The sequence below is a fragment of the Homalodisca vitripennis genome, chromosome 2, assembly GCF_021130785.1.
Source record: "Homalodisca vitripennis isolate AUS2020 chromosome 2, UT_GWSS_2.1, whole genome shotgun sequence".
NCBI classification, from domain to species: domain Eukaryota; kingdom Metazoa; phylum Arthropoda; class Insecta; order Hemiptera; family Cicadellidae; genus Homalodisca; species Homalodisca vitripennis.
In genome coordinates this window covers 122839887-122984065 of record NC_060208.1, presented here as the reverse complement: position 1 = coordinate 122984065, position 144179 = coordinate 122839887, and the positions used below count along the sequence as shown (strand labels likewise).

General features: G+C 34.3%; 4 protein-coding genes across 6 annotated transcripts; 1 reads left to right on the top strand and 3 right to left on the bottom strand.

Annotated features, from left to right (window-relative positions):
* Positions 1-10592: 10592 nt before the first annotated feature.
* LOC124354660 lies at positions 10593-33968 on the bottom strand. Its single transcript, XM_046805287.1, has 9 exons — positions 33631-33968; positions 31967-32066; positions 30308-30432; positions 25266-25321; positions 23682-23792; positions 22967-23111; positions 19427-19534; positions 18345-18477; positions 10593-11178 (listed from the first exon to the last, which is right to left on the bottom strand). Exons 2-9 carry the CDS (start codon positions 32032-32034, stop codon positions 11001-11003), a joined length of 924 nt encoding a protein of 307 aa, XP_046661243.1. The 5' UTR covers positions 32035-32066; positions 33631-33968; the 3' UTR covers positions 10593-11000.
* An 8812-nt stretch (positions 33969-42780) lies between these two features.
* On the top strand, positions 42781-81939 carry LOC124354659 (vesicle transport protein USE1). 2 transcript variants are annotated; one of them, XM_046805286.1, is made up of 7 exons: positions 42781-42841; positions 46748-46797; positions 65351-65429; positions 71716-71848; positions 79252-79418; positions 80564-80705; positions 81836-81939. In XM_046805286.1, exons 2-7 carry the CDS (start codon positions 46769-46771, stop codon positions 81877-81879), a joined length of 594 nt encoding a protein of 197 aa, XP_046661242.1. In that variant the 5' UTR covers positions 42781-42841; positions 46748-46768; the 3' UTR covers positions 81880-81939. The 2 variants fall into 2 exon arrangements, with proteins under 2 accessions (XP_046661242.1, XP_046661241.1); XM_046805285.1 differs by lacking the exon at positions 42781-42841 and adding an exon at positions 42849-43086.
* Positions 81940-88792: 6853 nt separating this feature from the next.
* On the bottom strand, positions 88793-95545 carry LOC124355789. Its single transcript, XM_046806943.1, has 2 exons — positions 94679-95545; positions 88793-88891 (listed from the first exon to the last, which is right to left on the bottom strand). Exons 1-2 carry the CDS (start codon positions 95543-95545, stop codon positions 88793-88795), a joined length of 966 nt encoding a protein of 321 aa, XP_046662899.1.
* A 5287-nt stretch (positions 95546-100832) lies between these two features.
* LOC124354658 (protein KRI1 homolog) lies at positions 100833-140440 on the bottom strand. 2 transcript variants are annotated; one of them, XR_006921703.1, is made up of 13 exons: positions 139939-140437; positions 129099-129163; positions 127947-128157; positions 124362-124531; positions 122964-123115; positions 116741-116846; positions 115114-115320; positions 113263-113389; positions 111673-111833; positions 109881-110144; positions 109603-109631; positions 106202-106362; positions 101215-101396 (listed from the first exon to the last, which is right to left on the bottom strand). XR_006921703.1 is itself a non-coding variant. In XM_046805284.1 (12 exons), the coding sequence occupies exons 1-12, from the start codon at positions 139949-139951 to the stop codon at positions 100883-100885; spliced, it is 2151 nt and encodes a 716-aa protein (XP_046661240.1). In that variant the 5' UTR covers positions 139952-140440; the 3' UTR covers positions 100833-100882. The 2 variants fall into 2 exon arrangements, 1 of the variants encoding a protein (XP_046661240.1); XM_046805284.1 differs by lacking the exon at positions 109603-109631 and having other exon boundaries at positions 100833-101396; positions 139939-140440.
* Positions 140441-144179: the final 3739 nt, after the last annotated feature.

Sequence of the window (144179 nt, the reverse complement as noted above, 5' to 3'; positions counted from 1 at the left end):
TTTAATATGGTTGTTTAGAGAGAATTTTTATTGTACAAGTCAGGTGGTTCGTAAACCCAACTAATACTTTTAAAACACCTGATATTTCACTGCTAATAGTGTGTGGATCGCTGTTCAGTATTAGATAGATAATATGTAACAAAGTCAGGTGCTAAAAATTACTGTTACTGACATTTTTGTGAATGATTACCCCAATGTTAGTTTTAAATTACAGTATTGTATCATTTTGATAATATTTAATTATATTTTAATTAAACTTAGTTTAATTAAATTAAGTAGAATATTGTAAATACTTAATTAGGATGTTTTACTATTTTATATGAGAGTTTTTATTTATTTTTATAATATTATAAAATGTAAGTTGTAAGAAACTATGCCACATAGCCTTTTTAAACTTTTTATAGTACTTTTTTATTTACATAGCAATGTAAAAGAATATTTGATAAGGTGTTTATAAACATACTCTAGATGTCAACTTAAATAAATAAAATGTATTTATTTAAGTTGACTTCCATGGTATGTTTATGAACACCTTGTAATATATTATGTAAGCTTTGGGTAATCATAAAGATCTAATTTCAATTGTAAAACAATTCTACACTGCTTCTATTTTGTAGAAATATATCAGCAAACAATAAGTATGAAGTATTCAGATCGTTGCTCATACTTATCCTTTAAAGAGGGATATAAATATTAGAAACATGTTTTATTAACTAATATGACTAGGCTATATGATATGTATAACTTACTATAAATTGAACAGCGCACAACCTACCAACACAATCAGCAAGTGCTTCATGGTGAACTTAACAGATTTATAATACCACTCTTAACAATTTACCTCTTTACACAACACAACCACAGCCTCTGATAACACAAGAAACATGCACAAATGGTTCAATGTTCGACCATTCCACATGAAATCAACTCTTAATAAAAATAATCATTTCTTAAGACTTTTATAATTTTTTTTATTTACTGATGGTACTCATCAGTAATATTAAAAATTCAGTTTACTTTCTTATAACAATTACTTTTTGAGTTATCAAAAGTAAAAATGTGAAAAATCAACATTTTTATAATTTTATCATACTTTTAAATTGGGAAATCTCAGACACTAAATATTAGACCTATAAAGTTTCAATTTTGTGCCATTTTCTTCAGTTTTAAAAAGCTTTTAAGTTAGCACATAACAGAACAATATTGAACTTATTTTGTCAAAAAACTGAGCTCAAAAAGGCCCCTTTTGCTTTCTGTAAAAGAGATATAATGTTATTTTCATAATATTCTGTTATATATGTACAAGTTTCATCATGGAACAGCAATGGGATTCAACTTAAAAATGTAATTATATATTGATATTATACATTGATTTTCTAAAGAATAATTACTAGTCGAATGGGAAAATAAAAATACGAATGAGATCACAAAACATAATATTAGAAAAAAGGGCACACAATTAGAGCAAAATACAAGTGTTAAAATGATTTTCTTCTTCTGTTAAATTGTCCAAAAATGTCCGAATTAGTTGAGGATTTTTAAATCTTGGTTGAAAAGAAGATTGTCTTTAGTTGTGAAGGACCATAATAAGAATGATGAAACACTGTTACCTTGCACCGTCCATTGTCTGATACCTCGACACACATGAAGTTGGGTTGATTGTAGTTCGACCTGGGTTGATTCCAAGGAACGTTGCGCCGGTGGAGTCCTTGCTGAGGGATGAAGACTCCACCTTCACTTGACACTGTTTTCGGTTCACTCACGAACGTTGCGACAAAGTTACTTTTGGCTCGTTAACCAAATAATGTCCGGCTCGAAGGGACTGTTAACTGCCATAGAACGGCTTACGGTTCACAAGAGACAAGACAAAGGGGCACGGCCCGAACTTGGTTAAAGCTGGTGTTGACGTACAACCTAGCGAGACGGAGTCTTAAGAAGAACTGGAGAGATGCCTTGGGGAGCTTTTCTTGTCCGCGTCCTGGACGCCTGATTGGTCGGCAGAAGTCACCTCATACCACGTGACGATCGGACCACTATAGATTTGGAATGCAGGTGGGTGTGTGTGTGTGTACAAAGATAAGTGGAAATAGATGGCTTATAATAAAAATGGTATCGGACAATGGTGGGCAAAGAGCAGTTCTAAATAACATACAATTCTAATTATTAGTAAAAACTATATTAATGCGTAAAATTTGATTAATTGATATGACTAAATATGAAAACCTAACAACATATATATATATATATATATATATGAGAGAGTGTGTGTCTGTGTGTTTGTTAAACTGTCAAACACAGCTGATACCACAGTAATCACTAATTTAGTTTTGAGGCCAGAAGCCAGTTTCCAGAAGCCTATTGCCTAGAGCTAACAATTAGAGAAGAAAAAAGATATGTCTAATGATATTTGTCAATAAAATGAATATTGTTTGCCTATGAAAGATAATTTAACTTAATTACATATGCAAAGGTTCATTAGTAAGTTAAAAATACAGTGCTTATCTCAAGTATATAAAAGAAACTCAGTAAAGTCTACTTTACTGAAAAGCTCCACTTATGGCTATAGTAATCTACTTCTGGTGTGAAGTGCTTTTGGTGCTGAAGCAGCATTTGTATAATATTCTACGTATAGTTGCCCCAATCAGGAAAATATAAACGTACATTGGTTGATGTCTTCTTCGGTGCTAAAGCAACTACTTATGGCCATTATCTACATCAACTGAAGAAATAAAGAGCTTGGTAATCTACTTCTGGTCTGAGGTATTTCCAGTGTCAGTAGTCTGCTGGAAGCATAAGGCATGTGTGTGATAAATTTCATTTTTCAAGGACTGTTGGAAGTTTAAAAAAAGAAAATGTGGTTCTTCTAGAGTTACACAACCCTATTTTAAGGCACTTTGGTGGTTGATTTGCATACAAAATCTTTTCTTTTTAACTAATAAGGCACGTGTATCAAATTTCAACTTTCTAGGACAATAGGAATTTGAAAACAAAAATTATATTTTTTCTAGGAATTGCAACCCTAATTCAATCCTCATTGGGGTGATTTCAACCCTCAAGTTGACACACAATGTGGTGGTTGTGATTACTGACTTATGAATGTCTCATCGCTCTGGTATGATCTGTTTATTTTAACCTAGATTTTAATTATGTGTCAGGTTAGCTATTCACCTGAACAAGAGATCAGATTACAGATCTCGAATCGAAGTTTTACTGATTTTTTTAAATCACTGAATTATGGAAATTGTCCGGAGAAATCCTGTTTCAGAATCAAACTTTCTATTCTAGGAAATTCAACCAAAGGAATGTTTTGAACTTAAAATCTATCCTTACCCATGAAACCTGGGAAAGTGTCTTCAATGAACATGAACCAGAGGACGCTTATCGTAACTTCAGCAAGATTATTGCAGGAGCTATTAACCAATCCTGCCCAATGGTAAAGTCAAGAAAAAAGACCAGAAAACAGAGTTCTATAGCAAACTACGAAGCTGAGGTACTAAAGCAAGAATTTCTACAGGCTCAGATCAAATACCTACTGAGCGGAACAGCAGAGGACAAAATTACAATGTCAAACAAGAAAAAAGACTACGACCTGAAACTGAAGACTCTAAGACGACAGGCCACAGCAGTCCAAATACAGCAATCTGATGATAAAACCAAAACAATTTGGAGGGTTATCAACAGAGAAAGAAAGCCAACTCAAGACACAGAAAAATCAACAAACTAGAAATAAATGGCCTCAAAACCAACAATCCTCAAAATGTTGCTAATCATCTCAATGAGCTCTTTGTTAACATAGCTAATGACAGACACCCTTGCACAAAATCCTCAAAACCACAATCAGCCTGCAGAAATCACAGAGGTACGCTGTCAGATACCTGAAATGTCTCTTCAGTTAACAAATGAGCAGGAACTGACTCAAGTGATCAACAGCCTAAAGAATAAAACATCTGCTGGAGTAGATGATATATCCGCCAGTCTACTAAAAAAGTGCAAAGAAGAACTTGCTGGACCGTTAACATACATCATCAACCGCTCTTTCCAGGAAGGAGTTTTTCCAAGTGGGCTTAAAATTGTAAAGGTTTACCCAAAATTCAAGAAAGGAAACCATCTGGACCCAAAGAACTACCGCCCAATCTCATTAATTCCCACATTCTCCAAAGTATTCGAAAAAATAGTACTAAACAGACTTCTTCAACACCTATCACTCAATCAACTGCTCACACCACATCAGCATGGATTTGTACAGGGAAAATCAACCACATCTGCCATAATAGCTCTAACTGAATATGTAATAGATAATCTAGAAGAAGGAAACACACCAACCGCAATTCTACTTGATTTCAGCAAAGCATTTGACTGCTTAGATCATACACAATTGTGTAACAAGTTGAGAAAAATTGGGATTAGTGGGAAAACTGCAGATTGGTTCAAGAGCTATTTAACTGGAAGAAGTCAGATGGTTCAACTTAAATACACTGAAAAGGGATCTACACAAACAGTAAGATCAAAGTCATTGCCTGTAGTGAGGGGTTCCACAGGGCTCTGTGCTGGGCCCCATCCTTTTCATCCTGTTTACAAATGATCTCCCTCGCTATTTGGAAGACTACAGCAGGACTCTAATGTATGCGGATGACACCGTACTCCTCCTTGGAGAAAAAACCCCTGAAGCCCTTGAAATCAGCTTGTTTGTTTCCATTAACATGGCAATACAATACTGCCAAAACAACAGCCTAGTAGTTAATGAAGAAAAAACACAACAACTGGTCTTTGGCAGGAAAAATGGTGGGGTAAGCAGGATCCCAGACATCGAAGGCCCAGAAGAAACCAAGTATTTAGGTTTAATAATAGACCAGAAACTGACATGGACCCCCCACATTGACAGCCTGTGTAGTAAGCTGAGTAGCAGCATCTACGTGATAAGGAGGATAAAAACCATAAGTGACACCAGCATAGCCAAGATTGCGTACCACTCACTGTTTGAATCACATCTTCAATATGGCCTTGAAGTATGGGGGAACTCGTCAGTAACCAACATCAGACGTGTGCTTATCCACCAGAAAAAAGCAATAAGAATATTAGCAGATATTGGAAAGAGAGACAGTTGCAGACCAAAATTCCGTGAACTAAAAATCCTAACGATTACAAGTCTGTACATCCTAGCTGTGGCTACTTACGCAAGCAGGCTACAGCTCCAACGAGGTATGGATAGGCACGGCCACAACACCCGACAGGCTATGAATTACACACTTCCAGTCCATCATCTAACTCTTTTTGAAGATAAGCCTTCCTACATGGGAGCGAAGTTCCTGAACCTGCTACCAGAGACAATAAAAGGCCCCAGCATCAGCAGCACCAGACAACGCTTAACGGCTTGGCTTGTGGAGAGACCATTTTACACAGTTGAGGAGTTCATGAACTGGAGAACATCACCGGTATTCCAGTGAGAGCTACACAACCCTCGTAGTCGTAACCATCACCACCGACAGCGCCTTAAAGCTCAACAACTATATATGCTTTTATTTAAATCTCTGTAATGTTTTGACGCCTATTCTGTACTCTATGTTCATGAATAAAGTATTCTGATTCTGATTCTTACAATCCTTCCATCTTCAAAAACAAACTTCAAACTGGAGAATTGATTATGAGTAGGGCTTTGTTTTTTATGTATAGAGATTACAATTTTTTCTTTTTATTTCTTCTATTTTTTTAATATTACTCAAAATCTCCTGATTCATTACGTGACACATCACTTGACCACTCATTATTACTAAGCATATCAAAAGTGATGTCCTCAGTATTGGTTATTTTCACAAACCTGTTTAGTACGTCCTTCATGTTTTACAAAGTTAACTGATTCCAGAGATGTTTTGTTTAATTGAAAGGCCAATTATTTTTCATAGCTATCTGCACAGATTAATACTTTGTTTTGACAAGTTTCATGTTTTTTTATCATTGATTGTTTTCTTCTCTCTCTCTCAAGCCTTACCATCTAGCTATGCTAGCTTCGAACTATTCTACATATCATGTTGGGGCCTCCCTGAGATTTGAACTCCAAGATTACATCCAAAAAGTCTATGGAGGAAGTTTAACGCATTTCTTATGTCTCGTCATCTAGTGCAGGGTTCCTCAACCTTTCACGCTTTGTGCCTCCCTTACTAAACTGAAATTTGGTCACGCCTCCCCTCTACCATCATCTCATGTGGTTAACACAGTAGTAAGATTTTTTATTTGTAGGTTAGGGTAGATTCTAGATTTGTATATTTTAGAATTAAATATTTGAAAATTTGTTTACAAAACCTTTTTGAATAGTCTTTGCCCACACTTAGTGATACCAGTAAGTTTCTTTAAATATAACTATGAAACACAGATCAAAATTATTTTTTACAAAATCTGTAAGAGGTAGTTACTAATAATGCTATTACATCAAGTCACATTGTAACTTAGTGAGAAGGTTAGCATTGTTTGTCTATTACAAATGTTTAAATATCTGGTCATAATAGCGACAAAGGACATCGCAGATCACCTTCGAAATCCAGTTTTGCTCAATATTTTGACTTTACATACTAGCAACTTTGCAGCCACCGAAACAATTTGCGGGTAAACAGGAAGATAGCTCAACCAAAAGTATTCAACATCCATGTTTTGGAATTCCGCCTTTGCTTGAGAATCACATTTTATGTTGATTACCTATTCCTGAATGTGGTTAGGAAGTACATTTACATTTATATTAAATGGATCTCTTGTAAACTTAAATTGCCAGCTTAGTCCTAACACATGGAAAATACTGTTCAATTAAATTTTTAAGTAATACCAAATGCTGTGATATAAGATATTTAAATTGATTCAGTTGATAAATTGCAGTGGGGAATGTATATTTAACACATTTCTGCTTTGCATTCAAAAACTTCCAGTACATTAGAGTTTCAAAGATCTAGGCCGAATGGCATCATTACTCAAAACAGCATTGCAAATGCACTGAGGTAATTTTCAATGGATCTATTTTCCACAGTTGTCATGGAAATGTCATATTTAATATAATCATCACTATAATAGCCTTTTCTTTCGCAGTGATCTGGCCATTTTTAGATTTACTACAACAACACATAACTTTTCTGCTTAATTTTTTATGTTTACTGGTCCAGTAAATTACACTAATAAACCATAGAAGCGTCAAAAATCACTCAATAAACAAACTGACACGTAAGCATTACGAGAATTGCTTGCAAGCCATGTTGCTCCACCACTTTCCCATTATTATAATACACTGACACTTTTGAAAATCTTTCCCTCCCCGGGAGGGGGGACACACGCGCCAGGTTAAAAACCACTGATCTAGTGAGACCAATTTAAAGGGATTTATAGATAAGAAAACAACTGTTCTGAGTCCTTTTTTGACATGTAATATATTTCTTAGATTTATTTATTCTTAGAGGTGGAAAATTTTGATTGAAGAGAAATCTAATGTCAGGTTTATTGGAACAGGATGATGATGATAGCAGCTGGTAGGCTGTTGTACATTGACTGAATTCTGTCACATCTATTTGGGAGAAATCCTTTGACCTCTCATCAATTATTTTCACAGGAATTATTATTATAATAATTTTTCTGAATTATTTTTTATTCATATAAATTTACCACTATTCCTACATTCTTTAACAGTAAATACTCCAAGTGAATATTTTTAATTTTTCAGTTCATTCACTTTTTTTAGTGTTTATAAATCTTTTAATTTAAAGTTACAACTACTAATAATACTGCACTCTTAAGTTAGATTGTATTTAGATCATTCATATTGATATTTTCGTCTTGATTACATTAATTGGTTTTATCTACAGTACACTTGTTACATACCCACTTCATCTTCCTTTTTCTGAAGAAACATACATAGGTGGAGAGTTTTGTGCATAAATGAAACCAACTTGTAATACATTTCACTGCAAAGAACAGTCTTAAATTGTTATTTATTTTTAATACAGTACTTCAATACAGTATTTAATTTTAAAAAAAAATTCTTCATTTTATTTACAGTATATAGTCTGAAAACAGCATATTATGTTTATTTTCAATCAGTCTTTTGAAAAGATTTAGTTTTATTTTTACAACTGTTTCACGACTTGTGAAATTTTGATTCTCCTAAAAAAGCAATAAGGGTAATAACAAAATCAGGTACAAAACATATTGTAGACCTATAATTCAATTGTAAATACAGATCACCGTAAATTCATATAAACATTTGATTTTTTTATTATTATTAACTTGTGTTATGACTTTTGTCAAATTATTTTACAAGTAGGTTAATGACATGGCAATATTATGAAATATGACTTCATCAATGCTTTTGTAAGCGAGAATGGCAAATAAAATATTCTTATTCTTCGTGGCATACAGAAAAATGTTGGTTTTAGCTCAAGCCACATAAGACTATGGTGAGAGAAGGAGGATCACAGTAAATAACATTTTTTCCTGCATGCATTATACCAATATTTGCAGGAGGTAGACATCATACACTATTCTATACAATTGCGTAGTTCATTCAGTCCAATGATTCTGCTAGTGATAACTTTCTTCCATTTGCTCCATATTGTTTACTAATATACTTAAATACATGGCAAATAAAGGTAGTATTGAGTATATGATGGTGTAAGTTTTTTACAGAGTACTCTCTATTCTTTTCTATATCTAATATTCTATGTTCTATATCACATATATTAATTCTGATTCTGATTTAGTAATTGGATATTATTTGGACATCACTTGCTAATACACACAATTCTAATTTAATTTAACTTACTCAAAACCGCTGTTGGCGCCTTCAGCTAGAGATCGCCTAAGAGGCTGAAAATTTGTTTTCATTTAAATGTTAGAAAATATTACATATACAGTGCTTAATTTGTAGTGCAATGCAGGTTGACAAAGACAAACTACTATATAACTTTTACTACAGATTGCACGAGTGATGATTTTAAACCATTTACTGGATTGGATTGATCTAATATGAGTTTATTCCAACAAAGAGAAACTTTACAAAAACAAACTGAAAGAATTACTACACTTACAAATATATAAATAGAATCAAATTAAAGGAGTTGTATTAATAAACTTTGACTATTATACATACGAAATATACAAAAGCCTACATGGTGAAGGCTGAGTTATTCATCAGAATTGCCTATAAAGTAACAATATATAACTCATCACTTAATATAGTAAAATGCTTAAAAAAAGCACTAGTCTTACTGGAAAACAGTTGACAGTGCGATACTAGTGCCATCAAAAAGTCTTGTATATTTAAATAACTCATTAAAAAGCCCAATAAAGTGTTCTTGCACTAAAACATCAAGCCCAAAATGCAAATTTAAATGAAAGAACATCTGATGTTGTAAAGATGAGATGAAAGGGCATTCTACATATACAGGATTAACTACACATAAAATATCATAATCCTCAATGATATTTAAAAAATATGACTTATCAGCAGTATGCCTAGTTCCATCACATGTTGTTTCCAAAAATATTTGGATTATTTTCAATTGTGTACATACATTTTTGCGAGTTTCTTGGTGTTCAAACGTTAAAATTTTAGGCACCATTTTAGCACACACTATACCTAATACACCTAAAGTTCACAGAAATTGTGCAAATACCTACCAACAGTTAGAATTAATCAAATTACTTACTTTTTCAACATTTCCAAACGTTTTTGACGTTAAAGAGTGACCTGGCCACGAATCGCCTTCAACGCCTACGCTGCCATCTTTGAAAACGCTTAAACCGGATGGGTTTTCTTCACATTTGTAAACAAGAAAGCAGAGCCCTAGGGTTAAATCTATTTTATAAAAATTAGGCAAGTCGTGTTTTATTTGGATCGATTTTAGCCCAAAGCCTCTTGAATGCCATGAAAAATAATAACTATGGGTAGCTCACAACTGACTTTCGTGCCAAGGATGTGGACCTACCAGAACAACAGTTTTATACACAACTAATATAGACCCCTTGCGGTTGGATGTATTTTAATGCCATAACAGAAAGATTCATAATTATATTAAGATGTTAATAAGTTTAATACAAAACTGTTATTTAATTTAAAATAGTTAAGGTAATATAATTGAGTTTTGGTTGGTATATTTTTTACTTTGAAGTCATTGGCCTTTCCTAACAAAAATTAGAAACAGATTTTTAATCGCTTCATGAAAAAATCTAGGCATTTTAAAGTACGGAATTTTATAATCGGGCCTGAATAAAAATGGTTGAAGATAAAAATGTGAATTGCTTCAAGAACTAACGTGTTTTTAGTGATTATAGGATTTTTCTAAATTTTGCTACAAATTGCCAGTGGAATGATCAAACTAATTTTTCCTGACCAAAAAAGGTACCTTAAAGGGCTATGACCGAAATCTTTTTAATTAAATATTATTATCTCCAACCACTGACAACATGCCATTAAGTTAGTAATAGTTAGGGGTTAAAATAAAATAATACACATTCCAATAATTGTTTATATATTTGAAAAGAGCTTTAAATAGTCTTTAAATAATTAATTAATGGAATGTTTCATATTTATAGAAACAGTATTACTACAATTCAGATCTTGCTATTTAGTAAAAAATGTAGGACAAAGTGATCTGTAAAGTAGAACAAAATAGAACATGTATGTTTACACTATGAAACAAAACATTTTTCCAGAAAAGTCAATATTTAGTTGTGTATAATAAATTAATTATTAGAAGTTTGCAAACATTTGCATCTAAAATACTAAGATTCATACAATTGGTGAATGGAAACTAACCTGCAGATAACAAAATTTGTATATAACAATAATTTTAATCATAAATATTTTAACAAATTCAATAAATAGAGAAAATATAAAAACCTTAATCTACAAAGGGTGCAATTGACATAACACAATCAAATTCTTTGTGAATTATTAAAATTAAATGAATTTGTTGGTGCTTGAGTTTTGGATCTACAGCATCAAATAATTTGCACACTTGAATTTCCTGTTAACTATTTTGGGCCTCTACATCAAGTGATCTTGTTTGCTCTTGGATTTCACTGTGGCTCTGCTGAGTCTCTACATCAAGTGACAGTGAGTTTTGGGCCAGTAAATCTTGAGCACTGATTTCCAATGTAGTTTTTGTTAATAGAAGGTCTTCAGACACAGGAAGACTATTTACAGTTCTGTAACATAAATGATGAAATAAATTTTTATAATACAAGAAAGAATCACTTATAATATTTACTGAAACTGTAATATTTAATCAGAGGTTTTGTTGAAGGGGACATTTATTTTCCTGTGGCTGGCATTTTTTTTTGAATTCATATCGATGAAGATGTTTTTATGATAATTTTTGCTACACTTTAGAAGTTGAAATTTAATTTTCATTCCAGTACACAGCACTACTAAAGAAAATTAGATCTCATTACCACTATTATGAATTTTTTATGTATCCTAAAAACGAATGGGAACATTTGAATCATAAATGAGAATGAACTTCTTGATGAGATTCTATAATTTAGTGATCCACTATTAATTCTGGTTGTAGAAGCTAAAAGTACCAAGGTTTGAATATAGAGATTAATGCCCTTATTTAAGAACTGCTATAATAATCAAATTCTTCACAATCGACTGATTTTATATTATAGAGCAAAACTATGATTGACTTCCATGGCTAAAAGTCAGTGCTTAATTTCTAAAAATTTTAGGTGTGGGAACTCTTTAAAGCGGGAAGCTCAGACCGGTGGGTATGGAATACACCCCAGGAAGGAGGGGGGCCCTCACCCAGGAAAAACTTTTGAAAAATTATAACTGTAAACCTCTTTGTTTTTAGGCCACCCAGACATAATAATACATTCAATTTTTTATAAAATACCAAGTGATATTTTAATGCTGTTTATTTTCTTTAAGGTTGCTTGATTAGGATGTAAGAAAATAAAAAACATGAATTTAAATTTATTGAGTTTACCTCTCTACTCTACTCTACTCCATTAACACCTTGTTGCCTACTTTAAATTTCCCAGAAATATTTGGTTTGATTTCATTGACCATTTTTGTTTGAATCAATGAAGCTCGCCAATATTAATTTTTTAATGAATGGTAAAATAAAAACAAATTGAGCCTTATTCACAGTTTTATTTATACACATTACAGTAGTAATAATAATACATATTAATATGTAAATGGATGTTTGTTAATATAACAGCTTTTTTACAAGTTTGCATATTTTACAAAAAAAATTGCATACCATTATGGGTACAAAACAATATTAATACATTCAAAATAAACCAACTTCTTGGAAAGGAAAAGGAAGCGTTTAATTACACACAAAATAAATGACACCACAGAGTGGAGTAACACGGTTTCATTTTTAAAATTTAGTGTAGTTTTTAAAAAGTTAAGGTTGATTATTTTATTTGCTTATTAGTTATTATAACAAATATGTACGGATTTGTAGTTATAATATTGTAAGGCAATGCCAAGACTGTTGGTAAACTTAGTTTTAGTTGTTTGTTAATATTTTAAAGTGAAAACTACAAAAGAAACAAAACAACAATACACAAAACTAACTGTAAGTACAAAAAAGAACTCAGAAACTTGAGTTCAGAACACAACTTATAAGTTAGGCATAGGCTAGTTATTTTAATGAAAACTTAATGTTCTGAAATTCTAAAAGATATTTAAAAAAACAGATTTAGGAAAAAAGTTCCCACAATGGCAATGCTGTCTTCATGGTAAGTTTTCTGCCCTCGTTGTTTTGACTTGGTGTCAAGTGCAGAATGGTGTCCCTTCGCCAGCCAGGTTTTTGACGTGTCGCTCGGGATTGTATCTAGCCACAGGAGGTCCTAGGAGCCTGATCCGCAATAAATCGCAAACAGTGCTAATGTAGAGTGAAGATCTAAGAGGAGACATAATTAGATTCATTGCAGAAAACCCACGTTCACATTCAGCACTAGACACTGCAATACTATTTATGATGGAAATCAGTTTCTTAAACGACGCGGTTGCTCTAGAATAGTAGGTTTCTCTCCACTTAACATAAGCTTCAGTCCCTGCTTGAAGTGTCTGAAGTTCTCTAATTATATCCTGAGAGCTGCTAATCTTAAATCTATCGCAGATTCGCTGGATCTCACATTCTCCGTAGGTGATGGATAAGTCTTTTGGCCAATACATGGGGTGGATCACTTTGATGTCATTCATGATTTTGGTGTAGTGTTCAGTTCAGCCGCATTTGAAGATGATGATAGCAACCTTGAAGTCAAGTTGTTAGCGGAGGCTCCGATAGAACTGTTTTTCTGGAATACTGGGGTATCTGGGAATCTTACACAAAGTTTAACATCTTGAAAACATCAAATCGTCAATAGCAATTTTAGCTTCCACTGAACGTCTACCCATGTTTTCAACTCGGTTTTTCAAACACTTTGATTAACAGTGTTACATCACTGTGGGCTTGGATAAGGTTGAGGCTTGATTTTTGAAGCTGTAAGGACAAATCCGATAACTCTTCTAGAGCATCGAACATCAATGCCAGGTTGTGTACAAAAGTTGTAGAAGATAATGTACTACAAAGCCCTTTGTAAAGTTGAACGTTGCTTCGAGTCCCTTTGTTTGTCTTCAGATGCTTCAATGAAATGATTGTACAAAGCTTTAAAATCTGTCCAAACTGCTTTCACCGCCATTAAGCTGGAGGCTACCCAACGAGTATCTAAAACACGGCCGATTTTCAACATTTTGCTCCTCTAGTCCTTTAGCAACTTCTGCCAACTCCCTGCTGTTTTTCGGTGTGAAACAACTAAACATGTTTCTAATTTTTATCCATGAATACCTTAAAATGATTGATTCTAGCTACTTCTTCTATAGAATCGTGCACGGCAAGCTCTAAACGATGGTTCAAACAATGCCAAATGAACAAGTTGGGGAACGTTTCAGTAAGCTGTATAGCAAGGCCAGATTTCTTGCCTAGTAGCACTGAAGCACCATCACAAGTTACAGCAATCATATGGTCTTTCATGAATTCAAAGCTTAGACCTAATGCTTGTAACTGATTTAAAAGTTCTTGTAATATACCAGCTGATGTTGTGCTATTTAGCTCAAAAAGTGTTAAGAACACTGTCATAGGGTTTTGCATTCCCTTTAGAACAGTTCTGATATAAACCACCAAAGCATTTTTGTTTGAAACTGAAGTGGCTTCATCCAAAAGCAGGGAAAATTTAGAGTCTGACTTGATTAGGCCATTTATCAAGTCTGATTTCATTTCATCAGAAATATGATGAATTATATTGGAGCAAGCAACATTTGAATGTAGGATTCGCCCCATATCTAAGCCATTCATTATTTGAAGATCAATTTCAGTTTCAAACTCAAAAAATGGCCTATTTAGTTTAGCTTGCTTATAAGCCGTGCGGAAAAATGCGCTCAGTTACAATCTGCTGCTCTTTATGCATAGAAGCAACAGCTTTTTTCATTGTATCTTTCTTAGCTTCAATGAGTATTTTTTCAGCTAAAGAATGAGCTCGAGACCCACGGTGTAAAAATATCTTTTTCCTAAGAGAGGATTGCTGGTCTTTTTTATTGTTTCCATTAAGCGGTAACAGTTCCTAAAACCCACTCTTCGCTAATCTTTAGGCCCTTCGTTTTCTCTGCACCTAGAGTACTCACACTACGGCAAACGTTGCAACCTAGTTCTCTGTTCACAATTAACCATGGATTTTTAGCTTTAAATTCAACAATTTGTTCTTCAGACCAACAAAACTGGCTGTTCACCCCTATTAACAAAAAATCATTACTAACCTTAGCTTTGTCTGCATCAGATCCCAAACCCACCAACCTGGATACTATTTTGACCGACGAGGAAGTTGAAGGGGAATGGTAATCGCAATTATCGTCATTGATCCCGATTGCGTCTTCTTTTTTATCTTGATCAACAATTGAAGTTGTAGTCAATGCTTCCGAACTGCAGTTCTCATTATTCGCATAACCTTTTTGTTTCTTAGGGTTAGGTTTAAAGAAAATCAACAATTTTCTGGTAGTCATAGTCAATTAGGAAACTATTTAGCTGCACCAGCACTAATAAGCATAAACACGAACACAATCAACAACCTGAACCTCAAAAACGAACTTAAGCGTGATGGGATGCGATGCAACTTGTAACTTAAACGCGAAACACACCAAGGTCAAGTCAACTAGTCAACACACTTGTGATCACTGGGGCGGTGGCGCGGTGAAGGAATGGAGGGGGAAAAGGAAGGGGGTGGGGTGGGTATTGCTTTGTTATTGAGAGGCGCAGCCGCGCATGCGCGAACTAGGATGACTCGCCCGTCACCTTCCTCCTGCCTGATTCCGTGCAAAGACTCATCACAGCACAGCTCACAACTGCTTGTACGGGCGGCTTACTATCTGCTTACGAGTCACTCGCAAACAAAGCATAGCATAATATTGTGATCCTACCTACAATTTTTTTTAAACTAAAACTTGTTACTCATAGTTTTTAAAAGCGTTCCCTTGCGTTTCCCACTGAAATTAACCACTGCTAAAAGTAGTAAATCAGAATAGTTCATTGGAGATATACATTAACAATGTTTAATATGTTACAGGGTCCCCATTTAATCTAAATAATCAACTTCGTGGCTAATGGCTCTTTCAGGGTTTTCATGGTAAAAAGAATTAATTGCACAGTTAACTTTTTTATGAACGTTACCAATACGAAAAAAAGACAGAGTTGAGGTGTGAACAATGAGTGGCAGAGTGATGAAATTATTTATTACTTTTCCTCATTCAACTAACAATGCCAATGGATAATGCAGAATTAACAAAAATTTCTAAAAAAAGAATTTATTTTAGGCCTTGGCCTAAACACAAGCTATGGGGGAGGAGGAGTGTAGCGTTTTTAAAGCTACATTGGTTGCTTTTTAAAAATTAAAACTTAAATTAAATGAAAATTTTTGGGAAAGAAATATTGGGATTTAATTTTAAATTAGATTGTGAGAAGTTATGATAAAAACGAATATGTAATCCTTTGGCAAGTTAGTGCAGGTAATTTTAAATTATTAGGAAGGCGGTTCACTGTCTTGAATTGATCAGAACTTGTCTTGTACTGCAGTTACGTTAGATCTGAGAAGGCTATTGTTCTTGAGCTGGATACGGCTGGGCCGATGAGAAAACGCAGCGAATGTCCATCAGAAGGGAAGGAAGAGGAACTATAAAACCACCAGCTCATAATTTTCGCCCTTCTTTTGGTTATTATCATGAAATTAAGTTGATTACAGTGCGCAGTGTTTCTAATTTTTTTCCACGAGGGATTTTGAGGTAAGTACCAAATTTATTGTACGTTATATTGAAATAGTCTTCCAGATCTAATATTAAATTAATTTTGTTGTCTTTTTTATAGGAAAAATTAAATTTACAGAAACTACAGAGCAATCTGCATAACTGATTCTTGATGAACAATAGAGCACAATAGAATCATACAAGTTACATTTGGTTCAAACTTGCAAGAAAAGTGAATTAAAATTTAACTTTGTTAATAACTTTGATTGAATTTTTGAAATTTAGTAATTTATTAATATTTAATTTGTACGGTTTTATTGTGAATTATTAATTGGAAATTAATTGAACTTTAATAATATTGTTTGAAAGAGTTGTAACTGAATTGTAAAGACTTGAAAGTTAAGGTACAACTAGTGGAAAGAGAAGCTTGATTTTTATTTTGAATTTTGAGTGAACTTAGAAGTGAACATTTTTATTTTAGTTATTTCCAAGCGGTATTTGAATTTATTTGTAAACTTTAATATTTTATTTCAGAAGAGAGCTCTGATTTTTAGTTTGATATATTTGATTGATATATTTATTTCTTGCCAAAGGACCTTTTAAAATTACTACACGGTTGGTCAATTCTTTGTGGAAAATAGAGTGATGAAAATTATAAAACATTGTACTTATTAATTTGCCAGTTTAAAATAAATCCATTATTTTAATTTAGAACTGTGATTTTTATTTTAGACAAACCAGATAATATTTAATAGTTAAAAATTTAGTAATTGTACTGAATATTCACTCAGAGCTTACTAATCAAAAAATATTTTATATCGTCTTGGATGTCTCATTAATAATTTAAATCTTAATATTCTGGAATATTAATATCTACAATCCAAGTCGTTATAAGGAGGTAGAAGAGCATCCAGTGGTATGTGCAGTCCCCTTAATATTGATCATGATAAAGTATAACATCTCCTGATTGTATCATGCCTGAGCCCTTAATCATTAATGCAATGGCAAAGGGATTATTCCACAGATTAAAAATCAAATTTTATATAACTAGCACTTGCCTAGTTCATAATTATTATTTTTAACTTACAAGTTTGTTGAAACAAGATTGCTGACATGCAATGCTGAAAATTTAACCTTTAATGTGAAATATTTATTGATATTTAAAGGGAAAATGTTAAATTTGGTTATGAGATACACCGCATGTGAGCCAGTGAAAAATCAGTCTTAAGAAATTTAATGTACAAATTTACTATCTCCATGTAATATCAAATACAACATATAAAGGAATTGAAATATTGCACCTTTTCTTAATCAGATTTGTTTGTAACCATGATTTTTTTTCCACAAACCATTCCTTATTCTCCCTAAACTCTCACGTAGGGTAGTCAGGTCGCTAATGTAGTTACTCTGTTTTATGTTTGCCCCTCTGGTACCCAATCAATTTGCAAAATCCCTTTGATATACAAAAAAAAGCAATCATCATTGCCTTGAATTTTTCATTTTATTATTCATGCTTCTTTTTAAGGTGGAGAACCAGAGAACTTCCAATGCTAATACTGACGTTTTGTTTTAGAGCCATAAATAAAAAAAAAACACACAATTCACAAACACAAATAATAACGTTTTCTAAAAGGTTAGGATATTATGTTTTATAAAAAGTCAGAAAAATCATTCTTTACAATAGAATATTCCTTCTATTCAAGGGTGAGACACTTTGCAACCAATTTTGAACAAGCTTTACTCATTTTGAAACTTTTATGAAGAATCTGCTGCCTAACATTTTCTTTGTAGATTTCTATTAACTCTGATAGTGCTCCGATAGTTAAACAGCGATCTTGTGGAACAGGTTACCGATTTTGTGGGACGATATCCATGTATATGTATATTATAAGAATATTTAAATAAAAGCATGTAAAATGTATAGACTGGGCTGGTAGTTTTAAGACATGCCTTTGGTGAAAGGCTTGGCAGTTTGGAAAGGCAAATTATGGCAAATTGTGAAATAAGACTAGATGTAAAACTGTGCTACAAATTAAATTAATAGATTAGCTTTTAACATGCTTAATAAATAGTTTATACATACTTAAGAATGGCATTAGCGGTTGATTTCTTCACTTTGCTGAGCTCTGTCAGCGTTTTCATTGTTTCAACATCTTGATTTGTTTTCAATTTCCCCAACGCCTCTACAGTATCAGAGACTAATTCTGCCAGTGTCGCTAAAACAATTAGGCATATTAGGCACTAATATAAACAGATAGCAATCAACTAAGATTTTAAGATATTCAGTAGGTCAGAGAGGTTTTCTTTAATATAGATTCTGGTTGAAATATCAAACATGCCAAAATTTTATTTTACTGAAATATTCATATTCTAAACTTTAAGATAATGGAACAACTAATACTTTTACTACACTCAGTAGATATAAATCATCAGAAAGAGGGTTAAAAGATTAAATTGAATCCCTATTTAAACCCTTTCAGTACCTACATCAAGAGCATATTTTAAGAACTTGCATAAAATACCAATTAGTTAACAGGACATTTTATAAAAAATGCACTTGGATAACAGCACAGGAAATTCCTACCACCTTTAATCTTGATCTTCTCGAAAGTGGTACATCATAGACGATAGATGCAAGGTGTCAAATTATTTTAATTGTATATACACAATCTAATAGTAGACTCAAATTTCATTATTTTACTCAGAAGCATGGAACACAAAATCTATTTTAAAGGATTTCTCTAAAATTCATAGGTATTTTGTATGATCACATATAGATTCTCCACCAGAAATCCTTAACGCTATAGTTGTAATTGATTTATTTACAATAAAACTACATCAATTTGTTTGTCCAATATTTCTCAATTAAAAACAATGTATAACAATTCATCAAACTCCTTAAGTTTTGATGTAGCTCTCTGTAATTCGTATTTCCAATGATTGGAAACTTTCCTGAAGGAAACAAGGTTTTAGAATGTAAAAGAAAGTACACCGAAATCTATAAAGAACTTATTGACTAATAAGATTAATTTAAGGATTGTTCCTGGAAGATGGAAGAGTGCTGAAAGGAACTGGTGTCTTACGGAGAGGAGAACTTTGAAAGAAGGGTAGCTGTTACCACAGATTGTGGTGAATACTTTTTGGATTAAAACTGTAAACAGTTACCTGTGGGTGGCACTTCCATCTTGTTTACTCTTAGCCGATGGCGTGCCTGCTCCAGTTTCTGGTTGAGGACAGTCAGCCGCTCCTCACAGTTGCCCTCGTTCACTGTCTCTACACACAGAATACTCTGTTCAGTGAGCACACAACAGCAGTGCATCATGTGCATAAAGCTGAGCAAAGTGATAGTAACTGTAATTCTTCAAGCTATCTGACACTATGTTAAATTCTTACCACTTTAATTGGCTGTGCGTTATAAAAACCTATTTCTCAGATAAAATCTCTTATCTGTCCATTTACAAATACCTCAAAAAGTAATTGAGGAAGACTTGAAATATTTTTATTAACCTTTATTTCTATACAGGCGTCGATTTCGATAATGGTACATGGTGAATAATACACATAATGTTTGGAATTTCAAAAATTAATTCATATAGAAGTAATTTTTGTCATAAGAGGGCTATCCAGAAAGTAGATTACGTTTCGCTCTGTAGCTACTAGGGGCATGATATCACGGCCATTTTGATATCAGTGTTTCTCCGGTCAGTGGCTATCCAGCCATACTAGTGAGAGGTACTATCGCTCCTTATACAATAGCAGTTTGAAATGTGTGACACAATTGAAAATCCCACAATAAACCAATTGAGATTTATTGCCAACTTTGTAAAGTTTATGTAAACGAAGGTGGAGTATGTCAGTGGTGCATTAGGTTTAAAAATGGCTGAACTGTGCATGATGATAAGCAAAGTGGACGGCCAAGCATTGTGACTGATGATTGTCTCTAAAGTTGATGAAAAGATTAAAGAAGACCGCCGATTCACAATAACAGAACTCTCACTTAATTTTCCTAAAATTTCAAGGAGTTATTTTACACAAAATTTTTATGCAGAAGTTAGGATATAATAGTGATGACTGTTGGAGTTGGTGGGCTCCCTAAGTGTTAAAAGTCCATTGCTAGCCAGGACATAAGGGCTGCTACTCCTGTCCGCTTTGGCTAGAGAAGCTATTACAGAGCTGGCCCTCTTCAAGGTAATATGACTGAGATATAGTGCTCACTATCCCTCCTCATGGATCCTGACAGGAGGCAGCCCTTACCTCCAACCTTATCCTACCTGAATATCCTTTCACTCTGGAAACAAGTGCAAAGATCCTGTTAGGACTAAGAGCAATGAGAGTTTCCTCAACTTCTTATCCCAAGAGAACATATTTTCGTTGTATTTCAAAGTAAATACCTTTTAAGCTTTTATTAAGTAAACATTTTTATTGCTTTTTTTTCATTTAACATTACAATACATAGAACTTTTTACACATAATGCAAGAGTTTTAAGTAAGTTCCAAAATTCCAAAATTTGGTTGCTACAAGTTGGTATTTGGTGTATGCACGTTCACTCTATTAGGGAGAGAAATATAAAACAATGTTTACCTTTATACATTCTTCCACCGATTAAGGATCGATCGATGTCTGCAAACTTCAATATGTTTATATTATTTGTTTTCTTAGTGCTAATGAGGTGAAAGCAGTTTAATTTCATGATTAGCTAGAAATTTTAATTTTTCTTCCATGACTTAAGTGTACAACTAACAGTTTTGAAATTAAGAATATACATAATGTCATGGTAACTCCTTGGATATACACAAAAGGTGGTTTTAGGAAAAACAACAGTATTTAAACAATATTATACAATTAATAATTAATTCTATCATATTTCAAATCACGTTTTCATCCCTTGTGATTGTCTTACTTGGAAATGCTTCACAACGGTTCCCCAACTAAAACAAACCTGTATTCCTGTATTATTTATTTTGTCAATATTTCCATCTTGTGTCTATATACAGAGTGTTCCATGAAGAGGTTTAAACGTTTTATTTTATATTACTTCACCATTTATGCACCAAACATTTTCAAACTCTAAGCAATTCATTAAATAGGTTTAAATTCTGTAAAAATTTCAGCTCTCTAACAATTGTTGAAAAAAATTATGGCATTTTGAAAAAATATATTTTAAAAACAGTATTTTTGGTTTTGTAAAATTATGTATTGTCATATTCTAGAGAAATAAAGCATATCAATCAGAAAGTTAGAACATACCGTATTAAAAAACCTAAAATTATAGTCCACAATTATTTGAACTGTAATCCATCCATAGCGACACCCTGATAACAGCACTTAACAAATGATCAGCTCTTACTAAGGAATTCTGCGGTATCTGGAGAAGTTTCTCTTTAATTGATTGTTTTAATTCCTCATCATTATTGAAGCTACAAGTATAAACTTGTTACTTTAAGTAATCTCATAGAAAGAAATCACACACGGTTAAATCTGGGGTTTGGAGTGGCCAATATAAAAAATCACTTCCACTACCAATCCAATGGCCATGAAGGTTGTCATTTAGTAATTGCTTGACAGGATTTGTGAAATGAGGAGGAGCACCATATTGTTGGAAAATTGCTTGATCCATTTCTGGAATCGTAAAATGAGGCAAGACTTCTTCATTTAAAACCTGTTCATACCTATTCCCAGTCATTGTACTGTCTGAAATGTCGTAAGTTAGCACCCCATTACAACTGACAGCTGCCCAAACAGTAATTTATTTTGATTTGAATAGAGTCTGTTCAAGAATGTGTGGATTACCGGTGTTGCAATAATTACAGTTATGCCCATTTACAGCACCACTGCAGTAGACAGTGGACTCGTCTGAAACAATTTGAGTATGCCAATTAGGATCTAGCTCATGAAACAATGATACGAGAACAAAATTCCACTCTCCTGTCCGGATCATCTTCAAGAAGATCATGGACTAGGTGACTTTTGTAAAATTTAATTTTGTTTTTCTTAATTATTCTCTGTACTGAAGACTTTGGAACACCAGTTTCAAGTTCAACTTTCGTTACCTGGAGAGCAGAGCATTGATGCGCATACTAGTACTTCTCTTTCCTTATTTGATCCTCTAGAGTACTTTTTTACGACACTTCCAGTATCTAACAAAAGATTTTTCCACTTAGTTATTGTTGGATTGCTAGGTGGTTGGGTAGACAACCTGAAATTGTGTAATTGCTTCTGTAATGTTGCCAAAAGCAATAGCCCCCTCACAACACTTCAATTTTTGTTCAACATTAAAAGCCATTTCTCGAACTTGAATAGCAGTAAAACTTATGGAAGAGGTTAGATTATGTTTTTATGGCACAAGCAATATTCTTCAATCAAACAGCTGTTTTCAACAATGAGCATTATTAAATAGCTGTTCTTTAAAACTGCAATGCAGTAGTCAAATCAGGTAATTCAAGAAATAAATTTTTATAGGAAGCAAAATGGTAAGATTTTTATATGTCACCATTTTGTTTCAACAATTGCTAGAGAGCTGAAATTTTCACAAAATATTTTTAAAACCTATTTAATGAATTTTGTACATTTTCAAAATGTTTAGTGCATAAATGGGCAAGTAATATAAAATAAAACTTTTAAACCTCTTCGTGGGACACCCATTGAATTTTCAATATATTGAAAGGTCAAATTAGCTTAAATTATTTTAACTTTACTACACTCACCTAGTACTTTGGCGAAATTAGGACTATGCAGGCTGTGCAGAAAATCAACTTCTTTGTTGAAATTTATGTTCTTGAGCCGAGACGTAGTGTTACGAAGTATTCTTTGATTTTCTTCAATTCTATTTTGCAATTTTATTAGTTCAGTCTGAAAAAGTGCTGTTTTAAAATTTACTACCACTTATAGAAGAAAATAAACATACAAGTTATTTACAAAAATGTGTTATATCTTAAGAACAAAATAAAATAAACAATAAGTTTATTTTATTATTATTATGTTCCTTTGGTTAGCGTAAAAAGCAGGCCAAAAAGATCAACTACACATAAATTGTAAAGATATTTAAATTTAAAATTCTTGGTATTTCAATATCTCTACAGTTTTAATACTTTAAAGTAGGGGATAGGCTAGGCCTATGTCAACCAACTTTACACTTACTAGTTTTAAGTCCTTTTGACACTGTCAAGCATATGTATCAATGTCTTCTGACAATAAAGTAATTTAATTTAAATTAATAGTTAAATATTTAAATATTTTCTCAGTTACTATGTTGATAATAACATTGCTGACAGACCTTAGTTATTGTTTGAATTAAAATCAAAATAATAACCTAACACTTTTTATTGTGAGAGAAGAACTGTATCTAATGTTAATCTGTAAATTTGACTCAACTAAGTAATTTAAAATGAATCACTTTCATAAATTTCCTATATTACTTACATCAATTTCAGCATTTTTCTTTTCTTCCAATTTCTTTCTGAAAATCGTTTGTATATAGCGGGTGTATTCAAAATCCAGTTCTTGCTCAAGATTTATTCCTTCTGAAACAGCCTATAACAAGAAAATTAAAAAATTATACCAATTTCTGACGTGTCCATAAATTTAAATTAAATTATTAGACAATCCAAAAACATGTTACTACAATTTTCATTACCCATTGGCCTTGTATAACGGAATATTTTTGTTATGGCAGCTTTGGGCTCAAAATTGTCATTATGGAACTGTTCCAAGATTAGTGCAGTATCACATAAATATACTTTTTTAAACCTGTTTTTCACAGAACATTATGCAATATGGATAAATGTCAGAATTATATGTGGAAAAATATTTAAAGCTGGTAAAGTAAACATACCATACCGATATATTACGTCAATTTCAGTGTTAATTTTGAAAGTTTAATATTTATCATTGTCACAGCACATTGTCTCTATCATAAATCCGAAAACACAAGTTTGTAAAAGAAGTATGACCCAGAGTCCTGCTATGGTAGGAGAGACAGGAAGTATGGTGCTGTATGTCTGGTGAAACATACAAACAGCCATGTGACAACTGGCGTGTCAAGCAAGCCATGCTCAATCATCTGTTAGTTGTGTATATATATATATATATTACCTGTAGTATGTAACAGTACAGTGAGTGCCACAATGAGCGATGTTGTAGTGATTTGTCTTATTACGTCGTGATTGCAATTAAATCTAAAAAGTAGAAAACAATAGTTCAAAACAATGCTCAGTTTTGGAATGCTAGTTTTTTAATAAATCACGTTTACTTTGGAGTGCGAAATCGTCTATATTACAATTTATAGAATAATATCAATTTGGGGGGGAGGGGTGTTGATGGCAGTGTTACATAATTTTTAAGGGAGTTAGTGTTACTGTTACAAGAGTGGGACGGAAAGTCTGATAAGTCCTATTTGTAAGGTTGTAAATTTCAACTCATTAAATATAATTTCCTTTTTAAGTCTGAAATGCCAAATTAACGTAAAAAACTAAGTTAAAAGTTATATAATTTTAATTAGTGAGTTCCATGTTTTCTTTATTGCACACTCAGTTTTATATATAATTTTTTGTAAGTGTAAATAACCAAGACAATTTGCTCTCCAATCACGCTTAGCTAGTATTGATGTTTCACTCAGCTGGGTTCTATTTAGTTTTGTGTGGTTTTAATTTTGTTTTGATACAAAATACATTGTGACTTTCTTTAAAGTTAAATCAAAAATTTGTTATATTAGCCCTTCCAACTCTTAACACATGTGTAGGTACAGTAAACTTTACCTTAAGTTAACAAAAATCATGATAGAATGCAGAGGTATCTTCCTCTTCATCTCCAATGAAAAGGAAGATACCTCTGCATCTGCCCACCTTAGCACGTGTCAACCAACCTAGCTTTTACTAACTGTCACACAGCTGCCTGCTTACCATGGTTTCTAAAGAGCCAAAACCATACGTATCATTTCTTGACCATAAGTAAATGCAATCACTGTTCAGCAGACACAGACTAAACTATAATTAACTGTAACTTAACTGTTTTCCTGGGAAGACTTGAATTCAATTGTTTATTGGATTTCATCACTTGCTTTCCTGTAACAAACCATTCACAATATAAAAATATGCCCAAATTGATTATTCAATTTTGGTTTACAAACAATGGAAGTGCTCTTTGAAAGTAATGGTAAAAATTTATAAATAAACACAATACATTTTATATATAAATTTTTAAGAATTACATAAACCTAAGTCATAGCAAAAAATGTAAAAGAGACAAAAGTATGACTACAAGATACACTTTATTATTATTAATCATACAAAACACAGGTTTTTTTTATTTGGAAAATAACTGCACAGTGCTCATCACCAGCAACACACTCCGTTGTGGCAGGATTGTGGGCAGGGTTCTAAGCTATAAGTAACCTCAAGCTCTGACTTAGTGAGGATAACATGTGGGACAAAAGCTGTTGTTTAGTTTTGATACCGCAGAAAGTTTGCTGCAATACCACTTTTTTATCAAAAGAAAGGAGAGACCCTTTTTAGCCTTATTTAAACCGTCTTCATGAGTCACATGCCTGGAGGATCTTATCCAACAGAATAAAGAGGAAAGTTGGTACAGTACAATATTGACAAAACTGATAAAAAGTGCAGGATTTGAACCTTTACTATCTCTAACACAAACGCACAATGCCTTATACCGTGAAGCCACTGGCTCTTCCACTTGATCAAATTATGTTTTCATCTGGGCAAATCTAATTCTAAAACTCCTACCTTGGTTAAGGAGACCTACAAAGATGGCACCCTGCTACTGTCTCTATATCCTAGAGGTTCACTGTTCTGAAATGGGTGGAAAATATGGAGTCATCTGAACGATCTTTAACAAATGGTTTGTGTAAATGTGGCATTGAACCTTTATGTAAGTTTTAGATTCACCACCAAATACATCAACATGTGCATGAAAAGATTTAAAAAACTATTTATGAAAATCTAAACATGAGGAAGATTTTTGTGGTATTGGAGTCAATTGACATTTGGCATGAAACAATGCAACAGTTAGAAGAAACTAAATCAGACATAAGACCACATAAAAACAGGTGAAAAATACCTCAATCTCTACCAAAGTACTAAACCAAAGACTAAAATTCAGAGTGGCACATCTTATAGTGCCGTACCTGTATTCCAAGAGAACAAGAATACCCAAGCCCAAATGTCATGGCCTTGTGGTGCACTTGTGTATATATTGATATAAATAAAAGTTCATTTTATATAACTGGTTTATTTCACACTATTAGCAAAACAATAGATGACGGAATAATCATGAAAGAGGTTAATAATCATTGTTTTCAATTTTTTTAGAAACATGTGTTTATTTATTTGCATTGATCCAACATAAATGAATAATAGTACAATATTTTACATATATGGTTGAGACACAATTCCCCCACACTTATTAAAAAAAAAAAAAAAATGAAACATTAAATTGTAACCAAATCTTTCAGGTAACCAGACTGGTAATGTGTTATAAAGGATCAGTGCAGCATTGTATTTTCATTTCCAGTTTCATGTTGAGGTGGCTCAATGACTTGAAGAGGTGGTTGCTGCTGTTGAGTTGGTAACACGGTCATGTCTTCTATGGAACCATCATCTTGTACACTAGGAGAGAAGGTGACGGTGTTCATTGGTGTTCCACCCAATCTTAATTGGTTGATACATTGTTTGAAAGTGTTAAATTTACTCTATATTAGTATGTTTGTTCCAAAGCTTATTTTGCCTCTCTCCTGATCAAGAAAATATATATACATACACAGTTCTGAGAAGCCTACTTTTGTCAAAACAAACTTAATATATACTATAATAAATTTTTTAAAATATTTTAGACCATCTAGAGCTGGAATTGGTAAATTAGTTCAAAAGAACAGTCCAGCAAAATTTCATCTAGCTTAGTTCTTGTCTACTGCTAGAAAAGGAGTCCTCGGAGTCAAATTCTACCTGTTTTATGTTTTAAGACATTTTATAAGGTAGATTAGAACCTAATAGCTGAAATCTAAATTGGCATTAAACATTATTGTTACTTACTAGAAAATTTACTCACTATAAATGTAAACAATTTCAAAATAATAAACAATGTTTACACAGGATAGTTGATTACATTTGACAGGCTCATTCAATTACTATTACACAACTTTAGAGACCAAGATGGGAGTTTTTGTTTACTTTAAAGGCCAGTAGGGCGTAGCCCAGAGGGATTTTTGAAATAAGAATAGGTCTAAATTCATCCCAAGAACCGCAGGAATGTTCAGGTACAATTTCAATACAATTGGTTGACTATTTTACGCAAGATAACAAAACAAAACAAACAAAGGCACTTGTACATTTATAATACTATTACGATTATTAGGAAAACAATAGATGACTTGGACCCATCATCATGGAAGAGGTTAATAATCATTGTTTTTGAAATTTTTAGGAACATGTGTTTGTTTGTTTACATTGAGACAACATAAATAAATAACAGTACAATACTTTACATATCTGGTGGAGACACTATAGACAATTGTAGAAACACTGTAAACAATGTTCACACTCTAATGTCAAGAACGTAGGGAGTCGCTAAAAAAAATTTGTCTCTGGGACATACAGTACCATCATTAGCGATTACTACAAAGAAGTCCTCACATGCCAAAACAAAGGCATACAAAAATGACTAGAGATAACTGATCACTGGAAGTTACATCACAACACTTCTGTCCACAACACCATAGTTATGACCGCAATCCTGACCCAGATATTATTTATTACCTTGCTGCAACGATTCTATGGTCATGAGAGTTCGACAAAACACTTTTCTCTCCCTAAAACTTATGAGAAATCTGGGATATTACCAGTCTGAAGGTGTTTCCACTATTCAATAGGTTGTCAAATTGTATGAGAGGTGTCACAACTAAGATCTTCAGAGCCTTTGCAACGTTGGAATAACATTGACAGTGGTGTGAAGCTATTTTTAAAACTTTTAACAATATGTTTCCAAAAATTTCTCTTTTCCCTGCCCAGCCTCATCACTTTATGGATAAACTCTGTATTTGGGGTTAGTGTCATAAAAATAATGTGATGTTGGTTGCAAATGGTGATTAGAATTATGTGAATCATTCTCTAGTTCTTCTCTTTGGCTTCTTGTCTAAGCTTAGATACAGTTTATCACCAGTGTGCAGCTAACAGTTATCCTTTTCTTGAAAAGATCTAAAGCTGTCCTATTATTACAACAACCATACAGTACAATAAACTAAATACACATTGAACAAGTCATCCCTTTACCCCAACATAACAACATTTGCTGTTAGTGATGTTCCTCCATGAGGTTATCCAGATGTAAGTAAGATGAAAATCCCCATTTTTCTAAAAGATTTGGGTTTAAAATATAATTCTAAGACTTTTTCATTCTTGGTATTATTTTGATATACTTTACCGTTGAACAGCTAGGATTGCAGAAAGTTCTATAAACTAATATGTTTATAATTGGCTTTATTGGCACAAGCTGTAAATGACTTGCACAGGTGGAGCCACGCAGGTATTTATGAAGATACGATATCACTTGAAAACCTTGCTTTAAGTCATCATAAATAAGTTAATTACTTTTGGCAGTATTTTAGGAACGTATTTTGTATAAAACATTTGTGGAATTACAACAGCTTTCATTACAATTCATTACAACAACATTCCATTAAAAAAGATTCTGCATTTTGAATGATTTTTTTACAAATGGCAAAACATGCTCTTTTAACGAATTTTGGAAAAAAGAGTTTCTGTAAACTTTCAGAGCTCTCCGAGTGGCTCAAAGGATACATGAAAATAATAACAAGAATAAATGAGGTTTAGAATTACATGTTAAACCAAAATCTGTCAAAAAAGAGATTTCCAAAAGATATTTCACAGTTAACTGCCATATTTGAAAATAGCAACCGAATTTCTAAATTTTAACTACATAATTGTAATAAGCGTACAAAATAAGGTACAGTTTCCAATCTAAAGTTTGTCACAAAATTAATATGTTCTAAGATTCCAATCGTGGCCACCTTGAATTGATTACCATACATAAATGTTAAACGAGTTGCTCTTAAAGGTTGAAATTTGGTCTATATTGAAAATAGTTAAGATCACGGGCCACTGGGAGTCACTCACAAGGCAAGGACGTTGTCCATTGTGTGGCAATCATGAGACATGACATGCTTCTTCTTCTTCTATGCGGTGGCCTATTGCCATGCACTTAAGCCTCAAGGGCCTTTTGGGCACCCCGGAAGCATACCATGATGCCTACCAGTCTATGATTTCAGCAGTTCCACAAACCGCTAATCTGAAATCTGGCATGCGTGTAACCTAGTTCAAGGATATAATCCTCTCATTTAAATTAGCAAAACATAATAGACACTACTCTACAAACTACATCAGGAACCATATATATATATATATATATATATATATATATATATATATATATATATATCTTATATATATAAAAATCTTGAGTCACGATGTATGTTGCCAATAAACTCCAAAACGACTGAACCAATTTCAATCAAATTTCACATGTATCCGTAATTTAGTCTAACTTAGAAGATAGGATAGTTATTATCTGAATTATTCGCTTATGTCGTGAATATAAACGAATAAAATGAAGAAAAGTTTTCAAAGCGCCTGCACATTATAACCTGCAATTACGAGATAGATACGTATATTAAACAGTGAAACACTATTTGAAGGCGCTAAGTTATGATGTATAATTGTCTAAACTAAATTTTTGGTTGAACTTAAAGGTTGAGTGGTAGACCACTTTGTAATAAAATACATTATGCATGTAGAATACATTTTTGACATATTTTCTTGATCGTGACATCAAGGTAAAATCTACATCGGGGTTGGAAATATTTACTTCAACCAGAAATGCTCATACGCGGGCAAAACTTACGAAAAGCGTGCGAAGCCGCGGGAAACAGCTAGTATATATATATCAATATTCAAATTAATGTTCAATTATGCTTCGATATTAAAATAAACACTAAACATAACTTGTGGTATTGAACTTACTTGAAGTTTCTAATCTATTTTCATTTATCATAATGCTGGAAATATCCGGAGAGTTGGACAACGTGCTTCGATCATGTGTTGGTGTTGAAGCTTTTCTCTGAGGTATTCTATTCAAGCATTGGTTTCTAAAAAAAATCAAATTAGTTTTCTAGATAGCCTACTCAAATCCTTAATTTCTTATTTTGAACATGAAATTTAGTTTAAAACATTGTAATGATACAAAAGCCTATTCACAATTTTCAATCTTGCTCACTTATTTAACGTTAGATAACAAAATTATTGTCCCATATTTATAACCATTTTTGATACCTTCACATTTCATCTCCACCAAAGCTAATCCAATAATAGTTATAATACCACTAGACAGACAACCGCATAAAGTTGCCATTTCAAAGTTCTGTATATGGTTAGGTCACATTTATTTAACATTAACTTATTTACAAGTCTGATGATTGATTTTAAGTGTGTCAAGCTAAGAAAAATATTATTTCAGAAAAATTATAATTTCATATTGTAAAACTATGAATAAGTGGTCTCTTTGTTTATAATCAGAAAGACCAATGTATATTAATATATTTTATCATTCAATGTTTGAGGGTTTGTCTCAAATCCTCTTAAGGAAAAATAAAAATATAGGACCACAGTAATAAGGACCAAAAAGTAAGAAAAAAAATATTGCCTTAATTCCACCAATGTAATGAAGAAGAGGGATTCTAAAATACTAAATGATAATAGCAATGCTGATAAAATAAATGTAATTTTAATTTAAATATTTTTATCTCATCTAATTTTTTAACTTGTATTTTGTAATATGTTGGCCAAATTATTGGTGATTCAAGCCTTTACAGTAACAAAAGTTTATTTTTCTAATTTTCATATGATGGCCATTCTTGTTCACACAAATTTAGACAAATACGTTTTTTTTTTTTTTTTTTTTTTTTGTAGATCTACTCTAAACGTAGAAAGTTTTAATTGTTTAACTTACATAATAAACCTTGCTTTCTGGGCATACGTTATACAAACTCTCTATAAAAACGAAGATATTAATTAACATAAATTTGTATGTATTTGATGTTTGGTGTTAGGAAAAATGTTTCTTAATACTTTTAAGAATATGGCACATATCAATGATACTAAAAATAGTAATAAATTAGAATTACCACTGTATAGATTACAAAACTACGAGATACCACAAATATATAGGTTTAGTTGTGTAATAGTTTTTCCATTTCATGAAAAATTCTGTCAGAAAAAACAGGTTGCAGAAGTTGTTCATAACTTGCTGCTTAGAAACACTTTTTAATAAATTGGAAGAATATTACATAAATATTAGAGATATGAAATTATGGTTAACAAACATAATTGTTATCTTGAATTTTTCTCTGGAAAGAGTTGTGTCTAAAAAAGAAATGTACCTTTTTAGATATTAAATATAATAATGAAAGAATAACTAAAGTATATATAAATAACATATGCATATAAAACAACATAACAATTTTTATTAGAACGTATATTTAACATGCTGAAGGTAAACTGACTTGTTATTGTCATATACTGCACTGTTAATGAAAAGTTGACAGTGTCATCCCTAAAATCCACAAACAACAATGTTGTAGAAGCTCTTAATATGTGATGAAAATTTTGAAATAAACTACTTACAAACTCTCCTCTGACTTGCTCTTGCGTCTACTTTTTGGTTTTGGAACAACTGGCTTCATCTTCTTCATTTTGTAAAGGGTTATTTTTAGCAATGTATGACCTGCAAACATATTAATGTAAAGTAAAATTAAAAACAAATATTTTTATGTTTACAGCTTTTAAGGTGAGTTATTTTCAAAATGATACCAAGAAAAGCATAATATAATCAAACCCTACAATATTCAATTTAGAAAAGTAAAGTTTATGTCATATGACCTTGCTTATTAGGACTTAAAAGAGAACATAGATGTAGAAAAGTTTATATTAGCTTGCACATTTAGGGTAGGGTACGATAAGCGGACCTGGTTATTTATATCGAAGAATGTAATCATCAATATCTAATATGTACACATCTCAAATCCTAGACTATCAATCGATATAAAAGTATATATAGTCCTCAATAGCAATCATATGTTTTAAATTAAAATATGAATTTAATATTTACAGTGATCGAACAAATTATTATAACCAAAGTTAGGAAAACTGAAGACGACCATATTTGCTCCTCTCACAGTTACAGTTGTTTACTTCCCACAAATTTCACATAATGGGGTTTTCAGTACGAGTCCAACATGTTGAAGCCACGAAACACATGTCTTATCTTTCAAAGCAACTTCGTGTAGTTTTCTAAAATTGACTGCCATTTTTAATAATCAAAAATGTTACTTATCTAAAATTGAAATATTACTTTACGTGTATTATTTGAAAGTGTTTACAGCTGTTGATATAGATTATTTAAGTTAATTGTTCAAAATAATGAATCAGTACGGTATCGAGTCTAATATCTAATATCGGTTGTCAATTTCGATATAAAAAACTGGGTCCGCTTATCGTACCCTACCCCACATTTATATAAAACTAACTTTATTTTTAAAATTTAACTGAAGGGAATCTGAAATATTTTTGTAGCCTATTTTTATAGACAAAGGACAAGTAATGCACTTTATACATCACTTTGTTTGAAAATTTTATATAGGCTACCGAGCCGCATCGATTTAAACATCCCCTGCAGTAGATTAGACTTATCAATCTACAATCTACCCTTGCACCTCAGTATCTTGATATTTGTGGTTAGTGATGTGCCACTTCTGGAACATCCACATGATCGCTCAGATTTAAGTGAACCATAGGTTTTTGGTATACCCAGTGTAGGTTCAACCAGCCAGAAGTAAACCCTCCTGGACTAATTATGTTGTGGTCAAACTATTAAAGGATGCTGCACGTTACCATCAAAGGGAATCAATATGTCCTGGGTAAAATACTTTCTGAAGTTATAATAGATCATAAAACTAAAGAGATAAATACCAATATAATCAGGGTACTATAATCTTTCCCTGGTTATTGATACATAACGTGTATTGACTTACAAATAACTAAATGAAAATGCATTTTACATAGTTTTTAAATAGGATAACCCTTGTTCAAATGGCAGGCCATTTGCAATTCGGGGCACTTTTTAAAATGCCCTTTGAAGGACTTTTGGGTACACCTTGGATTAAAAGACAAATGATATCAATTTAATGACTTTCATAAAGTTACAATTATTATAGGATTTTGAAACTGACAGTCATATTATATTAACAGTAAATAATGTAATCAAGTGGAAATAATCAAGACCAACTCACCAGAATTCAGGATATCCTCTCCCTAACACCCTTAATATTAATAATTGTTTGTAATTTCTAATAACAAGTAATTATGAGAAAAGAGTTACAAATCAAAGTAATAGACTAATTGTAAGGTTAGGCTTTACCATCATTAAAACAACAAACCATTGTACAATATGATGCAAGATAAGTAAATTTTAGTAGGGATAGCCGAATGTTGGTATTTAATAATTACTAGCTTTTCGTAATTATTATCCTTAGCCTAGATTTTTAATTTTTAAAAGTAACCAATACACAGAAATGAACAGGTGATTCAGCCTTGATCCTATTGGGTACAGAGTATAGCCTAATATAATACTTTTGTTTATCAAGGGTATCCAACCAAACGATTTCGTTCAAGCGCCAAATTTGTTTAAAATAACTCTATATTTTTATTTGCCAACTTGCCGGTTTATAACTATTCATGAAGCTCCAAGCTACACGAGGAATAAGTAAATTTGTATTTACAATCTGTGAATAAGGAAATATAATATATTATATAATAATGGTTAGTTATAAACCAGTGATTAAAACTTAAAAATAACATTGAAAAAGAATTTAAATAAAAACACAATTGGAAAGACATGGAGTCTACTGTAACGATAACGTAAATTTAGAAGTCCATTCCTTTCAGTTTATATTTATTATTACTATTGTCTGGTAAATTCACAGCTAAGTGCATATCAAGATTTAGTAGTTTTAACAAATATTTCTCACTAAATTAGGAAGTTTTATAATTATGAAAGGAATTTCAGTGTCTCTAGGAATAACTCTGTTTTAATGTAAGAAGGACTGAAGAACCTTTTACAATCTGTTTTAGGATTTTCGATTAGATGTGCTGGACATAAGGTGTAAAAAAAGAGTGGAAAGTCAATGTTAAAATTCTGTGACAAGATAAATGTAAAAACAGCATTTAAATTATCCAAATATAATAAACAGTAACATCGAAATAATAAGCACCATTAACAGCCATTTTGCATTGAATTATGACCTCTTGATCCCATGTGCGTGCGCCATGTGAGACGTATATCTAGAAGAATCCCTCAGTATTTTGTACTATTCCGCTGAGGGAGTTCTGTATTGTTAGAAGCGGGTTATAAGTAGTAAAGGTAGGCAATTCTCTGGTTTGAGGGTCAAAATCATGTGGGCAGACTGTTACATTCACCTCCATTTTCCAACACGTATATCAGCAGATAATGTGAACAATGTAGTTTGTAATGTTCTGAAGCTTGAACTTGGTCATGATTAGAGGTTGATACTGCTGTATCGTCAGCAAAAGCTGCAGTTGTCGGTTCTGGGTGGGTTGGCATGAGCTCTTTAAAACGTGTACAACAAAGAGCCCAATATGATATCCTGAGGAACACCCAATCCAATTTATTTAAATATGAAATTACATAATAAAAATTGATCTGAAAATGTTTGTTTTGTAAGTAATAATAAGTGTGAAGAAAAAGTTGTTTTTAATTTTAAACAACAGTGGCTGTTGCCAGACCTTGTCAAGCTTTTTACATCGTATTGGTAGAAGACTGATTAGTCTATACGATGCGACTGGAGTAAAAAGGTTTACTGTTTTATGCACGACTACGATTTGGGCAAAATTCCATTGAAATGGGAGATAATCAACTCTAAAAACTGTATGAAATAGTATAGTACAGAAAATCACTGCTTTTCTCGGTAGCTCCTTCAACGCTATCCTTGTTACAAAATCCTGAAGGTTTTACGATTCAATTCATCAATATACTTTCTCACGTATGTTTAAATTATCTAACGGGATTGTAAGTTGGTTAGATGAATCAAGACATTCTTGTATTAATGGACTAACATCGTAGTTTTAATCGACAGAATTAGGCTTGAAGACATCTAAATCGGGTGTTTCCGTTGTTCTAGCTGTACCCTATGGTGCTATGCAACCAGTGTCAACGAGGCGGATGGTACCGAGTAAAAGGTATCGTTCACAAAGCTTCCAGAAACCGGGTGATCTCCTGGAGTAAGTCAGCCTTACCTGACGATACGGGGCTCTGGCCGGGTGGACAGTCTATCCTTAAATACTCGTGTGTATATTATAAAAGAAACAAAATCATTTTACTACCTTCTTCACACAGTGGTACTTTTGTGTCTTAAAACTCTACCCGTCCACTGGTATTGCTCATTCTGTGAAGGAAACTCTGCAATTGACCGAGACTCGTGTTGCAGAAAACGCAACCAATCTTTCCGAAAGGAAGGAGCTCGCACTCCTCTAAACAACTCTCGCCCTAGGCTATTCCTTTGAGCTTTCAAATGGGCATACTTAAAGTAATTAGGCAAAGGATCCTACCAGCCAAATGAAGTCATCAAGGAAATTCTCGCTTCTAAAGGCATCAAATGGACTCCATGGAATACTCGGCAACGAGGTCTAAATCTATGAAGTACCACAGAAAATATAGAAGAACCCTCGGTAGGCTCCAACGGTTCATGCAGTTTTGGAAGACTAGATTTGATATTTCTACAGTCCCCCTTCAACTAACAGGACTAGTACCATTAAAAAAACTCAACGATTAAAACAATAAACGTTACCCAATGCATCTACTTCGATCACGTCGTATAGAGAGACTGTCACATTCAGAATGACGATAATCTTGAAAGAATATTTCAGCATGAGGCTTTTCAAGAAGCAAGGATAGAAGAGCGGGGATTTTCTTATAGACAAGTTCTCAAAGCTGGCTCAAGGCTTAACATTTGAGAATCGAGTTCCTAACTTGGAGAGTAAGCTCTTGTTTTGAACTGTTGGAGTGAGGCCACAGGCAGTTGCTGGAGACAACTGTTATAAACTTGATGATGTTGAGCTAATTTTTGGTGACAGAAAGGACATTCTGAGGACCACAAGTTATCCTCGGGATTCAAGGCTCTCAGGACGTGATCCAGACTCGATCTGCTCCATACCCGAAACTTTGAGCTTCAGGTTTGTGACCTCCACACCAAGGCGGATACAAAAGTTTGCACTTGTGTTTTTCTGGTCAACGATACTGCTCTAGTGACTATTAGGACAACTCAGTACAAGATGCCTCATGCTGTTCATCTTGGGCAAGCATGACAATACTGAAGATCCTTTAGATAAATACTCAGCACAGCAAGGCAGCCCTGCCTCCTTTTGTTGCTGTTTAAATAGAGGAAACTTTGACCTAGATTTCTGGTGGACTAAACGGGTTATAAATTCTAATATTATTTACCTAGGCTTTGTACCCAATGATATAAATGATATTAAAGTTTGAAATTGAACTAATATTTTTCCTTTGGTTGAGCATTATTCAAGGAACACCACAATCATCCTTGTCGACGGGACTGTTAGGATGAGCTTGGTTGTTAGCTCCACTTATTTTCTCTACAACTCTGAAGCGCTTCCTCCAACTAGCAGATTGAGACGTCTGGAAAACGTCAAGAGCTGTTTGTGGTCTGTGTCACAAACTCCAATTACCACCTTTAGAGAAGCTCTGATTGTAACCGGAGAGACGAATCATTATTTAGGTGAAGCCTACCTTTGTTAATAAGATTAGGCATTAAGTCATCGATATCATCTTTGAGCCACTTTGGATTATAGATCTGATTGTTGGCAAGTCCCTGACGAACATTCTCTCTCAGATCAGGGGTACATTCAGTTGAGATTTAGTCATCATTTGCCCCAATGCAGAAGTCCTACCAGCACTAACTGGATGTCATTTAAGGATCAGCTTGTGGCTACGTGCATTGTAGGATCGAAAACTTCTTAGAATTGGAAATCCCGGCCTCATCTTTGAGTAAAAGCATTTAAGTTGTTTTCACGAGAACTGTCGTCTAAGAACAAAAAAGCAGCTATACGTGACTAGCTGGTGGTACAAGAACCCTAGTGAACTACATTACTATGTGAGACGGCTATTCAGTAGCTGTAAAAAATCAGGTGTTTGGGAAGCTTGCCGTGCTTTTCTCACCAAATATAAAAATGGCACCAAGAAGGCTAAACGCGATTCCAAGAGAGCCTTAATTCACAGTTTGGAAAGTACAAGGAATACAGCTAGGCTTTACCAGCATATGACTTAAAGCCAAATTATCCTGAGGGGTCCTTAAAGAACTCTCAAGGGCAACATATAAGCTCAGCGAGGGAGATTCTCAAACTTCTCATGATGAATCACTTCCAAAGTGGAAACCAGACCTGGTGCCGCTAATTTTAGTAAGATTAGGTCAAGGGCAAGTGTTGAGAGTTAGAAGAAAGTCAGAAAAATAGTTACATATTCAAAGGTCAAATGGGAAATTGGTAAATTAAACCATACAAGTCACTTGGGAATGATGGAATCTTCCTTTCTTAAGTGTAGAAGAGCCCGTAACTTCTGTTTAAACATCGCTATAAGCTCATTCAGGGTTAATGTTTTTATGAGCACCGAACAGTTAGCCGTGTCCAATATATAAGTATAACATACTTTAATATTATAATAACGTATATACGAAACACTAATAGAATTATTATTTAAAAACAACCTATACATAACAGTTAAGTCAGACATACTGGCACAAATCTCTACTAAGGCTCTCAAATAAACGGTACTAAATTTTTTTTTAATTCATCGTTGCATCACTATAGAGACAAGATAGAATTTTTATTGACTTTCTGCGCATCGCAGTTTGGATACCACTGCCTGTGGCTGTCTAAACAGTCAAAGTCATAAGCCATTAAATGTTATATATCTTAAATCTATTTTTCACCACCATGTTAGCGTTACGGGCATAAAATTACTACGTTCCATACATAGTCGATTATTTATTATTTACACATCCTTAGACATATACTTAGATCTATACAAATGGGGCCTCAGCTTTTTATCAATTACATAAATGATATTGCAGAGGCCATCCCGGAGAATGACCTCTTTATGTTTGCTAATGACATCAAAATCACAGTTAGTTTATAGCCTTGAAGTCACTGCATTTACAAAAAAATTACATGAATTAATCTTTCGTAAACAATTTCTTGAAATAATAAATTTGTATTCAAACCTATTCAAAATGCTTTACAAAATTAAAAATTCCAACCCTGTCCATAAAACTCAGATTGATGTCACTCACTCGGTCGACTTTCAGGGGATAAGGTTGAACGAGTGTATCGATTGAAGTAAGCAGTTAATTAAGAACGAGTCTAGGCTAATACGGGGCATTTCGTCTTACGCAGCCTTAAAGGGCTAAAAACTTGGCCCGAATAAAATTTCACAATTTCCTTCTGCTTGCTCGAATCCCACATTTCTTGTTAATATATATATATATATATTTAAAACTGCCGAGGAAGTAGCTTATAATCGTTTATAAAAGTTTTCTCTTGTCGTAAAATCTTCAATTTTGCAATCTAACAACGAAAGGGAGTTTTCCAAAAAATATTGATTTAGTCTAAACACATTTTAGCCTACAATATATCGAAAATATGCTTTATGCTTGAATTCAATATGAAGGATTTGACCGTTGGAGTTAAGAATTGCGGTTCGTTCAACTAATTAAAAAGAGAGCCTTCCTTTCTGGAATCAAGAGAACTCCCTACGAAGCCCTCTTCGGTAGTAAATTAAAAGTACTCCATCATCCCTGCCAGAAGATATTTTAGATGAATTTCAGGATGAAGAAGATTTAGAAAGAGTTGAGAAGAATGTATAATCAACAACAGAAGATTTTAAAAAGAGTTGGACATATTCAATCAACAACAGAAAATATAGAACACCAGGAAAATCAGGACGATATCTCATCTCCCACACAAGAAATAGAAATCATTGAAGATACCAATGATTTGATTTTAACTGGTCATTAAGAAGAACATACATACAGAAGGGCATCATCTAGCCCTTTAAACATCTGTTTCGATGTCAACAACGATCAGAAGACGTGCTCTATGTGTTTGGGCGACATTCATATCGCGTGTGGTCATTCCAACCTAATACATGACATAAACGAAAATAAAGCATGTGAGGTAATCGTACTATGCCCTCTATGTTTTAGAGCCGATAACGTAGACGTGGTGTGAAAAAGATTGTTTAGAAATTCAGGCTAAAAAGATTAAAGTTGATTCTGACAAAAAAGGATTTGGTTGCAAAAGGAGCTACTGTTAGAGTTCCGATCCAAAATGCTGACAAAGGAAAAGGAGACCTGAGAAACGTCTTAGCAGTTGTGATGGAAGTGACGAATGATGGTTTTTATAAACTTGGAACTGCCAATGGAAAATTAAAACAACTGTACGCAGGGTCACAGTTCTCGGTGTGTGAGAAATGTTTTATCAGTATTGAAAATGTCACTGATAAGGAAACCGGACTTCGGACCGTAGCAGCAGTCCAGTCTTCAGGAAGCGGTCAAGGTTTCATAAAGTGCAGTTGCGAAACAAAGTGTACAACAAAACAATGTACTTACGTAAATAACAACATACAGTGTAACTCAAAATGCCGTGGTTCAATTACATCCTGTATTAAGTAAATTGAGGTATATAATTTCTTTTTGTATAATTTTGTACTCAGTAAATAATTTTGCATTGAATCTGTTTATACTAACACTTTGCCCAAGGATCCATAGGCATTGTAGGATATTACTAGGCATAATACACAATACCTAGGCAAAGTGAATAATAATACAACCTTGATTATTCATTTCAGATATTGACGGTAAACACACACACACACACACACACACACACACACACACACACACACACACACACACACACACACACACACACACACACACACACACACACACACACACACACACACACACACACACACACACACACACACAAATTCAAGTGCCTCCTCAAACGGTTACAAAGATCTTTTTATAATATAGGAATTTACATTTTTGAAGTCTCTTTTCGCATAAAATTTCACACAACGGAATATTTAAATAGCACTAATACACACAACACTAGACATAAAAATAGGCTAAACATTTATGAAAAAATCGAAGTTTTGTCCATTGAAATCTAATCAATCCAAAGAAATTCAAATCCATTTAAATATTTGTTTCTTTTCAGAAACATATTTTATAGTTTAAAAGAATTGTTTTAAAAGCCAACCAGGGTGCTCCCTGTCTCCTAACACCCTTCCACTACCCTAATTTGGAGTAAGAATGTCTGCTAAGGCACGTTGACATGTCCAGCATCGCGCAGATCAACTGGGTGCACTATCAATCAAGTATATTGTAGATGTATTTGTTATTTTCTATACGCATGGCACCTAAGTGAACGTATTTATGGCCGTATCACACGTAGTACAGTTTTATTAAAATCATGATTAAAATGAGTTATTGTATAACGATCTATTTAGACTTATAATTCGATTACAGTATATATTACATTTTAGACATGAGCTATTATGCACGTGAACGATTTTATGATTAGCTTTAGCTCTCTCTTTTTGAAACGTATCCTGAGTTGAGTTGTATATTTACTTCTGTGTTCAGATATTTATATTATAAAATTATACTTTTGTTTTGCAGCATAATACAACCACAAATATTAGAATGATTCTTCATGGTTGTATAACTTAAGCCTGCCACAAAAGTGGAAAATCTGATTGAATAAAACCTAATAGATAGCGAGTAGCGACACGAGCTCCTCACGCCTGGAATTTAATGGGGTGATCAACCGAGGCGGAGAGAAAGAGTGGGGATGGAGGGGCCCCTCCTGCCAACTACAGATAGCCCGTGTATTAGAATAGTGGAATGGGCAGTCCGCGCGTTCTCGCTCTGTACTCATCTGAATTTAATTTAGTTCAGCACCTGGCAAACCTATTAAAATGTATCACTGTATTTTCAAACCCCTTTCCGTAGTTTAGTACAGCATACATATATTTAAATTACATTTTCAAAGCTGGATGTTGCAGGATGCAGCACAATTTAATTATTGCAGGCAATCAATGTGACAAGCCTCTTAAAATGTACCACTGTGTTTTTAGCTTCTACTCTGAATTAAACACATTTCAGTAATTTGGTACAACAACATATATATATATATATATATATATATATATATATATATATATATATATATATATATATATATATATTACATTTTTAAAAGCTGGATGCTGCAGGACTCAGCGCAATTAAATTTATTTCATTAAACCTTGATTTTACAACGTAATTAATGGCAGGCAATTACTCTTGTCTACATACAAATAAACCAATACAACGGAGTATCGAAAGACCCAAAAAGACGTAAGGAAGTCTAATGTAACAAAGTAACCTCGTTACATTCAGTGGCGTAGCTATAAAACAGACAGAGAAATATATTGCTATTGCTATAAGTTAAAATTTGATCGTAATAATTTGAGGTTACTAAAATATGAATACTTAACAAAGTGTTTCAAATACTAAAGTTCTCAAAAGAAAATACGATAAGATATCAAAGGACATGCCACAGAAAGGAGATATGAGTCAACCAACACTGCAACCCTGCACCTGGCGTAGAAACGCTGGCTTGACTTATCAACTATCCAGCCACTTCCGTTTCATCCCAAATTGGACTGGTCTTCTCTCCAAAATTATAAATAGCTCAGAACTAACAATCAATAATTTTCAGAACGTCTCATCGGACAGTAGCAGTGGTGTGGTGTGTGTACTACACACACACACACACACACACACACACACACACACACACACACACACACACACAAGTTTCTTTTTTAATACCCTTAGTTTATTACAGCTATTACATAACTCTTATTACAGATTTTGTAGTGTAATTATTAATTTATTTACTACCAATTAAGGACTCCACATTATAATATGTTGCTTTTGCCCTATTAATTTGAATATATTCCAATAGCACAAAAAGATTATGACATTTTATTCGTTGTGCACCATCTCACATTTTGTAAAGTGTCTTTGGAGTTATAAAGAAAGTTCAATATTAATATAATTAATTCGATATAATTTCTATGTTTTGCAGATATGTTCGGATATAAAACGACTCATTAATTCGTAAGATAATAGAAATCAGAACCGTTCCGAACTGAGGTCGCTATCAGCCGCATGTACAGAGTTTGTCAGGAATTTTCGGGATTTATCGGTACTGCTCGGCTCTGTCCCCACTCTTTCTCTCCGCCTCGGTTGATCACCCCATTAAATTCCAGGCGTGAGGAGCTCGTAGTAGCGACTAACGAGTGACGACTGTTAGTTGTTGACACTCGGCTGTCATGTTTTGACGTATACTTTGGTTAGTGTTGGTTTTCAATTTTTGATATAGTCAAGTGAACCTAATTTATTTTTTATTTCTTATTATTTTCTATTCATTGTTTTATGGATCAAAACTAAACGTTTTATTGGTTTATTTAAAAAAAAAAACAGCTGGAAATATACAATATGGGAAGGTCTAGGTTAGAAACGAACTTTCGAAGATTACTAGCAAGATGTGAAATAATGGCAAAAGAATATTCTTCAGATGATTGGAGATTGGAAAAAGTATGTGTTTGGTGACCACTAGGCTTTGAGAGTTAATCGATTTTCCATGATTAAATAAAAAAAATGTAGATAGTTTCTTATGTTGTGTAATGACATATTTTACTCCATACTTATTTTCCCCTTTAGGTACCATGACTACCCATTTGGTAATGAAACTTAGAGCTGGAGTAACAAAATATGAGCTATGCTTTTATTAAGCGTTGTATCACCAGGCTGGTGTGTGAACCTCTAGAGCCACTGACATGGGTGGATGCATAGACTTCCTGGCATGCTGGATGTTTGTCGCTGGACTACCACATTAATTTGTTATTTTACAAATAATCAGGCTGCAGTATAATAAGCAGCCACCAGCACAATCGGGTGATAATTATCGAATGATATCAAATCATCGATATTCATGACCATCCAAGGGACTGAAAGCAAAATTTTGGACTAAATAATGTAATAGATATTTCAAAGAACAATATGGTTTTGATAGTTTTCAATCTTAGAAATTAATGTATAAATATTATACTAAAAGTATAATAAATAGTTAATATAATTACAATAAAACAATAACATTTACTTAACTTATGTATTTTCAAGGATAAACGTTACTGTTTGTTAAACAAAGGAGACGCATACCGCACTGTTCTTGCCACCAGTAGTCAATAACAAAATATATGATTTTAAGTTTTAATTTATTTCCAAGCACATTTGAATAAATGTTGAATGATGATGTTGAATTGAATTAAGTTTTTGAGTTTTAGGTTTTAAAAATGTTATTATAGAGAAGCTATATTTTTATATGTAGTGAAATAAATTTTTGTTTTAATTGAATAAAATAACTTAACTGTATTTAAAGTACTCTTGAGCCACGTAGTACTATTACTTTACAGGCTAGACGTGTTTGGAAAGCCAATCTGTAATCTTATTTTTGCATGTACTGATACCATTTAAACTACATTAATTTACTATGAAGTTATAATTAGTTTGGTTCCAACTAAAATAGTATATGATTTTAATCATCCTAACAATACCAAACCTTGGATGTTTAAAAGTCTTCTCCAGTGCTTTTTTAGGTACATAATGTTTGTTCTGGCTTTACTTGTAGCGAAACACTATCTGATTCTCACCTTTGATCCTGGTTTTCATCTCCTCATTACAAACTGGACGTACCTTGGATTTAAAGGAGCTGGTTCCTTTTCTTGCAGCCATTTAAAACACTGCTCAGTGTTTATAAAAACATTTTGAGCCAATATATGTATATTGATCGCCATTGTTCTTGTCGTTCTCATTAGCCTTCTCCTACATAAACGGAATAACAACAGTTGGTAATGACGTCACTAGCAACAGCTGGTAATGGCATCACTAGTGTAAATAAAGAAAGCTGGCAATACTAAATTATGAATACAAATGTATTTGTCAGTATCAATATTTCAAAATCGATAATCATCATCCGATTGGATTGGTGGCTGCTTATTATACTGTAGCACATAATCACGTGCCTTTCCATTAATTTTTAAGAGTAGAAAGATGATTTTAGTACTGTTTTGACATAGACTGTAATTTATATTTTAAATTTAGGTATCTTTTTTAAAGTTTAAATTTTATAAGACTCATATGATTTTATTTTATTATTAATAGTCCTACTGCTATAGAATTATTTGTCTATATTATTAAAAGAACTTCTTGATTTTTGTTCAGCAGTACTTAAAATTATTTTTATATACATATTGGGTATCAATCAAATCTCTTATATTCTAATTTATTGTACCTGTTGTATATTTGAAATTGTCTTATGACATTATAGAATCGATTTATTTAAACTTTAATCAGCTGGATACTAAAACACGTGTTCCTCAGGCAACTATACTCAGTCCATCAACCAACTTAACCCTTTCACTGCCAATACCCGGTTTTCCAAACATGATACATAAACTGCCAGCATCCAGTTTTACGAGAATTTGTAAAAATAATTATGAAATAAACTGTCACATTAGAAGTTTTTCAATGTGTGCTTCATATTTGTAATAAATTATACTACCCTACTATTTTTTTAGAGTAATTTTTTTGGTTATAAGGAAATAAAACTATTAATGACAATACATAGCATAATGTTGACCATGCAACTCATACACTGGCGTTATTAATATGTTAACTTTCATATTAATCAGTATAACAGTTTATAATGACTAGATGAGAGAGATAAAGCACACATGGTAGACAAAAACAGCTATTTTCCCGAAATGTAGTTGGAGGGAGACGGGCCAGAGGTTGCAGTTATTGCAGCCAAGACTTACTATCATTAATATTATACTTAGAATGATCAATATTATACTTTCATATTAATCATTATAATAGTTTATAATGACTAAATGAGAGAGATAAAACACACATGGTAGACAAAAACAGCTATTTTCCCGAAATGTAGTTGGAGGGGGATGGGCCAGAGGTTGCAGTTATTGCAGTCAAGGTAGAAATTAGGAAACCTTAACACTCCTGCGACCTAGCGGTCTGAATGTGTGTTATTGTTACATATCCATCCTCAAGTCGAGATATAAAATGAGCGAGGTCTAATACAAATCAAAATATCCTATCAAAATTGGGAGTAATAATCTGTAGTGTGCTTCAGAAATCAATTCTGAGTCCACTAGTTTTTAAAGTTACATGAATAACATTTCTCAAATAATTGCATAAAATAACCTCTTTGTGTTTTGCAGATGATGCGACAATTGTCACCAAGCTCAACGGAACAATTGTCAATTGATGCAATAGTCCAAATAAACCAAGCAGCCCAGTTGTTCTCTAAAATAAATTGAAACTAAATCCTACCTCAACAAATTTTATGTGTATTTTGATCTATCAGACAAAATTCAAAATTATAAAAAAATATCAATTTTACAAATTGGAGATACTAAGTAAAGTCAATCCAACCATGTGAATTTGTTATGATTCAGACTGGACCGTGGATTGGACTGAAATGAGTAGTTGTAAAAGATTGAGGAAAACTAGTAAAGGGAATATTCATTTTGCGGAATCTCAGTAAAATATAGAAACCTAGACATTTTCAGAGTCGTTTATCAAAGCTTGTTTAAGTCACACATTTCCAACTCAGTGATATTGTAGGGAGTATCTGAGTTGAATCTGCAGTCGAAGCATTGAGTCATTCTTAGCCTGCCTCCAGGAATTCATTTACCAGTCTAGAACTGTTAAAAGTCCCAGGTCTTTATATTTACAAAGTTTCCATGTACATTCCTTTAAAATCCCTGGAATTAAATAACGTAAAACATAAAATATAGGTAGGAATATTTATAGTGAACAACACAATTTTTGACTTTTGAAAAAACTCAAAGTCCAGGAATAAACATTTTCCAACATTTGCCCCCCAGTATTAAATTATTGAAAGAGTTGGAAAAATTGAGTAGTAATAAAAAAAAACATTTTAAAAAAGCAGCAAATTCTTTAACAGATTTTTGTGATTAGATTGAATATTTAGATAAATATTGCCCTGTGTGTATCTTTAGATCAATTTTTGTGTTGTGTTAAGGATGTCCACATCCCTTACTAAGTTTACACATAGTTTTAGAGGATTTAAGCTCTTTGCATTAAATAACTATGACACAAATTTTCCAATAAGTCCTTGATATCTGTAAATTTTAATTGCATTTCTTTGTTTCAGTTTATCAGCACATTAGAAGAAATGTTGATTGAGCTGGAAAAAACTCACACGTAAGTTTATTGAACTAACTTGAAAGACAAAATCAAGAAGTATAATGACATAGTTTAATTTTAATATATGATTTTATTTTCATCCATGTAATTTTCATATTTATAGGGCTGGTAAACAGCAATAGTTTTTAAGACAGTGCCGTATGTACCACATTAAGCAATTTTTGTTGTGAGGATAATTAGTAATTAAAGTGGCCCATCACTGAAAACTTTCTGTCATATCAATGAGTAAGCTTGAGTGGTGTAGAAGTCTTCATGAGAGTACAGGTATTTCAGCCAAACTTTTCCATGTATTACATATCTTTAAAGAAATAATAATGCTGGGCTGTTATTAATAACACATGTTTTTGCTTTGATTGTTTCACTCTGTATATCAACATTTACTAAAAATTATGTTACAATGACTATTTTGTCTTACAAGAGAGTATGTAAATAAAACAGGTTCTCTTTACACTTGTTATAGTCTAATTGGTTACTACTCTTTAGAGATTTGTCTGCCTAGTAAAATTATATCTGGTGACTGTGAAATGATCCTTTAATCCTCTTTGGGGTAATTTACCGAGAGGACAAGTGCTGACTCTTCCATTTCTTATAGTACGAAATATGAATGTATTGACTTGATTGAAACACCACTTGAAATATTAGGAGATATACTAATGTTAACTATCTTTTCCTTCTTTAGCTATTTTGGAAGTTCGTTTTTTGACTTGGCTAGCAAACATAATTTCCATTGCGTTTATTTTGTAATTTATGGTGTAATATCATAATTTTGGCTTTATTTATAACAAGTGTTGCCCCATTGAGAAGGGGGACGTGTCCCTGTGATTACAATATTGTAGTGCACGTGATTAAAGTTTAGTAAATTAAATTATCTTTGAAATTTTAGTTATAAATATTATTATACTATATAGGTATAAATTGAACTTTTTATTTAGACGATTTATTAGCATGTAAGTTTGGCATAATGGCTATTGTTAAGAATATTTTACAATTCATTGAGAAACAAATGATATATACATGATATGCTCTTACTTGTATTTTTATTTTTACAATTAGAGTTATCTGAAACATAATAAAATTGTATCTAAAAATTATAAATAGATTCTTACAAAACAATAAAAAAGGCATGCCATCAGGAGTGAAATGGCTGCCACAAGAAGGATTTATGTAATAACAAATATTCTGACCCTGACTAAACTTTTTTGGTCACATTGGTTTGTTATACGAGGTGTGTCCAAAAAATATCCGACCTTGACGTCTGGCATGAACTGACGTTACTCTGCGGCAACGGCAATCTGGTCCCCTTCAAAGTAATCCCCTCTACAAGCCACTACCTTATTCCAATGCTCCTCCCACTTCCGGAAACACTCCTTAAATTCATTTTGCGGAATGGCTAACAGTTCCTTCGTCTCATTTTGTTTTATTTGTTCAACATCGTCAAATCTTTTTCCTTTCAAAGGAATTTTTAATTTCGGAAATAGCCAGAAGTTACAAGGAGCTATGTCAGGACTGTAGGGTGGCTGCCGTAGTTGGTTGATGTTGTGTTTAACCAAAAAACGCTGAATAAGATTTGAGGAATGAGCTGGCGCGTTGTCGTGGTGCAGGATCCAGTTACGGCTTGTCCACAGTTCAGGTCGTTTCCTTCGTACTGCATCTCGTAACCGCCTTAGGACCTCAATATAATACTCCTTATTCACTGTCTGGCCTCTAGGAGCATATTCGTGATGAACAACGCCGTCCTGGTAAAAAAAAACTGTCAGCATTGTTTTGAACTTGCTTTGACTTTGTCTTGCTTTTTTCGACCGTTGCTCTTCGCGAGTTTTCCACTGTGAAGATTGAGCCTTTGTTTCAGGGTCGTAGCCATAAACCCATGACTCATCACCAGTAATAACTTTTTTAAATAGCCCTGGATCAATTTTTATCAAATCCAGATGGTCCTGTGTGATTTCAAGTCGACAGTTCTTTTGGTCTTCTGTCTGCAGCCGAGGAACAAATTTTGCCAAAACACGGTTGATTTTTAAATCTTTTAAATGTTACAAACTAACGATTTTGGTATTCCTAAATCTTATTCCAGCTCTTGGACAGTCAATCGACGGTTTTCATTAATTGCTGCACAAACACGTTCAACATTTTCAGCGTTTCTGGCCTGCCAGATCGGTCATCACTCTCCACTGATATACGGCCATTTTTAAACCGCCTAAACGACTCTTTTATTTGTGTATCGCCCATAGACATGTCACCATAAACTTTCTGTATCATAGTAATCGTCTCTGATGCTGAATAGCCAAGTTTTTGGCAAAATTTAATGCAAATACGCTGCTCAACACGTTCAGTCATATTGAAATGCGACGCACACACACGTCAGTACTGTACGGAAAATTTTTTTTAGGGCAAAAAACACTTGGGTTATCATTGCCCGATAACAAGATATGACACCCACTCATAATTTGGTAGTGTCAAAACAAGTAACTAGCACTAAAAACAAAAGAAATATTAATAATAATTAACTGGGCTTACTATAAATAATAGAGAACAGTTTCTTAAAACTATTAAGAACATAACATATATACACATATAAATATCTATGATATTATAACACTCACAACTAGTTAACAATAGATCTGAGTGAGTTGTAAAAGGGCCCACCCAGTCCGGTTACTCTAATGGAAGCTCTTTTTTTTTCGGTACTTCACAGCCCTTCAAACCCTGGCCAGCAATGAGTTACTCTCCAGGAATCCGAAGAGCTTAACTAGAACTTCATTATTGTCCCCTAGCAATTCAGCAAGAGTAGAAGGGAGACGATAATCGCGCCTCTGTCGAGAATAGTGATTACACTCGATCAGGACATGGTTTACAGTTAGATTAACATTACACATGGGGCACAAAGGAGGATCCCCGCGGTTCATAAGAAAGCTGTGGGATAGAAGGGTGTGTCCGATCCGAAGACGGCATAACACTACCTCCTCCCTGCGGCTGGTACGGTTTGAGGACGTCCAAGGTAGAACTGACCCCTTTATGTCCCGTAGTTTGTTATCGTTGATTTCTGTCCACGACCTTTGCCACTCATTTCGTAAGAGTCTTTTGATGTGTGGTTTCACATCTGGCAATATTAGTTGTTGGGTGTAAGGCGCCAATTTTATCGCTTCTCTTGCAGCTCTGTCGGCCATTTCATTGCCAGGTATTCCAACATGACTTGGTACCCACATAAAAATCACTTGAACATTTCTTCTTATTAGATCATGTAGGGAGTTTTTTATATTGCACAGAAGAACGTGTTTCGGATACAAGTCCTTTAGTGCTTCTATGCTGCTCAGTGAGTCGGTACATACCACCAGCCTCCCTGTCCTAGGGCACACGATGTTTAGTGCCTTCACAATGGCCGTCAGCTTGGCAGTATAGACAGAGGACGCAGGGGGGAGGCAAAATTTAAACTCAGATCTGGCAGTCACAAAGGCGCAACTAGTGCCAGTCCCAGTTTTAGATCCATCCGTATACACATTGGTTTGTTATACGAGGTGTGTCCAAAAAATATCCGACCTTGACGTCTGGCATGAACTGACGTTACTCTGCGGCAACGGCAATCTGGTCCCCTTCAAAGTAATCCCCTCTACAAGCCACTACCTTATTCCAATGCTCCTCCCACTTCCGGAAACACTCCTTAAATTCATTTTGCGGAATGGCTAACAGTTCCTTCGTCTCATTTTGTTTTATTTGTTCAACATCGTCAAATCTTTTTCCTTTCAAAGGAATTTTTAATTTCGGAAATAGCCAGAAGTTACAAGGAGCTATGTCAGGACTGTAGGGAGGCTGCCGTAGTTGGTTGATGTTGTGTTTAACCAAAAAAACGCTGAATAAGATTTGAGGAATGAGCTGGCGCGTTGTCGTGGTGCAGGATCCAGTTACGGCTTGTCCACAGTTCAGGTCGTTTCCTTCGTACTGCATCTCGTAACCGCCTTAGGACCTCAATATAATACTCCTTATTCACTGTCTGGCCTCTAGGAGCATATTCGTGTATTTTTTACGCCGTCCTGGTAAAAAAAAAACTGTCAGCATTGTTTTGAACTTGTTTTGACTTTGTCTTGCTTTTTTCGACCGTTGCTCTTCGCGAGTTTTCCACTGTGAAGATTGAGCCTTTGTTTCAGGGTCGTAGCCATAAACCCATGACTCATCACCAGTAATAACTTTTTTAAATAGCCCTGGATCAATTTTTATCAAATCCAGATGGTCCTGTGTGATTTCAAGTCGACAGTTCTTTTGGTCTTCTGTCTGCAGCCGAGGAACAAATTTTGCCAAAACACGGTTGATTTTTAAATCTTTTAAATGTTACAAACTAACGATTTTGGTATTCCTAAATCTTATTCCAGCTCTTGGACAGTCAATCGACGGTTTTCATTAATTGCTGCACAAACACGTTCAACATTTTCAGCGTTTCTGGCCTGCCAGATCGGTCATCACTCTCCACTGATATACGGCCATTTTTAAACCGCCTAAACGACTCTTTTATTTGTGTATCGCCCATAGACATGTCACCATAAACTTTCTGTATCATAGTAATCGTCTCTGATGCTGAATAGCCAAGTTTTTGGCAAAATTTAATGCAAATACGCTGCTCAACACGTTCAGTCATATTGAAATGCGACGCACACACACGTCAGTACTGTACGGAAAATTTTTTTTAGGGCAAAAAACACTTGGGTTATCATTGCCCGATAACAAGATATGACACCCACTCATAATTTGGTAGTGTCAAAACAAGTAACTAGCACTAAAAACAAAAGAAATATTAATAATAATTAACTGGGCTTACTATAAATAATAGAGAACAGTTTCTTAAAACTATTAAGAACATAACATATATACACATATAAATATCTATGATATTATAACACTCACAACTAGTTAACAATAGATCTGAGTGAGTTGTAAAAGGGCCCACCCAGTCCGGTTACTCTAATGGAAGCTCTTTTTTTTTCGGTACTTCACAGCCCTTCAAACCCTGGCCAGCAATGAGTTACTCTCCAGGAATCCGAAGAGCTTAACTAGAACTTCATTATTGTCCCCTAGCAATTCAGCAAGAGTAGAAGGGAGACGATAATCGCGCCTCTGTCGAGAATAGTGATTACACTCGATCAGGACATGGTTTACAGTTAGATTAACATTACACATGGGGCACAAAGGAGGATCCCCGCAGTTCATAAGAAAGCTGTGGGATAGAAGGGTGTGTCCGATCCGAAGACGGCATAACACTACCTCCTCCCTGCGGCTGGTACGGTTTGAGGACGTCCAAGGTAGAACTGACCCCTTTATGTCCCGTAGTTTGTTATCGTTGATTTCTGTCCACGACCTTTGCCACTCATTTCGTAAGAGTCTTTTGATGTGTGGTTTCACATCTGGCAATATTAGTTGTTGGGTGTAAGGCGCCAATTTTATCGCTTCTCTTGCAGCTCTGTCGGCCATTTCATTGCCAGGTATTCCAACATGACTTGGTACCCACATAAAAATCACTTGAACATTTCTTCTTATTAGATCATGTAGGGAGTTTTTTATATTGCACAGAAGAACGTGTTTCGGATACAAGTCCTTTAGTGCTTCTATGCTGCTCAGTGAGTCGGTACATACCACCAGCCTCCCTGTCCTAGGGCACACGATGTTTAGTGCCTTCTCAATGGCCGTCAGCTCGGCAGTATAGACAGAGGACGCAGGGGGGAGGCAAAATTTAAACTCAGATCTGGCAGTCACAAAGGCGCAACTAGTGCCAGTCCCAGTTTTAGATCCATCCGTATATACTACGTCACATGGTGTCAACTTGTTAAGCTCTTCACGAAATAATTGGTTTATTATGTTTGCGGATGTATCTTGTTTCTTATTGTGTACTAGCGAGTTTATAATAGGTGGTGTATTCAAAGACCACGGGTGTACGTCGCAATCGTGGCTTTGTCGCACCTCGAAAACGTCGATGCCGAGACATACTATTATGTTCCCTACTCTTATACCGAAAGGGGCTGAAGCGTTAGGTTTCAACTTATACATATGCGTTAACGCATTTTCAAATACTAAGTCGTAAGCTGGGCTGAAAGGTCTAGATTTCAGAGTATACCAAAAGTTGGCTAACAACAGATCGCGTCTTTGCGACAACGGCGGCTCTCCGCACTCAGCCAGCAAACTTATCACCGGACTGGAGCGGAATGCACTGGTAGTCAGTCTGATAGCAGAGTGATGGATTGTGTCCAGCATTTTAATAGTGTTGGGACGTGCCGAGGAGTACACCTGACACCCGTAATCGAGGCACGAACGAATAAAAGCTTTATAAAAGCGAAGCATACATGTTCTGTCCGCACCCCACCTTGTCCCTGTAAGCACTCTGAGCAAGTCCAGTCGCCGTAGACATTTAGCTTTCAATTCTTTCAAATGAGGAACCCAGGTAAGTCTGCTGTCCAAAGTAAGGCCCAAAAACTTTATGGTACGAGTTACTGATATGCGGGTACCGTTAATAGTAAGGAAAGGCTCGGTAGCATTCCTCTGCCTAGAAAACAATATGCACTGGGTCTTATCAGATGAAAAGGAAAATCTTGTTTGTCGACTCCAGTCCTCAAGCCGACGTATCGCAATCTGTAAGATTCGTTCCGCAGTAGCATGTCTCCTTGCGGCGACGTACACAGCAAAGTCGTCAACAAAAAAGAGATCATCGAGCAGGATTAGTGACACAGCTCACGATGCTATTTATAGAAATGGCAAAAAGTGTACAGCTGAGTACACTACCCTGAGGCACCCCATTCTCCAGCATTATTGGGTTGGACAAAGTTGTGCCCAACCTTACCTGAAAAGTTCTGTCGCTCATAAAGTTATTTATGAAGCATAAGATGTTTCCACCGACTCCCCATGACATCAAGGTGTTTACAATTCCTCTTCGCCACGCGGTGTCGTAGGCTTTTCGAAGATCAAAGAAGACTGCTAATACCTGTTTTCGCTCAAGAAATGCATCTAAGATAGTAGTCTCCAATGAGACCAACAGAGGTCCTTGGCGAAACCCGCACTGCTGGTTTGCGAGAAGGCGGTTTTGTTCCAAAAACCATACCAGCCTACGGTTCACCATGCGTTCCAGAATTTTGCATAGACAACTGGTGAGCGACACCGGCCGATAACTGGTGGGATCTTTCCTATTCTTTCCAGGTTTTAAAAGGGGAATAATATGAGATCTACGCCATGCCGAGGGAAAGGAACGCTCCTGAAAAATCCAGATTATACAGAGTTAAAAGAGCTTTTTTGCAAGAGATTGGAAGATTTTTCAGCATGGCATAATGGATATCGTCTGGTCCTGGGGAGGAGTTTTTGGAACAAGTAATCGCGGAGTTCAGCTCTTCTAAAGAAAATAATAGGTTAAGGGGGCTATTTGTATTTAAATTATAATTTATTTGTACCGTTTCAATGGTATGTTTAAATCTTTGAAACTCATGACAGTATGATGTAGTCTTTGATACTTCAGATATGGTATGAGACAACTGGTTTGCGACCTCTTGAGGATTGGAAATGATATTATTCCCAACCTTAAGTTCTAAGATAGGTTGGGAGGGGGGTTTTCCACAAACCGAGCGAAGCTTCCTCCATACTACTGAAGAAGCCGTAGTCCTTGTTATGAAATTGGTGAACGCTTGCCACGACTATCTCTGCGAAATCCTAAAAATCTGGCGGGCTGGCTTTAGCTCTCTTTTGTCGTTATAACTGTAGGTTTTCTTGAGTAGGCCTGATTTTAAATTTTCTTAGAGCTTTTCTTCTGTCTCGAAGAGCTTTACTACATTCTTCTGTCCACCAAGGAACAAAGTTCCGCTTCGGTGTACTAGAAGATATAGGTATACTGTCCTGAGCTGCATGCAATATAGAATTATTTATGTTAGTGACTGCGGTTTCAATATCCAATGGAATATTTATTTCTGGGGTTATTATGGTTTCGTTAAATTTATTCCAATCGGCTTTTTTAATAATCCATTTCGGTCTCCTGTTTCTTTGTATCACCATATCCGGAAAGCTAATCAGGATTGGAACATGGTCGCTTCCATGTAAATCCGTGATTAGCTGCCAGTCTATTCTATGTGCAAGACCCGGGCTGCAAATCGATGACAGACCAAGATCTAGTTCGAGGGCATAAATATGTAGGGGAGCCGTTATTTAATACAACCAAGTTGGCTTCGTCGCAGATTCTGACATCCAAGTTGCCTCTTGAGGAACAGGTATTAGATCCCCAGAAATGGTGATGAGCGTTAAAATCACCAATCATGAGAAATGGACGGGGCAACTGATTAATCAGGTCTGCTCTTGTCTGTCGAGAACGAATGGTAGAGGTGGAAAATATACAGAACATATATTTATTTTAAAAGGAACCGAGATGGAGATACATGAAGCTTGCAGGGAAGTGTTTAAGTTCACTTCTTTTGCGCCAATTGTTGCATCCATGAAAATGGCTGTACCCCCACAGGCATTAAGGTTGTGGAGGTTATCGTAACGATAAATATCAAAACCCTTCAAGGAAAAATGATTTGCCCAGTGAAATTTAGTTTCCTGGATGCAGACAACACTTGGCTTTGACTCCTGAAGAAGATGTTTTAATTCTTCAACGCGTGATTTTAATCCGTTTATGTTCCATTGGAGTATTGAAAACATTTATTAGTTATTTAAAAAAGGTTATTTTATTTCTGGTTTTTGAGAATTGTGGATTTTTAAATTTACCAGTGACTGTCTTGAATTCTGTTTCTAAGGTTTGTTCATCCACAATCTCGTCCTCCTCCATAACACTTGATTGGGATGAAAAACGGGAATGTGTGGAAGTGTTTGGTGATCCTTGGGAGCGGTTGTCAATTTTACTTTTAATACTTTGTTTTAGTTTGTCGTTGAGCGCTTTTCTTTCAGCTGGCGTTAGCTGTTGAGGCTTTAGTTTCACGGATACATTAGTTTTTTCGTTTGGTGTTTTTAGGAATTTTGCTCTAGTGCTCTGTAGACGAGGATCGTCAGATGTCTTCGCTGGAAGTAGCTTCTGTTGTACTTGGGGGATTGGATTGAAGTTTGCCGAGAGTAAACTAATGACATTTGCCATTTGTTGTGTCAGGGCTTCAACCATCGCCTCCAAGGAAGAACAATGAGAACAGAAAGGAGTATCTCGGGTTGTCGAGGCAGCAGCTTTTGCGTAGGACACATCTTTCTTCGGCAGTTGAGCTGTTCGTCTTCTATATTCTTTGCGAGCATCCACGAATGACAGCTTGTTAACTGTGGCAATCTTTATTACCTCCTTTTCTTCTAGGTATATCTTGCAATTTCTTGAGGCTGCGGAATGTTTTCCTTTGCAGTTAACGCAGAAGGGTTCTATGTTGCATGTCTTTTCGTTGTGGTCTTCCTTACCGCATTGTACGCACAGTTCTTTGTTTTGGCATACTTTACTAGAATGTCCGAACTTCTGACATCGAAAACATCGCTGTGGGTTTCGAAAGTACGGACTTACAGAAAGAACAAGATATCCTGCCTTAATCGTCTCTGGAGGGTGGGGTAAGTTGAAGGTTAGGATATGCCCGGGAGTTGCGATTTGATTCGTTCCTTCCAACCGGGTTATTCTGACGACATCAGTTACGAAACTAGGTTTAAGTTCTTCTTTTACCTCATCTAGATTGCATTCAAGCAGCTCCCTACTGAAAACGATACCCTTTGAAGAGTTCAGGGTACCATGGGGTTGAACTACTACTTGAAATTGATCAAAGAATGAGGTCATCTTCAGTAGTTATTTCAATTGTTTACTATCAACAGCTTCCACCAGAACAGTTCCATCTCGAAGTTTCTTAATGGAGTTTGGCTGGCCTCCTGCTCCTACAATTGCCTTGTTAATAAGGAAGGGACTAGCTTTGGATAGAGGGTTTCTTTCATCTCTCGACTTGAAGACTAGGAACAGTGGAGTGTTTGTTGCATAGGCCTCGTCATTTTGATCTATTCTTCTTTGTTTGTTGTCCTCTTCTTGCATGGAGTCAGGTGATGGTCTTTTCAGATTACTTTCGCAATCTCTGTTTACTACACTGTGCCTTGGAGTTGGGGAGGTATCCATAGAAAGTTAACCAGCGCTTTGTGTGAAGAGGTGCGGGCCGAAACACCAGGAACGGGCGTGCCCTCGGGTCCTTGAACAAACAGACCCTACCCCAGTTCCCCGGGGCCTGGTGTTAGCTCGTTTAACCGAGACGGGAATTCGCGCACGACTCGGGCTCGCACGTAGCAGCAGAGACTCCGACATCTCTGCTCACTGCACACTTCCTGACCAAGGACTGACGTGGCTGGTCTCAGATCTGTATCGTCGCTGACGCGTCGGCAGCGCAAGCGCACATCAGCCCCAGCACACTAACAAGAAGGCACTCCTTGATTAGGGCTGGGGCACTCCCAGCGGGTGACGAAGCGGAACAGTCGGAAGGAGTGAGTAGGGATGGATAGGATTAAGGATACGGGAAATGATGGGAAAGGCAGTTTAACGTCACACCCAGGACGTACTGTACGGAACAGAGCGCTGTGACTCACTGAGTGACCGATCGTATTCAATGCCTAATATGGGAAGGAGTAGGCTCACCCCTCCCCTCCAATAACCGGTTCGAGCCGGTCGGTTATGCCGCGGCCGCCTACTGGTCGGCGGTCGGATACTTTTTGGACAGACCTCGTATTTTTGGGCAACTAGTGGTAAAAAAAATAACCGATTAGAGAGCAACAGTCCCTGTACATGGCACACTGCTCAAGTGATAGAGATGGTGTTTGGTGTCTAGAGAACAGTTGCAGCAATGGTGGACTTTAAAAGTCATCAAATGGTGAAGGAAAAGAAATATTTTCTGCTGTTTTCAGGTTCTGAGCCTCTGTCTTGATGAGGACTCTACACAAGGTTGTATGTTGTACATCCCTATTTGCATGAAGAGAATGGCCAGGAACAGTTAAAGTAAGATTCTGATGGACACCAAACACCTTCCTCTGCTGCCATTACCTTTTTCATTGCAAACTAATGTAACTTTCAAGAGTCTATATTCGCTTTGGGTGGTGAGTCTATATTGAACCCTTTATTTACCTCATGTGGATGAGCTCTTTGTACATGAACTCCCACAGCAGTATTCATTATTAAAGTTCTTAGACAGTTCAAACTCATCAAGGAACATAATAAAAAGATCAGGTTCAGGTAAATATGGCGAAGAAGCAGATGGATTGATTCATCATGATGACTGTGTGGATTATGATGTATAATTCTAAAAGTTTGAATATTCTGGCATTCAAGGTACTGCTTTAACATTATTTAAATCTTACCTGTCAAATCAAAATTAGGTGGTGTGTGTCAATGGTGATTGGTCACCTGTAGTTGGGATGATATGTAGGGTATCCTAGGGTTCAGTGCTGGGCCCACTGTTATTCCTAGTTTCAATAAATAACCTACCAAGCAATGTTCTTCTAAATCCTACATATTTACAGATTAAACTATTTTCCTGTCAATTGGGCCTGACAGTAATTTGATTAGTAGTGGTGTTAATAATTGTATCAAAAATACTGCTATGTTGTTTTTTTATAATCAATTTCTTTCAAAATAAGACTGAAACAGCTGACCAGATCGCATTGTTTTGCCCAGTGTGTAAGTTTTTCAGGAATAAATTATGGACCAACTGTGAAAAAAATTTTGTAGAATTGAATTTCTATTAAGAAGACTAATTGATTATGTGTCGGCTCATTAAATGAGAAATGGATATTTGGCTCTTTTCCAGTCTATATTGAGTTGTATAATTTTATGGAAAAGTAGGTGAGCTTTTGTTGATTAAAAAGAGAAGCACTGAGGATAATGAATGAAGCAGAATACAATTACATTGTAAACCTTTATTTATCAAGTAAGAAATTTTAATGGTTATTAGTTTGTTTATATTTAATTTATTGATATTTATATAAGCGAAAATCTTGTAAATTTCGAACTGTAATAAATTCAATTAATACTTGTAATTCTAATTTATTAGACATTATTTTCATCAGACTGGAAAAAAAGTAAATTCAGCCACACCACATTGGGTAAGCCTCTACAATAGATTGTCTGTTTGAATAATTGAACTCAACTTTAATAACTTTGAAAGTAAAATTTACAAGTGGTTGGTATTAAATCCTTTCTATATTATACACAAATCTTTCAATGTTTTAAACATTCTTGTTCTGTATTGTGTTATATTATTTATTTTAGTAATTGTCATCCAATGTTTAATCTCTGTTGTAAATTCATTTATGCACTTGTTAATTGTCATGTTTTAATCTTGCTTAGTTCTAGCCTTCTGTATTATTTTTGTCCTATTATGTATTATATTATTTATTGTAATGTTTTATTTTGGTCAGATTGTTATTCCCTTTTTAATGTTTATTATACATTGTTTGTTTGTTGTTTAGCTGTTTTTATCTGTTTAAGGCTTAATTGGTTATACATTATTATTGTTATATGTTCTATAATTTGACACTAGAAATAAAATGTGATATAATGCATCATTCACCTCCTATTATTTAACCTCCTCACACTCACTATAGTGTATAGAAGTTTTTGACACAATTCAGACCAAATTAATTTCAAGTCCACAAAAAAAAAGTTATAACACATTATAGTTGTTCCTTAAAAATAATTATTAATTAAAAAAGAATTATCACTTTTAAGAGTTATCAGATGTACACTATCTGTACAAAATGTCAAATCGAAGAAAAATGAAAACCATTTTTTTATAATATATTGTTTAATTTAAGGGATATTCCATCCCAAAATACAGAAAATTGATCAAACATATTATTAGTTCTTAAAACTGAATGAAACTTTCAGATGTGTCAAGAATGTCATCTATTTTCAAGTTAGTAAAATGAACACTATACTGTAGTCTGAAATAATTAGGGTTTTAGTATTTGTTGGTAGAAACAAAAGAGAGCACAATTCTTAACCTCCATAGAGTTTAAATATTCAAAATTTATCAAAGTATATAAAAATCAACACTCATAAATAACTCTAATAACACAAACAAAGACAGCTGTTTGAGATATGTTGAACAACAGTTGAGAGGGTTATAAACAAACAGGCTGAACTAGTTCCAGAACTTCACCACTAGGGAGAATTACTAAATACAATTGATATCTGATGTACAGGTACATCACTATGTACAATTGTTGGTTATTTGGAAAATAAATACTTTTAGAACTGTAGAATTTGTGTGTGTAGTATAATGTACTATCTTGAAATATTTAGTTAAAATATCTTGAAAAGTCAGGTCTGAAGAGGTTATACATTATACATTTGGACAAACTCTATTGCATGTATAAATGCTTAATGATGAATAAAAGTGATTGATTTATTTATTAAATTCCCGATTAAGTCATCTCTTAATCTCTTTTGTCTTGATTTTTAAAATGTTTTTACTGATAAAAAAAATCCTTTGGGAACATTCTGGCAAGCAACCATCCTGGTCAAGTATCCTGCATCAGCCTACTATGCCATTAATCATAAAGCTTTTATGTTCTATGGCCAGTTTCAGTATAGTCCAACCCCCTGCAACTCGTAGTGCTGATAGCTCAGGTAAAAGCATCCAGACTACAGCAACAGAAACAGCATCATGCTCAGTCTCACTAAAACTGTTGAGGGCCATCTCTTGTTCTAGATGGCGTATATATACATATACTCTTGACTTGCTTGTGAATCTCAAAAGGGAACAGTTCGAGGAATAAAAAAATGAAAGAAATTAAATATTTCATACTTTGTAGGATTTATTATTTTAGCAGTGTTATATCCACTAAAGCTCCAATTTTTTAAATCAACAGGAAGCAAACAGAGGGAATCTTTGGGAATGAAAGAGCCGATTCCCTGACCAACTTCACTCGATGTCCAACATGATGGGGCCTCCTAGTGTTCTGTGGTATTTCTAGGTATGAATCCTTAGAGGCGGTCTTGAAGTAGGTTCACACTGAACATGAGAGAAGATGGAGACTGCATCCGGGTCTGAGGATGAGCAGAATGATCCTACAGTCGCTTCCCCCAGGGTGGTGTCTGACCTGCTCTCCTTAAGCAGATCAGTGTCTTCTCGGGTTGTTGGCTTAATTATGGGATATGGTCAGCTGAGAAAGTCTTCACAGAGTCAGCATTCTCGAGGAGGATCCACTCTTTAGAATGTGTGACGAGCAAGAGGAAACTGCTAAACAACTGCTCTTTGACTGTCCTGCAATAGCAAGGGAGCGCTACACCATCTTTAGTAGTCTCTAGACCAGTGGTTCTCAACCTTTTTCAATGCTGCGACTGCCAGCGTCCTCTATAACCCTTTAGGTTGAGAGATTTTGGCGACCCCCTTCTTGTAACATCGTAAAGTAAGCCTTTGTATGCAAAAAATCAGCAATAATTAGTTTAAAAAACATAAAAAAAATACACTATTCAAAACTACTATATAAAAACGTTAGTGAGCACTAATTTCTTAATAATTAATAAACGAACCGGTAATAAATGTAACGTAAAAAATTTTAATCATTTTTCATTCTTCTATATCAAAGCAGGCAAAATAAAAACACTAACAAAAAAAACAACAAAAACCACATAAAATAAAGCAGGCAAAGATAAACTGGCTTGTGCGCAGTGTATTTACAGAACTGACGCGTGGTGTATTTAAAGCCGCGGAGCACAGCCTGACATGGAGCTGCGCGCGGAGACAGCCTGACATGGAGCTGCGCGCGCAGGCCATCGCACGGCGCAATTCGTCCTCCGAAAAGCCAATATGCCAGTGTGCCAGTCCGACTGCCCTGACCGTCTTGAGAAATAAGAGTGCGTACTTTGATCTTCAAATTGAACACTCAAGTTTTAGTATAATAATGGATAAGTTTTAAAAAGAGAAGCTTCATGTAGCAAAAGTAGTTCCGAAAGTCTCAAAACCAAAATGGCCGAAAGTATGATAATGCATATCTACAGTTTGGTTTAACTGAACTTGAAAACAAACCTCAGTGTGTTATTTGTAGTGAAGTTTTACCAGTTGAAAGCATGAAACCTTCAAAAAAAAAAAAAAAAATGAAAGCGTCATCTTGAAACTAAGCATTCTGCGCTGAAAAACCAACCATCGAGTTTTCCAGAGGAAAATGCTGTCCCTTCGCCAGTCAACAGGTAAATATTAAAAGTCATACTGATGTTAGCAAAAATGCCCTCAAAGCTTCGTACGATGTAGCGCTAAAGAATTAGCCTAAAGTGGGGAAGCCCACATACCATTGCTGAGAATTAATCTTCCTGCACGCAATCGATATGGTTTCAAATATGATTAATCCTCAAGAAGCTGACAAGCTAAAAAAAATCCAACTATCAAATGACACTGTGTCACGACGAATATCAGACATGGTGAAAAGATGTTCAACGCATGTAAAAGATGCAAATAAAAGAAAGCACGTTTTTTTTCGATTCAATGGCGAACGAAATCAACTGACATTGCTATAACTCTTGATGGTGGTCAAATTGAAACATAATGGAACATCCGCAGTATCTGGGGAGTTACCTTAGACCGATCTCACTCACTTTTAAAAGTCACACCTTCAAAAGACAGCAGCAAAGCTGAAAACAAGGGCTAATATAGTACAGCATCTTGCTGGATCAAACTTGGGGAAGCCAACGCTAAAGTACTGCGTACCACTGATTCTTTGTCCCTTGTGTACTCCGCTGCTGAATTTGGCTCCTGTGTGGCTTAATAGTGCACATGTGCGAGAGGTCGATGTCGTTCTTCTCAATAGGGCCATGAGGACATATTACTGGAACTCTCATGGCAACACCAACACCTTAGGCTCCCCATGCTGAGCAATATAGCACCACTGAGATTAGGCGCAAAGGAGGCTCTTCCTGAGAGAGTTCAATAAGATCGTAGTCCAATCCCGAATTGCCCGTTACGCGCGACCTTCCTCAGCAAGATAGCCGGCGTCAAATCACGCAAGCCATCACTTACGAAACAGCATCCCCAGTTGATAGAGGAGAACTTTACACCTAATGCTAACTGGGGCGTCATCCCTGGGAATCATTCGATGGACGGAAACCAGTTCTTGATATCCGATCCTACGAAAAGCAGCGGTGTGGCTTGGAAATTCCCTCGAAAGGAGATGGGTTTTATTGAATCGTTTTCAGGAACTGGGGTTGGGAGAAGCAATCACTGGAAATTCCAAGTGGGTATTAACTGACGACCAGATGTGTGATTGTTGTTGATTGTGCGCAAACTCTCAGACAAATTGAGCACATTGTAAACGACTGCCCTTTTGCGATTGTTTTCTGGTGGTCTGGCTGGTCTGAGTGGTTTAGAGGATGGGTCTCTAAACTGGGCTCAGTAATTTGGATTTAAGCTTTGTGACGGGAGATTTTTTTTTTTTTTTTTAAATTATTATTTTTTAATTATGACTCAAGAACTTTGTTCTTACGTACTTTTTAATAATTGTAATTTTTAATTTATTTATTTATGGATAGCTGCCTTTGTCCCCCATACGATATATATATATATATATATATATAAATATATATATATATATATATATATATACTGACATTGCTGTGCCACAGGTTGAAAGTCTTTTTTAAAGTGTTCATTGAGGCAAGTGAACCATTTGAAATTGATTGGAACAAATGAGTTTCAATTTGTAGTGATGGTGCAAGAGCCCTTTCGGGTAAAAAACAGCGGATTAATTGCCAGGTTTGAAAACGTTAATGCGCAAATGCAAACTGGGTGCATTGTGTTTTACATAGACAAGCTTTGGCAGCTAAAGATGGAATGCCGGATGACTTGCGTCAAGTTTTTTGGCTGAGGCCAAATCTATCAAAGTTGTTAACTACGTCAAGAGATCAACCATTACAGAGTAAAATTACTTGAAAACTTGTGTGAAGAGGTAGGAGCCCTGCACAAACATTTGCTATTCCACACCGAAGTAAGATGGCTATCCGGGGTAACGTGTTCAGTAGGCTGTTTTCATTGAGATCAGAAATGTTGCATTTTTTTAATGGACAGTAAACATTGAAACTTTCCCTCCCATTTTATTCAGCGATGAAAAATGGTTAATAAAGCTTTGCTTACTTAGCTGATATTTTTTTCTCATCTCAACATTTTGAACTCATCCCTCTACAAGGACCAGAAACAACTATTTTGTATGCTCAAGACCGAGTAAATGCATTTGTAAGAAAACTTACTCTTTGGAATACAAGAATAAAAGAATGAAGACTTTGAAAATGTCCAACTTACACAAGAATTCAAGGAGTATGTCTCAAGTATTGGTGGGGACACATCCATTGACACATCATCTCTCTCATTTACTCATATCATCGCACCTTGAAGCCTTGATAAAGCAGTTGAATGATTATATTCCTGTTAAAGATACAAGTGGATATGTGTGAAGAACAAAACCATTTTTCCGAAAAAAGCTGTTCAAAAAGCTGAATTGAATGCTTTTGGCCTCCACGATGAACTGATAGATATATCTAGTTGTGATCAGTCATTGAAACTAACTTTTGACGATGTTTGTCCCGACACAAGTTTTTTGCTAAGTATAAAGAAGGAAAATCCAGAATTAACAAAAGTAGCATTGAAGATTTTGATACTTTTTTCTACTTCTTAAAATTGTGAAAAAGGATTTTTCCACAAATGGTGAATTTAAAAACCAAATCAAGAAATCGTTTGGCACTGGAAAATGATATTATTTTGTGTTTGATAAAAAATCAACCCAAGACATTCTACAGTTAGTTAATTCAAAGCAAGCTCAAGTTTCTCAAATAGTCATTCTTCTGCTGGACTTATTAAAAAACATGTTTTTTTCTTTGCAATGTATTTGTGTATGTGTGCCTTTGTTTTTATAATAAACAAATTTTGTCTCAAAACAATAAGGCCTACGTTACGATACAAGCGGCGCGCGCAGGCACCATCATTTTTAGCAGCGTGGATGTTGAGTCATTTAAAAGATCTTCTTTTTTGTTAATTTAGAGTTGTATTTTAAAATAGTATTGATTAAATTGTAAATTGATTAAATATACTTATTGTATTTAACAAGCGGACGTCAACTCAGATTCTAAATAAGTACATGGTCGCTTCATTTGATATTCGCCGCTCATATGGTATATATAGCATGAGTTTTTTAGTTTTTTTTTCATTTATCACCTATCTCGCGACCCGCCCAGACCCGTCCCGCGCGAACACCACCCCTGGGGGTCGCGACCCACCGGTTGAGAACCCCTGGTCTAGACAAAGGTAGTAGTCTAGATAAGTCAAATTTCCGTAGGAGAACCTGATTGGTTGTTTCTGGCGGTTTGTAGAACTGCTGAAACTGGTATACTTTTGGAGTGCTCTAGGGGCCCTTGAGGCTTAAATGTGTAGCAATAGGCCACCCCTTAAGAAGAAGAAGTAGAAACATGACTTTCTCGTTAAACTTGACTGAGAACAATTTTACTTGACTTTTAGATGAATGAAACTGAGCTTAGACATAACCTACATCTGTTCTTTTCTTCCTGGACAAACTTTTTGAGTAATTACCGATGTGAATTTTCAAAGTATTTATTTTGTTGCAGTTCTCCAGGGAAGGAAACACTTTCAAGTTATATGCGGAGAATAGATTTCCTTAAAGGCTTGATGGACACAACTAAAATGGTAATACAAAACTGAGTATTTTTGTGCATAGTGTAGTGTGCAGGTTATTTCAACTCTAAAACTGGTATATATGGTTGTTATAAAATAAACATTCTTTATTTCATGAAGTGTACATATATATGTGTACATGAAATAGGGTATATTCAATTCATCTATAAAAAGTTAGATCTCTAGCTAAAAATAAAACATTAAAATATCATAATCTTCCTTTTACAAAACTCACACCTGATCTAACTAAAAGTTACATATAAAAGAATGTTACATAAAATTACGTATAAAAACATATTTTGCCAATGTATTTTCAATTTTATTGGTGTTCAGAAATAAATTCTTCAGTGAAGTAATGTACTAAAAGAAGTAAAAATTCTTTTAATATATATATCAAAATTTATTGGGGATATTAAATCTGATTTTGTTTGCACAGTTGGCAAACATAAAAGAATGGTTTCCTTTAAAAAATCCTATTTCGTGTTGCCTAACAAATCTGTGTGATTTTGTATTTTAATTGTGTAAATTATTTTCAATTGCTGTATTTTTGTTTAAGGGAATACTTTTTATAATTTCATGAAATCAATAAACTGTATATTGTTACAATTTCAAGGTCTGAAAAATAGACTTTACTGAGTCCATATGCTTCAAATTAAATATTATTCTATTATTTGTCATTAAGTAATAATCATTAAGTTGACTATAAACTAATCTATAAGTTAACTATAAAAAATATTTAAGAGGCCAAAAGAGCCTGCATATATTATAAAACCATTAGAAGATTCACAAATAATAAAACAATGAAAATATTCTGCAGCTTTGGGTTATGAAATCATGGATAAATATTTTCAATGTATATGGGGAACACAAGTAAAACATTTTTAAATCTTAAATTTTTATGATTAGGGAATAAGTAATCAGTGCCGTCCTTAGGGTGGAGCGGCCGCTCCATGCCTCACGCTCAGAAAGGCCTTCCTCTCGTCAAAATAAAATTCTCTTCAAAAGATAAGTAAAAGTTTTGGCTGAATTAAAATAATATAATAGTAATATATGCGCCTAAAATATCTATCTAATTACCCATGTAATGTGTTCAATTATCCTATTAATGAATTAAAAAACATATGAACAAAATTCTCATTTGTACGAGATTTTCATAGATAGCGACCAAAAGAATGCAAATGTAAAACATTGTTAGCTGGGGTGTGACACCTCGTGCACGCCCCTGAGTGAGTCATACTTGCCAGTGCAGACGTACTTTCGAGCCTGTCACAACACGATCTCCTCAGAATCAGAATCAGAAAAATCTTTATTCAGTTGTTACACATGGTGTACTTGAATGGCGTAACATGATTGAGAAAGTAAATGGTTAAGTTTACTAAATATGCTTTACATTAGTATCTAACTAAATCAAATACAATATTGTAAGACATACGTAATTATTAGTATAACAAAATTCATAGAATCAATGTACAGATAGTTGCTGGAAAGGAAGTCTTGTATTACAATTCGATACAAACATCCTCTGGATGTAAGTGGATACACACATCCGCCCAGACACCAATGATGAACAAACAGGAAATGCTTGTTTAAGCAGCGGAAATGCTTATTTCTAAAAATCATGCGACGATGTAAGGGACAGCTATGCTGGTAGGAAAATTTGGTACTCACCAATTATGATGGAGAGATTTGGCATAGGCGTGGTCATTGGAGAGCTGGCGGGGGCAACAACATCAAAAAATCACCACAACGAGGGAGAGGAGGAAGTTGAGGACGGGATTCGAAAAGCGATGTACGGGAGTGCCAATGCTTGTGTTCGTGTGTGGGGAAAAAATCTTTTAGGCGTAATAAGTGTCAAGTGCAAACAACTGACTTAAGAAAATTAATTAAGTTAAGAAAATATTTTATTTAATTTTAGGAACGTAGTATTATATATCAGGGTTCATTAATCATTTTAATATGTCCCATTTAAAATTCCATGGTACCTGTACCTAAAGTAATAAAAAAAGATTACAATGTGTAGAAATCAAATGAATAGTTTAATATTGAAATTCATATTTTCTTATTTCATATATTTTATTTAAATGTTCTCAGTTTGGAAAAGTCACTCATTTGTATTAATCATGTAAATTTATGTAAATGTTTAGATATTTAAAGGAAAGTTTTCTCACGTTAGTTCATGAACACATATTTATTGCAACACTACAAAAATTTCTAATAAATGTTATAGTTAAATAAATTAAACATAAATTGTGATGAATAATTTAATATTAAACATAATTGGTAATTAAGTTTGTGTTCAATATGTTGGTCGATGATATCCATTGTTATATAAAATTTTAATCATTATAATGCTCTTTATGAGATGCTCTTATAATGCTCTAATGAGATGCTATTACAAATAAAATATGTGTTGGTTCATTTGAGGGTGTTGTATTGCCAATCTAACCTATTATTAAATCCTCTCACAGCAGCCCTTGCTCACGATACATTATAATATTTCACAACCTTAATCTAAACAAAACCAACCTTAAAAACCTTACAATATAAATATAATTTTAACGATAGTAAAAACTATTGTGAATTGTATAAAATTCAGAAAAGGAGTACAACGGCAGGTCAGTCAGGTAACTTTTAAGTTTATTTTTAAATAATTGATCATTTTTTATTAATTATATATTGCTTGGCAGCAAATTAAAAAATTTAGCTCCTATGTATATTGGTTTTTTACAGAAAAAATGTAAGTTATGTTGAGCTACTGCCATAGTATTTCTATTTCTCATATTATAACTATGGTTCTTACCATTTTTGCCTAAGCTATCAGCACAATTCATCACTGACATTATAGTTTCATATATATATATATATATATATATATATATATATATATATTAACTCCCCTACTTCAATGTCAACACACCCGATCCAGTAGTTCAGTGGAAACAACATTCTTATTAACGGTACTTGCATCACATGTGTATTAATTGTGACTTATGTATGTTGTGTGGTTAATTAGTTAATTATTTAGTGCCGTCTGTGGTAGTAGCGTTGTTCTGTGAACTTTTCTGTTGATTATGTTTTAGTATATTACACAGATTTAAATTATGTCTAGAGAAAGGAAAAATGTAGAAAATTTGAAAGTGGTTATGAAAAACAGGACCACGTTGTTAAAATCACAACAGTTAACTTAAACTCTAGTTAAATTTTTAAAACAAGAAGGAGCAAAAATTCAAGATTGAGAATCAGCTCCTGTTGAGGGCTTGAGTATCGTGGGTAAGACAACTGAAATACTGTTAGATCAATCTATTCCAAGTACAAGTAATAAAGAACTAACTGATTTTTGCCATCTGAGAAACCTTCAGCATCTGATATTCAAAATCTTTTAATTTCTACTGGAGGATTAGTGTTTGATGTCAACGATCCTTCAGAACCTGATTCTCAATACTTTTTAGTTTCTACTGAAGCTGAAGGGATCGTTTTTGGTATTAACAATCCAGGTGTTTGGCCTGATTTGTTTTTTGTTGGCTAAATGTGATGAAGTCATCCCAAAGTGCCTTTTGCAAGTAACTAATTTTAGTTTTCCTAAAAACTTAGAAAAAAGAAATGTTTCTCAGCCAAGTATTACAAAACAGTCATGAGCAATGGAGAAGAGGCCCAATGACTTGTATGGACTAAAACTAGTGATAAGGCATTTTGTTTTTGCTGTAAGTTATTTGGTATGACTTTTTTTGGTGTTGCAAAGAATTTATGTAGTTTTTCTGTGTCAACAATGTGGTGGGAAATTTTTATGAAACACGTACCGAATCTGACGACAAAAGGTTCTTAAAAGGTTCTGCGACACTCGGGAAAGTAAACTGCAAAGCATAAAAGCCCTTTGATATCAAATTAAGGAAGTTCATACTGTGTGAGCTGAACTAGTTGAGGTCATTGTGGATACAAAAACCAATAGTGAAGCACGATCAGTTATGAATGAAATAAATAGTTATGCCAGGTGAAGTTCGCGCTAAAAAGCCATCTCCAATACTTAACCTGGAGACCAACGACTTAAAGGTGACTTCCGAACCAACACCAATGCCCGGGAGGTGGGCTGCAAGGACAGGATCGCTCAGCGGTCACCATCCAAGCAGCAGCCACGCTCGACGTTGCTTGATATACAAGTAATAAATTGATACACTTGGAATAGATTGATCTAACAGTATTTCAGTTGTCTTACCCACGATACTCAAGTCCTCAACAGGAGCTGATTCTCAATCTTGAATTATCTTGATCTTGATCTGGAATCATGATGCATTACATGATTGTTTGGGGCTCTTCTCTGTACGCAAATGAAGTATTCATCATCCAAAAAAAGCTGTCAGAATATTAGCAGGAGTCAAAAGTATCATAGTTGCAGAGAACGTTTCAAACGTTTTAAACTTTGACATTATTCTCTTTATATATACAACAATGCCTATTTTACCTCCGAACTAATTTAAATAAAGTAAACCTAAGGAAAAATGTTCACAATTGTGAAGCAAGAAGTTGTAACAATATCAACCTACCTCAAACTAGACTAGCTAAAACCTGCAAAAGTCCAATGATGATGGCTAGTAGACTATACAATAAGTTATCATTAGATATAAGGATGCTAAGTGATATGGAATTTAAAGCTAAACTAAATTATTTTCTTTAAAAAAAGATCATTCTATTCGGTGGAAGAGTACATCTCAACAGTGTGGACGAAGCAAGACTTTTAGTATGTTCATTGTTTTACAAAAGTTGTTACATTGTATTGACGTGCCAATGTATTTTTGTGGAATATTTTATAACAGAATAAAATTTTTATTCTTATTGTCGACTTCGCTGGAATGAAAAAGAGAAAAGTACAGTTCATATAAGATGAGTCTAAGTTTATAATTCTTTTAATGCAATTTAAAAAATTATCTAACCATGGACTATGGACAATTACATTAAAAATATTGTTTTGTTATCAGATAGGAAGAACTACCTGTTTTTATTCATTTATATTTCTCATATTTTACCAGGATTCTATTGTAAAATTAAATTAAGTTCAATTATTTTACAGATGTGACTTATTACTGTACATAACATCTACCTACCTATGAGCACACTTCAGACTGATTGCTGTAAACATTATAAATGCAGTAATAATCTGTGCAATTAACATTAATATTTTGTAATACTATGCTTGTAATAAAAATTGATTATTCATTAAAAACCCAACAAAGAAAAGTTTATTAATTATTCCAATTCATTTATTTCCTGTCAAACAACAAATATTATTTATTTAACACTATTAGGCCTATAATAGCTTTAAGAATAAACTTTATTGGCATTATTCTTCTACCCTTAAATCCCTCCAGATAATAGATAATAGACAAATTCTTTATTAACATAACATCGAGAAATGCAATGGCGTCAATTTTATATAGGTTTTTTCCTTCAGTGGATGTGTTCTTCATTCTTCCTCCAGTCCAGGAACTCATCAATGGAGTAAAATGGTCGGTCAATGAGCCAGTTAGTCAGGGCTGTCTTCAACTTCTTCACGTTCAGCATCTTTAGATCTTCTGGTAGGAGGTTAAAGAGTTTCCTCCCCATGTAGGATGGTTTCCTCTCATATGATGCAGTGTGATGTAGAGGGAGGTGAAAGTTTGATGCATGACGAGTGTTGTGTGTGTGTATATCAAGGCCTCGTTGAAGCTGTTCGATCGTTACATATAATATGACTTCTTTTATGATAATCATTGTTCAAGAAGGCCTCGCAAAAATGTGTTATTCCAGGTCTCACATTTATTTAAGGATGGCTCTGTATATAATAATGAATTGCATTGGTTTAAAGTTAGTTTAAACAAAACAAAGGGAAGTACAGCTTAGTAATTCAATCAGGAGTTAAAAAGTTATAATAGTTCATGAAAACAGTTTGTAATAATGTATGACAGCAAATAAAAATAGTGTATGATAACAGTTTAACCCCACATTATCCTCTGGTACCTAAATAGGTCATTTCGGTATCATGTGTTATGTCTTTAGTCATGACAGTCTCAAAATTCGACATGCAGATGTGAGTTAAAGAAATGTGTTAGATAATCTAAAGAAAATAATAAACTTGTCTGACAGAAAATTTATCTAGCTAATAAAAACTATTTTGTAACTCTATACTAAGATCTGATATATATATGTATCAAAATTATTAATAAAAAGTATTAGATCAGTAATTCAATTTGTCTCTAGACAGATAGTTCAATAGGATTTTGGGGTAAAAATTGCAATAGCCTAAAACAGAAATTTTCTTCTTTTTCAGACAAATCCTGTTGAAAAAGTTGTCGCTTCCCAACTTCTCAGCCCTCTCCCTGATAGTATATCTAAAGAAACACACCAGAAGACTGTAACAAAATATACAAAAGAGCTTAGAGATGAACTTTTGGGAGAAAAGGGTGAGTTTATTCTTGATTCGATATTGGTTTTAGTATTTTTGTAGTTCTCCTTCTATACAATAATGAATATTGCCTGAGATGTTTAGCATAATTTTCATATGAAATTTGACTACAAATTGTTACGATCTTAATAAAAACAATAGCCCTTTTTAAAGCAAAGTTGTATTTAAAAATAGTAGTGTAGATTGTAGATCATATTGGAGCAAGTTTAGGCCATGCGTATTTTAACAACTTATTATAAGATCTGTGCAAATTTGGGTTTCTATGACCTGACATATGCCACAAGCACCACCGCCTGTTACCCCCACAGGACCGCTAGTCGCAAATCCTGGACCCTCGCCCTGAAGTATGCAAAACAATCAATACTTCTAATTTCATCAGGTAAGAGCATTCTAAAGATAACAGTTCTGAACAGTAAATGACCTATTAAATATTATATTGTTTTGTAAATATCTTTTGAATTGTGGCACATTTAATTTTTCAGAGGAGGTCATAAATGAACATTGAAACACGTTTTACAATGGACTAATTAGTATGCTACAACCACAAGTAAATGACAAAAGAACTAAATTTGTATGATTCAAATTATATGAAGAATACAACAGGCTTTCGGGTCGCTTTCTGCTACAAAGAAAGAGATTCCAACAAAAGAAGCTTATTGTTTTAACCCTTTCCAAACATATTACAACAAATCCCGTATGGTAAAGATGTCTTCAACACGTGTATGACAACAAATATCACAATCTTTTACTTTCTGTAATAACTTTAGATTATAACTTCAGAATTCAAATAGAACTTTAAGGTAATTAACATTAGTTTTTTTAAACCTACGAGGCATATTTTTTAAGTAGGGTCCGTTTGATCATAAGTACACAACAAAAGCTTATTTCAAAAAAGTAAATTTATTTTCAGAAAGTACATATGTCACTCTATTTTCCGACATAGTTGCCAAGTTTGTTCAAACACTTACCATACCTCTCAACCAATTTTAAAATACCCTCTTCATATGTATGTGTATGTATATATTAGTATATCAGGTTTTGCTTATTTAAACATTGAATGGTTTTGTTTAATATTTATATCGTTATCATTTAGCGGATAATTTTAATTTTAAGCTATAAGTTGTTATTTTTATTTTAAATTATTTGTCCGGTTAAAAAAAAAATTACTTGTTTTTATTTTATTCTGGAGCCGGAGGGTTAGTGGCCAAGGTTGGCAATGAAGTTGTGCCCTGCATATGGTCACATATATTAATAGAATGTATGTAAATTGTATGAATAGTATGTGCTTGTTGTGTGTGTATGTGTGTCCTGTGTGTGTAGCCACGATAATGAGAGTGTCCGCGTCTCCGTGCCGACGCCGTGTCTGGGCGGCCGTGGGTCTAGGATAGCAGGCTCGCACGACTCCGCTCACACTCCGCGACCCGGTTTGTCCTCCCCCTCCCATTGCTCCCCCCCGCACCCCTCCTAACATCCTTATCACGCAACCCATCACCACGGCCCAACTCCTTATCAATAGTATGTCTCCCTATCGAAAACAATTTAAAGCAGCTCATCTGAACGCTTCAATCGCTTAGATGTCATATAGATGAAGTTAGAAAACTATTTTTATGAATCAGATGTTTGATGTCATTACTATATCTGAGTCTTGGTTAAAGCCGAGTATTCCTGACGGTGAGGTAGCACTTCCGGGTTATTTAATTTTCAGAAATGATTAGATTGTCCAAAATTGGTGGGGGTGTGTGTGTATTTATAAAAGAAAATTTTGGGGTTAAAGCACTTGTACTCTACACCGCAGGAATATTCGGGTAAAACCGGAATTTATGTTTTTAGAAATTAATGTGTCTGTTTCAGAGGTACTTCTCTTAGGATTATGTTACCGTTCCACCTAAGGTGGGGGCATATGGATGACTTTGAGGATAATCTCTTGCGCCTTCTCCCGGGCTATGGTCGTGTCTTGATTATGGGTGACTTTAATACGGATCTTCTGAAAACCTAACAATCACAAACACTATACAGCTCACTAGGATGTTTCAATCCTGCAAACCTGGACTATACTACCACCACTGAACGCCACGCACCACACTGCCGAAACCGCCACCTGGCTAGATCTTATGGTAGTCTCGGACCCTGAGGAATCATTATACCATGGGCAGCTTCCAATTCCGGCAATTTCCCATCATGATTTAATTTTCTGTGCCCTTTCATTAAAAGTTTCCAAACCTAAAGAAAAATATATAACTTACAGATCATACAGAAATATGAATGAAATTGCATTTTTTGCGGATGTTTATTCATACCCATGGCATTCCGTGCAGAATAAGGAGACTGTTGATGAGATGGTTGACTCTTTAAATTCTCTTATATTAAAGCTGTATGACAAACATGCCCCTCTTGTTTACCAAGCGAATTAATAAGAAACGACCCGTTCCCTGGATTACCGAGAATATTCTCGGTCTAATGGCCGAAAGAGACGCCTTGTTTCGGAGGGCTCGGCGCTCTAGAGATGTCAACTTAATGATACGTTACCGCCATCTTCGTAACCAAGTCAAACAACAAATTAGAAATTCCCGTCTTCGATACATAAATGGAATGTTTTTCAGACAGAAATCAATCGACAAACTGCGTTATGGAGTAATGTCAAGAAGCTTGGTTTTGGTAAGCAACCCTCTCCTGCCTCTACTAATATTTCACTTAATGATCTAAACGAGTATTTTTCATCATTTTCTCAAAAATCTATCACCGCAGTTGTTCAAAACCCATTTAGATGAATGAGTCAACAAACCCATAATATTCCCTCAGACAGCCAGTTTCGTTTAAATCCAGTATTAGAGGTAGATGTCCTTAAAGCAATCAGGCGTATACAAACAAATGGCTACGGGTTCAGACAACATATCAATCTTATTAGTTAAGAAAATTCTTTTTGCTATTCTCCCTGTCATTACAGCAATTTATAATAAATCTCTCACAACAGGTGTTTTCCCCCCACACAATGGAAGTCCGCCTTAGTTCGTCCACTAAATAAAATTAAATCTCCATCTGAACCCCAAGACTACCGACCAATTAGTATCTTACCAGCTCTCTCGAAAGGCCTTGAGCGAATAGTTCATTCCCAAATATCAGATTTCTTGTCTAAAAATAATATTATTAATGTTTTTTCAGTCTGGCTTTCGCCCAAAACCATAGTACAGAAACTGCACTTCTGAAAATAACTGATGACATTCGATTAGCCATGGATCGAGGTCTTTATACCTTACTAGTTCTATTCGATTTCAGCAAGGCCTTCAATACAATCATTCATAATATTCTATTTAAAAAGCTTAAAAATTTAGGTTTCTCTGAAAAAATGCATTAGCATGGATAAAATCATATCTGAGGGACAGAAAGCAGTGGTGTGTGCAATGACAACTCAATGTCTCATTTCAGAACTGTGACCTGCGGAGTTCCGCAAGGATCAGTACTTGGCCCACTACTTTTTATTTTGTACATAAATGACATTAACACTGTATTGCGACATTGCAAATTTCACTGTTATGCTGATGACTTACAAATCTACTCACACTTTAACATTATCGACATAAACCAGACTGTGAAGTGGATGAATGAAGACATACAACGACTTGTTCAATGGTCTTTAAAAAATGGACTTAAACTTAACCCGGATAAAACCCCAACCCATGATTGTCTGTCATCAACGACTTGCCAACTCCATTGACCTACAAAATACACCGACAATAACTGTAGACGGAAAACTTTTACCATACGTTGAAAGGGTAAAAAGTTTAGGACTAATCATAAGCAAGACACTTGGATGGACCGATGCAGTGGTGTACACCTGTAACAGGGTGTTCGCTGCTGTGCACACACTGAAAACGAATGCAAGGACTTCTACCATTTCACATTAAACTTCTGTTGATCAAGTCACTTGTGTTTTCCTTACTTTAAACTACTGCAACTCTGTAATCAATGACATGACTGTAGCCCTTAGCACTAAACTGCAAAGAGCACCAAATTACTGCATTCGCTTTCTGTTTGATTTACGTCGTAGGGATCATGTTACACCATATTTTATTCAATCATCAATTCTAAAATTAGCTGATTTAAGATCGATTAGAATTTTGTCATTGTTGCACTCTATTATTAATACGGATTCACCAAAATATTTATCTGAAAAAACTTTCAGTTTTTGGCGGGGATTGGCGCAAGAGAAACTCGGTCTGGTGCACTAAGTCTCAGAATTCCAATACACAGAACCAAAACCTATACCCGATCCTTCACCGTTACCGCATGTAGATTATGGAACTCCTTGCCAGATCCTGTCAAACAAATTGAGAGCCGGAAAACGGTTTGTGGCGGAGCTGAGACGGAAAATACCTGGACCGAATGATCGTGGCGGGCGGCGGGGGCTACTCTTTGAATCGTGACTGTGTGAATGGAAGAGTGAATGGAATACTGTAAGTGTAAGCTATAGTTAATTAGCCTTAATTTACATTATTAAGATTAATTTTTTAAGAGGTTAAATGTAAGAAAGGACCATGTGGTCCTAATTTCGCCTCAATAAAGAAGTGTTCCTTTCTTTCTTTCTTTCTTTCATAAAAACTTGCCGCCTGCTCTGATAACCAAGAGTTCATGGCCGTTTTCACATTGTCATCATCATTATAACTGTTGCCAGTGAGGTGTTGTTTTAGGTGGAGGAACAGATGGTAATCGCTCGGTGCAAGATCAGGACTGAAGAGTTGGTAGCCAAAAACTTCCCAGTGAAAACTGCCCAATAAATCGTGGGTCTGACGTGCATTGTGAGGTCATGCATTGTCATGGAGAAGGACAATTCCCTTGTCAGCATGCAGCGTCTTTTGTTTTGAATCACTCTGCGTAGCTTTCTCAGTGTTTAGCAGTATGCTTTTGCATTGATAGTGGTTTCTTGGTTGCATTACGTCGACCAATAAAACACCACGTGTATCCCAAAACGCTGATGCCATAATTTTGTGTAGGGACAGGTTCTGTTTGGGCCTTCACCTTTACAGGCGAGTGTGTATGTCTCCATTGCATGCTCTGTTGCTTTTATTCAGGCGTGATTTGCAAAACACGTTTCGTCTCCAGTTACAATCTGACTCAAGAAGCTGTCACCTTCTTCGTAATAACGAGGCAAGAACTTCATTACACACTCAAATCTTTAGTTTTTGTGATCCTCTGTTAGTTCAGAAACAATGTTGTAAAGCACTGATCTCGACACATCAGAAATTCCTGTTATTATGAAGCCCCTGTTCTCACGAATCCTCGCTTCAACTGAAGCCACCAAATCGTCTGTAACTAAAGAAGGGCGACCGGAGTGTGCATTATCACGGCCATCTTTGAATTGTCTTATCCTCTTACGCACTTTGCTTTCACTCACACCAGTATCACCGTACACTTTGCAAGTCTGTCGATGAACTTTTGCAGCAGGCAGGTTCCATGCTGACATAAACCATATCACTGAGCGAACCTCACACGCGGTCGGTGAGTTTATAGGTTTAAAAATTTTGAAAGTACAGAATCATACAGGTTAGCTATAGAGCTGAAATTGAGCACAGTTCTTCCAAAGACATGCTGGTACACGATGCATGGGCTCGAACTAATAGTGTCTACAACAAAACGAACCTTACTTAAAAAAACACGCCTCATAATTGCACAATACGGGAAAATACAGAATTTATATCCAGCACTCTAAAGGTTTAAGTCATCAGTATATTTCTAAATTAATTACCACTAAATGGTGAGGTACCCTCTAAGCCAATTATATTTCATTGACACCTTAGTTTGGACAGCTAAAATGGAATGAAAACAAACATTTAAAACAAGAAACGTTGACCAAATTAATGGACCTACTAACCCAAGTGCACATTCCTACAAAAAAGCACGCTTAGAAATTAGTTTTATTTAAAGTATTTCACAATTGATATGAGATAATTCAATAATCTTAGTGCTGATGAAATCTCTGCAATTTATAATTCCAATGAATTGAGCTACCATAAATCCATCATGTAGTAGTAGTAGTAGTAGTAGTAGTAGTAGTAGTAGTTCACCACCGATAAGGTAGATTCATTTTTGTCAGTTATGAGCCCTTACTATGACCTAATGGCATATCCTCTTCTATTTCCTCTTGGAGAATCTAAAGGGAGTCCAAAGATTATTTAAATGGTTAAAGAAAACAATAATGGATTACAATGGTACAATTTTCATGCTATAGAAAGGGGGCAATTTATGAATATTCTTCACATATTCATGCCTCTAAAAACATATATCAGCAGTTTATTGTACCAGACATATGCCGTACTGTAAATTTGAGTGGCAGGTGAGCTATTAAACCATCAGTCAGAGCTACGTGTTAAGTTTAACAAGGGACTACAGGACTTCTTTGTGTTGAATAAGGCTCTACTTAATAAAATTAAGTAAAGTTGTTGTACTGCCATCTTATTTCAAGGTTACTCACAAAACATGTTCAAAGATATCAAAATTCTTTGGCAATCAGCCTAAAGTTTGGGAAACCACATATTTATTAGACAATACCTGTAAACCATACTAGCCAGATGTATTGTCATCTCTAACTGGAAACAATATCCCACCAGATCGTCCTGCCATCTTTTCTAGGGTGTTCAAAAACAACTTCAATAAGTAGAAAGAGACACATTAAAAATAATGTTTTTGGTGTTATTACATGCCACATTACTATGCTATTGATCCTATAAGGGTCCAACTTCCGAGATTCAGCTCAAATTAATCAATGAGTCTGTACCAAAGTATCATACTGATAAGAATTCTCTATATTTTATAATATTGTGGTAAGGAATATGATCCACGGACCATGTGGCAATCACAATTCTCATTTTCCTTGCATATAAAACCAGTTGCTCTAATCATTAAATGCTACAAGACATTAGTTTTTTGTTAATTTTAGTCCTTGTCAATGGTTTATTACATTATTTACTACCACATGTCCATAATTTTGAGAAAATAAAATTAAAATGACATTTCATTTATCTTTACTCTGCTTTTTTTCTACAGCTCCTAATTTTAGTAATGAAAAATATTGACAATTATTTTGGTTGCTAATTTAGCACAAGCACAGATGGAACAATTTGTGTCATACAAAAATGTTCAGATCAATCATACTTTATCATATGTTCAGTATCTCAAATTAAAGGTAAATTTATGTTTTACTTTTGATTAATCACATAGAATAAAATAACTAAATTTTATTCAAAATTCTTCAGTTCTGATTAATGTGTTTGGAATGTGTACTTTTTTATATAATAAATAGTGTATTAATTGTAATTAATAATTATTACTATAAGTATAATAAATAGTTAATTGATTTGAAAATAACGTGTTTGTAGGAATTTTTTCAATTAAAACTTGTTGCTACAGACGGCCTTCGTCAAAGACAGTCCATGTCATCTAGCGAAGATATGGATGCTCTACTGAAGTACCACCATAATATGCATGAAAAAATTGCAGAAAACATGTTGAGTCTGGCAAAAAACATGAAGGAGAAATCACAGCTTGCTGGTGAAATTATAAAAAGAGATATAGAGGTAATGACTGTACTGCAGTTTATTGTGGTTGTGTTCTTAAATACTCTCTGTAGATAATATAGATTGTAATAGTTAGGAATCTTTTTGATAAATAGTAGTGCTAAATAAATAAATTATTTAATAAATAGTAATGCTACATAAATAAATTATTTTCTAGATTTTAGCTTAGTTGAAATTTGTACAGCAATAGATTATCAATCAATAAATATACCCATTTTTCCTGTTTCCACTGACAACTTAAAAATACAGGTCAACTGAGACTTTTGAAATGGAGAAGTTAGTGAAGGTTATGAAATGTATGGAACAATTACTGGAAACAGAGGCATGTGCCAAATTTCTACTTTTAGAGATATTTATAAGATTGATAATTAATAATGAGTGAGTGATTAAGGGCTTTGCCTTTAATATTTATAGATTTACAAAATTTTGAAAATATGGAAAGAATTCTATTGTATTAAGGAATTATAAACATATAGGGGTCAAAAGGGTATTAATATTTGAGATATATAAATTTACTGGTTTAAATTGAGCAATTGAGATTTTCAGGCTGTGGTAGATTAAAAGTTTTTGATTTCTTGGCAACAATTTTTTATTCTGACATCAAATTAATCAACCATTTATATTGTTTTTGTCTAATGCATCTTTCCCTTTATTGTCATTCCCAAAACATTCATTACCAAAAATGCATCTTTCCCTTTATTGTCATTCCCAAAACATTCATTACCAAAATGGCATTTCAGCTAAAAAAAGCTAAGATGTCAGAATATTCATTACATACAATTTTCCACATTGTGTTACATTAGACTATTTTCAACCAACAGTGTCTACCTGGGTCTGGACTTATGATGTAATTTAAGAAATGTCAAAGCTGACTATATAACTAGTGTTCATATGATTAGGGTAGATATTTATACAACTCTAAATACAAACAATCAAATATTTATTTATGATTTCTGAGATCAGAAGGTAGAAGTCTCAATAACCAAAGAATGTTCACTGATTTACTTTCCACTAGTTGGTTGGCTCATTGTATTATTATTGCAGTAAATGATTAGAAAATGGTTACTTAGTTCACTAAAATAGATGTGGTTTACTGCATTAAATTATTAGTGATCTGGGTAGTGACAACATTTTGATCTGTATAGACTGTAGACAAGTCATCGAATCTGGCAGAAAAGAATTTCTCTCAGCTGAAGGTAGAATCAGAGAGACTGCAGGAGCATAGTCGCCGTGCTTGGAAATGTTGGATGTGGGTGATGTTAGTCGTCGTCATTGTAATATTTATAAGTAAGTAAAAATCAAGGCAAAGCACAGTATAAGGGCATTCTTTGAACACTATTTTGATTAGATGAAAACCAGTTGAGCAAATGAACTTTTATTTATTATTTGTGATGATTTTGAAATGAATTTGCTTGATATTTATTTTAATTCAAAGTATAAAAATGATTTTTTAGTTTTTTTTTTCAAAATTATGTGATAAAATATAGTGTAACCTTTTTGAACAATCTGTAAAAGGAAGTTTCATTTTATTTTTCTACTGTATAATAATTTATTAAAATTTTACTTAACATTGTAAAATTGTGTTACATTTTAAAAGTAAAAATATTTTCCTTAATTTATAGTATTCAACCCTAGATCTGATGTGGCCAAACATACATGTGACCAATAGACTTTGAAATCTGGTATGTGTGTATACATGTCGTGTGGGAAAATTCAATTTCTAAAAAAATACGTTTAGGAATTGGCATATGGCATAATGTTTTTGGTACCAATGGAAAGAGTTGATTCCATTGTGTATTTATTGTCTATGTAGAAATCAATAGGTTCTGGGCTTTAATCATCGTTTGAATGGACAAGTTTCATGCTAAAACAATGCAATGAATTCTTTTAATTAATTCACTAGATGTAATATTTAATGAAATATTGATTAAGAGTATTGGGATGAATGTTTAATTATTCCTGTTTTGCAGAGCCACAATAATTGTTTATGATTTACCATGCTGCCTTGCATTTATTATTACTTTTCTCTATGTATTTAAGATTAATATCAAGCTGGGCAGCACAAATTGAATTTTGTAATTCTTTTTAATTTGACATATTTTTTTTTTTAAATAAAATTGTTAGATCGGTCATTTTTAAGAAATTATGTAAAATAATAATTGTTCCTTCATTTTGTACAGTTTTTAAATAAGCCAATCATAAAATTATTTCTTACCACCTCTGTTTTGTTTTCCAGTTTTCAGAACTTTAAGAAACAATGTTTTCATATTTGTTCAATTTGATATTCAGTACTTACAGTGTATCCTCCCATTTGATTCATGTTTGAACTTAATGAATAAATGAAAATACTTGTTCATTGTTCTTATCCTTTCAAATCAAACTTATTTATCTTATATAATAATTCTCTTTTGTTTCAGATATGGTACTCTTTATGAAAGTAATGAAGAAAAGAAAGTACTGAACTTTTATTTATGCATAATTAAAAATATTATTAATACACAATAAAATATTTATATTGTCACTGTAGCTTTTTATTTTCCCACATACATTAAAAGTAAATATTTAACATTACCTGTGCATTACTTGTATGAGTGCATTCTTGGCTCTATTTGTATTAAAAATTCTCCTTTTAAAATCAGCATGATTGTGTTAATATGTGCCTTGTTATAAGACACTTTATATGAAGTAATCATTAAACTATGAATCCTTCCTTTAATAAATAACAATATTAAACCCAAAGTAAAATTGTTAGTCACAATAATTGAGTTTTAATAATATTTAGGCTTAATTTGATGTAACATAGTAAAACTTTGAATGGCTTTGGCTCATTGATAACTATAATGATGTACATCATCAGGTATTGCTATATTTCAAGTTTCTTACTTTTTTTACATTAATCTCTCAGAAAATGGTATCAATGAATAATAAAAATCTCAGTTTCTTATGTCTTACATTGACATTCAGAATGCCACGTCTTTGCATTAAACCCATGGCATTATTAATCAGTTCCTTAACACGTTCGCTACCATACAGACCAACGTTACAAAATGTGGTTTTTCTACACAGACCGAGAATAATTGGTGTGAGACTAACCACAGACCAAGGATAAAATATTGTTGAATTGAGCTATAATTCAACAAAATAACCTAAAATGTACGTCTGTAATGTTCTTATTTGATATATTGCTGATTTGCGTAATTTTTTACGGCGGCGCATATGTGGGACGCTCGGTCTATAGTATCAAAATCTTAACATAGACCAAGCGTCCCATATTACCCAGTAGGGATCACTTCTGGCTGGTTTATACCTTCCAGTTGAACCCACCACTGGGCACAGCAAAATCTGGGCCACCTTATGGATGTCCAGTAGCGGCACATCACTAACCGCAAATGTTGAGATTCTGGGGTTCATGGGCAATTCAATAGGTCTAATCTACTGTGGAAGATGACTGTTGGAGTTGGTGGGATTTGTTCCCTTACCTCAGAGGTTCTTGTTAACCTCAACAAGGGTGTGCCACCCCCTGCCTACTTTGACTGTAGAGGCTCGTTCAGAGCTGGCCTCCCCTCCTTCCAGGATGACTTTGAGATGTTAGTGCCCTAATTCTTCCTCATGGATCTCGACAGGAGGCGGCCCCTACTCCCTAACCTTACCCATCCTGAATATCCTATCACTCCGGAAGCAGCGCAAAGGTTCTTACAGGACTAAGTGCAGTTTATAAGCTTCTTGTCCTAAGAGAACAAAAAAAAAAAAAAAAAAAAAAAAAAAAAAAAAAAAAAAAGCGTCCCATATATGAGCCATTATTTATTTGCTCAGTTACTGTAGGTTTTAGGGTAAGTTTCAATCAAACGTGCATATCTCATTATGAGAGTATTTTAATTCATGGTACAAAAGCTCAAACAACAGAGTCATAAATGCAAGTTCATTGAATGTATTATTATACATATCTTATTAGGCTATAGGCTTACAAGAATTTTAATTTTAGAAATTAAAAAAGTAGAATATAAGAAAATTAAGTTTATTTTATTTCATAGTACAAAAACACAAATGGGATTCTTTTTACTCTACAAGACATAATACACGACTGTTAACCCATAAGTCATAACTATTTTACAAAATAAGTGAACATTTATATAAGTTATTAAATTTACACAAATATTCTGAATGTACCACGTTACATTATATTTAAGTGCTCACACATTCATAGTCTAATTATTGTGCCACTGGTTATAACAAGTTGGCATGCATAGGCCAAACGGTTTGATATTTGAGTCTCTGCAGACGGAGCAGGTATAAAATGTTTGCTTCCTCTTCTGGTTTCTCTCTCTGCAAACATGGCATCTCAGACGCTTTTCCAGCTTCACGGGAGTATGGGCAGACTGTGAAGAGTGGCTGAAGCAAGGATTCCTTGGCATGGGCTCTATCTGAATGTAATTTTTTATTACGATGTCCCTGAACTTCAGGTAGGTTGTTTTAGTGGCAAGCCTTGAGAAAATGTAGACACCGTTCCACAGGGAGACGTCTAGCAGGTGGAAAAAAATTTTAACATACCATCGCAGAGACTTTCTGGGAGTGGAATAATACGAGACCATCTGGTCACTGCGATCGATCCCACTCATGCCTTTATTGTAACGGACAACCATGCTAGGCTTCATTGTTTGTTCCCCTATTTTGTTTGTTACCAACTCCATCTCAGGTCCATTCGATGTTGAAATGGTTAACACATTTCTTTTGTCACGCCACTTCATAACAGTAACATCTCCCTTTTGGTGACTGGTAGACTCCCCTTTTCTCAGCTTTGTTTGAACCACAACCTCCGGATTACCGGATTATTTTGAGACTGTTCAGTTTCATCAGTGACAATGTTGGAGTTATTTACAATTTCATTAGCCTCAATGTCAAACAATTCATTTTGTTCTACTACACTACTATCATCACTACTATTAGAGCTCGCAACGTACTCACTCTGTCCATCCGATGAAAACAAAGAACTTGAGTCAGATTCACAGTCACTATTACTCAGCTGACGATCTGTTTCACTGTCAGTACACACAAGCTTACGTTTCTTATTTCGTTCCATTTTGTTCTACAATAGTTTCTAAATACTAACAAAACTTAAACTCAACCGTAGTTCAGAAGAAAGAAGCCCGTGGTGTGAGGTTTACAACAAGAACAGTGTAGGCTGCAATGAACAAGTTTATCAACTGTGCGGGACTTAATTTTTAAGATATCCAGAGACCAAGCGTCCCACATGTGAGCCAGACATCCCCATAGACCAATACAAAAGTATCAAGCCTCTAAAATAGACCAGTGATTTTTCATGGCAATAAAAGTGGCATGCAAACAGTGGCGCAAATATGGGACGTCAGTCTATTTGAGGTGCCCCGAGCGGCGCATATTTGGGATGCCGGTGCACGGGAAGAAACCGTGCGGCTCATATTTCAGCCGGCTGGTCTGTGGGTATACGACTTTTCTTAACATGGTGGTAGCGAACGTGTTACATTTTCTCCTGTACAATGTTTATCCTTTAAATTATTCGACCTCCTTTACTGGCCAGTTATCACACAACTTGCCACCTCAGATCGGTTATGGTGTGGGTAGGAGGCCCTCTCCGAGACTGCCATCTGGAATTTGCTGTGCTCTGCCCAGTCAGTGAGCCAAAGAGCCCTGTTGCATATGTTGTTACATGTGCTTGTTCTGTTTTTTACTATGATTGAATGCCTTGGGCAAAAGTTAACTTGACAATTCAGAGATAATCGATATGATCGAGGGTTGACGTGGAATGAGCACATTGATTACGTTTGTGCCAAAATTTCCTCAGGAATCTTTGTTATGAGGTTTTTAGAAAAATACTGCCCGAGTTAGGTACTGATGATTTAGTATGGTATTATGAAGTTAGGTATTATGGCTTGATTTTCCCCATCTGTCCTAAGGTTAGGTCCTCTGGGGAGCTTATGCAAACTATCAGTTTCAGAGAGCTATTAAACTCTAAAACAAAAAAAATTAGAGTCTTGCAGACTAGCTATCAAGGAATTGCAGCTGTTGACTCTGCCCTGTCTCTACATTTTGGAAAGAACTATGTATGTTCAAATGCACCTTATCCAGAGGCCAAGACATACACGCATGTGCATACGAGACATGAAGCAGACATAACTACCGTACGGGACAACACAGAATGGTAGTTTATGAACACTTGCCCTCGCAGGAAGGTGTTAATTTTCTTAACAGACTGCCCAACTCAATAAAAAATGCCCAAACGCCGAAGACATAAAAAAACTTGCCTTAAACGCATTTTGGTGTTACAGGCATTTTATAATACTGATGAATTTTTGGAATTCAACTGGAAAACCGCCCAATTGGAGTGACTGACTCCCTGTTTATAAAGTAGGTTACATTGGCTAGAAATGAAAGAAGTGTTTGTAAAACTGTATGTTTGAATGAGATTGATGTGGTTTGAATGTGTAAAATTTTAAATTATAATACATTGATGTTCGCTATGCAATTGTAAAATATTATCTTCGCAATAAAAATGATTTGATATAAAATGCTTTTGGATTTTTAGTTAATGGGTGATACTCAAATAGAATGGTTTTGGCAATTTAGAGATGGCCGTATTTGAGTGAAAAGATCCAGAAAGCCTCAATGGCCAGAAATCTTGCAAACATTGAACGTTTTGGTGGGGAAATCAACAAAACCAGTGTTCTTGGTATTTTAAAATCTGCAGTTTGCAAAATTTTACATGAAAACTTAAAAATGAATTTAGATTTCTGGCTGTTGCAGGCCTGAAAGATGTGGGTATTCTGAATTGTGGTCATCTTTGCTAAATTTTGAACAAAAAAAGCAGTGTGTTATCATTGCTAATGAGCTGTTACGCTCAGTCTGGGATGGCCTAAATTTGCTCCAGAGGGTCACAACAAGTGATGAATCATAGGTTTATGGTTTATTGACGTAGAAACCAAAGCTCAATCATTCCAATGGAAACTGCCGCATGAGCAAAGATCGAAAAAAGTGTGCCAAGTAAGGTTGAATGTGTAAGTTTCGCTTACAGTTTTTCGATTGCAGGAAATGTCAATAAGTAATATGTTCTGCAAATTATGCGCAATTTGCACGAAGCAATCCGCCAGAAACGCCCTGATTTTTGGAAGAACAAAATTGGCTTTTGCACCACGATAATGCACCTGCTCACACATGTTACTTATGTGTGAGTTTTGGCTAAAACAAACACACTAATGATGCCGCAGCCACCATATTCCCCAGATATGACCTCCTATGACTTTTTCTTGTTCCTGAAACTGGAGAAGTCCATGAAAGGACAACGATTGACGATATAAGGATGGTATCTGAACAAGAGCACAAAAATAACTTTTTGAAGTGCTCTGAGGACTGGAAAAAAACATTGGCACAAGTGTATAATATCTAATGGGAATTACTTTGGAGGGAACAAAATTGAGATTGATGAGTAAATAAAGAATAAAAAAAAACCTAAGTTGTGATATTTTTGAACAGAACTCATACAAGTGCATGAACAATTCTTGGAAAGTAAGGATAAAAAGGAACCAGAACGGGTAGAACATTTCTTCTGAATAGTTCTTATTAAACGAATAATTTACAACTACATATTCTCCATTCTCAATGTCAGTTTCCCTATAGAACAAAGTGACTTCAAACTGTGCTGAAGTTGTGATCAATTTATTGAGAAAAGGGTATCAATTTACATTAACGTGACCATGGGAAGGTACGTTCATTTTTTTTTCCTGAAAACAATATTGAAGAAAAAATTCGTCAGCAACGAAAATCAAAGGAGCTACGATTTTTTTAAATCTTCTGAAAACTCCGTTTTTTACAGTTTCCTATAACTCTGCGTCTGCTCAAACTCAGTATAACCAGATTTTATAAACAGATTATCATACCAACAACGAGAAATTATCGTACTTTCATATAAAATAATCGTACCAAACACATTTAATGAAAAAGTATGTTATGTTCGTATAATAAATTATGTTATAATTCACTTTTGGTTTGTTACTTGTATAAATTTGTCAAAAATCTTTCATGGTACGATAATAACTACCCATCGTGTATCTTACCGGCGCATAAAATCAATGAAATTATCGTACCTTTACGATAATTATCGTACCTCTGGCAACACTATCCATATTTGACAGTTTGGTATTACTGAAATAAAGAAGGGACGCCATTTTGAACTACCGTTGTTCCTCCACGTCTATTCTTAACCTCCTAGTTCAGTAGTGGTAATGGCACACCTATTTGTTGGGTGTTCGGTATCTTACGTGGAAGCAATTCGTATTATTAGTCTGACTAATACGTTAATCCTGTCAACGATGCCTGCCCGCTGCGCACTGCTTGCTCTTTTAGAAAAAAAAATGAACTCGAGCTTGCAAAAGTCGAATCCCAGATCACGTGATGCCCCTGCTCCTTAACGCAATAATGTCCGAAAGGCATCAATATAATACAGTCAACTACAGGATCAACCTTCAACTTACTAGTCAAAAATGAACTGATTGAGGAGCCGCTTGAAATTGCTCAACACTTCAATCAACATTTTGTCTCAGTGGCGGAGAAAAAACTCTTACTGCTGCTGGCCAGATACAACAAAGGCCACAACTAAATGAGCTAGAAACTGACTATATTCCTGACTTGACTTTTCTACCAGTATCAGTCATCGAAGTAACAAACACCATATCTTCTTTTAAATCCAAACCGTCCTCTGGAATTGATGAAGTGTCCTCCATACTACTAAAACACTGTAAGGAAGAAATTGCACCTCCACTTACATTCATCATAAACCTATCTTTCACCCAAGGAATTTTTCCCAAAGCATTAAAACTAGCAAAAGTCTTTCCTAAACTCAAAAAGAATCCGAGCACCTCAATCGATAAACTACCGCCCCATATCACTCCTATCAACAATATCCAAAGTAATTGAGAAAATTGTCCTTGTCAGACTCTTGAACCATCTGACAGTAAACAACATCATCACAAGCCAGCAACATGGATTCCTCAAAGGCAGATCAACAACTTCTGCCATAATAAATTTCACTGAGCTTGTGCTGAATGAAATGGAGGAAGGAACTGCCATCAGTGCATTTTTTCCTGGATTTCAGTAGGGCGTTCGATTGCTTGGAGCATGATCTTATATTAGAAAAGATGAAGAACATGGGGATAAGAGGGATTTCTGGAAAGTGGATGTCAAGTTATCTTACAGGCAGATCACAAACAGTAGAGATAGCATATACATTAAACAATACAATTTATAAAACTAGATCACCACCACTTTTAATTGACAGAGGTGTTCCCCAAGGCTCAGTTCTTGGACCAATGCTTTTTATTCTGTTAACTAATGACCTCCCAAAATATCTACAAGAGTTCTGCCAAGTCATGATGTATGCTGATGACACAGCCTTGCTGGTGGCCGAGAAACAAATACCAGAACTTGAAATATCTTCCTTTGTAGCCCTGGACATGGCAAAGCAATACTGTCACCAAAACAATCTTATATTAAATGACCGCAAAACCCAACAACTGAACTTAGGAAGAGCAAGTGCAGTAATACATGGGCTTGCCAGATATTGAATTGAAAAATGAAGCTAACTACCTAGGAAATCATCATTGACAACAATCTAACCTGGACTCCACATGTAGACCAACTCTGCAGAAAGCTCAGCAGTAGCCTATATGTATTAAAAAGAATAACAAAAATGAGCCAATCTGGACACAGCAAAAACTGCGTATTTCTCACTCTTTGAAGCACATCTAAGATATGGATTAGTGGTATGGGGAAACTCTTCCATCGGGAATCTCCAACGGGTACTAATACTTCAAAAGAAAGCTGTGAGAAACATTGGCAGGACTAGACCCAAAGGCTACTTGCCGGCAAGCTTTTCAAAATCTTAAAATCTTGACTGTGATATCTCTGTTTTGTGGCTGAAGTGATCTGCTATGCTGTCTCACAGAACATTACAAGGCTGGGAGAAATGCACCATTACAACACCCGGAACGCCATGAACTATGCTCTGCCAATTCATCGTCTTGCTCTGTACGAGAGGAAGCCAAGCTATGCAGGACCTAAAACTCTTCAATATTCTTTCCAGACCATCTGAAAATAAAACAGTGGACAGAAATGCTTCAAGAAGAAACTCCAAGAATGGTTTCTACAGAGGACATTTTACTCCCTTGAAGAATTTAATAAACTGGAGGAAACCATTAATCATAGTGCTTAAAATGGTTTATCCACTGTTTTCTACATTGCTGACTAATATCCTAAATTATTACCTTTACCTACTTGACACCAATTCTGTAACTCTATGTACATGAATAAAGAAACTGTCTATTGTCTATTGTCTATTGTCTACAATAATATATTTTCCCCAGTTCATATGCACCTGTGATAATAATACTTGGCTATAAATGCCCAACCCATGAAAAAAAGTCCATTTTCCATGGTCACGCTAATGTAAATAAATACCAAAAAAAGGTTTGATAAAATAGGTTTGCTGTACAAATTTATTCAACTCTCTATAGCATAAGATACAATGCGGAAGAAAAGTCCTTTTATACATGATCTACAGTCTACTATATTTCCTTTCACTTTGATATCTTTTAAATAGCATGCTTAGCGATGGGGGTGATTAAAATATAACACATTGCAAAGTTCTTTCATACACCTAAACAATGGCCTGCCACAAGATCTGTACTGGCAATACACCTTTGTATCATATACACTGAGTCAAATATATTTTAGCCTCTAAAAAAATAAAGTTTATTAAATAGAATTGATTTTTAAAAATTTTTAAATATATTAATTTAGACAGATTCCCCCTCCCCTAAAGATGGTAGTGCACATTTTCTTCTTAATAAAAAACTTGTTAACTGCAAGATTCAGATAAATTTTGATGATATGCCTCTTCATTGTAATTAACACCCAAAATACTTTGGAGTTAAACGTAATCAGTCTCAGAGATTTAAAATCCATCAGCAAAAGGCAACATTAAAGGTTAGAACCAAGCAAACATAGTGCAGAATCTAGTTGATACAATTTGTGGAGCCTATAAAAAAGTTATGCTAATTTCAACTTTGTTTTTAGTATTTTCAACAATAGAATACTGTGTTCCTCTATATGCTTGTTTTGATTGCTTATCACATTTGTACTGTAACTGTTGACACAGAGACAATATATACATATATATATATATATTTTTGTGATCAATGTTTATTGAAATTATATATGTGTGTTATACATGCATAAGCCTTATTTAGTACAAATAATTGATGAATCAAAAGTACTTGCTCCATTGGTACTCAACATAGTGTGAGTATATTTTGTTCATCAGTCTCTTTTGATACATTAAATTATACATAGTACTTGCTCCCCTGGGACTTGAACTCGGATCTCACTTGCCGGGTGAGTGTGCTACCACTACACCACAGAGCCCTTTTTTTTTTTTTTTTTTCCTTCTGAGGGAAGAGGACACTTTGTCCCCGCACTTAGTCCTAAAAGGACCTTTGCGCCTCCCTTACTTTTATTTGTGCCCTCAAAAACCGAGGCTTTTGCAAAAACCAATCAGATTTCAGGGCTCCTGTTCTCTGGTGTCCTTGGGGCTGAGGAGATATGCTCCCAAGTATCTTTTCCTAGTCTCTACGATGGCAGGACAATCCAACCAAATGTGCTCTGCTGACTCCTCCTCTTCTCCACAGAGTCTACATTCGCTGCTCCGACTAAGGCCTACCTTCAAAAGGTGCTTCCTCAGAGGGCCATGTCCTGTCAACATTCCTAATATCAGTCTTATATCCTCCTTATTCTGGTCTAGGAGAGCTGTCCACCCTTTTGCATAAGGAGAGATAAACATTTTGGATATTCTTAAACCCGAGGCTCTGCTCCAATTCTTGTATCTTGTCCTCTTTTCCCAATCTTTAACCAGAGCTTTAATGTTGGAGAAGGATATTCCACAACGTGGCTCAGGCCCCACCAATGTGGATTCTGCTCCCTTTTTGGCGAGGATGTCCGCTTTTTCGTTCCCATGAATTCCTTCATGACCCGGCACCCATCCGAGTGTTACTCTGTTATTTGTTGCTAGCTCTGCTAGAGCATTCCTGCATTCCCAGACCGCTTTCGAATCAATCGAACAGGTATCCAGTGCCTTCAGTGCAGCCTGACTATCAGAGAGTATTAGGTATGATAATCCTTTTGTCCCCAACTGTGTGAGTCTTCTAGAACATGAATCTATTGCCATGACCTCCGCCTGAAAAACTGAGGCATGTCTTCCTAGGGGCACAGCCATGTCAACTCCAGGTCCATGTATTCCATATCCTGCCCTTGAGTCTAGGAGTGAACCATCGGTGTAAAACTTCAGGACTCCTTTTTTTGGGTAGGCCTCCCTTTTAATCCATTCCTCCCTACTTCCGATAGAGACCGTGTATGGTTTTTCAAAGGAGTATTTCTTAACCATAGTATCAGATACTTTGGTTAGCATTTCAGCCTCAGGAAAATTTTCCAATATCTTCATGTGGCCTTCTAGGGAGGTAGCATTTATTACCTTTGTTCCTAGAAGCTTCATTGCGCTCATCGCAGCTGTTCTCATCACTTCCTGGCCAAGAGGAGTATAACCCAGAACCGCTTCCATTGCTAGTGTTGGGCAGGAGCTCATTGCTCCCGTGATGCTTAAGCAAGCTAACCTCTGAAGACTCTGTAGCCTTCTTGCAGCTGTTGTTTGTTCGACCTTCGGCCACCACACTAGAGCAGCATATGTGACCATTGGTTTTACTATGGTTTCATAAATCCAATATATCATTTTGGGTTTAAGTCCCCATTTAAATCCAAAGAGTCTCTTACAGGCCCCAAGGGCCATTATTGCTTTGGATGTCTTGTTTCTAATATGGGAGTTCCAAGTGAGCTTCTCATCCAGGATTAAACCCAGATACTTCACTTCTTTTGTTTGGTTAATGCTGATTCCCTCCAGGACCGGTTTTGCTAGCTGGAATTTCCTTTTCCTGGTAAAGGTAATCATATTAGTTTTTGATGGGTTGATCCGCAGACCTTCCCCATGACACCAGTTGCTTATGAAGTTCAGTTCTGTTTGTATTAGGCGTTCCAGCCTGCCTATGTTTTTCCCTTTAATCATAGGTCGTCCGCATAACATAGTAGCCTTATCCCCCTCTTCTCTGCTTTTCTTAGGAGATCATCCACTACCATCGCCCACAGGAGAGGAGATAAGACTCCCCCCTGGGGGCAGCCTCTTTGGGCCGTGATCGCAGCCGATTCGTCCCCGTACTTGGCTTTCACCTGTCTGCTTTTTAGGAGGGCTACTATCCATTTGACTACGTCTGGGGAAACTCCAAAACGTTCCATCGCAGTCTTCATGGATTGATATGCTACTCGGTCGAAAGCTCCTTCAATGTCCATAAAGACGCTGACTAGGGCTTCCTTTTTTTTGAAGGTATTCTCCACCTCTCTCACTAAACTGTGGAGAGCAGTGGTGGTTGATTTTCCTTCTATGTATGCGTATTGTGTGGGACTAAGTGGGTGTTCCAGTAATATTACGTCCCTTATGTGTCTATTTATTATTTTTTCCATAGTTTTCACCATGAAGGAGGTTAGGCTTATGGGTCTGTACGAACTGGGTTTTGTTGGATCCCTGTCATTTTTTCGCAAGAACACCACTAGTGCTATCCTCCAGTTCTTTGGTATATATCCTAGGGCGAAACTGCTTCTAAATAGAATGCTAAGGGTATTTAATAGAATGTCCAGCCCCTCTTGAAGAAGGGCTGGAAAAACTCCATCCGCCCCAGGAGATTTAAATGGCTTGAAGGATCTTATCGCCCATTTAATTCTTTCGTGTGTGAATAGTCTGTTAGACAACTGTCTGGCTTTTGCCACCTCCCGACTGGATCCCCCCCCATATAGAGAATAAGTATCCTCATTACGAGTTAGCTGACCCCCCGGGAAGTGTGTCTCCAGAAGTAGTTCTAAGGTCTCCTTCCTGTTCATTGTTAGGTCTCCATATTCGTTCTAAGTTCTTTTTTATATTCATTTTGGGCTTGTAGATAAGGGAGCCAATCGTCTGTCCTTTTTGCCCATTTTAATAATTTCCTCGTTTTATTTCTTAATGTTTCCAACCTCCCAGTCCACCACGGCACATCCCTCTTCAACCGGTTTTGCCTGGGAGGACAGTTTTTCTCGTAGGCCTTTATTATAGCTTGCTCTACTATTTGTGCAGACCTTTCTAATTCAAATTCATTTTTCTGAAAGGGTCCTATTTCTTCCAACTCTTCTGCCAGGGACTCTCTGTAACCTCTCCAGTTGGTCGATTTAGGAACCCTGAGGGTCACGTATCTTTCCCCTATCTCCTCTATGTCGAACCTAATTGGACAGTGGTCCGATAGTGAGGCCTCCTTGGAGACGTGCCACCTTACTATGTTTAAGTTTTTGAGTCCTGTAGATAGGGTTATGTCTAGGACTTCTTTCCTATTTCTAGTTATAAAGGTTGGGCTTGACCCTCTATTCTCTAACACTAGATCATTGCTGAACATAAACTGTAGAAGTTCCTCACCTCTCTTGTTTGTGTTCGTACTTCCCCAATACGTATGGTGAGCATTGCAGTCGCAGTTGAGAATGAGGGCCGAGCCTCTGTCTCTGCAATAGTCTTTCTAATTCTTTCGGTGGGCAGCTTGTTGACGGGTTGGGGAAGTAGGCTGAGGCTACAGTAACCTCTCTGTCCCCTTGCAGTGAAGCCACCTTCACTGTAGCCGCCACCAGATCTCTTGTTATTAGATCTGTAATCGGAAAGACTGTTATTAGTTTTGAAGTTAGAATACAAGTTCTTGGGTTTTCAATTGTTCGATCATAAATGAGATTACCTACCTGAGTTGTCAGTCCTCTGATGCAACCTCTATTGATCCAAGGCTCCTGGATTAGGGCGATATCCAGGCCTGTTGAGATAAACCTTCTTCCCAAGATGTCAGTTGCGCCCTTTGCATGGTGTAGGTTTATCTGTATTAGGCGCATACTTACGCCTTTTTTCCACCTCCCCCAGGTGGTCCATCCCCGTCTCTTCTTTTGGATTGTTTGGAGACTTTGTCCCCTTTTCTTCCTCGAGCCGAGACGGATGGTCCTTTGAGAGAAGGTCCCCTCTTCAAGAAGAGAGAACATGTTGGTCTTTCATCTTCGACCGCTGCACTGGCTTGTGGAGTAGACCTTTTAGGTAAGGTATGTACAGATTGCTCTGACACCTTCGTGGCCTCATCCACTTCCATCTCTTCAGCGGTCCTTTTTTCTGTGGTGACCGTCTCAGATTTCTCTGTAGTCCCCTCTTCCCTTGTGGGTTGTTCTATGTTTCCTTGATGTTTCTTCTTCAGTCTAAGCTGAACTTTCCCAAACTTGTAGCCGATCCATGGACCTTCCTTCTCAAGTTTGTTCGCTGTAGCGCAGTTGACTGCCAGGGTGAGTAGGACAGACTTCCCCTCGTCGCTTCTCTGCAGAACATTCCATTCTCCGACAGATAGCTCTTTGTTTTGTCCTTTTAAGAGCTTCATTATCTTTTCGGTTGTATCGAGTATACTATCAGGAAGATAGACAGTCGCAATTCTTGCACGAGGGATTTCTTCCTCTGGTACTATCCTTAGACTGGCCTCTTCCCAAGGCTTTAGGGAGTCTTGCTTTCCTTTAAGCCATTCTGCTGTTTCAGTGTTTTCGCAGGTGAAGATTAGAACCCCTTGTCTCCTGTTGATACCGTAGAATCTTGGAGAGTAGGGACCCTCCTGTTCTTCCACGATAGCTTCCAGGATGAAGCTCTGGATCTTCTCCATCTGTTCGGTTGTGAGTAGGGTCTCGGGAAAGTTGGAGTGCAAAACCCCTACCCTTATACCAGCTACCGCTTGTTTGTAGGAAGGTTTCTGGGGTTGTCCAGATTGCTCCTTGTGTTCCCCTTGATTTCCTTCGTTCTTTGTTTTCTTCCTCTGATGGGCCTCCGGAGTGGATCCATCAGAGTGAGGTCTTTTCGGTTTCTTTCCCTCCTTTTGTTTGTTCAATTTTTTATTTCTTTCTTCTGGGATTGGTTTTAAGGCCAATTCCCTGGCTTCTTCTTGGGAATACCCTCTTTTTCGGAACCAGACCATGCGTTTCCTGGCGGCTCCACATAACTTAGACAGTACTGGGAGCTGTCTCTCGACTTTTGCTCCCTCTTCCTTCTGGTGATCGCCCTCCAGTATCGCATCTTCTTCATCGGTTTCGACTCTAACCGAGTCGGAGGCTTTTGGACTTCTACTAGGAAGTCCGCCTGTTTTTTGGGTTTGATCAGGATTGCTAGGGTCAGAGCCCATCATCAATCCCTCTGTGTTTCGTGAATTTTCATTCACTTTTTGAGTGCTACAAGAGCTCTCTGGTTTTGTTTGGTTTTCTTTAATTTCTGTACTCATTGTGTTCCCACAAGTAGCGGAGATCTAAAGGTCACCCCAAGCATTGTCCCGCTCTACTTGGGGAAGGCTAGGTTTAAACTGGAGGTCGCCAGGTATCCAGAGTTCGCATATTTACGACCAAGCTCTCCCTTGATCACGCAGCCCTCGGCATATGCTGTTCCGCCTTGGCTTGGATATAGAAGGAAAATTAGAATTAGAATAGTTTAAGATAGATTGTTGGGAAGATTACCTGACAGGTGAGAGTAGTAGGAAAAGAAAGTTATAAATTGGGGTAGTTCAACAGAAAGCCCGCCAGATCGGAATTATCAAAGAAGACAAGATTTGGATCAGGCAGTTCCCAGGTGCACGCGCACGAAAAGTACAGCACTGAAGAAGAGAGAAGGTGGCTGTGCGTGTGCTTCGTGGACGCTCTGGCTTGGCACATGTGTTGGGGTATGAAGACCCCGCCACTTCGCACCCCACAGAGCCCTTACTTTTGGCAATTAAATTATATTTAACCGTTTCTGTCACATATGTGTTTAAATAACCAAACTAACATATGATCGGATGACCAACTACCTACCTTACAACTTTTACATTAATTAAATTTATATAAACAGCAATAGCCTGATTTAATTTAAAATAGGAAACTGAGCTTTGCTCGGTATTATTATATGAGATACTTGTCCGCAAACAATAAATGCCATGGCTATTTATTGTTCTGTTATCTTCTGCATTAAAGAATTCTAGAGCAAAAACTGTGTTTATGTTTCTTATTTTTTTATTAAAGTTTTTTATTTTTTATTATCGAATATGGGTGACGGTTTAAAAAAGACGTACTACGATTCATTTGAAAATTTTAGTTGCTCCATTAAAATTTGTCCATGCAAACAACAGTCACTAAAAGAATTTCTATTTATGCGATCAGAAACCCGTTCCTTAGGGAAATGCAATGCACCGCAATGGATACACAAAATTTCAAATGGTCCTTATTGCACAGCTGCAATAACACCACATTTATATGTCGGTAAATAATTATTAAGTTCTAAAGCCCTACGACGTCATCCGTCTCTTAGTCTTTTTAAATAGGAAAATATTTTTAAAGGGTAAATTTATAGCTCTTGAACACATTCACTGCTAAATAAATGTTGAAACTCATTAGGCATGCTAATAAGTTTTAACATATATTGCAACAATGGCTGAAGGACTCAGATAGGAGACGGCAGCACCTGGAGTGAGTTCAGTGTGTCTCCTCCAATAATAGAAGTTAGCAGTGAATGTGGTAAAATAACTTATCTAAATACACACTTTTTATTTGATCACTCCATGTGAAATTATAAGCATATAAAATAAGCAGGCAGGGTGTGTAAGCAATTTTGAAATCAGGCCCTAATAAAAAAAATCAACTGTAGATAAAAATTTGAAATTTGTTCATTATGTACATGGTTTATAATTTAGGGAGTGACATGATTTTAATTATTTATAGCTAAAGAAATTCATATTTTTTCTAAACAAAATATAACTTTTAATGCAAATACAAACATGTCACTTTATGAAGCTATATATAACTCATGTACATGCTGTTGACAGTTCACATTTTTTATCTTCAGCCGTTCTTATTTGGGCCCAAAATTACCAAAATAGCTATAATTTCACTTGGAGTAATAAAAAAAACAATTATTTTTTCTGTGTACAAGGAAATGATGTTATAGAGCTATATTTTAATATACTAAAATGTCATAGCTCGGGTGGTACCTACACCCGAAATGGCACCACCTTACGAGCAGCTTTATTGAATCAAGAATATATATCAAGCAGGAGATGGTAGGAAACACACAAAAATGTCTTTAGTCTCATTACTACCTTGAGCTCTTCTTCGTAGTTGTTACTTAATTAAGATGATACAATCTGTTTTCGGTTGAAATATTTTTTTTAATTTTGAAAGAAAATGTTGGTCACTGTCATTTAAGATACAATTTCTTAACATCTTAATGGTTTTCTTTTTGTACCTTAAACTATGTTGTTTTGCTGAACTTTTTACTGCTTTATACAGGGACACTGTTGTAGAGTTTAGATATATACTTTTTTATTGAAAACTATTTATTTGTTTAGTTATTTTGTCCACTAAGTTACTTACACTATTTGTGTTCATATCACCATCACATAAACACAGCCAATCATCTGTGCATCATATATTTCCAAGGTATAACAAACACTAGAAATAAAACCATAAAATACTCCAGTACTGGTGACACGCAACAACATGCAGTAGTTGTCTGCATTGTGATTACAGCAAACCCATTAACCCATTGTTTGCCGATGGGACCCATGGGTCCCGCGCCGAACTTTCCCGAGAGGCGATCGGGACCTTTCGGTCCCGCCTTTATGGTAAGTTTATCCACAAAAACAATTTTCAGTCCCTAAGGTACGTTTAATACTGTTTTTCGGCAAGAAATGTGTTAAGATGTAAACACTCATGACAGAGGATCAAGGATGTGCTGACATCTAGTAGAAAATGCCAGAACCACTTATGCAACAATATGGTTGTTACAGAAAAGCTTCTTGTGCAATATTACTTCAGAAAACAGAAAAAACAGGAACAGTAAAAAATGTGCAATATTATGTCAGTAGCACACTCTTACGTAATCGCTAAGAACATAATATTACGTCAAAAAACATTTTTTACAATTCTTTCAGGAAGAGTGATAGAGTCTTAATAATTGAAGGAGGATTTTGAGGAGTCTAATACTCAGGCTCAAAGAAAAACGGTTAGTGATAGAGACTAGCAATTCTTAGTGTGTGGATAAAAAATGACTGGAAACACTGACATGTATTTTATTTAAATTAATTCAATTTTCTAAGGAAAAAACTTTCTTAAGTTATTACATTTATTTGATTAAAAGTATAATTTCTTCGTCATAAATGAATAAAAAAAGCATGTCACGCCCTGAAGCTATATCTCAAGTATGTAAGGTAAAAACTGCATGTTTTTTATCTTCAGCCGGTTTCATTTGTCTGATTACAAAATTACCTAAAATTTCTACTTTTAATGCCTACAATTCCTTGTTTAAATAAACAAAGATGTTTACACTTTTTCTGTTTTAAGTTAGCCTTAAATTTCAAATAAAAGAATATTTTACCAACCAAAATTCTATTGCAAAACCTTAAAATATCATTGTTGTATGTATTAAATAGTTTTATGATAATAAAAAAAAAAATAATGAAATTAGTTTTAGCACAACTTCAGTTCTGATTCCAGCTCTATTAAACTTAAAAGAAATTCTCGTATTTTATGATAATTTTGAAGATTTGCTCTGCTGAATGTGCTATAATTCTCTAATAAAAATGACTTAAATCTGTTTATTCCATTATAAATACAATACAATATACATACAATACATTATTATAATTTTTTAATAATAATTTGGGTTTCGAAACGCAATCTATAATTATAAGAAAAATGTATACATTTTTCAAGACATTAAATATTTCTTTATAACAGGTCATGTATATATCTTCAATAAAAACAAAAAAATGAAACATAGAAATTCTCTATATTTCGTCTAAAAAGAAGAAATTTTTGAGATATAAATAAGTAAACATATTAACAAAAAACAATGAACAAAAGAAACATCATATGTTAATTAAACTAATTTTGAATTAGGTACAAAGAGTAAATAATTTTACATAATACAAGTAATATAAATTTATTAAATTCAATTTGTAGTTAAATGTGTAATTTAATAAAATAAAACACATTAAAATTGTAAAGGATAGTTTATATCTACAACTATTCATACCTTAAATTGAGACCATCTGGATGTTTAGTTTGTAGGAACCTCTGATGAGCTATTTCTAAATAATTCATTTTAAGTTTATGGGAATTCTGAATTTTGTTAATACTTTTTAAAGAAAAACATTCATCGAATTTTTTGTTATGCTCCATTGCATACGCCGAAATAGGATTGGATGTAATTTTAAGGTTTGTATCGCTGCAATGTTTGTTCATTCTAATGTGCAATGGAGTTATGGTCTGACCAATGTAGTTTTTCAGACAGTCTTTACATGACAATAATTGGTAAATGACATTGCTGGATTCACAAGTCATTTTACCAATTATAGGACAATTTCTTTTGGTTGCGCTATTACAGAAATGTTTTGAATTTATTATTGAATTAAAAGTTCTGCAGTGAGGCTTACAACAGGGTTCACAGCCAAAAGGTTTGTTTAAATTTTGGGTTAGATCATCAGATGGTAGTTTAGGTCTTACCAATATGTTTTTCAAATTTTGAGGCTTTTTAAAAATTACTGTAGGTGGATTACTAAATAAAATTCTTGTTACAGGCGAAGCTTGTAGAATATTGTGAGCTGTTTATTATACCATTAATTTTGTATAGCCCTGAAAAATAAGTGGTAATACATTTTCCTTGGTTGTTGTAGTTCCTAGGAATACTGTAGTTTTTTTTGGTCTTTGCTTGATATAATTTACAATTTTTTGAGGATATCCTCCATTTCTAAAAACATTTTTTAATTTTTGGGTGTGACAATCATAATCATATTTATTAGAGCATTTGCTCTAATAGTTAGACTTTTAGGAATAGACTTTTGTAACCAGCATGGCAGCTTGAATAATGTAAATATTGCATTGAATTTGTATATATATATATATATATATATATATATATATATATACCAAACGCAGTTACTCAATATGTATATTAAAACCGAAAAAACATAATTTTGAGATGGAATGATAGACTTTGATTGTGGGTTTTATTTCTTAATGAACCCCTGTGTGCCGCACCATCTGCTGCTGTAAATAACTCTGGTTGTTGGTTATCATGAGCTGAGGGTTTTTCCATCCACAACAGGTTAGCATAAACTAAGAAAATTGTAACTTAATATAAATGAAAGATTCTTTATTAATAACATGCCACACTGAATGCCAACTGAATTAATGATTATTATAATTATGTGATATTTTAGGATGGAAATTAAAAAAATGGCATAAAAAATACATTTTATTATATGTACAGATATTTACATTAGAAAGAGACTCTATGACTCTTTGCTGTATTTAAGTTTGTTCCTAAATTTTTTAGGTTTGATTCCATATGCTAACAATCTAGCATCAGACATGCCCGTTAAAGTTGCATTTTCATTTTTCTGGTAGTTTTGATTAATTTTATGTGGTACTTTATTGTTCCTAAATTTAGATGTAGATTTGGCAAAACCATTGTTTTGTTCCTTAACTTTTATTTTCTTTCTCTTCTGATTTATATCTGACGATTCTAATTTTCTTTTTTTACTAGAAACATCTGAATTTTCTTTTTTGGTTGTATCAGTAGATTCCTTTGCTTTATGTTTCTTTTTCTTTTTCTTCCCTTTCGTTGGTTTTTTCATTATGTTAGTAGCTTCTAGTGTAAGATTAGTTTTATTTTCATTAATATTTTCTAATTCTTTGCTATTTCCCTTGATTGCACATTCATCGGGTAAAGTCTTTGATTCATTATTTTTACAATTATCAATTTTTTCCTCACGCATTGCATTTCCTTCTTCTTCTTCTTCTTGCCTAAAACAAAAATAAATAGATAACTTTAATGAAGACTAATATCTTGACTGATAACAACAATACAATACCTGATAAGTATGACTATCACCCTATATTTCTGACCCATACAAAAATTCTTATCACCAAGCTAGGCGTTGTTTGACATCCTCTACCGAGATGTGAAAGTGATAACAAGATATATATATATATATATATATATATATATGATAGGAAATATCTTTTGTCAACTAGTTTTCAAATAATATAATACATGAAGATCAAAAAGAAGATGTTTTAAAATCCAGGAAATAAAAAAAATGTAAATTTAAATTAAGAATAAAAGAATTGCTTATCTGCTAGCCTAGTAAATAGATTTCTAGGGGGTTCTTAAAACTTTACATGTTAACAAACCATGTTAACAATAAAACACATGAAAAATAATACTTTATAAAAGTGATACAAATTTTCAGTCTTATATTATAATATGAGGGTTATCTAGACAATAATCTGCAGTTTATAATAAATAGTAAACCTCTTAAGATATGAAGGCTATCCAGAAAGTAACAGACGTTTTTGAATGGTGTGGGCGGGGCTACAGCCACCATCTTGATGTAAAAAAACTTTGGCATTCAGTACGCACCAAGCTGCAGTCATGCACGGTCTGTATCTCTTTTACTTTTCTCACTGTGGTTAATTAAAATGTGTGCTGCAATTGAAAATCCCACCACTTATGAAGTGCGTTCAGTGATAAGGTTTTGTTGGCAAAAAACATGAACCAATTGAAATTTATCGCCAACTGTGTGAAGTTTATGGAAATGGAATAATGAGTGAAAGCATAGTAAGGCAGTGAATTGACTTTAAAAATGGCTGCACCAATGTTCATTACAATAGTCAAAGGGGTCGGCCAAGCCAAGTGACTGAAAATTTTATCTTGAAACTCAATGACAGTTTGTGAAAATCGCTGTTTCACAATGACTGACTTCTCGGAACATTTCTCACAAATTTCACGAAGTATACTTTATGAAATTATTGTAGGGAAGTTTGAATACCACACATTTTGTGCCAGATGGGTTTCAAAAATTCTTACTGAAGATCACAAAAAACAAAGACTTGCTGCATCAATATCTTTCCTTGATGTAAACGACAAGCATAGTAACGAACTTCTCGATAGTATCTTTACTGATGATGAAACATTGGTTAAGCATGTAAATTGTGAAATAAAAATGCAGTCTATGGAATGAGGGCACACACATTCTCAAAAAAACCAAGAAAATGTCTCCAAACTCTGTCAGCGAGAAAGATTATGGCAACTGTTTGGAATGCTAGGAATCAACACAGAGAGGTTCTGTAAAACATTGCAGAAGCTATGCCGAGCGATACAAAACAAGTGTAGAGTACAATTGAGCTCAAAAATGTTGTTTTTTCCACGACAATTCATGTCTACATACAGCCAATTCTTGGATGATTTTGATTGGGAAGTGTTTGATCATCTGCCTTACAGCCCATATCTGGTACCAAGCAACTACCACCTCTTTCCAGTGATGAAGTTCTGGCTCGCAACGCAATGCTTCGATAGTGACGTCGAACTTCACGTTGGTGTTAATCAGTGGTTAAGATCTCAATAGCTTTTCTACAAAGCTGGATTTCTAAAAAGCCAGATTTCTACAAAGCTGGAATCGAAAAACTTGTGTCAATTTATGATAAATGTCTCAATTTGAACATGGAATAAGTTGAAAAACAGCTTAAGAGTGTAGCTTTTAAATGTATATAATAAATGTTCCAATCTCAGCTGGTTAATTTTTTATTTTAAAACGTCTGTTACTTTCGGGATAACCCTTTTACAATAATTTTATTCCATCCAACTAAAACAACAACATTTCTCTTATTGTCTACATAGTCGCCAAACACATTCAAGTACTTATCATTTCTTTGAACAGTCTGAAATACCTACTGAGTGAACATCTGCCACATGAATGTAGCCAACCTGTTATAGTGTATTTGAAACTCTTCATCATTGGCAAACCGTTTAGATACAAGCCACCACTTTATGTTCGGTAACAGGTGACAGTTGCTAGAAACAAAATCCGAACTGCGTGGTATGTAATAAAATGTACAAACAACATGTGACAACGCACAACAGAACATGTCCGATGTCACATTTGAACTTGGCTAAAAGTTCATTTGTTCTTCGAGTTGTGTGAGGATGAGTGTAAACATGCACAAACATGTGTCAGAAGGCCACGAATCTTCTTTTAGATCGCACCTAGTCTGTATACCATGTTCTAATAAATTAAAAAGTACGATGCCTTTTGCATCCCAATAAACTGTAGCCATAACTTTCCTTGCTGATAAAGTTTAAAAGGCTTTCTTTGCCTTGCACTGACCATTCCCATTGCATTGACTTTTTTGTCTCGGTTCACATAAAACCCAAGTCTCATATCCGGTAACAACCCTGTTCAAAAATTCTTTTGTTTTAAAGTCTTTCCGAGAAAGAAAGACAATGACAGAATTAATAAATTCTGTTTTAAGATTGTCTGTAAGCAGTTTTTTTATGCAACGAGTATAAAACTTATACAGTAGCCTAGTTTTTCTGTTATTACCTGTGTAAAACACTTCAAGAAATTTTGGGAAAATGATGGGAAAGTTGCAAAATTGTAAAGTGATTGTTTTATGAACTTTTTCATTAACTTTGTTCTATACAGTATTCATCACTGATAAGGCCTACAGTTTTTTTCTTCATCAACAATGTTATTCTTCCATTTAAAACAAATCGCACCCACTGATACCTATACTTATACTGGGGCATAAGCCGCACCCGATTCACTGTGAATCTTGGCTGGTCAGTGATTTTTCACAAAGAGAAATCCTATTACACCATGCACTTCACACTAGATGGGATTTTATATTACGACATTCATGTTTCAAAGTTAGAACTGGAATATGCGCACCATTCGATGTTCCTCACCTTGCAAGTTTAGAAGTGTACTGAACCACTGTACACACCAATGTCCAAATGACAGTGTGACCCCACTACTTTTCGTGGTAGGCATAAATGGCAGTTATTTTCTAGATAACCATCTTACAATTTAATAAAGCTACCAAGTGAACTATTTGATGAGTCTGTAAGTATTTTTATGTTATTCATGAAAGCTAACGTTGTGTAATCCCACATTGATAATCTCATTAATGAGGAACATACAAGCAAATATATAAACTTTATTGGAACATCAATAAACATTTTGACCAAATGGTCTAAAGATACTATCAGATTAATTTTTCTATTACTTATTCAATTATTTCTTTACCATATTTATAACATTTCTGCAATACCTTTTCATAATTAATTAGAATAAATTATACAGTGGCATGATTCAATTTTATCATTTATTATTGAAATAGTTTGTTATTTATACTTCTTTGCTCTAATCTGCCTCTGTCGGTGACAATACCTTTTTTTAGGACTCGAATTTCTCAGTTTGTAAGCAGCTCTACCTTGGAGATGTGCTAATCACTTATACTGGGTGTATTGCACAATCCAACATCTTCCTGTGAGGATGAGTCATTTTCCTGACGTTCCCTTCATCCGCCATAGTCATGCCACTGTCTAGTACTAGTTTCTAGGCATTGATCAGCTCTGATATTTCTCACTAATTATTCAGTCTTAATAAATAGCCCGAGTGACTTTTTTGTAATCATGTCTCTGATACACAATACTTAACCCTTTCCGCTCGTATGTCGGACGTCGTCCGACATTGCTATTTTGCCGTTCCGCTCGTATGTCGGACGCCATCCGACATTGCAGTGACGTCAGCTTTTCTTTATTTTTAGGCGGCCTACGATGTTTCCGATTGGTGCTGCGATCGCACGGCATTCTCAGGAACTAATAAATTACAGCTGAACTACGATTGGTCGGCTGCTGATTTATTTTGCTTTGTCATTGTAGTCACGTTTCCTAACCAATTTTCAGACGCGTTCGCATTAGTGACTCGATATGTCGTTATCAAGTACCTCTTTTCTTTCTGATTCAGAAGTTATTGCTGAATTACTTAATTAAGGCAAGGATAATCAAATAAACATACAAAAGCCAACAGTTATCTGTCAGTATAACAAATATATGGGTGGCTTGGACCAAGCAGACCACTATATTGCTTCCTACAAATTTCCCCGTAAATCTCTGAAGTAGTGGAGAAAGCTATTTTTCTGGATGTTGGAAGTGGGAATAGTAAATAGCTTTCTCTTGTTCAACACGAATAAACAAAACCATGGAGAAAAAACAATTCAACACAGGAATTTCAGAGAAATCCTTATCACTGAACTTGTAGGCCATGTCCGTAACCCTATGAGTTTGAAGCGGGGTCGTCCTTCATCAGTAGAAAAAGAAGAAAGGCTAAACAAACAACCTCACTTTCTTGCAGCTCATCCAACAAAAAAAACTAAAGACTGTGCTGTTTGTAGCAATAGAAAGGTGCCAGGAGGAAGAAAGGAAACACTTTACTATTGTAAAACCTGTTCAAAAAATTCTGGTCTTCATCCTGCAGAGTGTTCTGAACGATACCATACCATGCTAAAATATAAAACTTATTAGTGTAATTATCAAATTTTATATCTCTAAAATATAAATTAGAAATAAAATAAAATTATTATACAATATAATAATGTATATACTTTATTGACTTCCAGTTTGCTAAAAATGGGTTTTTACTGAAAATATGCTAAAATAAATACGAGCTGAGGGGGCAGACTAGTGAAAAAAATCCGAGTGAAAAGGGTTAACATTAAAGATTAAAAGCTTGTAAAATAGGTACTGTTGAATATGTGACACTCACTTTTTGTACAGGCTTGGGAGTATTTTTCTTTTCAACCTTTCATCAGCAGCTTTCTTTTGAAAGACTTTTAAGTCCCCTTTCTCCTTGAACTCTGGTCTTCTCAGACCGATACGTTTAATAGAACACCACCGCTCCAGCTCCTTCTCATCCGCAGTAAGAATCTGAAAAGTTACAATGGTTATTTTTATTGGTAGAATAATATATTTTATTACTCATACCAAAAGTGGTCTTTTCCGGCACGCAATTATATTTTACATGCAACAAAGATCTGAGCACAAAAATTTGATCAAAGCTGAAAAATCACATTAAACAGATAAGGTGTATGAACATGAAGTAATTTATAGTAATATTTTTGTCACAAAATCATTATTACTGCTAATTAACACATTCACTGTGGCACAGTCCTCCAGTGACTTTTAGTTGAGAACTGGTTTCACCACCAAACCTACTCTATTTTGTGCTACATATGTTTTTAACATAAAAAAAAATTTAATTAAAGTGGTGAGAAGTACGCTTTATAATTATTACAATGAAGTGTATTATTACGTATGGGTCACGGTTAATTCATACCCCTAAGTGACTACTTCCTTATTTATTAAGGTAAGTTTCTTTGTTGATCAACCACTAGTACAATACTAGAAGTCTTAGTCCCATATATATTATTTATCTTCTAAAATGCCTATTTTAATGTTTTCTGTTATATTGAAACCACTTGTAGGAAATGCCAAATATTTTAAGATTAAGTAAAAGCAAAGCTTGCTGATACATAGGTCTCCTAGTTTCTGAACATTATTAGGAAGGCAAAACTCCAAATAAAACCCCTTATAACAAAAATCTGCTTTTAAATAATTGCTTCAAATGTCTTTAATGAATATTTTATAAATTCAGCTTTTCAAATTAACAATGGTTAAGTAGAGAAGTGTCGAACACAAACCCTGAATCTTGGATCCTCCAAATTTTCAACAAAGATTGGGATTTAAGAATCGATTAATGGGATTTCACAATCAAATATGTGGAGATTTCACCGTGTCAGTAATTATCAGCTGATTGGCAATAAGCAAATAACTGATAGTAAACAAGTTTTTGTTGTATTTTGTGTCTGGATATTAACAAATTATTGTAGTTTAGTAAATAATATTTTGTTTACACTTATGTACGAGTGTATGTAAAACACATCATCATGTCTGCTAAGTCTATTTACGGATGACAGTTGATTGACAGTAATCAGGCAGACGTTTGGTAACATTTATTTACCCCAAGAGTTGTGTAGTTGCATAAAATATTTCTCATATAAAAATATATATTTTAATATTATTTATCAAGGCTATATGTGATTTGAACATTTTCGTGTTTTAAGCTGTTATAAAATATTATTATAAAAATATGTTTTATAAATGATACAAGTATATGCCCATATCTTTTACAGATTAAAGGGATGTATTCTGAAAGGCCATATTATTATCTATCAAATTAAGTGGAAGGTAGGGGATATGACTGAGTTCTTAAAATATTCGCTAAATCTCTAAAAATCCCTTTGAACCAGAGTGGTATTCTTAGATTACTTTTTATATTACTGGGTGGTCTCCATAGGTTTAACATTTTAAATAAATAGATTGGTAATGATTCATACAGCTAAATAAACTTAAAGGATTCCAGAATCGATTATTTTAGATTCAAAATTAGAAAATTCTGGATTTGCCTATCACTGAATAAAGTACCTGATAGTTTTAGTCATGGTCTTGAGTATGAAAAATATATATATTTCTGGTGGCAATGTGGTAAACAACAGTTTGAAATGAAAAAGAAATACTAACAAGAGGTTATAAAGTCTTAAAATTAAAGGGGTCTACTTGCGAGGATTATTATGATTTGTCAAACAATGTCATTAAGGAAATATTGTGAATGATTTTTGTACATTTAACATATTTATATAATTTTTAATTTGAAACTGAGATTTTTTTCTCCCACATACATTAAAAATAACTAAAACCATACATATGTTTAAAAAAGGAAATAGACTGTCCTTCAAGCTACTTCTGTTCGGTAGTTACCTGGGACAGGACTTTTCAGCTTCTATCACAGATATTTAGTAAATTTGTTATATTATACTAGGGCAGTGGAATAACAGTAATGTGACAGTAACACAATGCCAATATTAAGATATGGCGAAAAAAAAAAAAATTGTATACCAACCATTATACAAAATTTGTGTTATTAGTTCCGGCAAGCGCTGTTTAGTGCAAAACTTGGTGTATAAATGACAAGTGAAAAAAGGTTGGATGGTCATTTCACGAATTTAAGAAATAAAAAGTTAGGACAAGGAATTAAAAACTAGGTGTATGGATCTTTAAATAGAATGTGTACAAGTAGGATGGGCTTAACCCACATTACATGATGATGTTAGGATGCACACATTATATTACACATCACATTGGCACAGATTTTAGTTATCATACATTTTAGTACATGGGCTAATGTTATCTATACCTTAACAAACTGAATAGATCAAAACTGTATCTGATTGTATTTGATGAAAAAACTAATATCCTTTTTAAAACTAATAATCAATAATAAGGATACAAGGGCATATATGTTCCCTTTTATGTCTGATTGATACATACAAAAATCATTATATAAATTATAATGGGTACTTTGTTTTAGGTTTGTTTTTGGCAATGAAATGTGTATTGAGATAATTGGATTTTTAGTAAATTGTCACTGTTGTGTGCAAAATCAGACCAAAATACAGTATAATAACATTTAGAGGACAAATATGTTTTCTTCCTTAGAGGGATAACTAAACTAATACATAATTAAGAACTACATTAGAAGGAAAAAAACCATATGAAAGAACTGTAATAAAATCAAGCACACAGGAACACATGGCACAATATGTCTGTTCACCACAACCAATCACAGATAACTGACCAGAGGGTAATAGTAAATGACAATCATCGCAGTACAAATAAAACGGTCTCCAATCACTAAATCAAAGTGGCTCTTGTTTTTATTATGGGTTTATTCTAAATGAAAAGATTGTACTGTGACTTAAAACGGGTTGATTTTAATTCTCTACTGTCTAAAATTTTGAAGTTTAGTTTGATTTTTAGTACTAGCAACCAAAGAGGCCTAATTTCAACTGATTGGTTGTTCTAATATTATGAATAACATTTCTACTTAAAAGCTGATTGATTAATAATTCAACAAATCATTTATAATAGTTAAAATATGAGATTACCAATTTCCTTATTAGTACTGATATAAGTCAAAACATCATCACTGCTTTGTAGCTATTTATTCATCAAATGCACAGTTACAATGAGTTAGTAATATAATTACATATAATCTTGTAAGAAACTCATAATAATCAACTATACCTCTAGGGGGTCTGTGATACTTGCCTGTAATAAGGTAGCCACGGTAGACTAATCTGTAAACAAAGATGGTGAGGGTTTTCATCTTTTTTCAAATATAACTAATTGACACAGTTTTGCATTTGCCTAGCCTGAATTTAAAACTATTCTTACATATACCAGTACTAACTGAATAATCCAAAACTGCAAATTGAACAACAGATTGATATTTGTACTCAAGCCACAGTGACAATGACACACGAGCAGTCCATACTATCTCTTATAGCCTAGATTACGACACAGTAACAGAAGATAAGTTACTATACCTCTTCTATGGTGAGGCCATACGAGTTGGGAACAGTTCGCCTGTATTTGAACCGACAAGGCAAGTCACCAATGAAATCCTCACAGTCTATGGCGTAGTACTGGTCTACGTACTCCTGGAATGATTTGTGTGTTGTGGGATTAAATATGGGTTTCTCTTTGCTCACAGCTTCACTCAAAAAGGTTCTGCGATGTTTGTCCTTTCTTCTTCTACTTCTCGAGTCCTTCTTCGGTTTATTCAATGTCGGATCATAGTCACAGTCCATCTATACAAAGTTTTTCAACTGATTAGAAACTTATTTTATAAATTAAAGGAATGCATTTCCCCACACATTAGTTACTAATTATTTTATAAATTAAAGGAATGCTTTTTCCCACACATTGGTTACAAACTGGAAACAATAGACAGAATTTAGTTCTACTGGTAATTGCATAGAAATCGCAATCATTTTACATATTACCACATTATCTGTTTAATTAAAAGTTCATGTACCTTCACATCCAAATGCTTTTCTTACCACGTACCACAATTTCTAGTTTTTAAATAGCTTGTATTTGTTTATACAGTCAACTAGTTTTTTTTAACATAAAATTTAAATATATTATCGATTTTGAATTTTTGGCACTGTATTACATTTATTCCATTGAAAAGAATCTCCTAGACAGTTAAAAGACATAGGGTGATTTTTAAAAATCAACATTAAATATTACATTGAATTAAATATATGGACCTAAAACAAGTGGCCTTATATGTAAAAGAATGAATATTTAGTTTGACCATATTCTGTTTACAATCTAATTCAGTTTTATATACTTTAAAAATTGAAATTCACTGAAAATTGGCAATGACTTTTATATGACTTTTATAACTTTAAGATTAATGTTAAATATATGGACCTAAAACAAGTGGCCTTATATGTAAAAGAATGAATATTTAGTTTGAACATATTCTGTTTACAATCTAATTCAGTTTTATATACTTTAAAAATTGAAATTCACTGAAAATTGACAATGACTTTTATATGCTAATAATTAATGTTAAATATATGGACCTAAAACAAGTGGCCTTATATGTAAAAGAATGAATATTTAGTTTGACCATATTCTGTTTACAATCTAATTCAGTTTTATATACTTTAAAAATTGAAATTCACTGAAAATTGACAATGACTTTTATATGCTAATAATTAACGTTAAAACTAATTAAATGAAAGGTTATTCATTATTTTATTCAAATTTCATTGTGTAAGTTTTATGCTATCATCACAAGAATTGAGTGAACAATATATATACTGTAATATGACTAAACCATTGTCAAATATAGAATGTTGGCTGAAGAGCCATGTGAAATCGTCTCACAAGCATGCACCTTTACACTCATGAGCATTAATTTCTATGCATAAATAATACTGGAAATAAGAGTACAGAAAATTTGTTACAGAATATAAACATTATCCCTTATTGTGGGTGTACTCTGCATTGTAAAATCAGGAATTTTATACTGTTGCAGCCATCACAGAACCTTTTGTGGTAACTAATAATAACTCAATATTAATATTGTTGAAAGCTCTAAAACTTATAAATAAATCCTCCCTGCACTAAAGAGGTTTTCTTTCTCTCCATACAAGTGATATAGAGAGACAAAAGCTTACTACTAAAAACAAGAAATAGAAAAATTAAAATAACAAATTAATAAAATTGTGTATGGAGTAAATACATCAGAATTTAACGTCAAATAAATAAATGATTAACCTAAAACTCATTTGTTAGAATCAATTAACCCGAATGGCTTACGTTGAAATTAGGATCTTCACAGTTAAGAGATTCATTGTCATCAGCAGTTTCACCATATCCTTCCAAGCTTCCATCGTATTGATACTCTTCATGATGATCTGTGTTATTATACTCTTCTGTTTCACCAGCATCTTCGTTTCCCCCTTCATCACCCCAATTATCTGCAATAAAAAACATAAACAGTCATATTATTGTTTTTAATGTTAAGCTAGCTCGTTATAGAATACTTAATTTTGGAATTCTAAATTATTGCCTATTTATGAACACAACAGCTGCTGTTGACTAAATTTATACTAAAAAAAAAGAAATGAACAGTTTTTTTAGAGCTGGTGGCTAAGCAGTCTAGGACGTCACACTTAGGGTTTGAGTTAGAGATAGTGAAGTTCAAATCCTGTCTGATTGTTGCACCTTTATTAGTATTGGCGACTTTCCATTGCACTGATTCTTCCCCTTGTTCTGTTTGATAAGATCATAGGTCAGTGGCCCATGAGAACAGACAGGAGAAGGTTGAAAGGGGATTATCCATTCTTAAAAAAAACTTCCTGGAAAATTATCTTGTCTGTGCGTGTTTTATATAATTATATCGTTCAACCTGGACATTGGGCACGCTAATTTTTCAGGCTCAAATAATAAAAATGGTTAAAGAAATAATTAATACTATAATTTAAGTTGCTGACATTGACACTTGAAGGTAGTGATGGCTTGTACTGTTTCAAAGTTGTGCAAAACCTGCAATCTTCTGAAACACTGAAGATCTTAACCTTTTCTACTAATTGCTAACTGTATGAAACTCAATATTTAAAGTTTAAGAAAATGGAGATAAAGCATTGTAGAGGTGATAGCTAAAATATTCCTGTTGGTAAGTCTCTGTTGTATGGTTACAATTCTTCAGAGTTTATTTTTTATAAAACCTACCACTGAAGGCCAAGTTGGTTTATGATGTTCAATTCTATGAGCTATGCGTCTGATACAGTGGAACAAGTTGCTTATTTTGTATCTGTATTACCTGTCTATGCTTTGAAACAATTGTACAGGTTTTTTTATCTTGAAGGTACTAGGAATCTGTCAGTGCTAAAGGAAAATGGATATGATTCTTGCAGTAGGTTTGAATTCTTGATTGGCTATATGAATAAAATTTAAAAACACTTTCAAACCTGAGAGGGATATTGAGGTATGTTAAAGATTGAGCTTGTATTCGCTATTCTTAATTCAATCACTACCAATATTTATAACTTTTTATTTTATGAAATCTTTTGATAGCAAGACTATCTTCTTCAGATACAAAACTTTTGTTAGTAGTTAGTTTTTAAACCTACGATGCATTAATTAGACCTATATCATGGATAATTTGGTCACATTTGGAAAGTGTAACCTTGTGTATAAGTAAATACTTATATTTTGTCAATGCTGCATGTCCTAATCCTAATAAAATAAGCGCTCAACAGCCAAATTTAGATCTAACATGAATTTTGGAATTATTATTTTGACAGAAATTATAAATAAAGCAAAACAACAAACATAAAAGATAATATTCTCAAGTTTTAAAATTAATTTCATTACTTTATTGTAGCTAGTCGTACTTCAAAATACCTTGAAAATCTGATGCACCACTGGGTTTGAAGTCTGGGTCATCCTGGCAGTAAAACTCGTCGTTGAACAACTTCTGCATCGCCTTGTCATAGTCATCAATGTCAAAATCTTCATCATTCATTATGTTCTGTAACATACATAAATAGTGTACATTATCCAAAACTTCAGTGAAAAATTATTAATTGGTACATAAGAGGTAATATAACAGAAACAGTAACAAGTTTCCAATGGACATAAATAAACGCTGTCATTCATTCAAACCAAACATTGTCAGAAATGGAAACAGTTGAAATAAATCTTACAGCAAAAAATAAAACATTCTAATATGTTTACATTTTTTATCTAAATTTAACAACAAACATAAAGGATTCACAAGATCGAATAAGAACTTTAGACTACCTCTTGATTTTGGATTGGATCCATCAAAATGAAATTTGTAAATCTAATTCTACTAATGAAAAGATTTTAGAGGGTTGTGCACTTGTATAGTCCTAGTCTATTGTCTTAGGGTTTATAGTTGATACACAGCCAAGTTTTATAAGCATGCTAAATTTACCAAAGTGCTACGAATAAGTTCAAACTATTCAGTAGATATACAACTTTAGTACCTCTACCTTCTAAGTTACACGCAATTGACATTTTCACTACTAAATAACAATCTCCCAGTGTTTGTCCTCTTGCATAGTTTATAAATTGAGGAAATATCATGTTATTAACATTTAGATCAGGATTGATTGATATAAATAAGCATACTTTTGAAATTTGTCTACATCTTTGAGATGAGGCAATAGATACATATTTCTTCAATTAGAGATTTTAGTCTGAATCAAAGTATTACGTCGGATTTAAAATTGTTAGCATTATTAAATTAGCACAATCTAGTTAGTATGTTTCATGTACAGTTTGTTAACAAAATAAGCCTATTGCACTTATTCTCATTGCAACACTTCCAAAACATTTCTGTGTAACTATACCGAACGTGACTGTACAACCCAAAACTAACCTCTCCCCCCTTCCTACGGTTATATACATCTATGCTAAATAACACAGCTTGTGGAAATGATAACTGTCCCAAAAGAGCCCAAACAAGTTGAAAATTGGAACAGAAATTTATAACTGTAAATAACTTGAGTAAATTCATTAGCCAGTTTGGTACACCATTTCGTTTCATTATGGTGGTCAATCAAACATTAATAACATTTAATAAAGTTCAAACTTAGTAAACAAGAATTGTCTTAAAAATATGTTAGTTACGATCATTAGCCAGCTTGTTACACCATTTCGTGCCAATAAGGCTTTTCAAATTAAAAAAGATTCATAAGTTGGTTATTTATGGATAAAATACAAAAAGTTTTGGAATTCATATGATATTGCTTAAACTTTTTGCTATAAATAATTTTGTTGTATTTCAAGCGACTTTTAAGATATTGAGTAGATGTAAATCCTCTAAGAAATAAATGATCAATATTTCAGCTGGTACAAAATCTACCTACTTCTTTTCACTGAGCCTGAAGAAATATTTGAAAACTCACTAATGCAAAATTGACTTGCACTTTACAATACTGTAAATGGAACACTGATATTGTGCAGACAATCCACTCTATTATTCTCAATACAAATTCCAGTGCATCTAGCATATTGCTTGTACTAGCAGTAGCCATCGAGCCAAGCTCTTAACCCTACAAATAAGTCAAGCTGACCCTTTATCTGATCCCTATGCAATCCCTTCCAGTTAAAAATATGCCTCATAAGCCAATCCTCCCAATGTAATTAACTAACATATTCAATTATGACTGAAAGATGCTTTGCAATAGGACATTTTAGACTGTTCAATGGAATTATTGAACTTACCTCAACTTGATCATTTCCTGTAAGCTTCTTCAGCTCTTCTATCTTATCCTCGATTTCTTTTCTCATCATATTTTTTTTCCTGTTAATCTCTGCCCTTTTCTTCTGTTTATCCTTCAATTTCCTTTCCTTCACCTCTTCCCTTTTTTTCTTACGACTGTCATTTTTTCTCCTCAATGAGTTTTCCATTGTCCGAGGGTATCTTTTAATCTGAAGAAAAAAGTTATACATCAAACAACAGAAATATCTTACAAGATGATTTGGAAAATGAAAACAGAAAAGTGTTATTGAATAATTGTGAAATCTATAAAAGTAATTGAGATTTCTATTATAGGTCTATTAGTATATTTTATACTGTAAATTTGGAATTTAGACATACTTGCAGTCGTAATTTCTTTACTCAGAACACTATAGTGTGCAAGTACAGTGTTAGCATATTAAATGCTACTTACTAAGACGTGACATATTAACTAATATTTAGTCATTAATTTAAAATAATAGGAAGTTAAAAATTAGGTTTCATTTTGATAAAAATTACTAAAAATACAAAGATTTACTTAAGAGGTAATTGTTGAGTTTTATATAGAGGAGACTTTCAGTACGATTTTATGGCTTTTGAAATCACAAGCCTTTTACAGGTTAAGAATATTATTCTAAACAAGTTTATAACATTTTAAAGCCTCACCTTTAAAATTTATATATATATATATATATTTATATATATATATTTTTTATATATATATTTTTTATATATATAAATTTTAAAGGTGAGGCTTTAAAATGTTATAAACTTGTTTAGAATAATATTCTTAACCTGTAAAAGGCTTGTGATTTCAAAAGCCATAAAATCGTACTGAAAGTCTCCTCTATATAAAACTCAACAATTACCTCTTAAGTAAATCTTTGTATTTTTAGTAATTTTTATCAAAATGAAACCTAATTTTTAACTTCCTATTATTTTAAATTAATGACTAAATATTAGGTAATATGTCACGTCTTAGTAAGTAGCATTTAATATGCTAACACTGTACTTGCACACTATAGTGTTCTGAGTAAAGAAATTACGACTGCAAGTATGTCTAAATTCCAAATTTACAGTATAAAATATACTAATAGACCTATAATAGAAATCTCAATTACTTTTATAGATTGCACAATTATTCAATAACACTTTTCTGTTTTCATTTTCCAAATCATTTCTTATGATTTATATATATATATATATATATATATATATATATATATATATATATATATATATTATACACAAAACAATTTATAATTTCATATAGGTACAATTTTATGATCTACTGAGTAATAAAAGCAAACGCAGAGTAATAAAGTTTAGTGGCTTTAAAAAAAATATACTTTAAAATTATGTTTAGGGTATAAAAAGATGTCATATAAAAATAAGATTTTTAATCATTAAAATAACCAATTTTAACGAACCTGGTGAAAAATATTACATTAAAAAGATTTAATGATGTTTATAAAAAAATGTCATGTGTACACTCAGTTCAGGAAAATAATACTTTTTTGAGAGTTCTGTATGGAATATCACAGATAAAAGCATTAAAGATATAAATAATTAGTTAGACTCTACTCTTAATACAAACAAAACAATACTTACAAACTCTTGATCAGGTTCTTCAAAACGATGATTGTAATTGTCTTCAGCCTCAAAATCCACCGCATCTTTCGCTAGTATGTTATCTTCTTCATCTTTATCCAGGAATCTGTAACAAGATAAAGGGACTTTGAGTTATAGTATCTTTTACCAAGAACTCACGGAAAAAACATTTATTTTTAACTTACTCATTGCTTATTGTAAAAGATTAAAAACTTAACATTTTAATTTATTTGTAATTGTGTAGAGAAATACAAAGATATCATGGTGATACAAAGTTATGCAGTTTAATACAAAACGTTACAAGTTTGGTTGTCATTCCTTCCAGTTAAAAAAAAAAAAAAAAACTAGTTGAAGTAGTCCTTCTTCAGCTGAAAAGAAGGACTAAAAAGGAGCCCAGTATTTAAGTTTTTGTCTCCGAAACACATCTTCAGGAAAATCAGTGTAAATTGTGAGGAGATAATGTTGTAGGATGAAAATGTCCCCTTGTTTTGTGTATTAAATATATTAATGTCCTGATATTTTTACTAATGGTAGATAGCACTCTTCTATCTTTGATGTAAAGTGAAACAGAGGTGAGTATTTTCATTAGGAGTCAAGGTGACCAAGTCTAGTATCTAGTAAATCCTTATTATTCTCTTTTGGGCTACCAGGATACGCTGCAAATTTTTGCAGAGGATTTACCCGAGACTGTTATGACATATAAGATAAGAACCACAAAAAGTGCAAAATGTGCAGTTTGCTTGTTCTTAGGTATTTGTGTTCTTCAGTCTTTTTAGAAGATATAAACAGGAGATCAGTTTTCCACAGAGGATTTAATATAATTTAAATATAATATAGTTTACTAACTTTTATTAAGTACACCAGATGAGAACAATATGCAAGACAAATTAATGATTTTTTTTTCATATTGAGTCTAAATCTTTTTCTGTTTTATCCCATTTCTCCTTGGCTGAGGGGCTCTACAAGGGTTTAGTTAAGGTTCTGATAAGATACGAGGGTCTTCCAGAAAGTAAAGAACGTTTTGTTATAAGTCAATAAAAACAAAAGATAAGAGCATGAAAATTTATTTATAAATACTTATAAACTTACTCTATTTTTCTACAAAATCGCCGGAACTGTCAAGGCACTTGTTGTAGCGTGGCACCAGTTTTTCTATACCGACGTTATACTGTTCTGCCGCCAAGGAATGAAGCCACGTTTTTACTCCTTCTTTGAGGTCTTCGTCACCCAAAAGGTTTTTTCCGCCTAAAAACACTTTCAACTTTGGAAACAAGTGATAGTCACTCGGAGCCAGATCTGGACTATACGGAGGGTGTCCGAAGATTTGCCATTTGAAAGAATTGAGTTCTGCTTTGGTTCGTGCACTGCAATGAGGCCGAGCATTGTCGTGGATCAGCACCACTTTCGACGACAGCATTCCGCGTCGTCGTTTGTTCTGAATAGCGCGGCGAAGCCGATGCAAGGTCTCGATGTAGGCCTCTGAGTTGATTGTTTCGCCTCTCGGCATGAACTCCACATGGATTAGGCCTTTTCGGTCCCAAAAAACTGTTGCCATCAATTTCCTGGTGTTCAAATTTGGTTTTTCTTTCCTGTTTTTTGTTGGTGAATTCGAGTGATGCCATTCCATTGACTGGAGCTTTGTTTCCGGGGTTCGATAGGAAACCCAAGTTTCGTCACCCGTTACGATGCGGTCAAGAAACGCATCACCTTCTTCGTCATACTGAGTCAAAAACTCAAGAGCTGCTCCCATCCGTTTAGTCTTGTGGACATCAGTAAGAATCTTAGGCACCCAACGAGCACACATTTTCTGATAACCAAGACGTTCAGTCACTATTTCGTGCAAAAGCGACCTTGAAATTTGTGGAAAAAATTCCACTAGACCACTCAAAGTGAAACGACGGTTTTGTTGAATTTTTCCATCAACTTTCGCTGCCAACTCGTCAGTAACGAGTGACGGCCTTCCACTTCGTTCCTCGTCGTGCACATTAGTTCGACCTTCCTTAAATTGAATGCACCATTTTCTCACTGATGACTCGTTCATCGCATTGTCACCGTAAACTGCCTTAATTTGCCTATAAATTTCAATAGGTCGAACATTCTGTGCATTCAGAAACCGTATCACACTACGCAGTTCACACTTGGCGGGATTTTCAATTAACGCCGCCATTTTAAACTTTCACAGGAGACGCAAACGTGACCTCACGGTATCGCTACTCAGCTCACACTGAGGCAGAAGGTGTGGCTAACGAACAAGCTATCTACCGCGGTGGTGGGGGAACTGCGCCACCCGTGATGCGCAATCGTTCTTTACTTTCTGGAAGACCCTCGTATTATTCGATAAACGAGTGTACCAAATTATTTACATGAACTTGTCAAAATCAGGCAATTAAAAATTCTTTTGAAGTATAAAAATAATTCTGTAACACCAAGGTCTTAAGTGATGTCTTGAGATTATTGTGTTCTCTGCATTCTTCAGGTTGTCTAGGAGTAGATTGTATACTTTTCTTCCCATGTAGGTAGGTTTCTTTTTAAACAAAGTCAGGTGGGTGTATGTAAGGCAGTCTTAGGAGTTTTAAGTGTAAAAGCTCTGATTATCACCTAGGTGGTCAGGTTTATGAGCTATTGTGAAACAGATGGCCTCACAGATGATACAATTGTTAAGATTCCAAAATCTCTAAAGGCTTGTTGGCATGAGTTTAGAGAAATCAGTTCAGCTAGTACTTGAATTGCCTTTTCCTGTAGGACTAGAATATGTTCCCTGATTCTTGCTGAAGAGATGCCCCATACTAATAATCCATACCTCAGACGAGATTCAAAAAGGGAATATGATGTCCTGGTAGCAGTATCATTGTAACAAGAGCTTTTTACCCTTTTAAGGCTATAGATAATTAGTGTTTACCTTACTACGGAGGTCATCAATGTGTGAGTTCCAAGAGAGATTGTCATCTATTTTAATGCTAAGGTATTAAGCTTCATTGTCTTGATTTATTTCAGGTAAGACAAAGTAGTCATTGGTTCTTCTGCCTTTCCATATTAGTTGCTGTGTTTTACTCTCTTTAAGAACAAGGTTGTTATGTTGGCAGTATTGTTTTGTTATATTTGAGGCTATGAAAGAGTTAATTTTGAGGGATGTCAAATTTTTTTGTGATAAGAAAGGCTGTGTCATCGACATATAACTCAGCAGCTTATCATAACCTCATCAACACACTAAAGCGCTTTAGACACCAACAGGCATTTCAGACGAGTTTTAAATTGGTTTGGGTTATTGCAGCTTTTTATTTCTTCAGGGAGCTTGTTGATTAATGTAACACCAACTTGTCGCTGTAAATGTTGATATGTCAATATGAACTGATGAATTCTAAAGTTGTCCCTACCTCTAGTATCATATTGGTGAACATTCCCGCCTTGTATCAGAGCGCACACTGATCTGCAGAACATGATCACCTCATACATATAGAGGTAAGGAAAAATGAGCAATCCCAACTCCCTAAGTGTCCCTCAGTAATTCAGCTTCCCAATAATCCTTAGTGCTTTTTTTAAAGTCTGAAGACATGATTTGCTTTTGGTACAACTTCCCCACAATCTCACTCCATACGCAAAATGAGAATAGATGAGGCCATACCATAGTAGGCAATTTTTTACATTTTTGGAGAAGAGATTTTGCTAGGTGGCGCAGGGCAACTAGCACATATGTTGACAATATGATTATTCCAGGTCAATCCTCTATCAAGAAACATCCCTAGGAAAATTGTGGAGTTGTTTTCCTCCAGAAGAACATCATCTAGAACGATAAATGGTTCCTCTGCATGTTCATTTTGTCAAAGGCAAAAGCTTTAGACACCTGACTGTGACTGATTTGTTATAACATTCAGTTCAGAGAAGAACTGAGTGCACGAGTTCAGTTCCATAAATGCAGTGATTTCCAAATTTTTTGATGGTTTAATTTTAAAACAGAGTGTTGGGTCATCAGCATATTGAATCAGTTTGCCATGTTGGATAACTGAATTCAATCTACAGACATAAATCAGGAATAAAAGAGCCAAGAACTGAGCCCTGGGGACACCATGAGCAATCTTATATTTGTCTGAGAGAATTTTTGAGATCTCCACACACACTGGTCTCGATCCTTCAGTCACAAAGTGAGTCTTAGGTGCAGGAGTTCCCAGATGCTCCAACTAAACGAACCGTGTGTAAGTATGTATTGGATTACACTGCTACCTTGGTTTATCCTCAAACAAAAGTGTTATTTATTTTAAATTTGATTTGTTTGGATCCAATTTGGTTTAAATTTGTATCTCGAGATAGTTATGAATAATTTTCCAAGCAGTTTTTGAAAAATTTTTGCAACTGCTCAAAGCTCTACTAACTTCATAAGCTTTGGCTACTCGAATGACGTTTTTATACACCCTCTGGTATTCTAAAATTTGTTATTGTAACAGGACAGGAGTTTTATAAAGAGTAAACAGACATATTAGAGATGTGAAAAAAAAAAAAAAAACTGGAATTAGGTTCATCGGAATGTTCTAGAACCAGAACAACCTGGAACAGTTCACTTCTTTGGAACTCCATGTTCTGGGACGGTTTACTAGGCTGGTCTGTTAGGCTGGAATGTACCGAACTTGTATTAAGTTACTTTGTATTTAAGTAATGGACATCCCTAAACATACCGGTAATGGTTTATGTTACTATTTTAAGTGTACTTTCTCAATAATTTATTACTTTTTTGTTTCTGATATTGTATAGTATATGGTGATTTAAAGAAATGATCAGTACTTCAGAAATATTACTTATCGTACTTGTTGTGATGAAAAATATTTTTTTAGTTAAATTGTTTAGGTTACTTTGATTACCAACACTATAAGTAACTTTATGAGTAGATTTAAAATAGACAGAAACACATAAAGACATATGTATCTAAAACTTTGATTGCACTGCAATCTTTCTCAACCAGTAGATAGCATTCTAGATAATTGTCCAATTTGGGTCACAGAGTCAATGTGGGAAGCAGGGTTGCCAATTCACAATAATAATTTTACTGTTGTGGATTTAAAACAATTGGTGGTGCGTGATGTTGTGGCTTGCAGTATGTCGGAGGACTGGTTTGTCTTTGTAGCCTACTTTGACATCTTGTCTGAAACCATTCATTTTTGTTCTTAGGCTGGTTGTGAGGTCTATACCTTGTGCAGGAAAATGTTGGCATTGAAATTAGTAAATGAAATTTTCTGTAGAGTACGTGTTGTGTCCTTCCATCTTAAATACCTCTTATGTTGATGAGCAAGAGAAGGAGTAAGTAGGTTGGTTTATGGAACATGTCTTGAACTTTTGGTCATTGCATGGGAATGAACCTTGGGTTGTATTAGGATTGTTTTTACTATTAAGTGTGTTGTGATCAGGGATTTTATGATTTACAAGTAGATTTTTAAGATTAAAGGGTTGTTTGAAAGTTACAGAGGAAGCAGATGTTAGGAAATCCTTTATGTGAGAAATGGCTTGTACAATTTCATACCCATTTCGACCCATATGAGTGTCTAATCTTTATAACAAATCTTTCATTTGTCTGTTAAGAGCATAAAACATGCACGTGTCAAATTTCATTGTTGTATAATATCAGGGAGTTAAAAAACAAAATAAAGAAAATATAGTTTTTTACATAATGTCATGAAGCATGTTTGTATCAAATTTCATCTCCGCTTGACATTGGGAAGTTGGAAAAACAAAAATATAGTTCTTCTAAAGGTTGAAACCCCATTCAAACTCCTCTAGGAAGTTAAACTTTATAACAGTATTTTTTTGTCTGATGAGAGAATAAGACACATGTGTGTATCAAATTTCATTTTAATAAGACATTGAAAAATGAAATATAGTTGTTCAATGGGTTGCAACCCCATTTCAACCCCTGGTGTATGATATTTATGAAAATGTGTTAGTTTTTTATTTAAGTCATGAGGTATATATAAGCTAAATTTAAACTTTCTGGAATATCTGCAAGCTGGAGAATTAGTGATGAGTGAGTGAGTGAGTGATGGTTTTGCCTTTTATATAAAGAGATAAGTTTTTCATCTCAAGGTGGTTACATACTCAGAGATTGTAAAATAAAAGTATAAGAAAAACATTTAGTAAATCACATCATTGAGTAAATTCAGATTGCAAAATATAGGATTCTTTTCCAAATTGATCGAATAGTAGCAGATTCGAACTAGTTAAACTCCTATTGATGACTTACTTCTTGTTGAGAATGTAATCTCTTAAAAACTGGTCATCCTTATTCAGCTCTGGGTTTGACCAGTAGTCTTGGAGTGGTTCAGTTTCTATCTCAGTCTCTGGTCTGCTCTCTTGTTCCTTCAGCCATTCTTTGAAATCTTCCTCCTCTGTTGCCTGTCACAATCATAAAGAAAATTTATATGAAAGTAGAACCATCAAATATATATATATATAAATTATTTTTTCTTTCTAATAACTAGTTTAATAAGTAGTTAGTTTAAATATACAGTGTGTAAAAAAAAAGTTGGGCTGGTTATGTATTTTCAAATTGTGCACCTAATTCTAAGCTAAAAATGAAGAAAACTTTTTTCCAGTTTCTATTTTGTTTTGCCGCTAGCTGCCATTTTGTGTTTTTTATTAACAAATTATTATCTCTAAAACTAGTAAAGCTAAAAAACCAAATTTGGCACAAAGATTTGAATAGTTAAAGAGGAAAATAAAAAGAATTATTGTGTTGTTTTCCTTATAATTAACAAAATGGCATGTATTGAAAATTTTTAAAGTCAAATAAAAAAAAACCAATATAGCTATAAAACAATGTACTAGACACTAACTATTTTGACAATTTTATTACAACTCTAACGGTACTTGTTTCAACAGAATCCGTCAAGCTATAAGTGAGCACAACCACTTTAAAGGTACGCTTGCACAAGTTGTGAGCAGCAAGCATTTTGTCTTTTGATAGGTATCAGCTGTCTTACATAGGTTATAAAAATTTTAAAATACACCAACTATTTTGAAATTTTTATAAACTTTCTATTGGTACTTTTTTCATTGAAAGCCATCAATGCATAAGCGAGCACCACTTTAAAGATACGCTTGCACAAGTCAGGAGCACCAAACATGTTGTAGTTGAAAGTTATCAGTTGTTTGTTGCTCCTGGCTCATACAAGAGTATAAACCACTTATCTTTAAATTGGTCGAGCTCGCTTATGCATTGACGGATTTCTTTAAAATAAGTACTGTTAGTACCTTGTAAATCTTTTATAACTGGATTTCGGACATTTGCCATCGTTATAGGTTATAAAAGGTATAACACAATGTTTCGAGGATTAGAATATATATATATATATATATGTGTTTGGAATCTATGTGGGGGAGGTATTAATACATACAAAAATAACGAACAGAAAGAAGTAAAGAAGAGAAAGAAAAGAGTTCAAAATGTTCCCGAAAGCTTCATGGAGCCCAGTCCACGCATTTTCACTGCACAGGATGCAAGTCCCGAGCACAAATCACAAGTACAAGAATAACAATCACACATCACACTAGCAGGATACTGTATCTAGCCTGCGATAAGTTTTCATAACATTTGTTTTAAAATTATCTATAAACCTAAAGTCATATTATTAAACATTACCTTTTCTGCAGCAGCCTTCTCTCTTTTTTTTAAGAAACCAGCCCAATCACTTTCTTCATCATCTTCAGAGCTTGAATTTATGACTGCTTTAAAACTTTTCTTCAAATCTTCTTGTTCCTGAACATATGTGGGCTCTAGATGATCTATGTTTTTATCATCTGTTTCAGAATCTGAAAAAAGTTATGCTAAATTTTTATAACTTATTATAATTGTGCTTAAATATAGTACGTACATCAATATAAAAGAACTTCAGAGTAAAATATCACTTATAGTTGATGCATCAAGTTGCTTATATTACTTGATGAATTAAAATTGGTTTATTCTTAACAAGCAAAACAGTTTTGCATTAACAAATGTCATGTTACACATAGTTACAGGTCATAACCTATAACAACTAACATACTTTAGGTATAGTTATAAATATTTTAAAATTCAATAGTTCATCGAGTTTCATCCGCATAGGTCGGTGGCCTTGCAGAGTGTCGACTATGAAAAAATCTTGGTGACTCCTCTGTCCGGAGCCATCCATTAAAAGTGTGGAAAAATAAATTTTGCCAGAGTACATTTTCAGTTAAAAACAAAGAATTATACAGAGAATATTTGTTAAAATACTTGGTTGCAATTCTTAAAAATACTTATCCAACCTAATTTAATTAATTTATTTGAACATTTTCTTCTACAAAATAATGGGTTAATTTTGACTGAATGATTTTGGGAGTGTCGGTATGAGCTTTAGGTAAGCATACAGGCACCATTCTGTTTGGATGATTCACACATTATGAAAATAGATTATGATCAGTGTTGCTCTTCTTGCTGTTGTAACCAGTTTGCTATTGTTTTATGACTGTCAGGCATTCAATTCAGTTCAGTAGTGTATGTGTTATATTTTTGTATGTGTTGTTGCTAAGTGTGTGGATTATTTTTTATGTCATTTTTTATTTTTAGCTAATTTAGTGCAAATGACAAGAAAAGTGAAGAGAAAGTTTGTTTCTATCAACGAAAAACTCACAGCATTGAGGGGTTGATCAAGGAGAATTGCTGAAGTAAAATCATTATGAAGTAAAAAATCATTTATATAGTTTTTTGTTTCACTGAACAATGGGCAAATGTCCGGAAAAATCCTGTTTCCTTCACAATCCTTCCATCGTCAAAAATAAACTTTATGCAATTAGCGCAAAAACTGAAGCAAAATTGAACAGTGTTCTTCTGTTAAAAGTGTTGACATAACAGCATCCAACAGAAAATCGATTTTCTGAAACGAGTTAAAAGAAGGTGAACCAGATTTTACAGCAAGTGCAGGATGGTTGGACCATTGGAAAATGATGTGGTATCAGGCAACTTGAAATATGCGCCAAAAAATTGTCTGCAGATTCTGAAGTTGTGAGACAGTTTTGTGAAAAGTTTCAGCATATAATAAAAAATGAAAATCTTACAGTAAAACATTTCAATTGTGACGAAATTGGACTGAATTTTACGATGTTACCCTCCATGACCCTTGCCTCTAAAGAAGAAAAGGCAGCCCCACGACTTAAAAATCAAAAGAGAGTTACATTATTAGATGCTGCAAATGCTAGTGGTGACTACACATTAAAGCTGATGGTCATTGTTAAACCTGAAATACCTCAGGCCCTAAAAAAAATCAAAATCTGCTTTGCCCATCCAAAAATATGCATGGATGGACAAAGCAATTTTTAAGAAATGGTTCTTTAAAGACTTTGTGCCAGAAACGAAAAAATATTTAAAGAAATAGATTTGCCTTTGACAGTTATTTTGACGCTAGACAACGCTACGTGCCACACTGATGAAGAAGAACTCATCTGTGAGGTAATCCGCACGCAAGGCATATTGGAAGCTATGAAAAGAAAGTATCGACGTTGTTTGTTGTAGTGTATGCTGCAAGCAACAGAATGTGAAGAGACAATAGCAATTTTCTCAAGAAAGCTTGTACAATGATAAAAGCTTGAAAGATGTGGTCTATTGGATAGCCGAGTCTTGGGATGAAGTTAAAGCAGACACAATCAACAAATCGTGGAAGAAAATCTTGAAGAAGACCCCAGCACAAATCAAGAGAATGATCCAGATGATGATTTGTCCTTAGCAGAACTTATAAAGAAGCTCCCAGGATGTGGTGGCTGAGTGGTTAAAAAATGAGAGTTACATGAAGTTCCTGACTAAGCTATCATAGAAATGATATCTAAACCAGGTGACCCAGAGGAAGGAAGTGATGATGAGGATGTGTGTGTGAAGAGAGGATGGCAGTGATGACTCACACGGAAAGGCTGGTGGCACTGGAGGCAGCCCTTTCCTACATAGAACAACAACCAAAAAACCCCAGTCGATACAATACTTCTCAGACAATGGTGGGACATCATGCAAAAAAAGAGATCGTCAAATTTAAAGCAAATTACTTTGGACTCCTTTTTTAAGTAAACCACATGTGCATACCAAGTAACTGAATCATGAATTATGTGTTTTACTGTATAAATTTACAATATTCGTTTATTCTGTGTAATTTGAGTTTCTCGAAATTCGAGGTACCACCAGCCCCAATTATCTTGGATTACTGAAACTCTACTTATCAATATAAAAATACTTGCTAACACTCTGCAAAATCCCAAGTATGGACTTGTACCTTAATTGAACTCAAAATGGTCAAAATAGATTTAACCCCTATAACGTCACAGACGCCGTATGGCGCATAGACAAACTATCTCCAAACGGCAAAGACGCGGTACGGCACATCGACACAAAACTGCATCTATAGCAAATTTAAGTTCCTTTTAAATACGATCAATGTCACTAACGGTATGCGTCAACCATGTGTGTGGGTTATTGACCTATGTCAAACGTCAAAATATAGCTGTCGCGTTACATTGTTTGAAACAATAGACGCGGTGTCTAGACACTCTCCCCGCCACACGGCACAGACGCCGTACAGCGCACGCGCTTTTGTTTGCAGTTTGGCTTCAGGTAGTGCGTGTCTAACCATCGCTGAGTCGGTTTCCTTCGTCGTGTTTTCTGTTTATATGGTTTTTATTTATTTTAAATTTTATTATATATAATTTATTTTAATTATATTTATATAATTGTCTGGTAATGTTTATAGTTTAGCTAATAAAATTTTGTGTGTCTTTTATTTTGACTTTATTTATATCTACAATTTAATGTCCCATAAATATATATGTACGTACAAGATAATTTTAAAATTTTTACTTTTTTATACTTACCATAATTATAGATAGTAAAAATAAAAATGAACTTTACACATTAAATTTTTTTTTTTTAAATACTGTGCCGTTTGCTGGAAGTTGTGAAAAGATATACTGACGTTATAAGGGTTAATTTTGAGTTATGTAGAAATGCAATTGAAACCATGCAGCCCTAACAATTTTTTCTACATAGATTTTATAATTCAAAATCTAAAATAAATATATTGTACCTTTTTGTGATTGAAATTAAAGTTGCCATTAAACATTTTCTTAGGCGAGAAATTTGAGTACTTTAACTATTTTAATATTTAGGACATGTCAAGTGATTAGTCGGTTAATCAATTGGGAAATTGATACTTCTAAGGTTGATGCTTACCTTCTTCACTCCATTCAGCTCCTTTCTCAATAATCATTTTTCGCTCATAGTCTTGTAGTGTCAATGGCTTCGTCTTTGAATTCTTTTTTACATATTCAGGTTTTTGTATATCTTTAAAGAACTCTACATCTTTTTCATAAATCTTTGGATCTCTATTTTTGATCTTTGACAAAGTATCATAGAAGTTTTTCTCTACTTCCTCAGTTAACATCTGAAAATATAAACAGTTGATAGAGTGTTCCACATAGGAAGATCTGGAAAATATTTGAACAGTTTTTACAAACGATCTTAGCTCCTTTCTTGCTGAGGATTGATTTCATATAATTAAGAAATATGTTTTGGAAAATTAAGTTGTCAAATAAAACTTTTGTTAGGTTAAGATAGTACTATAATTGAGGATAATATGTGTGTAATTTTACTGATGCAGATCTACACAAATATAGTTTTGTATGGCAATAACATAATTTGATCTATTCATGATAAGATAAGACATTATTAGCCTTAACACTTATAATTAGTTAGAGTTTGTGGTGCAGCACTACTACAATTGACTTGCTCATAGGTTCGGTACTTGAGGGATCTGAGGTAGTAATATTAAACTAAATTTTCTCAATCTGACTACATGATGACCTCACCACAGTTTGAAATGCACAAATTTGATTTAAGATTAGAACATTTTTAAGAAATTTCACTTAACTTGATACCCAGTACCTAAATTGCTATCTGTAAGTAGATTTTAATACCATGGGTGGAAAGTATACCTCAATTTATTCACTCTATACACTGGAATAAAATAAATACATAATATATCTAGGTCATCTAACAGCTTAGTAGATTGAGCTTACTGAGTAATACATAAGAAAATTACTAACATTGTTCTAATTGCCTTTAAAACTTTCATTAAGTTTAGTACAGTATATAATGCAGAAAAACTAAGAAAGATGTCTCTATACATGCTAAACTAAGAAAGTATTTTTCCACATAAATTACAAAGTTCATTGTAAATAGGTTTTCTTTATTGCAGCTCAAGTTCCCAGTGTAGATATAACTTGTACTGAATTCGGTATAACCTAATTACTGTTTATTAAACATTCATTTCTATATTATAAACTAAAATAATGTTAACTTGTAATGTAAGTCTATTGGACCAACCCATCCATCTTCATCATCTTCAGATTGTGATTCTTCAGATGAAAGTTCAAGAAGTTCATCCTTGCCTGTAACAAAGCCAAATAACATATACTAAGGGAAATTAGGATGTTACAAAGATACAATGTTAACCCTTAAGAGCAGGCTGTAGTGAAACGACTTTAAGTTTTACCTTGAAGAGCAACGTTACACTTCAAATACTTTGATACCACTATATTTGGCAGTAAAATTAGGAAAAATATCTCATTAAATAAATATAATTTATACACATCCAAACAAGGGGACACAAATTCCCATAATCTTATGGAAGGAATGTCACTTTGACTTCAATATTATTAAGCCACTTGCAAATGGGATGGAAACTTGATGATTGCTTTTAACCACTATGAGGTTCTCTAATCAACCAGAAAACCCAAGAAAGTGCGTTTTGGGATTTGATCTTTAGTGTGAATGGGAGGTTGGCGAAATTAAGTAGCCAAAATTCTCCAAATAAAACTACATCATGGGTAAAATTTCATGTCAACTTTGTCAATTTTGTTTTAAAAACAATACTCAAAAGTCCCAAACATGCAATCTTGAGCATGTTTTGGGTGTTGTAAATTTTCAAACTGCCTTAAATACCAACCAAATTGCCTTAAATATAGAACAGGTACATGCAAATCCTCACATTTTGATAGGTACATTGCTTATTAAGTATAATTTTCTAAATTTTGAAACAACATAATATACAAGCATTATTAGCCCTCTGGAATATCCATCATGCCTTTCTAATAGATACTATCTCATGGGATGGTTTTAATTCGTTGCTATCAGTACAGAGGCAGTACCTATCACACATTCTGGAGTATTCATCTTACTTACTTACTTACTGCCGGGGCGTAACAAATCTCAGTCGATTCTTTGCCTCGTCTATGAGCCTCTTCCACGCCACCCTGTCTTCCGCCAGATCCACAGACCCTCCACACCGGGTCACATCTTCGACCACTTGATCGCACCATCTTATCTTTGACCTACCCAAAGGGCGCCTTCCTGCCGGTACCGCCTGGTAGACCTCTTTTAACCTTATGCCCTCCTGTCTCCGATGTACATGTCCTAGCCAGCTAATTCTCTTTGCCTTCACCAAAGCCACAATATCAGGATCTTGGTATACACTGCGTAATTCTCTATTTTTTCTTATTCGCCACACCCCTTCATCACATATTGGTCCAAATATTTTTCGGAGAACTTTATTCTCAAAAACAATCAACCGCCCCTCATTTTTCTTCGTTAATGTCCATGTTTCACTGCCATACATTAGGACTGTATTCATCTTATGTAACACATAAATATTCCATAAAATCTAATAATGAATGCCTTTGGTTAACATAACGGTGTATGGCAACATGTCACCTATCAGATTACCCAAACTATTACAGCAGGTCAACAGTAACTATGAAGGTTGCAGTATAATAAGCGGCCACTATGACAATCAAATCAGCCTAAATTATTATTAGAAATATCTAAACTATCAAATACCAAACCATTCTTACTAAAGTTATTTGCAATTAATTAAAGCTGGCTGTTTTAAATTTATTATAACAATATTGTTATATCAATATTAAAATTAATTTCAAAATAAATTTGAATATACATTTTTTGAAATTATTTAAAAAAAGTAAAATTATTTTTGTAGTATTTGAGTAATGATTGCAAACTACAATGAAGATGAACTTAAACATTATTTATATCACAATCTATCAGACATGCTTATCCTTTGAAATAGTAAGACGTAGGTTTTACACAGTTTTGTTTTTTACGTGTAAAAGATTTATAGCTCATTGTTAAATCGATACTTTTTAGATAATTTAAAACATAGCCTAGCTAAACTAAACCATAACATGGAATGCCTAGAATGCAATTGGGCTCGTCATTTTTGGTTTATTGTCGTTCGTTTAGATAATCGGAAATATTGATGATTCGATTGTCGTGGTATTGCCACTACGAATACTAGTATACAACAGTATAGGTTGTGGCAGCATCATCGCTAACTGCTAACTCACAACTAAAAACAAACTGGTTGTTTAGATTACACATGATCTTGTCATTGGAGTAAATGAACAATGTAACTTATCTGAAACTGGTGGAATGGTTCTGTGAATTAATATTTTGACAGTTTATAAATATTTGTAATGAATCAGACCTTTGTTTGTAAACTAGTATTCGAAAACATTTAGAAGTAATACTGTAAGCTAATTATACAGATAGACTACAATTGTTGTTTAAGTTGTAAGGTTCTAAGTCGGGATTGAGGGTCTACAAATTAGCAACTGTTAGAATTCCTGAACCCTAATGAAGATTACTATGAAATACAAGTTTATAGTAATAATATAAGTTATTCGGATATTATTTTACTGAAACTGAAGTTTTAAATATATATTTTTACCAAATACTTGGATATTAACTTTTTTTAAATAACAGACTGGGTCATTCCATGTCAACTAACAAGGCACTTAACCTGACCATTTCAGATTTGGTTGAAACTTTGTGTACTTATACTCTCTGAGACCCTGAAGTAAAATAGAATAAAGAAAGCAAAGTTTTCTAGTTACAAATTTTCAAAAATAACAAAATGCAGTGTTTTTTAACGTGAACTTAAATCTAAAAACTGCTATAACTATAGTTCTACTAGTGCTAGAGAGCTGGGAGATAACAGCTAGCTCATTTTAAAGAGGATTTTATGGACTTTAATTTGATATACAACTTGAACACTTAGGGTAAAAAATAATGTTTTAGTGAAAATAAAAAAAAATTGTTTTTAATGAAAAAAGTTTTATGCTTATATGCATATACTTTGTGATTACACAAAAACATTTCAGAATGGGCTATGATGGGATCAGGAGATATTTTAAAAATACATCATTGGTGTCAAAAAATTTTCAGCGTTATTGGTCTAGCACTCTGTACAATCTGCTTTTAACATAAATTACAAACGGGCAAATTTGTGTCAACACCACTTTCTTTGTTAAATAAAAAAAAATAATGGAAACCAATCTTTTTGGAAATGAAAATCTCTCAGTTCTTTAGCACGAATAGAACTATAGTTATAGCTGATTTTATATTTAAACACACGTTAAAAACTCTGTATTTTCTGATCTTTGAAAATTTCTAACTAAAAAGACTGTGTGTGTGTAGCTCATTTAAGATTTGTTCAATGTTGGGAGGAAACTAACTAAAATAATAAAAAAACCTCTTTAAAATACTCCTGATTATGTAAACTATTATTATAATGAATTTTAGTAAGAATGTTCTAAAAAGTACTGAAATATTACAATAATAACAATAACCTGAACTTAAACTAATACCCATTTAAAACTAGAGGACTGGGAGGGAATTGGGTTTTGGGTGGGGAATTAACATGATAGGAGACCTATCAGGGTGGCCAACATGAAAGGACTGCCAACAGAAAAATATACTAGGTCTAATGGAAAGTCATAATTTAACTGAGTGTTGGACCTACTCAATGTCAATTAACCTAACTAAGTGTACTGTTTATAATTTAAGTGTTGATATTGTTATTAAACTTATGAAAATCCATTAAACTGTTTAATCTATCCAACGGCTATCTTATTTACCGAAGCCAACCTTGTTGACTTTATAATTTTCTTTATTTCATGTTTCCTCATTCTCAATATTCCCTTCCTGTGTTACACACTACAGGAGTTCAACAGAATTTTTTGTGCAAGAAACTGGGTGTCTCCAAACTGAATAAATATCCTACCCAAGATTTTACACAGTTGTTAAAAACTGTAGTTTAAACGATTACAGACATACCTAGTAGAGGCTAAGAATACTTACAAATTTTGGGTGGAGTACGATAAGCACACTTTTTTTTATATCAATATTGACAAATGATATGACTTAGGACTAATTATAACTTTTGATATAACCAAGTAATACAATTGCTGAACAATAATTAACTTGTATCAACTATAAACACTTTTTCTTATTATAAACATATTTTTTATACATAAGGATAGACTTTAATAAGCGGCCTACACTCGTTATTCGTTTTTTAATGAATTGTTCAATGTTTTTATCGGAAGGCATAATTCGATATTACAATTTATTAAACTTACCATATTATTTCATCTTATTACTTATAGCAGTTTTAATGTAAACAATAAACAGCAAGAAGTAACTAATATTTTAAGACTGAAAATGGCAATGAATATGAGGAAAATATGTAAGATATTTCTCACGAGTGACGAGATTAGTTTAAGTGGCTTCATGTACGTTTGCCTCCTGGTACCCATGGGGAAAATTCTTTCCTTTATTTCACAAAAAGCTGTTACTCATGGCTATCAAGCTGGGTAAGTTATAAATATTGTAAGGTTTCTTTGATCTGCAAGTCTAGGCATTAGTTGGTTTTGTAATGTTAGTGTTAAATTTATGTTTTTAAAATTATAATAAACGAGATTCTTCTTGTTACGGTAATTTCTTATAACTCTTATTGTGTAAGAAGTTTTTCATATCAAGGTTGGATAATATATTTAACAATTCAACAAAAACAATCGAATAACGAGTGTAGGCCGCTTATTAAAGTCTCTCCATAGATAATAACAGACAGTAAAAACCTTGAGTATCATGAAACAAAGTTTAAAAATTGACATAGCCCTATCAGCCAACCTGCTTGCAGATCATCTCTGTGAGTATTTGTACAGAAGAGAAGTACGGATATATAAATAAGATGCTTCAACAACTTCTTGAAAGGCGGTTGATCATTGCTACCCAGGAGAAAACATATGAATACTTAGGCATATTTCGGATTTTCTGTTATAAATGTTTATGTTGTAATCATTTCATTATTATTCAAGATTTTTTTCTATTTCCAGCTAGTTTTAATTGTTTGTTTGATTGTTCTATTGTTCATTAATTTATTATTATGAGATTGTCAATATGTGCAGTATATTAATTATTTTAATTTCAAATATGATTCTTGTTACTACTACTAGCCTATTGATATAAATAAAATATATATATATATATATAGTTTTTTTTTTTGTAATTATGAGGTTAAAGGCCGACCTGGCAAATCACGAATTTCTGATTCTGATGTTATCAACATATTCTGCTCATCCTCCTGAACAAAATGTATACATGATTTAAGGTGGTGTGCAAATGACAAATAACATGGTTTTAGGGGGTATATTCATAAATAGTTAAGTTTTTAATGTTTTAATGTTCTTCTGTTTGTGTGCTGTGTCTGGATATCTGTAAATATTATCTGCTGCTGGGACTGATGGCGTATCTGTTATCTGAGCACTCCGGGGCAGAAGTCAGTGCTTCACAAGATATCGTGTACTATAGGTTGTTGGATCAAGTGAGTGTGTGACAATCATGGATAAACCATCCACTAGTTTGACCAATTGTAGTGAATTGTGTGTGTCGCAGTGACAAAACACTGCGTCAGGCATGTTAAAAGGTTACGTTTTGACCGAAACGAGATTATTTTTTTTTAATAAAGCATTGAAATTTTAATAATGAGTGTATTTGTTCATCGTGCGGTCGCGTATTGTTTTTAAGCGGGAAAACTTTGATGTCTCGTTGCGACAGAAAAATTCATAAAAGTAGTAACAAAAAGCTAATTAAATGTTGTAATTTTTCAAAATCGGCCCGGGCAGGTTGCTTCTTTGAAAGAACGCACTTAGACCTAGAGACATATTTTGATTTGGTGACCACGTTGTTGCGTTTGAAGCCACTGAGACAACACTATATTTCGTTGGAGTTTGGCGTTTCTGCACATTCTGTGGAACACACTAATGGTAAGTGTTCTCTATTAACATCCATTTCTATATTTTATATTAGGGTTTTTCATGATTTATTAAGTGTTTTCCACTTTACATAATAATTGGCTTTGCATTAAATTTCAATTTATGTTTTTGATCAGCCCCTCTAGAATTTGATATTTTACTGATAGGTACTATCTTGAGGGATGTTTTTCTTTTGTTGACATCAATGCGGGCTGTGGCAGCACCTTCAGACGGAGGCACTCGTCTCAACCTGATAACAACTAAATAATTTGTAACTTGAAAGTAAGAAAAACATTGTTCATTTGGGTCAAAATTCCACTCATTTCAGTATTATTTTTCATTTACGTTTCCAAAGATGTCGCCGCATCCGATGACGTCATCAAGAGGTTAAATCACAGCACAAAAGGTCACATGACGCCCGACGCTAATGTACAGCATGAAAATATTAGTCCGCGCATGAACAGTTGTTCCATTTTTTATGTTCAACAACTTCGTTATTTCTCATTTCCATCTTGTCAAACCTTATATTGTTTTGTTCAGTAGGACGATTCCAATAAGTTAATAATGCAAAATTTGCATTTTGCCACTCCGGCCATTACTTTCACAATTGCTATTTATTTATAAATATGAATTCGATATATGAATATTAAGTGTCAATGATTATACTAATCGATATGGAAACGGGGTCCACTTATCGTACTCTACCCTAGCTTTTTACGTTTAAGTTAAATAATTGTATTCAGCCATTCTTTTCAAACATACACCTAAGGGTTATAAAAATTAATTACTGAATTTCCTAATATAACCGTTAATAAAGCCTTTCAAACATCTAATAAAAGTAGAAACTGATAATATTTTGCATTAAAAAAAATTTTTTGTCATTTTCTTTAGCTTTGAAGTTGTAGCTTTCTTACTGGCTAGATGTAACCAAACATATGTTTTTTTTTGGACAGCTGATACATTGTTAATAGTTTCCCTCCAAACAAATTGAGGTTATGTTCAAGAAGATTGAAGTTTTCTCTTCAAACTGGGGAAATTTTCATTTTGATTTTGGTAAGTTTTTGCTGGGTTTTTTTAACTAATACAAAAATCAATTCTTGATGTCCACGTCCGTAACAAAAAACTACTAAAAGTTTAAATACCAATTGTAATAGTTGGTTAATCAACATGAATTTTATAAAAGTTAGGAGTGTACCTTTTTTAATTAATTGGTAGTCTTTATGTGAATGAATAAAAATATTTTCGACAAAAAATAAGTGTTACAGACGTGACATCTCGTACTGTTAAACACGATACTATCTTGTCTGATATGGAAAAGGCAGTGTTTAACAGCTTGTGTGTGCTTTTAAAACCTATAGGCCTACTTGAAGTTTGTTTTTGTACCTTGCAGTGATTTCAGTAGCCTAGGTTTACATGGGTGCCTTGTGTTTCCAACCTTAAAAAAATGTGTGCTAAACATTAAACTTCGTTTGAGTAAAAATATGCCAATATAATTAAGGTTGTGGGTGAGTGGTGATATCAAACCCTTAGATAGCCTACAGTATTTGTAATTTTAATGGATTCTAAAACAACAGTAAAGGTTAAAACCTTCACTTGTCTTCATTGGGCATTCCTATTCGCCAGTTACTGAGTTACTGGACATACCCACACCGCAACTGGATGAAGTGGGCAGATGTGATCACGCTTAGGGCCTACTGATTACAAAGAGGTTACATTTCTAGTTATGTTATAGTCTTAAAACTTATAGTTTTGGAGTGGTTATTAAAAACTAATATAACCTGTTTTATTTTTTCCAGAAAATGTCGAGTAGAGATCGTGTTGCCAAATGCAGAGCGAAAGAAGAAGGAAAATCCAACTAAGTGGCAAGAGCATCTTGAGAAAGATAAGTTGCGTAAGAGAGCCGTCAGAGCTAAGGAAAAAGAAGATTTTACATGGTGATAATAAACTTTTACTCCTAAAAAAGGGAAAAAAAGATAGGGAAAAGACAGCGTCGTTGCAGGTTGAGAAAGAAAAAATGTTAATGTTGAAGTCTCTGGGTCTGATCTTGGCTCTTACAAAAGTCCAAGAACCCTAGGAAAGGCTGTGAAGAAGGTAAAAGCTTTGTTGCCTAAGGAGTCCGTCAAAAAAACGTGCAGTTTTTAAGCGTTTAATGTATGAAAACCTTGGTCCTGAGATAGTTAAAAATATTTTTAAAACAAGAAAATCTGGATCAAGACAACTATCAGAAGAGTGCAAAACAGAGCGTGATTGAATTTTTTAACAATGATGAGATTAGCCGTCAGGCTCCAGGAAAAAGGGATGTCCAAATCTGTAAAGGACCCTCTTACTGGGAAACGGGGCCTGATCCAAATTCGCCATATGGTTATGGGAATTAGAGAGGCTTATGAACAGTTTAAAAGTTCGCATCCAGACGAGAAGATTTCAAAATCTAAGTTTTATAGCTTGCGGCCTAAAACACATCCTGCCCTTAAGTGAGATGCCCCATACAGTATGTGTTTGCATTAAACACGCCAACTTCTCGTTCTTGATTGAACCAATATCTAAATTTCATCCTGCATTCCCAAAAACTCATAATGAGCTTTTAGGGTCAGTTTGTTGTGATACAGAATCAGTGACCTGTATGGACAAATGAATGCGAGAACTGTATTCAAAAATTAGAGACTCTGCTGAGTTCTGATGTTGATATGAATAAAAGGCTCAAGTGGAAGGAGTGGAAAAACAGTAAATAATTAGACCTAAGTTGGTTAGAAAATACTACAACGTTGAAGAGGATGGTTTTAACATTAAACAGTCAACTAGCTGCATTTAAGACGCACACATATATTAAAAGAGTACAGGCACAATACTTTGAGAAGTGTAAAAAAATCTTTGACCAAGAACCCCAAAAGTGCTGTAATGCAAGTAGACTTTGCAGAAAATTATTCGATCATCCAACAGGATGAAATTCAAAGCGCTCACTGGGCTCATAACCAAACTACAAATATTTACCTGTTGTATTTGGCACAATGACAAAGTATACAGTTTTGCTGTCATAAGTGATGACTTGAAAACACAGCAAAAACTCAGTGTTTGCTTTTATGAAGGCAATTATAGTTAAATTTAAGGAAGTAGTTCCACAAGTAAATAAGTTGATTGTTTTTTCAGACAACTGTTGCAGGCCAATTTAAGAGCCGGTATAATGTCGCAATTGTCTGCTACGCTGAGAAAGATTTTGGAGTTACGTCGGAGTGGAATTTTTTTTGCTTCGGGGCACGGCAAAGGGGCAGTTGATGGAGTGGGAGGTTCTGTCAAGAGAACTGTCTGGAGGGAAGTTCAAGGGAGGCAATGTTTTGTGAGCACGCCTTATGATTTTTATGAGACAGCCAAAGTAAAGTGCAAAGAGACTGTCATTTTATTTGTCCCACAGGCTGAAGTAGATTCAGTTTGCAACACTCCTCACTAAAAGATGGGACAACCTGATTGTGATACCTAAAATACAATCTATGCATCACTTTCAGGGGTTATGACGATAACTACATGCTCATTGGTAAGACATCGGTTGATTTGATGTTAAAAGTTCCAATTGTAGAAGAATCTTTAAGTGGATGAACCTTCAAGTGAAGAAGAAGACAACCCTTCTAGTTCAATGACTCTAACAAAAGATCATGACCGCTTCTATAGGTTTTAAGGATGTGTATACTGACTCTGAGGACAGCTCTAAAGAAGAAGAAGAAAATACAACGAAACCTGCTCCATACACATTTGATGAATTGAAGCTGGATGTGTACCTTGTCGTCTCATTTACCAGGGTAAAAAGACTTTGAATTTTGTGGCAGTAAACTCAAGGAGAAGTACAGCCTGATCGTGAAATTGAAGTTATGTTTATGGAACCTTATGGAGGCAAATCTACGTTTAAGCCTAATGAAATATGACATAAGCTTTATATCTTGTGACCAGATCGTTGGCATTTTGCCTAAACCTGATATAATTACCAAGGGAGGTAGAATTCTTCACCAGTTTAAAAATGATGTTGCTCTGTAAAAGTTAGGACTTGGACTTTTGTCAAGCTCTGTCACTAAGACAATTTAGTCATTATTTTATTTATTATTATTATTTTATTGTTACTGACTAGTCAGTAATATTCTTCTTGTAATTTTTTTACATTATTCAGGTTTTAGATCAGGTAAAGTTTTTCCACCACTCACAGTGATTTTTCTCTCGCCCATGGCGATTTTAGCCCTCACACACATATATTACATGATTATATTTATTATTAATTATATTATTACATATAATATATGTTAAAGTGTGCATTGTGTCAAATAAATGGTTTTTAATGAGAAATTTTACTTTATTGTCACGTCCGTAACAAACCCCAGTCACGTCCGTAACAATGTTTACATTTTTTTATTTTTTATTTCCAATGTTTTCTGATTAGACATTAATGTTTCCCAGTAGGAAATTTTCTTAAGACTATCACAGATAATTTTAAATTGCATATTTCTCAAATAATTAACAGACTTTTAAACAGTTGTCATACTATGTCAGAAAACCTAGGTGCTTTTCACGTCACGTCCGTAACACAACTCTATTAGATATGGCATTAAAACAAATAATGTTATGTATTTTATATCAGGATTGAAAATTGTATACACATTTGTCTATCTGCTTGGTATTAAATATTTATAGAAAAAAAAAAAAACTTTAATTTTTATTCTAATGAGAAGGTGTGTAACTGTCACGTCCGCAACAAAAGAATGGCTGTATTCGTAAATAAAGTTACAGTAACTAGAAAATACCCGACCTTGCCAATCGAGAGTTAACCCATAAACAGAGTGATTTAATACCATAATTCTGAACCAAAGACTAATCAAAATAAAAAAACAGGCTAGACTAGGCCTAGTAACCTAACAAAAGCAAAGACTTAGTTACTGCTTATGAAACTAACTTTTCGTAACTTAGATGGTTTTGTGTGGTAATTGCAACAAAAAGATATTCATACAAAATTAGGAAACTCTCCTAGAGAGTGCTCTAGGCTTAGGATATATAATAAGTAATTAGTAAAGTGAGCTTACCTTGGGGCTTCATATTTCCCTTGGTTTGCACTGTTAGCAGCTGACAATTAAATCAGGATTAATTTTCTAAGTATAAAATATAGGCTAACTTTAAAAAAGGTCAAAAGATATAATCCATCTTTCTTTGTATATTTTTGGACGAAAGGCAAATAAATAATAATTTGTTTATTTAATTAAAAGATGCCGGGAGTTTTAGAAAAACGAGTACATAAACTTGTATACGCAGATTAAACAAGACTGTATTAGACACACGCCACAGCAATGTCTCATGTTACAACTGTTACAATTTCCTGGCTGCAATGTTAGGTTATGTGCCTTGTTTTGTCTACTTTTTTTTATGTACACATCTCACTGGTGAACTGATAGCAAATCCAATATCACTTGCCGGTGGAGTACAAAATACTAAATTTGAGATAATTGAAGAAAAGTTAATTGATCAACTATTACTAAAAATTCTAAATTTGTTTATTTTGAGATTTCCTTTTTGGTGGAAACACATTATTTTACTACTTTTAAGTTACTGTTAAAGTTAAGTTCACTGTTTAAATGACCAAAATGCTGAGAAAATAGTTTGATCTATGTTGACAATTTTTGAAGCGTTAAGAATAAATAATCTTCATAAATAATTGCTCAGAAGCATGACGGGGAAAAATGCTGGATTACAAACAATTAGAATAAGGCATTCTGCAACACTGTGTATTTACATTGTTAAGCCCACAAAGCGGACATAGCTATAACAGACATGTGCAAAGTTGTTTGGAAGCTCAAAAGCTCAAACATTTTATTTAATGGTCTTCAGGCGTTTTATGTACATTTTCAGACCCATCCCACCACGAAGTATTGAAGACAGTAACAGATAAGCATCAAACAACCCATGGGTGAAGAAAAGTTCCAGAGCAGTTGAAATTTCTGTTCAGAGCAATAACAGATGGACTCTTAGGCATAAAAACTGCAAGCAATTGATAAAAAACTATGAAGTTATTACTGAAGCTCCGAGATGACTGTGAAAACGACCAAAATGAAAACATGGATGCTGTTGAAGCTTTAGAGATTTTGAACACCATAACTAGTGATGCGCGATTACGAGATGTTACAATCGAAACGTTTCGATTGTTTGGACCTCTCGAGACATTTCGATTGTGATTCCCTTAACGAGAGGTTCTTACCGAGAGGTTTTTGCCGAGATGTTCCTAGCGATTGTTTCATTGCGACACGACATCTCTTCTCGTACCGGGCAATCGAAGTGTTTGATGAAATGTTGAAAACGAAATGTTTGATTCCATCATCCATAACTTTGTTTTTGCGATACACCATGAACGCTTGACGAGAGGTTCCTACCGAGAGGTTTCTAGCGATTGTTTCGTTTACATGTACAATCTATTCTATTTTTACTAGGCAATCAAAATTCTAAGTGAGATGTTTGTTCACGAAATGTTTGCCGATCGACAGAAGGATTTAACTGAAATATAAATTAATTTAGTTACTTTTTTACTGACTTGACTTCCGAGTTGTTTTAATGAATTACTATATTAGTAGCTACATTTAACATTATACTACATTAAACGCTTATCCACGTTAAAATAATGACGTATGAACAATAAAACATTAAAAAAATAACATGGTACAGAATCAAAACATGTAATATTTTAAAATAATAACCAAGAAAAGGTATTTATTATAATTTAAGATAATATACTTACTCTTAATGCTTCAAGAATGCTGAAGAATTATAATTTACATTTTGACTACGTAGCAATAATTTTGTTCTTTTCGTCCAATATGCACTAAAAACACACTTTGCACACTTTCAATTCAAGATTCCTGTATGTATTTATTGGTTTTATATTAAAAGAGAACACAGAACACTGAAAATATATTAAAAATAATAGTGGATTTACTTACAAACATTATATATTTATAAAATAAAAGTTGTGTCTCTTGTGGCATTTAAAAAAAAATATATTCCCTAAAGTTATAAAATAAAAACATATGAGCACTATTATTTTATTCTATGATCTTTATGTTTCTGTTCAAAAACATTATTTGATCAAGCTTCTCTGAACCCAGTCTATTTCTCCTATCATTCGTGACTAGACCTGCCATTGAAAATATACGTTCAGAGGGAACGTAGGTGGCTGGAATACATAAATATTTAGTCACACGTCTGTACAAGTCTTTGAAAGTAGCATGATGAGTCTTCCAAAATTCTAATGGATCTTTGTTCCTTTCGATGTGGGGCATTTCAATATATTGTTTAATTATCAACGTTGCTGTTGTGGCTGGGGTGATGGCAGACGTTCGGGATGCAACTTTAGAATCGAAGTCAGCCCATATGTCATAGTCGTCTTCAACTGGTATTTTTATTACTGGAAGGAGATCAATAGATTTCTCTGCATTTTTTGGGTTATTTGGGTCAGATCTATTTATTAGCCCAGCTAGTTCTTGTGTTAATTGCTGTTGAATGTTATCTGCTGAATCTTCATTACCAAATGCAGATTTCTTGAACCTCGGGTCTAAAAATGTCGATTTTCCTACTATTTTGTTCACTTCTAAATGAGAGAGCCTCCTGGAAATATTATTCATCAAAGTAAGCTTCAGCTGTGTTGCAATAGCTGTAGTAGTGACTTTTTTCTGTAAAGATTTCTGTGAACCTTTGATGAGAGGTACTATGAGGGACATTGTTGGGTACTGTTCCCCAGACAACTTTTCGGTCATTGACAAGGCAGGTTTGAGCACTGGTATTGTCTCTTAAATAATAATCCACTCCTCAGCACTCAAATTTCTCTCCTCGGCATCAGTGAGGGAAGCAAGAGAAACTGTCAGGGGTAATTTGAGCTTAAGCAAACGTTCTAACATCATAAGAGAGCTGTTCCATCTCGTGGCTACATCTTGTACTACACACAAAACTGGCAAATTCATTTGTTCTTGAATTTCCTTAAGTTTGTATGCAGCATTGTTGCTCCTTTTAAAGTAACCGACTAATTTCTTGCATTTGCTTAAAATTGCTGAAAACTCTACATTGCTATTTATAGCATCCTGCACACAGAGATTTAGTGTATGCGCTACACAGGGATGGTGGTGCATATTCAGACCCTTAGAGATTGCATGTTCTCGGCATTATCTGAAACCACTGTTATGACTTTATCTGTTACTCTAAATTTTTCAAGGATATTACGTATAGCCTCAGCTGTTTTCTCCAGTGTGAGCTTGTTTGATTTCCTCTGTTGCAAGTACAACTGAATATAACTTAAAATGAGCAGTAATTGTGATAAAGGATTTGTTGCTCTCGGATGACCATACGTCAGTTGTAAGCGACAAACTATCAACGTTGTCTAGCATATCTACGAGTTTTTGTTGTATTGTGCTGTAATATTCTGGAACTAATGATTCTGTAAGAGTTTTCCTTGAAGGCAACGTGTACTCAGGCCTTAAAGATTTTGGAGTAAAGCCTGAAACCCTCAGACTATAGATAATGACTGATAGTCTACTAGGGCGATCATGTGAATTAAGTTTTTATCTAAGGCTTTCAACTGTTCCTCGGTTATTGTGTTTTTGGAGGTAGAAGTGAGGCATAATTGTTTTATTATTTTTTTAGGGGGAGGCAAAATTGAATCCGACGATTTTTCTTGTTAAAGTGGTGATTTAAACGTAGAAGGTGTTGAACTTGTTGATGGTGTAGCTAAATCAATGTCAGATGTAGGCGTTTCATTACGGTCGGTAACATGGTCATCAAGCAAAGACTTAAGCGCAATATCATGGCGTCTTTTGATATGGTCATGTAGATTTGTTGTGTTTTTAAAAAACTTTAAAATGGCAGCACACTGTTTAAACTTAACTTTGTCGTTTTCTACCTTTTCAAAAAATTCCCATACTATAGATTTTTTCTTTCTCGAGCACACCATTTTTGCAACAAAACACTAAACTTATGCTTATAAATCTACAACTCTAACCTATAATACTGCGAACAATATTAAAATTGTAATTAATTATTTGTAGTAGTTAACATAAACACGTCTTTACAGTCACAGTATAAAGTAAACTACTGAATCTTTAACACTAATCAATAATATTACGCAAAATATTAAAATTGTAATTAATTATTTGCGGTAGTAAACATAAACATGACTTAACCTTCACACTATAAAGTAAACTACTGGAATTAATGGAGAGGAGAGTGGTGCAAACCAATATATGGAACGAAAGTATGAAAAACAGGTTGAGACAGGCTCATGAAAAGTAAA

What these genes read in the sequence shown, in the direction of transcription:
- LOC124354660 (XM_046805287.1), bottom strand. Translation starts at nt 32,034, where the DNA reads ATGAAGAAGATGAAGCCAGTTGTTCCAAAACCAAAAAGTAGACGCAAG. An exon ending in AAATAGATTAGAAACTTCAA is followed by an intron (nt 25,322 to 30,307) that starts GTAAGTTCAATA and finishes GGTTTGTTACAG; the next exon opens with GAAAGCAAGTGATGAAATCC. An exon ending in CAAGTCTTCCCAGGAAAACA is followed by an intron (nt 23,793 to 25,265) that starts GTTAAGTTACAG and finishes TTCTTGTTATAG; the next exon opens with GCTGTTTCAGAAGGAATAAA.
- LOC124354659 (XM_046805285.1), top strand. Translation starts at nt 42,988, where the DNA reads ATGGGAAGGTCTAGGTTAGAAACGAACTTTCGAAGATTACTAGCAAGA. An exon ending in GAGCTGGAAAAAACTCACAC is followed by an intron (nt 46,798 to 65,350) that starts GTAAGTTTATTG and finishes ATTTTGTTGCAG; the next exon opens with TTCTCCAGGGAAGGAAACAC. An exon ending in CGTCATTGTAATATTTATAA is followed by an intron (nt 80,706 to 81,835) that starts GTAAGTAAAAAT and finishes CTTTTGTTTCAG; the next exon opens with ATATGGTACTCTTTATGAAA.
- LOC124355789 (XM_046806943.1), bottom strand. Translation starts at nt 95,545, where the DNA reads ATGGTCTGGTTCCGAAAAAGAGGGTATTCCCAAGAAGAAGCCAGGGAA. An exon ending in GGACCGCTGAAGAGATGGAA is followed by an intron (nt 88,892 to 94,678) that starts GTGGATGAGGCC and finishes TGCCATGTCCAG; the next exon opens with GGCTACAAAGGAAGATATTT.
- LOC124354658 (XM_046805284.1), bottom strand. An exon ending in AGCTGAATGGAGTGAAGAAG is followed by an intron (nt 124,532 to 127,946) that starts GTAAGCATCAAC and finishes AACTTTTTTCAG; the next exon opens with ATTCTGAAACAGATGATAAA. An exon ending in GATTACATTCTCAACAAGAA is followed by an intron (nt 116,847 to 122,963) that starts GTAAGTCATCAA and finishes ATCTTGTTACAG; the next exon opens with ATTCCTGGATAAAGATGAAG.